This window comes from Cololabis saira, chromosome 22, assembly GCF_033807715.1.
Source record: "Cololabis saira isolate AMF1-May2022 chromosome 22, fColSai1.1, whole genome shotgun sequence".
NCBI classification, from domain to species: Eukaryota; Metazoa; Chordata; class Actinopteri; order Beloniformes; family Belonidae; genus Cololabis; species Cololabis saira.
In genome coordinates, this window is record NC_084608.1 from 36,151,248 (window position 1) to 36,295,426 (window position 144,179).

Consider the following 144,179-nt stretch of genomic DNA (forward strand, 5'->3'; position numbering starts at 1 on the left):
GTACCTGGATGTGGGTTCTATGTAGAACTGTACCTGGATGTGGGTTCTATGTAGAACTGGTTCTATGTAGAACTGTACCTGGATGTAGGTTCTATGTAGAACTGTACCTGGATGTGGGTTCTATGTAGAACTGTACCTGGATGTGGGTTCTATGTAGAACTGTACCTGGATGTAGGTTCTATGTAGAACTGTACCTGGATGTGGGTTCTATGTAGAACTGTACCTGGATGTGGGTTCTATGTAGAACTGTACCTGGATGAGGGTTCTATGTAGAACTGTACCTGGATGTAGGTTCTATGTAGAACTGTACCTGGATGTGGGTTCTATGTAGAACTGTACCTGGATGAGGGTTCTATGTAGAACTGTACCTGGATGTGGGTTCTATGTAGAACTGTACCTGGATGTGGGTTCTATGTAGAACTGTACCTGGATGTGGGTTCTATGTAGAACTGGTTCTATGTAGAACTGTACCTGGATGTGGGTTCTATGTAGAACTGTACCTGGATGTGGGTTCTATGTAGAACTGTACCTGGATGTGGGTTCTATGTAGAACTGTACCTGGATGTAGGTTCTATGTAGAACTGTACCTGGATGTAGGTTCTATGTAGAACTGTACCTGGATGTGGGTTCTATGTAGAACTGTACCTGGATGTGGGTTCTATGTAGAACTGTACCTGGATGTGGGTTCTATGTAGAACTGTACCTGCATGTGGGTTCTATGTAGAACTGTACCTGGATGTGGGTTCTATGTAGAACTGTACCTGGATGTGGTTCTATGTAGAACTGTACCTGGATGTGGGTTCTATGTAGAACTGTACCTGGATGTGGTTCTATGTAGAACTGTACCTGGATGTGGGTTCTATGTAGAACTGTACCTGGATGTGGGTTCTATGTAGAACTGTACCTGGATGTGGGTTCTATGTAGAACTGTACCTGGATGTGGGTTCTATGTAGAACTGTACCTGGATGTGGTTCTATGTAGAACTGTACCTGCATGTGGGTTCTATGTAGAACTGTACCTGGATGTGGTTCTATGTAGAACTGTACCTGTACCTGGTTCTATGTAGAACTGTACCTGGATGTGGGTTCTATGTAGACCTGTACCTGGTTCTATGTAGAACTGTACCTGGATGTGGGTTCTATGTAGACCTGTACCTGGTTCTATGTAGAACTGTACCTGGATGTGGGTTCTATGTAGAACTGTACCTGGATGTGGGTTCTATGTAGAACTGGTTCTATGTAGAACTGTACCTGGATGTGGGTTCTATGTAGAACTGTACCTGGATGTGGGTTCTATGTAGAACTGTACCTGGATGTGGTTCTATGTAGAACTGTACCTGGATGTGGGTTCTATGTAGAACTGTACCTGGATGTGGGTTCTATGTAGAACTGTACCTGGATGTGGGTTCTATGTAGAACTGTACCTGTACCTGGTTCTATGTAGAACTGTACCTGGATGTGGTTCTATGTAGAACTGTACCTGGATGTGGGTTCTATGTAGAACTGTACCTGGATGTGGTTCTATGTAGAACTGTACCTGGATGTGGTTCTATGTAGAACTGTACCTGGATGTGGTTCTATGTAGAACTGTACCTGGATGTGGTTCTATGTAGAACTGTACCTGGTTCTATGTAGAACTGTACCTGGATGTGGTTCCATGTAGAACTGTACCTGGATGTGGTTCTATGTAGAACTGTACCTGGTTCTATGTAGAACTGTACCTGGATGTGGTTCTATGTAGAACTGTACCTGGATGTGGGTTCTATGTAGAACTGTACCTGTACCTGGTTCTATGTAGAACTGTACCTGGATGTGGTTCTATGTAGAACTGTACCTGGATGTGGGTTCTATGTAGAACTGTACCTGGATGTGGTTCTATGTAGAACTGTACCTGGATGTGGGTTCTATGTAGAACTGTACCTGGATGTGGGTTCTATGTAGAACTGTACCTGGATGTGGGTTCTATGTAGAACTGTACCTGGATGTAGGTTCTATGTAGAACTGTACCTGGATGTAGGTTCTATGTAGAACTGTACCTGGATGTGGGTTCTATGTAGAACTGTACCTGGATGTGGGTTCTATGTAGAACTGTACCTGGATGTGGGTTCTATGTAGAACTGTACCTGCATGTGGGTTCTATGTAGAACTGTACCTGGATGTGGGTTCTATGTAGAACTGTACCTGGATGTGGTTCTATGTAGAACTGTACCTGGATGTGGGTTCTATGTAGAACTGTACCTGGATGTGGTTCTATGTAGAACTGTACCTGGATGTGGGTTCTATGTAGAACTGTACCTGGATGTGGGTTCTATGTAGAACTGTACCTGGATGTGGGTTCTATGTAGAACTGTACCTGGATGTGGTTCTATGTAGAACTGTACCTGCATGTGGGTTCTATGTAGAACTGTACCTGGATGTGGTTCTATGTAGAACTGTACCTGGATGTGGTTCTATGTAGAACTGTACCTGGATGTGGTTCTATGTAGAACTGTACCTGGATGAGGTTCTATGTAGAACTGTACCTGGATGTGGTTCTATGTAGAACTGTACCTGGATGTGGGTTCTATGTAGAACTGGTTCTATGTAGAACTGTACCTGGATGTGGGTTCTATGTAGAACTGTACCTGGATGTGGTTCTATGTAGAACTGTACCTGGATGTGGGTTCTATGTAGAACTGTACCTGGATGTGGTTCTATGTAGAACTGTACCTGGATGTGGGTTCTATGTAGAACTGTACCTGGATGTGGTTCTATGTAGAACTGTACCTGGATGTGGGTTCTATGTAGAACTGTACCTGGATGTGGGTTCTATGTAGAACTGGTTCTATGTAGAACTGTACCTGGATGTGGTTCTATGTAGAACTGTACCTGGATGTGGTTCTATGTAGAACTGTACCTGGATGTGGGTTCTATGTAGAACTGTACCTGGATGTGGGTTCTATGTAGAACTAGAACTGTACCTGGATGTGGGTTCTCTGTAGAACTGTACCTGGATGTGGTTCTATGTAGAACTGTACCTGGATGTGGTTCTATGTAGAACTGTACCTGGATGTGGGTTCTATGTAGAACTGTACCTGGATGTGGTTCTATGTAGAACTGTACCTGGATGTGGGTTCTATGTAGAACTGTACCTGGATGTGGTTCTATGTAGAACTGTACCTGGTTCTATGTAGAACTGTACCTGGATGTGGTTCTATGTAGAACTGTACCTGGATGTGGGTTCTATGTAGAACTGTACCTGGATGTGGGTTCTATGTAGAACTGTACCTGGATGTGGTTCTATGTAGAACTGTACCTGGATGTGGGTTCTATGTAGAACTGTACCTGGATGTGGTTCTATGTAGAACTGTACCTGGATGTGGGTTCTATGTAGAACTGTACCTGGATGTGGGTTCTACGTAGAACTGTACCTGGATGTGGGTTCTATGTAGAACTGTACCTGGATGTGGTTCTATGTAGAACTGTACCTGGATGTGGGTTCTATGTAGAACTGTACCTGGATGTGGGTTCTATGTAGAACTGTACCTGGTTCTATGTAGAACTGTACCTGGATGTGGGTTCTATGTAGAACTGTACCTGGATGTGGGTTCTATGTAGAACTGTACCTGGATGTGGGTTCTATGTAGAACTGTACCTGGATGTGGGTTCTATGTAGAACTGTACCTGGATGTGGGTTCTACGTAGAACTGTACCTGGATGTGGGTTCTATGTAGAACTGTACCTGGATGTGGGTTCTATGTAGAACTCCCCCTCAAAGTCCACCTGCACCGCCTCCCCGTTGGGCGCCGTGACGACCCAGACACAGTCCACGTTCTGGGGATAGTTCTGGGGGTAGTTGGGGGACGAGATGTAGCCGGGAGGATCGTTGTGGTTCAGGTGGACCAAACCTCCACAACCTGGAACCAGAAGCAGAGAGGAAACCTCAGAACCAGAACCAGAACCAGAACCAGAACCAGAAACAGAGAGGAAACCTCACAACCAGAACCAGAACCAGAGAGAGAGACCAGGAACCAGGAAGCAGGAAGCAGGAACCAGGAACAGGAACCAGGAAGCAGGAAGCAGGAAGCAGGAACCAGGAACAGGAAGCAGGAGCAGGAACCAGGAAGCAGGAAAAAAACATTGTTTTTACTTTTTTCTCGATATTTCGACTTTTTTCCCAAAATTTCGACTTTTTTTTTAATTTATTCTCAAAATTTCAACTTTTTTCTTAAAATTTCAACTTTTTTCTCGACTTTTTTTTCTCAAAATTTCAACTTTTTTCTTAAAATTTCAACTTTTTTCTCGACTTTTTTCTCAAAATTTCAACTTTTTTCTCGACTTTTTTCTCAAAATTTCAACTTTTTTCTCGACTTTTTTCTCAAAATTTATTTTTTTCCTTTCCTTTTTATCTCAACATTCGCAGGAAGCAGGAAGCAGGAAGCAGAACGCAGGAACAGGAACCAGGAAGCAGGAAGCAGGAACCAGGAACAGGAAGCAGGAAGCAGGAAGCAGGAACCAGGAACAGGAAGCAGGAAGCAGGAAGCAGGAACCAGGAAGCAGGAAAAAAACATTGTTTTTACTTTTTTCTCGATATTTCGACTTTTTTCCCAAAATTTCGACTTTTTTTTTAATTTATTCTCAAAATTTCAACTTTTTTCTCAAAATTTCTACTTTTTTCTCAAAATTTCAACTTTTTTCTTAAAATTTCTACTTTTTTCTCGACTTTTTTTTCTCAAAATTTCAACTTTTTTCTCAAAATTTCAACTTTTTTCTCGACTTTTTTCTCAAAATTTCAACTTTTTTCTCGACTTTTTTTTCCTCAAAATTTTAACTTTTTTCTCAAAATTTAAACTTTTTTCTCGACTTTTTTCTCAAAATTTATTTCTTTCCTTTCTTTTTTATCTCAACATTCGCAGGAAGCAGGAAGCAGGAAGCAGGAAACAGGAACCAGGAAGCAGGAAGCGTACCCTGGCTGTGGGCCTCGAAGGTCAGCTTGAAACCGGCCGCCTCGTTGGACGAGTCCGTCAGGAAACGCATGAAGAGGTGGTTGTCGGAGGTCTGGACCAGGGACGGGGGGCTGGTACCGCAGATCCGGTCCCCGAGGAGCGGGGCGGACCCATCCGGACCGTTCCTGAGCTGAACAGAGATAAACGTTACTGATCAAACCGTCCGGACCGTTCCTGAGCTGGAAACAGAGATAAACGTTACTGATCAAACCGTCCGGACCGTTCCTGAGCTGAACAGAGAGATAAACGTTACTGATCAAACCGTCCGGACCGTTCCTGAGCTGGAAACAGAGAGATAAACGTTACCGATCAAACCGTCCGGACCGTTCCTGAGCTGGAAACAGAGATAAACGTTACTGATCAAACCGTCCGGACCGTTCCTGAGCTGGAAACAGAGATAAACGTTACTGATCAAACCGTCCGGACCGTTCCTGAGCTGGAAACAGAGATAAACGTTACTGATCAAACCGTCCGGACCGTTCCTGAGCTGAACAGAGATAAATGTTACTGATCAAACCGTCCGGACCGTTCCTGAGCTGAACAGAGATAAACGTTACTGATCAAACCGTCCGGACCGTTCCTGAGCTGGAAACAGAGATAAACGTTACTGATCAAACCGTCCGGACCGTTCCTGAGCTGGAAACAGAGAGATAAACGTTACTGATCAAACCGTCCGGACCGTTCCTGAGCTGGAAACAGAGATAAACGTTACTGATCAAACCGTCCGGACCGTTCCTGAGCTGGAAACAGAGATAAACGTTACTGATCAAACCGTCCGGACCGTTCCTGAGCTGAACAGAGAGATAAACGTTACTGATCAAACCGTCCGGACCGTTCCTGAGCTGGAAACAGAGATAAACGTTACTGATCAAACCGTCCGGACCGTTCCTGAGCTGGACAGAGATAAATGTTACTGATCAAACCGTCCGGACCGTTCCTGAGCTGGAAACAGAGATAAACGTTACTGATCAAACCGTCCGGACCGTTCCTGAGCTGAACAGAGATAAACGTTACTGATCAAACCGTATTTTTTCATTATGTACTTTGGGAAAAAAGTCGAAATGTCGAGAAAAAAGTCGAAATGTTGAGATAAAAAGGAAAGGAAAAAGGAAGAAAAAAAGAAATTTTGAGAAAAAAGTTGAGAAAAAAGTTGAAATTTTGAGAAAAAAGTTGAGAAAAAAGTTGAAATTTTGAGAAAAAAGTTGAGAAAAAAGTTGAAATTTTGAGAAAAAAGTTGAGAAAAAAGTTGAGAAAAAAGTTGAAATTTTGAGAAAAAAATTGAAATTTTGAGAAAAAAGTTGAAATTTTGATAAACGTTACTGATCAAACCGTCCGGACCGTTCCTGAGCTGGACAGAGATAAACGTTACTAAGGATTCATTATAACTCTATTCAGGTACACAAACAGGGAAACCATTGCTAACAACATTGGTGTCAAGGCTTATTTACCAGCCCTAAAGATCTTGTTTTCCTCAGATGATAAAGGTTCGTTGACGACGATATTTAGTCATCATTTTCATTGACGAAGCACCTTTACTTGTCACCGAGGTCTGGATAGATCTGTTTACGACCCGTTCAACAGGGAAACATGTCTAACGTACAGGACATCACCGTCCCCAGGAATCCTTCAGCAGACGGGGTTAAGAGCACCAAGATCTCCAAGAGCAATCCTCTTCCAACCCTAAAGCACCTTTGTGGAGTTCCAGGTCTGGTCTTAGGGAAATGTCTAAAACAACCAGACCTGGGACTATCGTGGAGATGCCCTGGTGCAACAGGAGGTGGATGGAGAGAGTCTTAGGCCACGTTTACACAGAGCCGGGTATTTACAAAAACAAAATGTCGACTTTTTTCTCAAAATTTTGACTTTTTCTCAAAACTTCGACTTTTTACTCAAAACTTCGACTTTTTTCTCAAAATTTTGACTTTTTCTCAAAACTTCGACTTTTTACTCAAAACTTCGACTTTTTTCTCAAAATTTTGACTTTTTCTCAAAACTTTCTCAAAATTTCGACTTAAGGTGCTATGAGCAGCCAAACCTACAGGGGGCAGTGTAACGAGAAGATAAAGTCATGCTAGCCAATCAGAATCCTGGAAAAAAACATCAACAAATGACACGAGTAACTTCCAGTTACTTCCAAGATGAACCAGAGTCTTTGGTTTGGAGTGACAGAGAAGTGGAGTTACTTCTCAACTGACTTTGACTTTTTTCTCAACATTTTGACTTTTTTCTCAACATTTTGACTTTTTTCTCAACATTTTGACTTTTTTCTCAACATTTTGACTTTTTTCTCAACATTTTGACTTTTTTCTCGACATTTTGACTTTTTTCTCAAACTTTCGACTTCTTAAAATTTCGACTTTTTTTTTTACTTTCTTCTCAAAATTTCGACTTTTTTCTTAAAATTTCAACTTTTTTCTCGACATTTTTCTCACAATTTCTTTTTTTCTTCCTTTTTCCTTTCCTTTTTAATCTCGACATTTTGACTTTTTTCTTGACATTTCGACTCTTCTTAAAATTGACTTTTTTTTTTAATTTCTTCTCAAAATTTCAACTTTTTTCTTTACTTTTTTCTCAAAATTTCGACTTTTTTTTTTAAATTTCAACTTTTTTCTCGACATTTTTCTCACAATTTCTTTTTTCTTCCTTTGTCCTTTCCTTTTTAATCTCGACATTTTGACTTCTTTCTCGACATTTCCACTTTTTTCTCGACATTTCGACTTTTTTCTCAAAGTACATAATGACTCCCCCCAGTTCTAACTAATATAGAAACATGTGTTGTCTTTATTCTAAGGCTGATACAAGAGTTTTCATTTTTTGCAGCTCCAGATTAGTTTTTTGTGTTTTTGGTCCAATATGGATCTAAAACATTTTGGGTTGCTGATCCCCGGTGTAAACGAACGGCCAAAACGCATGAAAACGCCAGCGTTTCTGCTCCGTGGAAACGGGGCCTGAATGGATGGATGGAAGTTGCTCTTGAGCAACATGTTTTCACGTTTTTACCTCCAGATAGTCCCCGGTGCTGCACCGGGTCCCGTAGCCCTGGATCTGGAAGGGGGTCTGGAAGCTGACGGAGATCCGGGATCCGGGCGTCACCATGACGCTCCAGCTGCAGTTCAGACCCGGCAGGTAGTTCTGGGGGTGGTGGGGGCTGGTGAGGACGCCACGGTCCACGTGGAGGAGGCCGCCGCAGCCTGGACACAGATAAACTGTTATCTATAGAAGTCTGACGGAACCGCGGCCCACGTGGAGGAGGCCGCCGCAACCTCAACTTTTTTCTCAAAACTTCCAATTTTTTTCTCAAAATTTCGACTTTTTTCTCAAAATTTCGACTTTTTTCTCAAAATTTCGACTTTTTCTCAAAATTTTCGACTTTTTCTCAAAATTTCAACTTTTCTCTCGACTTTCTTCTTGACTTTTTTCTCGACTTTTTTCTCAAAATTTCAACTTTTTTCTCGACTTTTTCTCAAAATTTCAAATTTTTTCTCAAAATTTCAAATTTTTTCTCAAAATTCCAAATTTTTTCTCAAAATTTCAAATTTTTTCTCTACTTTTTTCTTGACTTTTTCTCAAAATTTGACTTTTTTCTCAAAATTTGACTTTTTTCTCAAAATTTCAACTTTTTTCTCAAAATTTCAACTTTTTTCTCGACTTTTTTCTCAACTTTTTTCTCAAAATTTCAACTTTTTTCTCGACTTTTTCTCAAAATTTACATTTTTTTCTCAAAATTTCGACTTTTTTCTCGACTTTTTCTCAAAATTTCGACTTTTTTCTCGACTTTTTCTCAAAATTTACATTTTTTTCTCAAAATTTCGACTTTTTTCTCAAAATTTCGACTTTTTTCTCTTCCAACCTGGAGACAAATAAACTGTTATCTATAGAAGTCTGACGGAACCGCGGTCCACGTGGAGGAGGCCGCGGCAACCTCAACTTTTTTTCAAAATTAAATTTTTTTTCTCAAGATTTCGACTTTTTTCTCTGCTTTTTTCTGGACTTTTTACTCGACTTTTTCTCAAAATTTGACTTTTTTCTCAAAATTTTAACTTTTTTCTCAAAATTTCAACTTTTTTCTCAAAATTTCAACTTTTTCTCAAAATTTAAACTTTTTTCTTGACTTTTTTCTCAAAATTTCGACTTTTTTCTCTTCCAACCTGGAGACAAATAAACTGTTATCTATAGAAGTCTGATGGAACCGCGGTCCACGTGGAGGAGGCCGCCGCAGCCTGGACACAAATAAACTGTTATCAACCGTATTTTCTGGACTAGAAGCCGCATCCGCTCTATTTAAAAAAAAGATCTGCAAGACGCAGATATTTCTGTTGTTAGATTAGATATTTACTACATGTACAGAAGGATTCTGAACTGTAAATGATGTACATGTTTGTACCTAAATAGATCTTTCCTAACAGTGTCTTTTAACACGGCAGCAACTTTGCTGATTAAAACGGGACAGAACCAAGAGAAAATAACCGGTATTTATTTATCTATTTATCTGTTTGAAATCTGCTTTGTGTTAGTGTTAGCGATTAGCGGCGCAGGTATCAGTGTTAGCAATTAGCGGCGCAGCACCTTTGGAGATGCTATATCTTTGTTAGCGATTAGCGGTGCAGGTATCAGTGTTAGCGATTAGCGGCGCAGCACCTTTGGAGATGCTATATCTGTGTTAGCGATTAGCGGCGCAGGTAACAGTGTTAGCGATTAGCGGCGCAGCACCTTTGGAGATGCTATATCTGTGTTAGCTATTAGCGGCACAGGTATCTGTGTTAGCGATTAGCGGCGCAGCACCTTTGGAGATGCTATATCTGTGTTAGCAATTAGCGGCGCAGGTAACAGTGTTAGCGATTAGCAGCGCAGCACCTTTGGAGATGCTATATCTGTGTTAGCAATTAGCGGCGCAGCACCTTTGGAGATGCTACATCTGTGTTAGCAATTAGCGGTGCAGGTATCAGTGTTAGCGATTAGCGGCACAGCATCTTTGGAGATGCTATATCTGTGTTAGCAATTAGCGGCGCAGCACCTTTGGAGAATGCTATATCTGTGATAGCAATTAGCGGTGCAGGTATCAGTGTTAGCGATTAGCGGCGCAGCACCTTTGGAGATGCTACATCTGTGTTAGCGGTTAGCGGTTAGCACCTTTGGAGTAGGAGGCGTTGAACCCTCGGCCGCTGACGGAGGAGTCTGAGGAGAAGTGGATGTACATGGAGTCTCCTGTGGAGTGGAGGGTTCCAGGGGGTTCCCGCCCGCAGAGGCTAGCTAGCACCGGGGAGAGACTGGTGGGACCTGGGGACACAAAAATACACAAACATACCGCCTTAAAACTGCTGGGGACACAATCATACCGCCTTAAAACTGCTTTCTTTGAATATTTGTCTTTATCTGAGAACTAATCTACTCAAACATCGTCGTCTTATAATCAGGTCGTCTTATATTCGGGACAATACGGTACTTTAAAGTATTATAAAAAAAATGTAATGAAACATGCACGATGACAAATAAAGAATCTTGAATCTTGAAAAAAAAAAATAATAATTTTAAAGTCACCCAACAAGGAAAGGGTTGCAGTGTCTTCTAACTCAGACCAAGACCACAACCCTCTTCAGAGGAGACTTCTCTGGACTGGTCCGTTACCATGGAAACGTGGATTGTACTAACTGAGGAGTCCCACAGGGCTCCGTATGAAGAACTCTGCTTGCTAACACTCACCGTCCCTGATGACGAGACTGTCGTAGAAACACGGCGACGATCCCTCCATGTCCAGAGATAAGAGGTTCAACTCCACGATGGAGTCGGAGCGGATCAGCCAGGAACACTCCTGATTGGTCGGGTAGTTGTCCGGCCAGCCGGGGGAGAACAGGAGGCCGGGGGCGTCGCCCGCTACGAGCTGTCCACCACACGCTCCTGAAACACAGGGACAGTTGTTGATGTGATGAACGAACGAACGAACGAACGAACGAACGAACGAACGAACGAACGAACGAACGAACGAACGAACGAACGAACTGCTGCTCCATCAGCTCGGAGGTTGGTTCCTGCTTGTAAAACCAAACGTTACAAAAACAGCTTTGTACCAGCTAGGAATGGGTGATATTTTACCGTTCATTTCATTTCATTTCATTTTATTCTTTATTTCATTCAAAAAACAAAACAATTCAATACAAATACAAATGTTCCTAACTTGTGAATGAAAAGGGAGCAGAAAGAAGAAGAATCTTATCTGATCTGCCCCTTTCACAAATAACATAAATTAAAAATAATAATAATAAAAAAACAACTAAGTGAATAAAAACAACTAAAATAAAATTAAATTAAAATAACATTAAAATAAAATTACCACCGCCTAGGCGTCTGTCAATCAAACCCAACATTTTCCGTTATATTTCCTTAACATACAGGCTTTAATTGTTCTTTTGAATGTAATGTTTGATTTAGATTCTTTGTTTTCTTTATTCAGATTGTTCCATAAATTGATTCCTTTCACAGAAACACAACGTTCCATCAATTTAGTCCTGCATCTTGGTTTTTTAAAGATCTCTGTTCCTTTTAAGTTATACTTGCTTTTTCTTTTTTCAAATCTTTTCTGAATGTTGATTGGTAAAGTTTTTTTATGAGCTTTAAACATAATTTGCAGAATACTATAGTCTACTAGTTCAAGAAATTTCAACAATTTTAACTGAAGGAATAATGGATTTGTTGGATCTCTATATCGTTTTCTACTGATTATTCTTATGACTCTTTTTTGCAGAATGAAAATTGACTGAATAAATGTTTTACAGGCATTTATTTCCCCCAAACTTCAACACAGTAGGTCAGATATGGAACAATTATAGTGTTGTATAAAATGTACAATGCTTTGTTGTCCAATGAATCCTTTACTTTGTGTAACAGAGCAATTGTTTTTGATATTTATATTTATATTATCTTTGTATAATGTATATGTGATTTCCAATTCAAATTCTCATCCGTTCACGATAAACCGTCAAAAGAATTCCCCACGGTAAGAATTTGTATCTCGTGGTAAAAATGATAAATTCCCGTTGATGACGTTTTTGTGAAAGAAAGAAAGAAAGAAAGAAAGAAAGAAAGAAAGAAAGAAAGAAAGAAAGAAATTAGCCTAGAAGGAAAGAAAGAAAGAAAGAAAGAAAGAAAGAAAGAAAGAAAGAAAGAAAGAAAGAAAGAAAGAAAGAAAGAAAGAAAGAAAGAAAGAAAGAAAGAAAGAAAGAAAGAAAGAAAGAAAGAAAGAAAGAAAGAAATAAAGAAAGAAAGAAATTTGCCTAAAAAGAAAGAAAGAAAGAAAGAAAGAAAGAAAGAAAGAAAGAAAGAAAGAAAGAAAGAAAGAAAGAAAGAAAGAAAGAAAGAAAGAAAGAAAGAAAGAAAGAAAGAAAGAAAGAAAGAAAGAAAGAAAGTAGCCTAGAAGGAAAGAAAGAAAGAAAGAAAGAAAGAAAGAAAGAAAGAAAGAAAGAAAGAAAGAAAGAAAGAAAGAAAGAAAGAAAGAAAGAAAGAAAGAAAGAAAGAAAGAAATTTGCCTAAAAAGAAAGAAAGAAAGAAAGAAAGAAAGAAAGAAAGAAAGAAAGAAAGAAAGAAAGAAAGAAAGAAAGAAAGAAAGAAAGAAAGAAAGAAAGAAAGAAAGAAAGAAAGAAAAGGTATTGGTATTTTTTTATCGTTATCGGGATAAATGCCAGAAATTATCGTGATCATTTTTTTAGTCCATACCGCCCATCCCTAATTGACAGATGTAAATGTAGTCAGTAACACAGGTAGACGTCAGCGGTGGTGGACGGGTTCTGACCTGGCGGGACGGTGGGTGGAGGTCCAGAGTCCTGCACGGCGCTCCACTCCACCAGGAATCCTCGACCTCCCATGAAGGAGTCGGACTGGAACTGCAGCGTTACGGAGCTTCCAGAACTCCGGACGAGGTGAGGCGGCCTCAGGCCGCAGAAGGTTCCCAGGGGGAAGTGGTGGACGTCAGGGCCGTCAAAGATCTGGGGAGGAAACGGAGGCGGGATTACAGGCTGTCCTAACTGCACACGAGCGTCCGACTATCGCGTCGCACTGCGTAACATCGGCCGCTCTCTGTCCTGAAACACTGAAAGTGTTACGGGCCCCCACAAAGATGGTTGAAAGACGGTTGAAAGACGGTTGAAAGACGGTTGAAAGCCGGTTGAAAGCCGGTTGAAAGCCGGTTGAAAGCCGGTTGAAAGCCGGTTGAAAGCCGGTTGAAAGCCGGTTGAAAGCCGGTTGAAAGACGGTTGAAAGACGGTTGAAAGACGGTTGAAAGACGGTTGAAAGACGGTTGAAAGCCGGTTGAAAGCCGGTTGAAAGCCGGTTGAAAGCCGGTTGAAAGCCGGTTGAAAGCCGGTTGAAAGCCGGTTGAAAGACGGTTGAAAGACGGTTGAAAGACGGTTGAAAGCCGGTTGAAAGACGGTTGAAAGACGGTTGAAAGACGGTTGAAAGCCGGTTGAAAGACGGTTGAAAGGCGGTTGAAAGACGGTTGAAAGACGGTTGAAAGCCGGTTGAAAGATGGTTGAAAGACGGTTGAAAGACGGTTGAAAGCCGGTTGAAAGACGGTTGAAAGACGGTTGAAAGACGGTTGAAAGTCGGTTGAAAGCCGGTTGAAAGCCGGTTGAAAGCCGGTTGAAAGCCGGTTGAAAGCCGGTTGAAAGACGGTTGAAAGACGGTTGAAAGCCGGTTGAAAGCCGGTTGAAAGCCGGTTGAAAGCCGGTTGAAAGACGGTTGAAAGCCGGTTGAAAGCCGGTTGAAAGCCGGTTGAAAGATGGTTGAAAGACGGTTGAAAGACGGTTGAAAGACGGTTGAAAGACGGTTGAAAGCCGGTTGAAAGATGGTTGAAAGACGGTTGAAAGACGGTTGAAAGCCGGTTGAAAGATGGTTGAAAGGCGGTTTAAAGACGGTTGAAAGCCGGTTGAAAGCCGGTTGAAAGCCGGTTGAAAGATGGTTGAAAGATGGTTGAAAGTCGGTTGAAAGATGGTTGAAAGGCGGTTTAAAGTCGGTTGAAAGATGGTTGAAAGGCGGTTTAAAGACGGTTGAAAGACGGTTGAAAGACGGTTGAAAGATGGTTGAAAGCCGGTTGAAAGATGGTTGAAAGATGGTTGAAAGACGGTTGAAAGACGGTTGAAAGATGGTTGAAAGCCGGTTGAAAGCCGGTTGAAAGATGGTTGAAAGACGGTTGAAAGCCGGTTGAAAGCCGGTTGAAAGCCGGTTGAAAGCCGGTTGAAAGCCGGTTGAAAGATGGTTGAAAGACGGTTGAAAGCCGGTTGAAAGCCGGTTGAAAGCCGGTTGAAAGATGGTTGAAAGACGGTTGAAAGATGGTTGAAAGATGGTTGAAAGCCGGTTGAAAGCCGGTTGAAAGCCGGTTGAAAGCCGGTTGAAAGCCGGTTGAAAGCCGGTTGAAAGTCGGTTGAAAGACGGTTGAAAGACGGTTGAAAGACGGTTGAAAGACGGTTGAAAGATGGTTGAAAGACGGTTGAAAGAAGGTTGAAAGACGGTTGAAAGGCGGTTGAAAGATGGTTGAAAGACGGTTGAAAGACGGTTGAAAGAAGGTTGAAAGACGGTTGAAAGCCGGTTGAAAGAAGGTTGAAAGACGGTTGAAAGACGGTTGAAAGACGGTTGAAAGACGGTTGAAAGACGGTTGAAAGACGGTTGAAAGACGGTTGAAAGACGGTTGAAAGACGGTTGAAAGACGGTTGAAAGACGGTTGAAAGACGGTTGAAAGCCGGTTGAAAGACGGTTGAAAGACGGTTGAAAGACGGTTGAAAGATGGTTGAAAGCCGGTTGAAAGACGGTTGAAAGATGGTTGAAAGACGGTTGAAAGACGGTTGAAAGACGGTTGAAAGATGGTTGAAAGAAGGTTGAAAGATGGTTGAAAGACGGTTGAAAGATGGTTGAAAGACGGTTGAAAGATGGTTGAAAGACGGTTGAAAGATGGTTGAAAGACGGTTGAAAGATGGTTGAAAGCCGGTTGAAAGACGGTTGAAAGACGGTTGAAAGATGGTTGAAAGATGGTTGAAAGAAGGTTGAAAGATGGTTGAAAGAAGGTTGAAAGATGGTTGAAAGACGGTTGAAAGATGGTTGAAAGGCGGTTGAAAGATGGTTGAAAGAAGGTTGAAAGATGGTTGAAAGAAGGTTGAAAGATGGTTGAAAGACGGTTGAAAGACGGTTGAAAGATGGTTGAAAGATGGTTGAAAGACGGTTGAAAGCCGGTTGAAAGCTGGTTGAAAGACGGTTGAAAGACGGTTGAAAGAAGGTTGAAAGACGGTTGAAAGCCGGTTGAAAGACGGTTGAAAGACGGTTGAAAGACGGTTGAAAGACGGTTGAAAGACGGTTGAAAGAAGGTTGAAAGACGGTTGAAAGACGGTTGAAAGACGGTTGAAAGACGGTTGAAAGATGGTTGAAAGACGGTTGAAAGAAGGTTGAAAGACGGTTGAAAGCCGGTTGAAAGACGGTTGAAAGATGGTTGAAAGACGGTTGAAAGACGGTTGAAAGACGGTTGAAAGACGGTTGAAAGAAGGTTGAAAGATGGTTGAAAGACGGTTGAAAGATGGTTGAAAGACGGTTGAAAGAAGGTTGAAAGACGGTTGAAAGGCGGTTGAAAGATGGTTGAAAGACGGTTGAAAGACGGTTGAAAGAAGGTTGAAAGACGGTTGAAAGCCGGTTGAAAGAAGGTTGAAAGACGGTTGAAAGACGGTTGAAAGACGGTTGAAAGACGGTTGAAAGACGGTTGAAAGCCGGTTGAAAGACGGTTGAAAGATGGTTGAAAAACGGTTGAAAGATGGTTGAAAGACGGTTGAAAGACGGTTGAAAGATGGTTGAAAGACGGTTGAAAGATGGTTGAAAGACGGTTGAAAGACGGTTGAAAGCCGGTTGAAAGACGGTTGAAAGATGGTTGAAAGACGGTTGAAAGATGGTTGAAAGCCGGTTGAAAGACGGTTGAAAGATGGTTGAAAGACGGTTGAAAGACGGTTGAAAGACGGTTGAAAGATGGTTGAAAGAAGGTTGAAAGATGGTTGAAAGACGGTTGAAAGATGGTTGAAAGATGGTTGAAAGACGGTTGAAAGATGGTTGAAAGACGGTTGAAAGACGGTTGAAAGCCGGTTGAAAGACGGTTGAAAGATGGTTGAAAGATGGTTGAAAGACGGTTGAAAGATGGTTGAAAGACGGTTGAAAGACGGTTGAAAGACGGTTGAAAGATGGTTGAAAGAAGGTTGAAAGATGGTTGAAAGACGGTTGAAAGATGGTTGAAAGACGGTTGAAAGAAGGTTGAAAGACGGTTGAAAGGCGGTTGAAAGATGGTTGAAAGAAGGTTGAAAGATGGTTGAAAGAAGGTTGAAAGATGGTTGAAAGACGGTTGAAAGACGGTTGAAAGTCGGTTGAAAGACGGTTGAAAGACGGTTGAAAGCTGGTTGAAAGACGGTTGAAAGACGGTTGAAAGACAGTTGAAAGACAGTTGAAAGCTGGTTGAAAGACGGTTGAAAGACGGTTGAAAGCTGGTTGAAAGATGGTTGAAAGATGGTTGAAAGACGGTTGAAAGTCGGTTGAAAGATGGTTGAAAGATGGTTGAAAGATGGTTGAAAGACGGTTGAAAGTCGGTTGAAAGACGGTTGAAAGACGGTTGAAAGCTGGTTGAAAGACGGTTGAAAGACGGTTGAAAGCTGGTTGAAAGATGGTTGAAAGACGGTTGAAAGACAGTTGAAAGACAGTTGAAAGATGGTTGAAAGACGGTTGAAAGACGGTTGAAAGAAGGTTGAAAGACGGTTGAAAGCCGGTTGAAAGACGGTTGAAAGACGGTTGAAAGCCGGTTGAAAGCCGGTTGAAAGATGGTTGAAAGCTGGTTGAAAGAAGGTTGAAAGACGGTTGAAAGACGGTTGAAAGCCGGTTGAAAGGCGGTTGAAAGATGGTTGAAAGATGGTTGAAAGCCGGTTGAAAGACGGTTGAAAGGCGGTTGAAAGACGGTTGAAAGACGGTTGAAAGACGGTTGAAAGACGGTTGAAAGATGGTTGAAAGACGGTTGAAAGACGGTTGAAAGAAGGTTGAAAGATGGTTGAAAGACGGTTGAAAGATGGTTGAAAGAAGGTTGAAAGATGGTTGAAAGAAGGTTGAAAGATGGTTGAAAGACGGTTGAAAGGCGGTTGAAAGATGGTTGAAAGATGGTTGAAAGGCGGTTGAAAGACGGTTGAAAGATGGTTGAAAGATGGTTGAAAGGCGGTTGAAAGACGGTTGAAAGCCGGTTGAAAGATGGTTGAAAGGCGGTTGAAAGACGGTTGAAAGCCGGTTGAAAGACGGTTGAAAGACGGTTGAAAGGCGGTTGAAAGACGGTTGAAAGACGGTTGAAAGACGGTTGAAAGACGGTTGAAAGCCGGTTGAAAGACGGTTGAAAGACGGTTGAAAGACGGTTGAAAGCCGGTTGAAAGACGGTTGAAAGATGGTTGAAAGCCGGTTGAAAGCCGGTTGAAAGCCGGTTGAAAGATGGTTGAAAGATGGTTGAAAGACGGATGAAAGCCGGTTGAAAGATGGTTGAAAGATGGTTGAAAGACGGATGAAAGCCGGTTGAAAGACGGTTGAAAGATGGTTGAAAGCCGGTTGAAAGCCGGTTGAAAGACGGTTGAAAGCCGGTTGAAAGATGGTTGAAAGACGGTTGAAAGACGGTTGAAAGATGGTTGAAAGCCGGTTGAAAGACGGTTGAAAGACGGTTGAAAGCCGGTTGAAAGATGGTTGAAAGATGGTTGAAAGATGGTTGAAAGCAGGTTGAAAGCCGGTTGAAAGCCGGTTGAAAGACGGTTGAAAGGCGGTTGAAAGGCGGTTGAAAGACGGTTGAAAGACGGTTGAAAGACGGTTGAAAGACGGTTGAAAGATGGTTGAAAGAAGGTTGAAAGACGGTTGAAAGCCGGTTGAAAGACGGTTGAAAGACGGTTGAAAGACGGTTGAAAGACGGTTGAAAGACGGTTGAAAGACGGTTGAAAGCCGGTTGAAAGACGGTTGAAAGACGGTTGAAAGACGGTTGAAAGACGGTTGAAAGCCGGTTGAAAGACGGTTGAAAGACGGTTGAAAGACGGTTGAAAGACGGTTGAAAGACGGTTGAAAGACGGTTGAAAGCCGGTTGAAAGACGGTTGAAAGACGGTTGAAAGACGGTTGAAAGTCGGTTGAAAGACGGTTGAAAGACGGTTGAAAGAAACTTCCAGCTCTCTGTCCATCTCCCTCCAGCAGCTGCCACTTTGGTCATTTAAAGAGATTATTTAATGATTTTAGATCAACCTTCAGGTTGTCGTAGCGGCAGGCGTGCAGGTCCTCGATGTCCATGTCCAGGAACTGGATCTGGACGAAGCGGTTTCCGTCCACCGTCACCGTCCAGCGATAGTCGGCGTTGTTCGGGTACGTCATCGGGTAAAGCGGCGACGCGATCTGGCCGCGCTCGCCCGTCACGTCGATGCCGTAAACTGTCGGGGGGAAAAACGTTACTCTGCAGCCAAACAGTTCAGGAAAACTAGGGCTGTCAGTTCAGCACGTTAATTACCGGATTTTCTGGACTATAAGCCGCTACTTTTTTCATAGGTTTTCAACCATGCAGCTTATACAAAGGTGCAGCTATTCTGTGGATTTTTCTTCCACCACTCGGGGCGCTCTAACTGGAATTAGAATCAAAACTAACACAAAATAAATACAAAGAAGAATACACTACTACTTCTTTAGCAGATAGAAGTAGAAGCAGATTTCAAACAGATAAATAGATAAATAAATAGCGGTTATTTTCTCTTGGTTCTGTCCTGTTTTAATCAGCAAAGTTGCTGCCGTGTTAAAAGACACTGTTAGGAAAGATCTATTTAGGTACAAACATGTACATCATTTACAGTTCAAAATCATTCTGTACGTGCAGGAAATATCTAATCTAACAACAGAAATATCTGCGGCTTGCATATCTTTGTTTTAAAATCGAGCGGATGCGGCTTGTATGCAGGTGCAGCTTATAGTCCAGAAAATACGATATTTGTTAAGGGTTGAGTTCTTACGGTGGGAGAACGTATTTGTTAACGGTTCTTACGGTGGGAGAACATATTTGTTAATGGATCTTACGGTGGGAGAACGTATTTGTTAACGGTTCTTACGGTGGGAGAACGTGGCCCTGAATCCGGCTCCACTGATCGAGGCGTCGGAGACGAACTTCACCCACAGGACGTGTCCGAGCAGAGACGTGTAGTTGGACGGAAGAGACGCGTCGCAGAACCGGCCGACTAACGGACCCGTGGAGTTTCCTTCCCTGACCTCCAGGTAGTCGTTCTGGCAACCAGATCCTCCCTGGAGCTGGAAGAAGCTGAGGAAAACACAAAACCAAAAACATAAAACTATCACGGATCTGGAGCTGGAAGAAGCTGAGGAAAACACAAAACCATGACAAAACCATCACTGATCTGGAGCTGGAACAAGCTGAGGAAAACACAAAACCAAAAACATAAAACCATCACTGAGAAAAATACAAAACCATCAAGGATCTGGAGCTGGAACAAGCTGAGGAAAACACAAAACCAAAAACATAAAACCATCACTGAGAAAAATACAAAACCATCAAGGATCTGGAGCTGGAACAAGCTGAGAAATGTCGAGAAAAAATCGAAATGTTGAGAAAAAAGTCGAAATGACGAGAAAAAAGTTGAAATTTTGAGAAAAAAGTTGAAATTTCAAGAAAAAAGTCGAAATGTCGAGAAAACATTCTAAATGTTAAGAAAAAAGTTTAAATGTCGAGAAAAAAGTCGAAATGTTGAGAAAAAAGGGGAAATGTTGAGAAAAAAGGGGAAATGTTGAGAAAAAAGTCGAAAGGTCCAGATTAAAAAGGAAAGGAAAAAGGAAGGAAGAAAAGGAAAAAAAGAAGGAAAACAAAGAAAAAGAGAAAAAGCAAAAACGAGAAAAAAAGAGAAAAAAGGAAAACAAAAAGAAAAAAGAAAAAGAAGAAAAAAGAGAAAAAAATAAAAAAAAAGGTCAAACATTTTTGAAAAAGCTCCAGGAGCCACTAGGGCGGCGCTACAGAGTTCTGTTTGCACAAATTCAGTCTCTCTGCGACAACAGCAGCGTTCAAACTCTTGCTAACCGTTTTAAAAATCAGTTTTTTTCCGGAGGTCTGAGAATATTTCACATGTTTCAGGGATTCACTTCATCTTTAAAGTAAATGTAAGACTTTAATATATCTCTGTTCTATGAATGACTGAATTCATTTCACCTTCAAATTTATAATGAATTCCAATTATTCTTGTTTTCTTCTCTGTTTTATATCTTTTTCTTAGGACATCTGTCTTCATTGGATGCTTGGATGCTGGAGGCATCACTTGACCAGATACTGTTGCTTTCAATGAATTTCCTCAATATGCAGATGACACTCATGTGTTGATACAAATGTAAGTCTATATGCAGATGACACTCATTTATAGTTGATACAAATGTAAGTCTATATGCTGATGACACTCATTTATAGTTGATACAAATGTCAGTCTATATGCAGATGACACTCATTTGGTTTTATACAAATGTCAGTCTATATGCAGATGACACTCATTTATAGTTGATACAAATGTCAGTCTATATGCAGATGACACTCATTTATAGTTGATACAAATGTCAGTTTATATGCAGATGACACTCATGTGTTGATACAAATGTCAGTCTTTATGCAGATGACACTCATTTGGTTTTATACAAATGTCAGTCTATATGCAGATGACACTCATTTATAGTTGATACAAATGTCAGTCTTTATGCAGATGACACTCATGTGTTGATACAAATGTCAGTCTATATGCAGATGACACTCATGTGTTGATACAAATGTCAGTCTATATGCAGATGACACTCATTTATAGTTGATACAAATGTCAGTTTATATGCAGATGACACTCATGTGTTGATACAAATGTCAGTTTATATGCAGATGACACTCATTTATAGTTTATACAAATGTCAGTCTTTATGCAGATGACACTCATTTGGTTTTATACAAATGTCAGTCTATATGCAGATGACACTCATGTGTTGATACAAATGTCAGTCTATATGCAGATGACACTCATGTGTTGATACAAATGTCAGTCTATATGCAGATGACACTCATGTGTTGATACAAATGTCAGTCTATATGCAGATGACACTCATTTATAGTTGATACAAATGTCAGTCTTTATGCAGATGACACTCATTTATAGTTGATACAAATGTCAGTCTATATGCAGATGACACTCATGTGTTGATACAAATGTCAGTCTATATGCAGATGACACTCATTTAGATTTGATTGATTAAGGTTTTTCTCCCACTAGGGGAGTTTTTACGTGCCATTTGTTTATTTTTATGAAATAATTGCTCGGGGGTCATGACATCCTTTTTCCTACAGACTCATTAGACTCATTCGTAGGCTACTCACACACTTTAGAACCAACTTCTTGTACATTTCATCACCAAAACAAGTTCCTTGTGTGTGTTAAACTACTTGGCAATAAACTTCCTTGTGATTGTGATTCTGATGTTCTGGGTCTCTGGAGAGAAACTTCAATAGACTCTGTATAAAAACAACTGAATTAAATTGAGAAGTTGGAGGCTGATGACGGCTCTTATGTGTCTTATGTGTCTTAAGTTTTAAGCCTGACTTATAACTGTTTAATGTGTTTTATTCTGGTTCTATCACCTTACTAACTAATTCCTGACTGGGTTATTATAATAATAACTGTTTAATGTGTTTTATGCTGCTTATATCACCTTATTAACCAATTCCTGACTGGGTTATTATAATAATAACTGTTTAATGTGTTTTATGCTGCTTATATCACCTTATTAACCATTTCCTGACTGAGTTATTACAATAATAACAACTGTTTAATGTGTTTTATTCTGCTTATATCTCCTTATTAACCAATTCCTGACTGGGTAATTATAATAATAAGTGTTGAATGTGTTTTATTCTGCTTATATCTCCTTATTCTCCAATTCCTGACTGGGTTACAATAATAACAACTGTTTAATGTGTTTTATTCTGCTTATATCTCCTTACTAACTAATTCCTGACTGGGTTATTATAATAATAACTGTTTAATGTGTTTTATTCTGCTTATATCTCCTTATTCTCCAATTCCTGACTGGGTTATTATAATAATAACAACTGTTTAATGTGTTTTATTCTGCTTATATCTCCTTACTAACTAATTCCTGACTGGGTTATTATAATAATAACTGTTGAATGTGTTTTATTCTGCTTATATCTCCTTATTCTCCAATTCCTGACTGGGTTACAATAATAACAACTGTTTAATGTGTTTTATTCTGCTTATATCTCCTTACTAACTAATTCCTGACTGGGTTATTATAATAATAACTGTTTAATGTGTTTTATTCTGCTTATATCTCCTTATTCTCCAATTCCTGACTGGGTAATTATAATAATAAGTGTTGAATGTGTTTTATTCTGCTTATATCTCCTTATTAACCAATTCCTGACTGGGTAATTATAATAATAAGTGTTGAATGTGTTTTATTCTGCTTATATCACCTTATTAACCAATTCCTGACTGGGTTTTTAGCTACATGTGTTTACGGTTGATGAAACTTTGTGTTACAGCCATGGCTGTACCTCCCTCTTCCCCTGTGTTTCCCTGTGTTCTCCCCTCCCTTGTGTTTCCTTGTGTCACTCCCTGTGTTTTGTTTTGTGTGGTCATCTGCCACTCAGCTCCTGGATTCCTCCACACCTGCCTGCCATCAGCTCATCAGCTCCCTCAGTCTCCACACCTGCCTGCCATCAACTCATCTCCACTGCAGTATATCTACACTGGTTTTTCCACCACTCCTCGCCAGATTGTTGTCAAACCTCCGTGGTGCGCACTTCAGGCCGATCCCAGTGAAAACCCTTGTGAAAGCTTCTTGCTATTTTTTGATCTTGTTACTGACTGCCTTTTCTGCTGTTCCCCAGGACCATTATCATCTGCCAGCTCCAACCAGCCTGTTCTCCTAGCCACCTTCCAGCTCCAAGCGACCCCTGGCTTCCACTCAGTCCTCCATCATCCTCTCCTCCCCAAGCCAGCCATTCCCCGGGCCAGCAACCACCTCTGCCCCCACCGGACCCCCTTTTTCCCCTTCCCTAAAATAAATTCATTCTTCACTCCACCACTGTCTCGCTCTTGGGTTCCTCCTTGTGAGCCTGTCACAGAACAATCTGGCCAGTATGGACCCAGCGGACGTGGATTCACTCCGTCGTGCTCTGGCTTCCCAGGGGACCCTGCTTGGACAACATGACAAGCTTCTTCGTGAAGTAGGGGAGTCATTACAGGCATTAACCACCAGTATTTCCCAACTCCCTGCTTCATCACCCGCTGCTCCTCCAGTCGCTGCTCACCCTGATTCACCCCCAGCTCAGGCCGCTCCAGCTCCGCCTTCCCGGGAACCTCACATCCCGACCCCGGAGCGATACTCTGGCGAGCCGGGAGCTTGTGGACAGTTTTTGTTCCAGTGTGCTCTAGTGTTTCAGCAGCAGTCAGCAACATATAGCTCAGGTCAGTCACGCATTGCCTTTATTATGGGTTTGCTTTCCGGGAGAGCAGCTCAGTGGGTTAAAGCGCTGTGGGATAGAGCCTCCCCCGTGCTCTCTTCCTACCCTCAGTTTGTGGCGGAGTTAGAGAAAGTTTTTGACTGCCCCATCCAAGGCAAAGAAACTTCTAGCAAGCTATTCTCTTTCTGTCAAGGCTCCAGGTCTGTTGCGGACTATTCCATTGAGTTCCGGATATTGGCAGCAGAAAGTGGGTGGGGAGAGCTAAGTTTGCAGGGAGCATATATGAATGGTTTGGCGGATTACATCAAGGATGAGCTTGCGGCGAGGGATGAAACGGAGGATTTGGACTCCCTTATTTCCCTGGCTACTCGTCTTGACAACCGTCTGCGGCAGCGCCGCAGGGAGAAAGCAGGCCGTCCACAAATTCCCATGTCATGCCCTCTGCCTGTGCCTCAACCCAGCTTAGCTCCCCGAGCCATCCCCTGTGCCAGGTCCCGCTCCAGTGATTCCTCCAGCTCCTCCTCTTCTCTACCCCCTGAAGAACCCATGCAGTTGGGTCGGGCTCGTCTCTCCCCAACAGAGCGTCAGAGGAGAATGCAAGCTGGAGAGTGCATTTATTGCAGCGAAAAGGGTCATTTCCTTGCCTCTTGTCCCCATCGGCCAAAAGGAACAGGTTCGTCAGTAGCAGTGGGGGTTCTGTCGAGCCAAACTCCTTCCTCTCCTAAACCCCGACCCAGAATGCAGTTCAATGCCACATTATGTTGGAACCAATTGTCCCTACCTCTACCCGCCTTGGTGGACTCCGGTGCGGACGAGAGCTTCATGGATGCCACTCTAGCTGCTCAAACAGGCATCACCAGCGAGCCCCTGGACGTTCCCCTGAAGGCTAATGCCCTCAATGGCCATCTCCTCGCCCTTGTGACACACCGTACAAGACCTGTACATCTCATCCTGTCTGGTAATCATCATGAGTACATCCAGTTCCATCTAATTTCCTCTCCCAGTGCCCCCATTGTCTTAGGTCACCCCTGGCTCCAGAAACACAATCCCCATCTCGACTGGTCTGTTGGCAAATTGGTTAGCTGGAGTCCCTTTTGTCATTCAACCTGCTTGCAGTCTGCTCTTGCCCCAGTAGAGGCCATTGTTTCCCCTCCCCCCTCGGAACCCCCAGATCTGTCAACAGTCCCAGCTGTTTATCACGATTTGGGTGAGGTCTTCAGCAAACAGCGTGCTCTCTCCCTTCCCCCTCATCGCCCATATGACTGCTCCGTTGACCTCCTCCCTGGGGCTCCCCTGCCTTCTAGTCGTCTGTTTAAACTTTCCCGTCCAGAGAGAGAGACAATGGAGCAATACATTCATGAATCGCTGGCTGCTGGCATCATCCGTCCATCCTCTTCCCCAGTTGGAGCAGGTTTCTTCTTTGTTTCCAAGAAGGATCGCACTCTCCGCCCCTGCATTGACTACAGAGGCCTCAACGCCATCACCATCAAAAATAAGTATCCTTTACCCCTCATCGACTCAGCTTTCGAACCCATCCAGAAAGCCACTGTCTTTTCAAAACTGGATTTGAGGAACGCCTACCACCTTGTCAGGATCAAGGAAGGGGACGAGTGGAAAACGGCCTTCAACACCCCTCTTGGACACTTCGAGTACCTTGTGATGCCTTTTGGTCTGACTAATGCCCCCGCTGTGTTCCAAGCCCTAGTGAACGATGTACTCCGTGACTTCCTCAACAGAACCGTGTTTGTCTATCTTGACGACATTCTGATTTTCTCCCAAGACCCAGAAGAACACATCCAACATGTCCGACAAGTACTCCAGAGGCTCCTAGAGAATAAACTCTTTGTGAAGGCAGAGAAATGCGATTTTCATGCCAGTTCAGTTTCTTTCCTGGGGTACATCCTTGAGGGTGGACAAATGAGAACAGACCCTGCTAAGATCCAGGCAGTGACTAACTGGCCCAAACCCACATCTGTTAAGCAGCTCCAGCAGTTCCTTGGCTTTGCTAATTTCTACCGCCGCTTCATCAGAGACTACAGTCGGGTGGCCGCACCCCTAACCAGACTCACCTCCACTGCGACCGCTTTTTCTTGGACCCCTGAGGCCGAGGCAGCCTTCTCTGGTCTCAGAAGGCTCTTCACTTCTGCGCCTGTGCTCATCCACCCAGACCCCACTCGTCAGTTTATTGTGGAGGTCGACGCATCCAGCTCTGGAGTGGGGGCTGTGCTCTCTCAGCGTTCTGCCACCGACCAGAAGCTGCATCCTTGTGCTTTCTTCTCCCGCCGTCTGTCACCGGCAGAGAGGAATTATGATGTTGGGAACCGGGAACTGCTGGCTGTCAAACTCGCTCTGGAAGAATGGAGGCACTGGCTGGAGGGGGCCGAACATCCGTTCGTCGTATGGACTGACCACAAGAACTTGGCTTACATCCAGACAGCCAAACGCCTCAACTCCCGTCAAGCTCGCTGGGCCTTGTTCTTTGGCCGTTTCTCTTTTATACTTACCTACCGTCCAGGCTCTCGAAATCTGAAGCCAGATGCTCTCTCCCGCCAATTTTCCTCGGCGGAGACGCCCTCTATTCCGGACACCATCCTTCCTGAGACGTGTGTGGTGGCAGCAGTTACATGGGAAATCGAATCCATTGTCAGGGATGCTCAACAGGCTCAGCCGGACCCAGGTAACGGGCCTCCCAATCGTCTCTTTGTGCCTAGCTCCGCCCGTTCCCAAGTCCTCCAGTGGGGGCACACTTCCCGGTTTGCTTGCCACCCCGGAACTGCCCGTACCCTGTCCCTCCTTAAGCGGCATTTCTGGTGGCCTTCAATGGATTCTGACACCCGTGCCTTTGTGTCCGCCTGTACAGTGTGTGCCCGTGCCAAGGCCTCTCACCAACCACCTGCCGGGTTACTCCGTCCCTTGCCAGTCCCAGCTCGTCCTTGGTCTCACATAGCCCTCGACTTTGTTACTGGACTTCCACCTTCACAAGGTAATACCACTATACTAACCATTGTGGACCGGTTCTCTAAATCTGTGCACTTTGTGCCTCTCCTCAAGCTCCCTACAGCCTTGGAGACCGCTGACCAGTTGGTGTACCATGTCTTCCGCCTCCATGGCATACCCTCCGACATTGTGTCTGACCGTGGGCCCCAGTTCATCTCGCAGGTCTGGAAGGCCTTCTGCCAGGCCCTCGGCGCCTCGGTGAGTCTGTCGTCCGGTTATCATCCCCAGACTAACGGTCAGACGGAGCGGGCCAACCAGGACCTGGGCGCTGCGCTTCGCTGTGTTGCTTTTAGGAACCCCTCCTCCTGGAGCACCCACCTGCCATGGATTGAATATGCACACAACTCCCTGTCAAGTGCCGCCACGGGTATGTCACCTTTTGAATGTTGCTTGGGCTTCCAACCACCTCTGTTTCCAGCCTTGGAGGAGGACATCTCCGTCCCTTCGGTCCAAGCTCATCTTCGCCGTTGCCGCAAGGTCTGGAAGGATGCCCGTGCTGCCTTGCTCCGCACTGCTGACCGCAATCGCCGCATTGCTGACCGCCATCGAACACCGGCCCCTGACTACAAACCAGGTCAGAAAGTATGGCTCTCTTCTAAGGATCTCCCTCTGCAAACCTCTTCCAAGAAACTCACACCCCGTTATGTTGGCCCTTATGAGATACTTTCTGTCATAAATCCCACCGTTGTCAAGCTCAAGCTTCCTCCTCACATGAGGGTTCACCCTGCATTTCACGTCTCCCAGTTGAAGCCGGTCTCCACTAGCCCACTGTCTCCTCCAGCTGCGGCCCCCCCACCCCCCCGCGTCATCGATGACCATCCGACCTACACTGTCCGGCGGTTGTTGGACGTGCGCCGCCGCGGCAGGGGCTTCCAGTATCTGGTGGACTGGGAGGGTTATGGGCCTGAGGAGCGCTGCTGGGTTCCTCGTCGGCATATTTTTGGTGCGTCCCTGGTCCGGGACTTCCACCGTGAGCACCCTGACAAGCCTGGTGGGTCGCCTGGTGGCGCCCGTTGAGGGGGGGGTACTGTTACAGCCATGGCTGTACCTCCCTCTTCCCCTGTGTTTCCCTGTGTTCTCCCCTCCCTTGTGTTTCCTTGTGTCACTCCCTGTGTTTTGTTTTGTGTGGTCATCTGCCACTCAGCTCCTGGATTCCTCCACACCTGCCTGCCATCAGCTCATCAGCTCCCTCAGTCTCCACACCTGCCTGCCATCAACTCATCTCCACTGCAGTATATCTACACTGGTTTTTCCACCACTCCTCGCCAGATTGTTGTCAAACCTCCGTGGTGCGCACTTCAGGCCGATCCCAGTGAAAACCCTTGTGAAAGCTTCTTGCTATTTTTTGATCTTGTTACTGACTGCCTTTTCTGCTGTTCCCCAGGACCATTATCATCTGCCAGCTCCAACCAGCCTGTTCTCCTAGCCACCTTCCAGCTCCAAGCGACCCCTGGCTTCCACTCAGTCCTCCATCATCCTCTCCTCCCCAAGCCAGCCATTCCCCGGGCCAGCAACCACCTCTGCCCCCACCGGACCCCCTTTTTCCCCTTCCCTAAAATAAATTCATTCTTCACTCCACCACTGTCTCGCTCTTGGGTTCCTCCTTGTGAGCCTGTCACACTTTGTCCTCGTCAGACGTGGAAGGAGTAACGTTAGGCCGAGCTGGAACGTTACAATCTCCAGCTTTAGGCTTCGTTATCGTCACTAATCTATCCTTCAGGTCTAACTAGCGTTGAATATGAAATAGCCAAGTCAATTTAGCAACAAATTTTCTTCTCTTAAACATCTAGCTAGCTAGTTTTTCTGCTCTAAAGTTGACAATAGTCACATGACTCACGTCATTGAATCATTTATGTAGAGTTGGAGACTAAATAGTTATTGTCAAAAGTAGATTATTATCACCTGTTAATGGAGTTTTCTCAATCATATTTACCGTATTTTCTGGACTAGAAGCCGCATCCGCTCTATTTAAAAAAAAGATCTGCAAGCCGCAGATATTTCTGTTGTTAGATTAGATATTTACTACATGTACAGAAGGATTCTGAACTGTAAATGATGTATATGTTTGTACCTAAATAGATCTTTCCTAACAGTGTCTTTTAACACGGCAGCAACTTTGCTGATTAAAACAGGACAGAACCAAGAGAAAATAACTGGTATTTATTTATCTATTTATCTGTTTGAAATCTGCTTCTACTTCTATCTGCTAAAGAAGAAGTAGCGTATTCTTCTTTACATTTATTTTGTCTTAGTTTTGATTCTAATTCCGGTTAGAGCGCCCCCTAGTGGTGGAAGAAAAATCCACAGAATAGCTGCACCTTTGTATAAGCTGCACGGTTCAAAACCTATGACAAAAGTAGCGGCTTATAGTCCAGAAAATACGGTATATTAAAAAAGAAGTAAATGATGTGACGAACATGAAGGACATCTGTAGGCGGTTTCCCGGCGAGCTCCTGATGGTCCAAACACACTCCACGTTGGGCGGGTACGAGTCGGGGAAGTTGGGGCTGTTGAAGGCTCCGGTCTGCATCAGCATGTCCCCCCCGCAACCTGGGACAAAAATACAAGTTAGAGAACCTGGGACAATGTTGGAATACAAGTTAGAGAAACAAGTTGAAATGTCGGGATTAATGTTGAAGTACAATTTCAGTAAAAAAGTCGAAATGTCGAGAAAAATGTTGAAATACAATTTCAAGAAATAAAGTAGAAATTTCATGAATAAAGTCGAAATGTTGAGAAAGAGGTTGAAATTTTGAGATTAATGTCGCTCCTGTAGTTTCTTGTGCTGGCTCCCCTTTTTTTCTCTTTTGTGCATGTTTGCAGGCCGGAGCTTCAGGAGCTGCGGGCTGGCCTGTGTTCCCGGCCCCCTCCCCCCCCCCCCTGGTCATCTAGTTGCTGCTTCCACCTGCCTGCTGGGCTGCTGACGTCCCCGACCCCCCAGTCTGGCCTTCGGCAGGAGGGTCCCCCCTTAGGTCCAGGTCAAGGTTTCTTTCCTCCTAAAGGGGAGTTTTTCTTGCCACTGTTTGGCTTAAGGTTTTTCTCCCACTAGGGGAGTTTTTACCTGCCATTGTTTATGTAATAATTGCTCGGGGGTTTATGTTCATGTTCTGGGTCTCTGGAAAGCGTCTAGAGACAACATATGTTGTATTGGACCCTATACAAATAAAATTGAATTGAATTGAATTGACATACAATTTCGAGAATAAAGTCGAAATGTCGAGATTAATGTTGAAATACAATTTTGAGAAAAAAGTCGAAATATAGAAATTAATGTTACAATTAAAGTCTTTTTTCCTCAACATTTCAACTTTATTCACGACATTTCGATTTTTTTCTCAACATTTCGTCATTTTTCTCGACATTTCTACTAGACTGATAGATCGACTGCAGGTACTAGATAGATAGATAGATAGATAGATAGATAGATAGATAGATAGATAGATAGATAGATAGATAGATAGATAGATAGATAGATAGATAGATAGATAGATAGATAGATAGATAGATAGATAGATAGATAGATAGATAGATAGATAGATTACTGGAGGTGGAGGCCGTGTACGTGGCCCTGAATCCCTTCCCGGACACCGATTGGTCGGACAGGAAGTTGACCACCAGAGCGTTGCTGAACGACGTCACCGGGACAGGAAGTTCGGAGCCGCAGTAGCGTCCTGTTGAGGAGACAAACCAGAACAAGTTTTACTTCCTGGAACACAGTCTAACTTTTACTTCAGTGGATTTAGTTAGCATCACGCCCAACAGATGCTAACGGCTAATGGATGCCTAAAAGTCCAGACGGGTTTCCGAGAGCAACGTTTGACCGAGAGCTAGATAGGAATGCAGGCTTGTTGTCCATTTTGAGCACTTTTGTACCTCTGGGCCAAACGTTGGCTTCTTTTGTCTGGTTAGGGTCGATTTGACGTAATTTACATAACTAGGTCATTTACACAGTTCATATGTTAAGTGAGATACTCATGCGATATACCTTTGGAAAGCTAAGACTCTTGTGATTCCATTCATATAAACCATTTCAGGATATACTCAAAGCAGCTGGTACATATCGACACCACAAACAAACAAACAAAGATTTGTGCAAATGATGCAACTCACCTATTCATCTTCATAGAAATCATATGTTGAAAAATATTCCCACAAAAACGGTCTTATTCAGGAAGGTTCAGTATATCCAATCCAGTACAGTATTTAGTCCAAAATACATCATTATAACTGTAAATAGCCACAAACAGCCGCTGCATCATTAGAAATTAGCCGCTCCATTTACCACATTTCCAAATTTAATTCACTGTAATTCTTGTTTTCGGGGCTTTCCTATAGAAATTCTTTTCTCAAGATGGAGTGGGGGTCGTGTCCTATTGATTGACACCGATTTGGACCAATCAGACCATTCCTCTGGCCGTCCACAGCCATCAACAGCCAATGACCGTCTGTGTTGGAAATAGGCTCATGCCCCCCTTTTGTCATGAAAAAAATGAGCCAATTGCAGCCAATCATGCTGATGACAGGCACATTCTATAGCCAATGAGATCCTGAATACAACGACGTATGACACCACGGGGTCTGTATAAAAACCCGCAGCATGAGCGCTGAGCGCAGTCTGAAAACTTTCAGTGAGCAAAACTGAGCGTCTCCCCAATGGCCATTTTTGGAAACGCCTAGACATAGTCTGACAAAAACAAGTGTAAAATACTCATTTTCTGTGCTATTTTTATCAAATTTGATGTTGCACTAGATAAGGCTTCAGGCTTTGGTCCCATTGTGTTTTCCAGCTAATAAGTAACAGATTCACTCATCTGCAGACATCTGATTACGAAAATAATTTCCGACTGAAATAAAAACCTTCTATTTCAGTGTGTTCAAAGTTAGATTATTCAATTATAGTAGCAGTTACAGTGATTCTGACAGTTGGAGAAAAAACTTCAGAGTGTTACCTTTCAAAAGAGAGCAGAACCATCCATGCACTTTAAACGGTTCAAGAATAGCTTTCAATTTACTTTAGGTACGCCTTGGATAGGCGTTTTTGGCAACTTTTACAAGTGTGGGAAGAGGTTAACCCCAACCTTAACTTTAACCCCAACCTTAACTTTAACCTTAACCCCAACCTTAATCCCAACCTTAACCTTAACCCAAATCTTAACCCCAACCCTAATCCCAATCTTAACCCCAACCTTAACCGAAACCATAACCTTAATCTTAATCTAATTTTAACCCCAACCTTAATCCCAACCTTAACCCCAATCTTAACCGAAACCATAACCCTCAACCTCTTGCGGTCACTTTTTAAAGCCGTGGATATTCGGTTAATAAAACCACTTGATTGAAACTCATCACTACGTCCTCACATGTAGTGTGGATTTATTTATTAATACATTTATTACATTAGTACATTTATTACATTTATACATTTATTAATATATGTAAATATATAGATGTATATTATGGATATAGATATGTTATATGTAGGTATCATATGTTATATGAAGGTAAATATATGAACCAGTATATCTAGCATATCTACTCTTATATAGTTAGTATATTGTTATACCATTGCTGTCTATTGTTCTCTATTATATTGTAGTATTATAGTAAAGTAATGATGATCTAATACTATACATTATAATTACTTCTATAAGTTCATACATACATAGTAGCACAACTAAATGCTGGGCGTTTGTTCTGTTTTCTTTTGTTTGCACTGATTTGTTATATATATTTGTATTCAGTTTTTTACTTTTTTGTACTCTTTTTTGCATGTTCGAAATAAAAATCTTCAAATTCAAATTCAAATTCAAAGATGTAAAGAGAATCGTACCAATAGCCGGGGCGTCGTAGTTGTCTCCGTCCAGAATCTCCACCGCGTCGTGGGAACAGTCGGAGTTCACCTTCTCCATGTCGATGTCGGTGAACGACAAGGTCACATGGTTGACTAGAGAGGAGACACGTTAGGAGGCTAGTTAGTAGGCTAGTTAGTAGGTTAGGTAGTAGGCTAGTTAGTAGGTTAGGTAGTAGGCTAGTTAGTAGGCTAGTTAGTAGGCTAGTTAGTAGGTTAGGTAGTAGGCTAGTTAGTAGGTTAGTTAGTAGGCTAGTTAGTAGGCTAGTTAGTAGGTTAGGTAGTAGGCTAGTTAGTAAGTTAGTTAGTAGGCTAGTTAGTAGGCTAGTTAGTAGGTTAGGTAGTAGGCTAGTTAGTAGGTTAGTTAGTAGGCTAGTTACTAGGCTAACGGCAGCTAGGAAACTTCGAAAATAAAGTTGAAATGTTGAAATTAATGTCGAAATTAAAGTCGAAAATTTCGAGAATAATGTTGAAATACAATTTCAAGAATAAAGTCAAAATTTCGTGAATAAAGTCGAAATGTCGAGAAATTTTTTTTGAAATTTCATGAATAATGTCGAAATGTCGAAAAAAAAGTCTAAATGGCGAGAAAAATGTTTAAATAAAATTTCAAGAATAAAGTTGAAATTTCGTGAATAAAATCGAAATGTCGAGATTATTGTTGAAATACAATTTCGAAAAAAAGTCGACATGTCGAGAAAAATTTTGAAATACAATTTCGAGAAAAAAGTAAAAATTTTATGAATTTCATGAAATGTCATTCATGTCCGCAGCTAGGAAACAGGAAGTTGGGCTAAGCGGCGGCGGCGGCTCACATGGTTCCTGCGCTCGGATGATCCAGCTGCAGTTCAGGTTGGACGGGTAGTTAGCCGGGTAGCGCGGCGACGCGATGGCGCCGCCGTTATCGTCCGTCGTGATGGAAGAACCGCAAACTGTTGGAAACAGAGACGACAGAATCAGCAATGGAATGATGCTAGCTGGGAGATAATTCATGGAAACCGTGTTTTTGATATTTTGGCATGTTAGTTATGGATATAAGGTTTTTCAAAAACCACTGCAAACAAATTGGGAAAACGGCCGCGTAGTGGCCGGTTTGCAGAACATTCAAAATTAATCAATAAGCGATAGAGGCAATGGAGGATTTTTTTGTGCCAAAATTAAATAAATAAATATATAATTTATTAATCAATTACATGTGTCATTAATTAATTAAAATGGGAATTCAATATGTAATTAATTAATTAAATGTATCATTAATTAATTAAAATTCAATTCATTTTAAGTAAAAACATATATTTATTATTTCAGTATTTAATTAATTATTTCAGTATTTAATTAATTAATGACACATTTAATTAATTAATTAATTAATTATACATTTAATTCCCCTTTTAATTAATTAATGACACATTTAATTAATTCATGATATATTTAATTCCCATTTTAATTAATTAATGATGTATTTATTTATTTAATTTTGGCGCAAAAAATCCTCCATAAGAGGCAGGCATTGTATGACTTTGAATCTGGGTTAGCTAGGTTTAACTAGCTTAACTAACTCAAATTTGACCTTAGACATGACCTTGAAATAAAAAAATTATGTCAGAATTATATTCCTAGCACCAAAAAAGTAGAGAAAGTGAAAATATCCAACAATCTAGGACTAAGAGAAGCTGAGAAATGACCTTTGGTCTTTTCGGGGGGAGCCATTTTGAATTTTCTGTAATTTCTGCTTTTTAATTCTAGAGATATTGAGTTTTTTGGGCAGAAAATGACCTTGAAAATTAAATTTGATCTTCAACATGACCTTGAAATAGGACATTTATCTCAGAATTGAATTCGTATTAACAAAAAAGTAGAAAAAGTGACAATATAAAACAATCTAGGACTAAGAGAATCTGAGAATATGACCTTTGGTCTTTTCGGCGGGAGCCATTTTGAATTTTCTGCAAACCGGCCACTAGGGGGCGTCACCCTTAGTTTCCGGTGGTTTTTGAAAACCTTATGTCCATAACTAACGTGCCAAATATCAAAGACCCGAGACGGAGACTCACCCTCGGAAAACCTGGCGCTGAAGCCGCGGTGGTTCCGGCTGGAGTCGGACCGGAACCGGACGTAAACCATGTTCTGGGTTGAGACGATCGGAGGAGAAAAGGAGCCGCAGACTTTAGAGAGGAGAGGAAACAAGATGGAGGGACCGTCGTGGACCTGGAGGAGGAAAAACAGGAACCTTCGGTTGGTTTTTGACCAAAGAAAATGATCAAAACCAAAGAAAACTGATCAAAACCAAAGAAAACTGATCAACAAACCAAAGAAAACTGATCAAAACCAAAGAAAACTGATCAAAAAACCAAAGAAAACTGATCAAAACCAAAGAAAACTGATCAAAACCAAAGAAAACTGATCAAAACCTCCAACGAATCTGGGTTGGCTAGTTAGGTTTAACTAGCTAGGTTTAACTAGCTAGCCTAGCCTTACCAAACTAGCTAAGTTAGCCTAGCCTAGCATAGCCTATCCTAGCCTAACTCACGGCTACGTAGTCCCAGGAGCAGCTGCTGTGGTTCTGCTCCTGGCTAGCCTAGCCTAGCCTAGGCTAACTCACAGCTACGTAGTCCCAGGAGCAGCTGCTGTGGTTCTGCTCCTGGCTAGCCTAGCCTAGGCTAACTCACAGCTACGTAGTCCCAGGAGCAGCTGTTGTGGCTCTGCTCCTGGTTAGCTTAGCCTAGCCTAGGCTAACTCACAGCTACGTAGCCCCAGGAGCAGCTGCTGTGGTTCTGCTCATTGCTAGCCTAGCCTAGCCTAGCCTAGGCTAACTCACAGCTACGTAGTCCCAGGAGCAGCTGCTGTGGTTTTGCTCCTGGCTAGCCTAGCCTAGGCTAACTCACAGCTACGTAGTCCCAGGAGCAGCTGCTGTGGTTCTGCTCCTGGCTAGCCTAGCCTAGGCTAACTCATGGCTACGTAGTCCACGGAGCAGCTGCTGTGGTTCTGCTCCTGGCTAGCCTAGCCTAGGCTAACTCACAGCTACGTAGTCCCAGGAGCAGCTGCTGTGGTTCTGCTCATTGCTAGCCTAGCCTAGCCTAGGCTAACTCACAGCTACGTAGTCCCAGGAGCAGCTGCTGTGGCTCTCGATGTCCAGGTCGGTGAAGTTGAGCAGGACGCGGTGGTTGTGGTCGACGCTAACGACCCAGGAACAGTCCACGTTGCTGGGGTAGCTGCTCGGGTACGAGGGCGAGTGGAACTCGCCGGACGGAGCCGTGATCGGGCCGCCGCAGCCTGGGGACAAACGTTAGCGTTAATCACAGTCACTTTAGTCTTCTTTTATTTTTAAACAAAGTGTTGAGTTTTCTTTTTTTCTTAGGGTTTTGTGGCTGCAGTGGCTTTCAGGAAACTAGGGTGAGAGAGAAGAAGACAGGTTTAAGTAGGTAGCCTAGCCTAGCTTTACTAGACTTGGTAGGTTTAACTAGCTAACCTAGCCTTACTAGGTTAGCTAGGTTTAACTAGCTAGCCTAGCCTTACTAGGTTAGCTAGGTTTAACTAGCTAGCCTAGCTTTACTAGACTAGCTAGGTTTAACTAGCTAGCCTAGCCTGACTAGACTAGCTAGGTCTAACTAGCTAGCCTAGCCCTACTAAACTAGCTAGGTTTAACTAGCTAGCCTAGCCTAGCTTTACTAGACCAGCTAGGTTTAACTAGCTAGCCTAGCCTAGCTTTACTAGACTAGCTAGATTCAACTAGCTAGCCAAGCCTGACTCAACAACATGAATGCTAACTATCTAGGTTCTCAAAAATTTCGACTTTTTTCCTCAACATATCGACTTTTTTCTCGAAATTTTGACTTTTTTCTCGACATTTCGACTTTTTTCTCAACATATCGACTTTTTTCTCGAAATTTAGACTTTTTTTTTCTTTTTTTTGTTAAATTCTTGACGGCCCAGTTTTGGACTACCATTCATGTGCTCATGTGAACTCTGAACTTATGAATGCTTATGAACATTTTGTGAATGTGAATTTGACTTTAAAGCCGGCTCAACCTGAAATCAGCTTTGGATGCCTCTCAAAATGGCCGCTCTGAAAACTAAAAAGACAAGTGTGCCTTGGGGGGGGGGGCGGCGCCTGACGTCACGCGAACCCGCGGAGGACAAAATCTCTGTGTCTCCCCCAAAACTCTCTCTTCTCTTCCTCTCAACCCTTCATCAGAGCAGTTCGTCCGCTCTTGTCTTCGTGCCAAAGGCACGTCGGAAGACCGGCCTCCCCCCCGGGAGGGGGGGGGAAGATTCCCCGGAGCGCTGCTCCGCTGCGGCGGTTATCGGCTCCCATCTCGCACTAACGTTCTCCTTCCTAAGTTCCTCTTGCAAGGAGGACCTACGGCAGCGTGCCCAGATCAGCTCAAGCACAATCAAGTCATTTTGATAATTCAATTTGATAAGTAATCTACCTTATTAATAATTAATAATTGTTGAATAAAAGTATTAATAATTCTTGATAACTGAACAGCGCCCCCTACTTGTGGCACAACACCATTGAACTATACGAGATGGTAAGAGTTTCCAGTACGACGCACCTCCCTGGACTTGGTCCAGCTAACGTTGAACAGAGTTTTTGTCTAAGTTTTCGGAAAGACGCACCTCCCTGGACTTGGGTCCAGCTAGCGTTGAACAGAGTTTTTGTCTAAGTTTTCGGAAAGACGCACCTCCCTGGACTTGGTCCAGCTAGCATTGAACGGTGTTTTTGTCTAAGTTCCCGGTACGACGCACCTCCCTGGACTTGGGTCCAGCTAGCGTTGAACAGAGTTTTTGTCTAAGTTTTCGGAAAGACGCACCTCCCTGGACTTGGTCCAGCTAGCGTTGAACAGTGTTTTTGTCTAAGTTCCCGGTACGACCCACCTCCCTGGACTTGGGTCCAGCTAGCGTTGAACCCTCCGCCGCTGACGTAGGCGTCGGACCGGAACCGCACCGTCAGCAGGTTCCCGGTGCTGGAGATCTGCATGGGGGAGGAGGTGGTGGAGCAGAGCTGGACCAGCCGGGGGGCGAGGAGGTCCGGACCCCCGAAGACCTGGGGGGAGGAGGAGGAGGTCAAACAAACATGGAAACACCAGCAGCTCCATCCCAACCTCCACCCGTCCATCACCATCTTCTCTCACACCAACTAACTTCATATTCTCTTCATCTACATCATCAACCAATCAGAGGCTAAGAGCTGGTTCCTGTGTTACTGCAAATATCCACATCAACTACCCATGATCCTTCACTCCCTGCTCTCTCTGAGACATAAAAATACCATTAGAAAACGGAAAGGTGGAATCCTGCAATCTGATTGGTTGTTAACTGTGGTATAATGATCTGATTGGTTGTTAACTGTGGTATAATGATCTGATTGGTTGTTAACTGTGGTATAATGAGCTTATACCACGGCTTCTATTCTAAAGTCTCATCATAGCAGATCATTCCACGTCAGGGAAGCTACAATGTTTCCATGACAACAACCAACTGGTACAGATTTGTTGACGGTTACAGCAGGTAGCAAAAAGTAGCTGGTGTTAAAGTAATTTTTTATTTTCGTTTAACAATTAATTTGGCATGTTCATGGTAAACTTTGCTCAACGGGTTGAGCACAGACTTATGTAAACCTTATATAATCTCGCAAGAGCTGCATGACACCAGGAACAGGTGAGTGTTCCTCACCTGAACAGGTGAGATTCTGGGTGTTTCTCACCTCCAGGACGTCGTAGTTGCAGTCCGGGTGGAACTCCACGTCGAACTGGTGGATGGTTAGGGTGATGCTGCTGCCGGCCTCGGTGCTGACGTACCAGATACACTCCGTGTTCTCCGGGTACCGGCTGGGGTAACCGGGACTGTGGAAGGACCCGCCGGGCCCGGACAGGTCCCCGCCGCAACCTGCAGGATGGATGGATGTATGATCTCTGGTTGGATGAAGATGACTTTTCTTTAAGTTGTGACATGATACAGGTGTGTACCGATTTTCGTGCATTTACGTCAAAGCGTATTATGGGGCTTGAGGCACAAAGTTTTCTAGGGGGCGCTGTTGAGCCATTAGGCCACGCCCATTAATGCAAACCATTAAATATCACATTTTTCACCAGGACTGGCTTGGTGCAAAATTTGGTGACTTTTTTGGGCACGTTTAGGGGAAAAAAAAGGAACTAATTTCGTCTGAAGAAAAACGAGGAAAACTATAAAAATTCCTACAGATGCAATAGGACCTTCACACTGTCAGTGGGAAGGCCCTAATAATAATAATAATAATAATAATAATAATAATAATAATAATAATTGTCTTATTTCTAGTTAAAATGTCTCAAATTTAGTCAAAAAATCTCATTACACTTAAAACAAGACTCATCACTGGAAAAAACTACAATTTTCACCTGTTTCAAGTGAAAATTTACTTGAAACAGGTGAAAATGTGTCAAATAAGTTACTTTTCTGGTAATGACTCTGGTTTTAAGTGTAATGAGATTTTAACTAGAAATAAGACAAATATTCCTGGTAAGATTTTGAGTATATCTACACAATATCCATATAAATATAGTGTATATAAATACTACGTAAACATGCCTATTACTACATAATTATCCATATAAGTATATAGAAAATATAAATATTATATCAATATATAGTAGGGGTGTAACGATACGCTAATCTCACGATACGGTACGATACACGATATTGAGGTCACGATAACGATACGATACGATATTATAGCAGTATTTTTTTAAAAACCTTGAATGAGGAACATATGACTGGAAAAAAATGTCTTTTATTTGAAAGACACAAAATATAAAACAATGCTGTGCGTTTGCCCTATTGTTACAGTTTGTAATGCTTTATAACTGTTTAAGTTTTAAAGAAAAAGCCAGGCCAACCATTTTCCACAAACTGAACTAAAAGTAAATGTCAGGTTTGCATTATGCATCTTCAGTTTCATACAAGTACAAATATTTTGCCACAAACTGAATAGTTTCTCTCATGTATGATTTGACTTTTTTCTTTCTAATTTAACAACTAAAATGAAATAAATAAATAAAAGTAAATAAATACATACAATTTTACATCATAAAAAAGATTGATTCATGCTCACCTTATAAGTGTAAGGGGAGATTTCTTTTTGTTAAGAAGTTTATTTAGGTAATTCAGGGTTCATTATTGTATAAATATATTCGTTATATTCTGATGTAAATCAGGGACTATAATGACACTAGTCAGTTTATCTGTAGTGATTAGTCTGTTTTAGATTGGGCGGAGTGATACAGCACTAGGTGCTGTGTTGATGTTCTAAAATCCTACGCTGTTGAGGGACATTAAAGTACACTGGTACACAGCAGAAGTTGCCCGTGTGTTTATCCTACTCACCACCCCAAAAAGGTTTAATTTAATAAGGTAAGGCTTAACTCTACACCAGCCTTACATAAGTAAAAGTTCAGAGCTCAAAACGGGACCACAAAACGGGACTAGTTTCTTCTGAGCGGAGTAAGATTTTGGTCCGCGGGTCGAGGTGCGGCCGCGGTCGCGGCCGGATGCGCATTTCTAGTCAACACAATAGATTAATATTAATAACCCAATATCGCGATACACTTTGTCACCTCCACGACACGTATTGTGACGTTTTTGTATCGCGAAATTTCGTGGCACGATATATTGTTACACCCCTAATATATAGTAAATATAAATATTATATAAATCTATATAAACTACATAAATATCCCTATAAATATATATACGCTACATACATAATAAATATATAACATAAATTACATAATTATAACTATCCCTCTCAACATATAATAATATACTACATAAATATCCACATAAATATCTAAATATTTCTTAAGCAAGTATAATATAACATAATATATGACATATTTTAAGTCTAATGAGATTTTTTTGACTAAAAATGAGACATTTTAACTAGAAATGAGACAAATATTCCTGGTAAGATTTACTTTTTGCAGAATAAAAGCAAAAACATCTTGTTCCACTGGCAGATTTTTCTACTTATTTTAAGTGAAAATCTACTTGAAACAGGTGAAAACTGTTGTTTTTTCCCGTGATGAGTCTTGTTTAAGTGTAATGAGATTTTTTTTTACTAAAATGAGACATTTTAACTAGAAATAGGATGAATATTCCTGGTAAGATTTAGAGTTTTTTGCAGTGTAAGCTGATCACGTTAAGCCAGTCAAACTTTGTTCATGTGATTGACTGGTAAAGTTTCCTCACCGTTCTGGAACCAGAGCATCTGGAACCCGGACATGGACACGGACGAGTCGGACCGGAACACCACGGTGAGGGCGGAGCCTGTGGTGCCGTTAGCCGGGGGCGGGGCGTTCCCGCAGAACGAGCCAATCAGGGGAGCCTGCTCGTTAGCGCCGTCGTAGAGCTGCCACACATTCGGAGGAAGAACAACATCTGGAACATGGACTTTTCATCAGCTTTTAGTACAATTTTACCAAACATCTTAGCAGAAAAACTGGAAACAGAGTTCTCACTTCCATCTGCTTTTATGGATTGTTGATTTTCTTGCCAGTAGATGTCAGCAGGTCAGAGTTGGAACATCCCTCTCAGATAAAATCACCACTTCTACAGAATCCCCTAAGGCAGGGGTCGGCAACCCGCGGCTCCAGAGCCGCATGCAGCTCTTTAGCGCCGCCCTATTGGCTCCTGGAGCTTTTTCAAAAATGTTTGACCTTTTTTCTTCTTTTTTTTCTTTTTCTTTTTCTTCTCCTTTCTTCTTTTTTTCTTCTTTTTTTCCTTTTTTCTTCCTTATTCCTTTCCTTTTTAATTTCGACATTTTTCACGAAATTTTGACTATTTCCTCGACATTTCAACTTTTTTCTAGACATTTCAACATTTTTCTCAACATTGCGACTTTTTTCTCGGCTAGTCGTGCAAGTCGTAGTAGCACCGGCCCGGCTAGTCGTGGTAGCACCGGCCCGGCTAGTCGTAGTAGCACCGGCCCGGCTAGTCGTGGTAGCACTGGCCCGGCTAATCGTGGTAGGACTGGCCCGGCTAATCGTAGTAGCACTGGCCCGGCTAGTCGTGGTAGCACTGGCCCGGCTAGTCATAGTAGCACCAGCCTGGCTAGGCCCGGCTAATCGTAGTAGCACCGACCTGGCTAGTCGTGGTAGCACCGGCCCGGCTAGTCGTAGTAGCACTGGCCCGGCTAGGCCCGGCTAATCGTGGTAGCACTGGCCCGGCTAGTCATAGTAGCACCAGCCTGGCTAGGCCTGGCTAATCGTAGTAGCACCGACCTGGCTAGTCGTGGTAGCACCGGCCCGGCTAGTCGTAGTAGCACCTGCCCGGCTAGTCGTAGTAGCACCTGCCCGGCTAGTCGTGGTAGCACCGTCCCGGCTAGGCCCGGCTAGGCGACCCACCTTGACGTAGTCGTAGTAGCACCGGCCCGTTGTTCCCTCCATGCTGAAGCTGGTGAAGGTGTAGTTGACGGTGTTGCCGGCGCTAGCCTGCATGGTCCAGCTGCACAGCGAGTTGCTCGGGTAGTTGTTGGGGAAGTTCAGCGACTCCAGGGCGCCGCTGTGGCGGCCGGAGATCAGCACCCCGCGGCATTCTGGGAAGAGAGGAGACGGGGTCAGGAGGGTCCCACCGACCAATCACAACCTCCCATATCCATCCATCGGCCAATGCCACGAGGTTTAGACATCAGCGATGGCGTCAGCCTAGCTTTGAATCATGGGAGTATCTTGCTGAATCATGGGAGTATCTTGCTGAATCATGGGAGTATCTTGCTGAATCATGGGAGTATCTTGCTAAATCATGGGAGTATCTTGCTGAATCATGGGAGTATATTGCTGAATCATGGGAGTATCTTGCTGAATCATGGGAGTATCTTGCTGAATCATGGGAGTATCTTGCTGAATCATGGCACTATCTTGCTGAATCATGGGACTATCTTGCTGAATCATGGGAGTATATTGCTGAATCATGGGACTATCTTGCTGAATCATGGGAGTATATTGCTGAATCATGGGAGTATCTTGCTGAATCATGGGAGTATCTTGCTGAATCATGGGAGTATCTTGCTGAATCATGGGAGTATCTTGCTGAATCCTGTGACTATCTTGCTGAATCATGGGAGTATATTGCTGAATCATGGGAGTATATTGCTGAATCATGGGAGTATATTGCTGAATCATGGGAGTATATTGCTGAATCCTGGGACTATCTTGCTGAATCATGGCACTATCTTGCTGAATCATGGGACTATCTTGCTGAATCATGGGAGTATATTGTTGAATCATGGCACTATCTTGCTGAATCATGGGACTATCTTGCTGAATCATGGGAGTATATTGCTGAATCATGGGACTATCTTGCTGAATCATGGGAGTATATTGCTGAATCATGGGAGTATATTGCTGAATCATGGGAGTATATTGCTGAATCATGGGAGTATATTGCTGAATCATGGGAGTATCTTGCTGAATCATGGCACTATATTGCTGAATCATGGGAGTATATTGCTGAATCATGGGACTATCTTGCTGAATCATGGGAGTATATTGCTGAATCATGGGAGTATATTGCTGAATCATGGGAGTATATTGCTGAATCATGGGAGTATATTGCTGAATCATGGGAGTATCTTGCTGAATCATGGCACTATATTGCTGAATCATGGGAGTATATTGCTGAATCATGGGACTATCTTGCTGAATCATGGGACTATCTTGCTGAATCATGGGAGTGTCTTGCTGAATCATGGGAGTATATTGCGTTTCTCTTAAATTAAAAATGAATAAGCTCCAAGCTAGCGATCACATGACCTCTATAATCCACAACAACAATGACCTGGTCAGGTGTAGCAGAGAGTGTAGTAGAATGTGTTTTGTGTGTTTTGTGTGTGTGATGTGTGTGTTTTGAGTGTGTTTAGTGTGTGTTTAGTGTGCGTGATGTGTGTGTGATGTGTATGTGATTAGAGTACGAGGCCAGGAATCCTCCGGCTCCGACGCTGTCATGTGTGATGTGTGTCTGATGTGTGTTTTGTGTGTGTTTTCAGTGTGTTTTGTGTGTGTTTTCAGTGTGTAGAGTGTGTTTTGTGTGTGTGATGTCGTACGTGTGGTATACGAGGCCAGGAATCCTCCGGCTCCGACGCTGCTGTCCGTCCTCAGCTTGACGAACAGCTGGTGTCCGGAGGAGTTGATGGCGGCGGGAACTTGGCTGCCGCACAGCTTAGCTAGCTCAGCGGAGCTGCTGCTGTTCCCGTCATACACCTGGAAACAGACACGCAGGTGATTACACCTGGAAACACCTGGAAACAGACACGCAGGTGATTACACCTGGAAACACCTGGAAACAGACACGCAGGTGATTACACCTGGAAACACCTGGAAACACCTGGAAACAGAGCTCAAATTCTCCAAAAATGCGACAGAAACGTCACCAGCGTCATGAGTGACACCTGTGGTTACAATTAGTTTGTAACCGTCAATATTTTCTTGTATTTTACCTGTTTTATATTCTAAAGTCACACTTAAAAGTAACTCCACTTCTCTGTTACTCCAAACCAAAGACTCTCGTTCATCTTGGAAGTAACTGGAAGTTACTCGTGTCATTTGTTGATGTTTTTTTCCAGGATTCTGATTGGCTAGCATGACTTTATCTTCTCGTTACACTGCCCCCTGTAGGTTTGGCTGCTCATAGCACCTTAACAGATATTTATGCAGGTTCCTGGAAATGATGGGATTTTTCAAAGCGCAGTAGGGGAAATATCCGTTTTTGAGTCGAAATTTTGAGAAAAAAGACGAAATGTTGAAGAAAAAGACACAATTTTGAGAAAAAAGTCGGAATTTTGAGAAAAAAGTCAAAATTTTGAGAAAAAAGTCGAAATGTCGAGAAAAAAGTCGAGGAAAAAAGACGAAATCTTGAGAAAAAAGTCGATATTTTGAGAAAAAAGTCAAAATTTTGAGAAAAAAGTAAATATTTTGAGAAAAAAAGTCAAAATTTTGAGAAAAAAAGTCAAAATTTTGAGAAAAAAAGTCAAAATTTTGAGAAAAAAGTCGAGAAAAAAAGTCAAAATTTTGAGAAAAAAGTCAAAATTTTGAGAAAAAAGTAGAGAAAAAAACTCGATATTTTGAGAAAAAAGTCAAATTTTGAGAAAAAAGTCAATATTTTGAGAAAAAAATAAAAAAAGAGATAAAAAGGAAAAAGAAGAAAAAATGAAAAAAATAAAAAAGAAGAAAAAAGAAGAAAAAGAAAGAAAAAGGGAAAAAAAGAAGAAAAAAAAGAAAAAAAAGAAAAAAACAGAAAAAAGGAGAAAAGGAGAAAAAAAGGAAAAAGAAGAAAAAAGAAAAAAGAAGAGAAAAAAGAGCCACTAGGGCGGCGCTAAAGAGCCGCGGGTTGCCGACCCCTGATCTAGCTAGTTGAACTTCCAGGTTCTAAACCAGGACTCACGGCCAGGTAGTCGTAGGAGCAGGACGAGCTGCTGGTTCTAAACCAGGACTCACGGCCTGTGGTTACAATTAGTTTGTAACCGTCAATATCATCTTGTATTTTACTTGTTTTATATTCTAAAGTCACACTTAAAAGTAACTCCACTTCTCTGTCACTCCAAACCAAAGACTCTGGTTCATCTTGGAAGTAACTGGAAGTTACACGTGTCATTTGTTGACGTTTTTTTCCAGGATTCTGATTGGCTAGCATGACTTTATCTTCTCGTTACACTGCCCCCTGTAGGTTTGGCTGCTCATAGCATCTTAACAGATATTTATGCAGGTTCCTGGAAATGAATGGCCCCTGCTTTCACTTCTGACCACTAAGTTTATTTAGCTAGTTGAACTTTTGCCGCCGAACAGAATCTGCAGTAAAAGCTCCATAAACCGGACTACCACTCACGGCTGGTTCTAAACCGGACTGGGAAAAAAGTCAAAATGTCGAGATTGAAAAGGAAAGGAAAAAGGAAAAAAATAAGAAGAAAAAAAGGAAAAAAGAAAGAAAAAAGAAATAAAGAAAAAAAAGAAGAAAGAAAGAAAAAAAAGGAAAAAAATAAGAAGAAAAAAGGAAAAAAATAAGAAAAAGAAAAAAGAAAGAAAAAAGAAGAAAAAGAAGAAAGAAAAGAAGAAAGAAAGGAAAAAAGAAGAAAAAAAAGAAATAAGAAAGAAAAAAAAGAAGAAAAAAAGAAAGAAAGAAAATTAAAAAAAGAAAAAAAGGAAAAAGAGAAAAAAAGAAGTAAAAAAAGAGAAAAAGAAGAAATAAAAGAAAAAAGAAAGAAAAAAAGAAGAAAAAAAGAGAAAAAAGAGATAAAAAGGAAAAAGAAGAAAAAATAAAAAGAAGAAAAAAAGAAGAAAAAGAAAAAAGGAAAAAAAGAAGAAAAAAGAGAAAAAAAGAAGAAAAAAGAAAAAAGGGGAAAAAAAGAAGAGAAAAGAAAAAAAGGAAAAAAGAAGAAAACTTAGAAAAAGAAAAAATGAGAAAAAAATGAGAAAAGGAGAAAAAAAGGAAAAAGAAGAAGAAAAAAGAAAAAAGAAGAGAAAAAAGAGCCACTAGGGCGGCGCTAAAGAGCCGCGGGTTGCCGACCCCTGATCTAGCTAGTTGAACTTCCAGGTTCTAAACCAGGACTGACTCACGGCCAGGTAGTCGTAGGAGCAGGAGGAGCTGCAGGTTCTAAACCAGGACTGACTCACGGCCAGGTAGTCGTAGGAGCAGGACGAGCTGCAGGTTCTAAACCAGGACTCACGGCCAGGTAGTCGTAGGAGCAGGACGAGCTGCAGGTTCTAAACCAGGACTGACTCACGGCCAGGTAGTCGTAGGAGCAGGACGAGCTGCAGGTTCTAAACCAGGACTCACGGCCAGGTAGTCGTAGGAGCAGGACGAGCTGCTGGTTCTAAACCAGGACTCATGGCCAGGTAGTCGTAGGAGCAGGACGAGCTGCTGGTTCTAAACCAGGACTCACGGCCAGGTAGTCGTAGGAGCAGGACGAGCTGCTGGTTCTAAACCAGGACTCACGGCCAGGTAGTCGTAGGAGCAGGACGAGCTGCAGGTTCTAAACCAGGACTCACGGCCAGGTAGTCGTAGGAGCAGGACGAGCTGCAGGTTCTAAACCAGGACTGACTCACGGCCAGGTAGTCGTAGGAGCAGGACGAGCTGCAGGTTCTAAACCAGGACTGACTCACGGCCAGGTAGTCGTAGGAGCAGGACGAGCTGCTCTCCAGGTGGAAGTGGGAGAAGGAGAGTCTCAGCCGGCTGCCCTGATTGGTCCGGATGGTCCAGTAACACTCGGCGTTGGCGTGATACGGTAACGGGTAGTTGGGGGACGAGAGGCCGCCGGACGACGACGTCAACGTCCCTCCACATCCTGCAGGACCAAAGGTCAGAAAAGGTTCTCATTGATGCAGATGACACACAGGTGTTTCTGATAGAGTCACAAACGTTTTGCCACGTTTTTTCTCAACATTTCAACTTTACTCATGAAATTTTTACTGTTTTCTTACGGAAGAGAATAAGGGCCAGGCAGGAGAAAAAATATTTGAGGGGAAGATTTTTTTATTTTGCACTTGAGAAAAAAGTCGAAATGTTAAGAAAAAAGTTGAAATGTTGAGAAAAAAGTCGAAATGTCGAGAAAAAAGTCGAATTTCAACTTTTTTCTTAACATTTCGACTTTTTTCTCAACATTTCAACTTTTTTCTCAACATTTCAACTTTTTTCTTAACATTTCGACTCTTTTCTCAACATTTCGACTTTTTTCTCAACATTTCAACTTTTTTCTCAACATTTCGACTTCTTTCTCTACAAAATATTTGTATTTTTCTCCTTCCTGGCCCTGATTCTCTTCCGTCCGGCTCCACAACAATACGGTGATTTTTACCGTGTTTAACAATAAAACGATCATAAGAGGGTGTTAGCGTTTGCAGATGACGTTAAATGAAACGTTGGAAACACCGAACTCTCACCGGTCTGCGTTCCGTCCCAGTGGGCCAGGAATCCCCGACGCGCCACGTAGCCGTCGGAGCGGAATCGAACCCACAACCGGTTGCTATGGGAGACCAGGACCGGAGGGCCCTGATTGGAGCAGAACTTCCCGATCAGGGGAGACGTCTCGTAGCCGCCGTCCCTGCAGGTGAAGAGACGTTAGGCCATCAGGAAGACGAAGGAAAACAAGCTCTTTGCAACGTTTTAGTGGGAATTATAACAGAGTAGAACCTTTATAAGGTTTTAGTGGGAATTATAACAGACCAGGGGCCTCATTTATAAAAGAGTGTGTAGGATTCAGACTAAAAGTGCACGTGTGCCCAAAAGCCAAAAATGGCGTGCGCACAAAAAAATCCCGATTTATAAAACCGTGTGCACGCACACTTGCACGCAATGTTGCACCTGGACCCTGCCGTGAAGTCGTGGCTGCAGGACGGAGGACTTTGTCCTGGTTTCCTCACCTGATCTCCAGGAAGTGGCGGCTGCAGGACGGAGGACTTTGTCCTGGTTTCCTCACCTGATCTCCAGGAAGTCGCGGCTGCAGGACGGAGGACTTTGTCCAGGTTTCCTCACCTGATCTCCAGGAAGTCGCGGCTGCAGGACGGAGGACTTTGTCCTGGTTTCCTTACCTGATCTCCAGGAAGTCGTGGCTGCAGGACGGAGGACTTTGTCGTGGTTTCCTTACCTGATCTCCAGGAAGTCGTGGCTGCAGGACGGAGGACTTAGTCGTGGTTTCCTCACCTGATCTCCAGGAAGTCGCGGCTGCAGGACGGAGGACTTTGTCCTGGTTTCCTTACCTGATCTCCAGGAAGTCGCGGCTGCAGGACGGAGGACTTTGTCCTGGTTTCCTTACCTGATCTCCAGGAAGTCGCGGCTGCAGGACGGAGGACTTAGTCGTGGTTTCCTCACCTGATCTCCAGGAAGTCGCGGCTGCAGGACGGAGGACTTCCCTCCAGGTCGAAGCTGCTGACGTTCAGACTGATCTGCATGTTGAGCTCCACGATGATCTTGAAGACGCAGTCGCGGCTGTTCGGGTAGTAATTGGGGAAGTTGGGCGAGCTGAAGGAGCCGGTGGGCGACGTGAACGTCTCGCCGCAATCTGACAACGAGGAAAAGTTAACGAGTTATTCAAGGCAAGGAAACAAACACCGTCTTTACGTTGCTGTAAAACAGATGAACCCGAGATATTTCTTCATAGGTTGATAATAAAATATCTACGGAAGAGAATCAGGGCCGTAAAGGAGAGAAATATCTGAGAGGGGAAGACTTTACTTTATTTTGCACTTCGAGTCGAAATGTCGAGAAAAAAGTTGAAATGTCGAGATTAATGTTGAAATAAAATTTCGAGAAAAAAGTCGAAATTTCGAGAAAAAAGTTGAAAAGTCGAGAAAAAAGTCAAAATGTTGAAAAAAAGTTGAAATGTTGAGAAAAAAGTCGAAATGTCGAGATTAATGTTGAAATAAAATTTTGAGAAAAAAGTCGAAATGTCGAGAAAAAAGTTGAAATGTCGAGAAAAAAGTCGAAATGTCGAGAAAAAAGTTGAAATGTCGAGAAAAAAGTCGAAATGTCGAGAAAAAAGTCGAAATGTCGAGAAAAAAGTTGAAATGTCGAGATTAATGTTGAAATACAATTTCGAGAAAAAAGTCGAAATGTTGAGAAAAAAGTCAAAATTTCGAGAAAAAAGTTGAAATGTCGAGATTAATGTTGAAATAAAATTTCGAGAAAAAAGTCGAAATTTCGAGAAAAAAGTTGAAATGTCGAGAAAAAAGTCGAAATGTCGAGAAAAAAGTTGAAATGTCGAGAAAAAAGTTGAAATGTCGAGATTAATGTTGAAATACAATTTCGATAAAAAAGTTGAAATGTCAAGAACAAAGTCAAAACTTTGAGAAAAAAGTCGAAATGTCGAGAAAAAAGTTGAAATGTCGAGAAAAAAGTTGAAATGTCGAGATTAATGTTGAAATACAATTTCGAGAAAAAAGTTGAAATGAAATTCGTGAATAAGGTCAAAATTTCGCCTATATTCCTCAACATTTCAACTTTATTTACGACATTTTGACTTTTTATCAACATTTTGACTTTGTTTTTGAAATTGTACTTCAACATTACTCTCGACATTTCGACTTTTTTCTCGACATTTTGAGTGTGCATAATGAAAAAAAAATCCTCCTCTAAAATATTATTTTTATTTTCCTCCTGCCCTGATTCTCTTCCCTACGTATCCGCGTTCTGACGTCACCTGAAAAACAACGAAAAAGTCTTTGCGTGTGTTGCTGGGTGAGTGTGTTAGCGTAGCGTACCGGTAGCGGCGTTGATTGACACGTATCGGGCTGAAAACCCTTCGGTACTTAAACCGGTGTCGGACACGAACAGCAGAGACATCTGGCTGTCGGAGCTGGTGATGGACGGAGGGACGGACCGCCCGCAGTACCTGAAACAACAAACAACCACAAACAAACAACCATTTACTGGAAACAACAAAAACGTAACATGTAAAGGTGCTAACATGCTAGTAGAGTTAAAGGTGCTAAAATGCTAACTGAGCTGAAGATGCTAACATGCAACCAGTCCTTAAGATGCTAACAAGTTCACAGAGCTAAAGATGCAAACATACTAGCAGAGCTAAAGGTGCTACGAGAGCTAAAGGTGCTAACATCATAAAAGGGCTAAAGGTGCTAACATGCTAACAGAACTAAAGGTGCTAACATGCTAACAGAACTAAAGGTGCTAACATGCTAACCTCAAGTCCGTGACACCTGCTAGCGGAGTAAACGTCGTACCTGCCGATCTTGTTCCCGGTCGTCACCGTTCCGTTGTCGTAAACCTCCAGGTAGTCGTAGCTACAGCTAGCGTGGTACTCCAGGTTGAAGGAGTCGAACGTTAGCCGGATCAGGTAGCCGGGCGCTACGCTAATGAACCAGGTGCAGTTAGCGCCATGGGGATAGTTGTTGGGGTGTCCGGGGCTGGTGACGGTTCCGGTGGGACTGGTTAGGGTGTCGCCGCAACCTACAGGAAACAACAACCCTTAGCTGAAACAACAACCAGGAAATAACAACCATCAGCTGACATTATAGTCCAGTTAACACAGCTTTATTTGGACTACTTTGTTAGTATAACTAAGTAATTAACGGTGGATGATCCAACACACGAAAAAGGACACACTATAGACTTTGGACATCCTGGCATTTCTTTGTGGGACATATCCCCCTTGACCGGTCGTGGTATACGCTCATCATATCACAGCTGAGGGGCTTTTATAAAACGGTTACCAATAATGTCAATATGAAAGAGGAATACCCAATCTATAGTTTTTAAATAATCAGAAATAATCAGATTATCCAGTAAAAATATCCCCACTGTGTAAAACAATAGTCCATCTCTCCATCCATCCATCCATCGTTAGCTCCTCCCCGGAGATTAACGTTTACCGTCAACATGACTATTAATTTTTTTTTATTTATTAATTGTTAACGAAAATAAAAAAATAATCTTTAGCACCAGCTACTTTTTGCTACCTGCCGTAACCGTCAATAATCTGTACCAGTTGGTTGTTGTCATGGAAACATTGTTGCTTCCCTGACGTGGAATGATCTGCTGTGATACTTTAGAATAGAAGCCGTGGTATAAGCTCATTATACCATTGTTAACAACCAATCAGATCATTATAGCACAGTTAACAACCAATCAGATCATTATACCACAGTTAACAACCAATCAGATCATTATAGCACAGTTAACAACCAATCAGATCATTATACCACAGTTAACAACCAATCAGATCATTATACCACAGTTAACAACCAATCAGATCATTATACCACAGTTAACAACCAATCAGATCATTATACCACAGTTAACAACCAATCAGATCATTATACCACAGTTAACAACCAATCAGATCATTATACCACAGTTAACAACCAATCAGATCATTATACCACAGTTAACAACCAATCAGATCATTATACCACAGTTAACAACCAATCAGATCATTATACCACAGTTAACAACTAATCAGATCATTATACCACAGTTAACAACCAATCAGATCATTATACCACAGTTAACAACCAATCAGATTGCAGGATTCCACCTATCCGCTTTCTAATGGTACGTTTATGTCTCAGAGAGAGCACGGAGTGAAGGATCATGGGTAGCTGATGTGGCTCTTTGCAGTAACACAGGAACCAGCTCTTAGAGTCTGATTGGTTGGACCCCTGATTTATTGGCACAATGGACGAGGTGTTTCTTAAGAACTCTGCTGATTTCTTTCACTCTTTCCATTGTGTTAATCCCCAAACCACCGCGTCTCCCACCAAGACCGGATGATTTCTGATTCTCGTCTCACCCTCGATGGCGGAGCCGTACTCGGCCTCGAACCCGCGGTTGCTGACGGACGAGTCGGTCCTGAAGCGGACGAACATGGACCTCTGGGAGGACTGGAGTCTGGGAGGAACCACGGAACCGCAGAAGGTTCCCAGCAGGGGGGAACTGGACGAGGGACCGTCCCGGACCTGGAACAGGAGGAACCGTGAGAAAACCATCAGGGAGGAACCGTGAGAAAAAAACATGAAGGAGGAACCGTGAGACCGTTTTCGGGTGGACATCTTGAATTTTAGGGGCCGCCATCTTGGAATTTTGACTGGCACGCTCCTTTTTCCAAAAGAGTTAGACCTTGGAGAGTATCTGTGCCAAATTTCATGCTTCTTTACCAATGTGAAGTATTGTTTCACTAATCTGCTGTACTAGTACTACAACAACAATCGATCTTACAAAATTCTCACTTTTATACACGTTTCTATATGCTGTATCTCAGGAACTGTATTGGATACAAACATGTACTTGGTACCAAAATGTCCACAATACCCAACTTTATATTCAACTGTAATATATGTATGGGGCTTAAAACCAAGGCATTCCGAGTTATAAAGGAAAAAGCACGTTTTCAGGCGGACATCTTGGATTTTATGGGCCGCCATCTTGGAATTTTGAGTGGCACGCGGCTTTTTCCAAAAGACATAGACCTTGGAGAGTATCTGTGCCAAATGTTCAGCTTCTTTACCAAAGTGAAGTATTGTGTCACCAGTGTTGGGTGTAACGCGTTACAAAGTAACGCGTTACTGTAACAAGATTACATTCGCCAGTAACGCAGTAATGTAACGCGTTACAGTTGTAATTTGGGTAATCCCGTTATAGTTACTCTAAGACAAGAAAAAATACATTACTTTAGTTACTTTAAGCTTTTCAACTACATGTAGAACGGGAGAACAGAAAAGAAAATCAAACTTGCCTTTCATGCGTCTTCATCATGGATCTATTGGTCTTCATGCGTTGCGCTGCAACACTTGTCTGACTTGAGGCTGATTTATGGTTCCGCGTTAAATCGACGCAGTGCCTACGGCGTAGGGTACGCGGCGACACACACCGTATGGTGCGCGTACAGATTAAGATTAATATTCCCAGAATATTCTAATTTTTTGGGATAGGATATTTGAGTTTTCTTAAGTTGTAAACCATGATCAGCAATATTAAAATAATAAAAGGCTTGCAATATTTCAGTTGATTTGTAATGAATCCAGAATGTATGACATTTTTGTTTTTGTAATTGCATTACAGAAAATCACAATATTCTAATTTTCTGACAGTCCTGTATATGTTGGTCATTGGCAATCGAGTTATGGTGCAGCTCAGGTAATATTGCGGAGTAATCCAAAAGTAATGTAACTAGTAATGTAAATAGTTACTTTCAGCAACCAGTAACTAAGTAGTGTAAGGGATTACATTTTTAAAAAGTAACTAGTAATATGTAATGGATTACTTTTTTTGAGTAACTACCCCAACACTGTGTGTCACTAATCTGATTGTACGAGTTGAGAAGTTCCAACGAACCTCGACGGAGTCGTAGCGGCAGGATCCGCCCTCCACCTGGAAGGACAGGAAGTTGAGCGTGACCACGTAGCCCGGCGGCTGCGTGACCGTCCAATCACAGGCCTTGTTGTGGGGGTACGGGTCCGGGTAGAAGGGGGACCGGAACCGGCCCCGACCGGTCAGGAGGCCCCCGCAGCCTGGAACAGAGAGAACAGGTGTGGACCGGTGGTGTACAGGTGTACTACAGGTGTGTACAGGTGTGTATTTACAGGTGTGTACAGGTGTACTACAGGTGTGTACAGGTGTGTATTACAGGTGTGTACAGGTGTACTACAGTGTTGTACAGGTGTGTATTAAAGGTGTGTATTACAGGTGTGTACAGGGGTATTACAGGTGTACTACAGGTGTGTACAGGTGTGTATTAAAGGTGTGTATTACAGGTGTGTACAGGGGTATTACAGGTGTACTACAGGTGTGTACAGGTGTGTATTACAGGTGTGTACAGGTGTGCGTTTCTCACCGACGGTGTACACAGCCCTGAATCCGGCCCGACTGACGGAACTGTCAGACTTGAATCGGATCCAGAGGAAGTTGGAGGACGACATGACGGGAGCTGGGAGGGAGCTGCCGCAGAACTTCCCGATCAGAGGGTCGGTCTCCACGCCGCCGTCCCGCACCTGCAACCGGCGGGAAGAACAACGAGTAAAGACAACGAGGAAAACCAAAGTTCAGGTTGGACTCGAAATATAATTTCAAGAATAAAGTTTACATTTTGTGAATAAAGTCGAAATGTCGAGATTAATGTTGAAGTACAATTTCGAGTAAAAAGTTGAAATGTATTTCAATTTTATTCACGAAATCTCGACTTCCTCCCTCCCTCCTTCTTTCTTTCTTTCTTTCTTTCTTTCTTTCTTTCTTTCTTTCTTTCTTTCTTTCTTTCTTTCTTTCTTTCTTTCTTTCTTTCTTTCTTTCTTTCTTTCTTTCTTTCTTTCTTTCTTTCTTTCTTTCTTTCTTTCTTTCTTCTTTCTTTCTTTCTTCTTCTTCCTTCCTTCTTCCTTCCTTCCTTCCTTCCTTCCTCCTTCCTTCCTTCCTTCCTTCCTTCCTTCCTTCCTTCCTTCCTTCCTTCCTTCCTTCCTTCCTTCCTTCCTTCCTTCCTTCCTTCCTTCCTTCCTTCCTCTTTCTTTCTTTCTTTCTTTCTTTCTTTCTTTCTTTCTTTCTTTCTTTTTAGGCTAATTCATTCCTTCATTCCTTCCTTCCTTCCTTCCTTCCTTCCTTCCTTCCTTCCTTCCTTCCTTCCTTCCTTCCTTCCTTCCTTCCTTTCCTCCCCTCCCTCCCTCCCTCCCTCCCTCCCTCCCTCCCCACCATAAATCAGCTTTATTTTTACCGCGAGATGACTAATTCTTCCCGTGGGGAATGTTTTGACGGTAAAATCCGGCCCCTTCCTGTTTTTGCCGGTACGTGAACGTTCCTACCTCCACGTAGTCGGAACATGCAGCCGCTGTGGCTCTCCAGGTCCATGTGGGTGAAGTTGAGGGAAACCTGCCCGCCGGGCGGCAGCCGGATCACGTAGACGCCCTGGCGGTTGTGGGCGTAGTTGTTGGGGCCAGTTGGGCGAGATGATGACGCCGTCGCTGTCGGTGAAGGTGCCGCCGCAGCCGGGGTCGCCTGAAACCCAGCAGAGAAAACACCGAGTCATCAAACCTGGACCTGGACCCGGATTTCTGACCCATTTGAAGAGTTATAGTTTTATCTGGATCCCCGTCAGCTACAGCTAAACTGCAGCTAATTTTCCTGGGGTCTGACACATAATACACAGTAAATTACAACAAAAAATTAAAAGCAATATATGTGTGTGTATATATATATATATATATATATATTAGGGGTGGGTTAAAAATATCGATATATCGATATTTTATCGATATGCATATGTAGGAACGATTATCGATACATAAATCCAAGTATCGATTTAAAAAAAAAAAGAAAAAAATATATATATATATTTTTTTTTTTTTTTTTTAATCCCGATTTTTTCCCCCATTTTATCACCCAGTGCTCCTACCTAAGTCAGTCCTGGGCATTGCTCCATCTACCAACCCCGCGAGGCCCTGCACTGAGCTCAAGTCTCCTCCTTACTTGAGGAGTGAGCAGGCTGCTTCTTTTCACCAGGCAGGGTGGGGATTCTCTGGCTGGACGTGGCGCGTGGAAGGATCATGTTATTCCCTTATTGTAACCAGAATATCGATATCGTATCGAATCGAATCGTATCGGAAATCGTATCGTGTTGGGACCTAGTGTATCGGAATCGTATCGTATCGGGAGGTCAGTGATGATACCCAGCTCTAATATATATATATATATATATATATACATCTCTTGATCTACTCAGGTTTTGGACTGTCCTGGGTCAATCACAGGAGGGAATTGTGAGGTTAATTAACCTTTAAACTTGTTTTTGTCCTCCTGAAAACTGTCACATGCTTTGTCAACAGATGTCACAACAGCCACTTCCTGATCTACTCAGGTTTTGGACTGTCCTGGGTCAATCACTCTACTGTAATGTCATGACTCAATCACACGTTATCACTTCCACCCATTGTCTACGGTTCACTGTCCATATACGGTCAGTTCCTGTCAAGTTTCTCAATAAAAGCATCTTCTGGGAGGAGAGTACTTTGGGAAAATGGTAAATGGCTTACACTTATATAGCGCTTTCCAGCTGTACTCCTACAGCCCCAAAGCGCTTTACACTGCAAACATTCACCCACACACGCACACATTCACACACCGGTAGTCGGCGGAGCTGCCATACACAACGGCGCTGGCCTGACAACCGGGAGCAACCGGGGGATTCAGTGTCTTGCCCAAGGACACTTTGGTGGACACAGGAGGAACTAGGGTTCGAACCACTGACCTTCAGGTTCATGGGCTTCCCCCTAAAACATTCAGGAGTTCTCTCATGAGAGTCTTGTTGCTCTGCACTCCTCGTTTCCCCTTCTGCAGAAGTGCGTTAAAACCATTCCCAGCAGTCTCTGTGTTTCTCCTCGTTACAAACTTATGTAATGCTATTTTAGACCTAACAGTGATGTGGAAGCGTCTTACTCGGAGATGTGGTGTAGGTGATGTGGAAGCCTCGGTCGGATACGCTAGCGTCGGAGTGGAAGTGGATCCAGGCCGACGGTCCGGTCGTCTGCAACGGCGCCGGTGATCCGGTACTGCAGTACTTCCCCAGAACCGGGTCGATGGGCAGGAAACCGTCCCGGATCTGAAACACGGAACAACACAGTTTAGTCCAAACTCAACCCGTCAGGACGTTTAGGAGCAAATGAACCTGAACTGGAGGCAAAATTTCTTGAATAAAGTTGAGATATTGAGAAAAAAGGCAAAATTTTGACTTTATTCAAGAAATTCCGACTTTATTCTTGAAATTGTGTTTCAAGATTTTTTTTTTATTATGCACTTCGAGAAAAAAATCGAAATGTCGAGAAAAAAGTCGAAATGTTGAGAAAAAAGTCGAAATGTTGAGGAAAAAGTCGAAATGTTGAGAAAAAAGGCGAAATTTTGAGTTTATTCTTGAAATTGTATTTCAAATTTTTTTTTTCATTATGCACTTCAAGAAAAAAGTCGAAATGTCGAGAAAAAAGTCAAAATGTCGAGAAAAAAGTGGAAATCTCGAGATTAATGTTGAAATACAATTTTGTGAATAAAGTTAGAATGTCGAGAAAAAAGGTGAAATTTTGACTTTATTCAAAGAATTCCGACTTTATTTTTGAAATAGTTTTTCAAGATTTTTTTTTCATTATGCACTTCGAGAAAAAAGTCGAAATGTCGTGAATAAAGTTGAAATGTTGAGAAAAAAGGTGAAATTTTGACTTTATTCACGAAATTTTGACTTTTTTTCTCGACATTTCTACTTTTCTAATGTCGGGTCACATCTGGACCTGGCGGTCTATGTTAGACCAGATCGGTCCAAAGAATCTGTTCCCACCTCCAGGAAATCAAAGTTGCAGTCCGGATGGTGTTCCAGACTCAGCGTCCCGAAGGCGAAGGTGATGAGGAGTCCAGGATCCACCGTTAGCATCCAGTAGCAGTCCCGGCCGGGGGGGTAGTTGCCGGGGTAACCAGGGGAGGTGATGCTGCCGTAGGGGGCAGTTAGCTCCCCTCCGCACACTGAGAACCACACAATTTATGTTAGCTCGCCTCTGCACACTGAGAACCAGATCATTTATGTTAACTCGCCTCCGCACACTGAGAAGAACCAGATCATTTACGTTAGCTCACCTTCGCACACTGAGAAGAACCAGATCATTTATACTACAAGAATCTAGAATCCAATTAAAAATTGTATTACTTGCGTATAAAGCCCAAAACAGCTTAGCTCCGCATTATTTGCAAGACCTGATAGTGCCTTATGTTCCTGGCAGAGCTCTCCGTTCTCGGAGTGCAGGTTTACTCGTAGTTCCTAGAGTATCTAAATGTAGATTTGGAGGGCGGGCGTTCTGCTATCAGGCACCATTACTTTGGAACCAACTTCCAATCTGGGTTAAGGAGGCTGACACCACCTCCACCTTTAAAACTAAACTTAAAACCTTTCTGTTTAGTAAAGCCTATAGTTAGTGTTTAGTAAACCTCTAGCTGGTGTTGGTAAATCTCTAGGTAGTGTAAACTTTAGTGTGTTAGAGTCAGTAGTCATAGTTGCAGCTATAGAACAAGACTATAATAGTTAGTCTCAAACATAGCTTCACGGTAGATATGCTGCTATAGGCTTATGCTGCAGGGGGCACCGACATGATCCGCTGGGCGGTGCCTCTCACCCTTCTTCTCCTCTCCTTTTCCCCTCCTCTCTTCTCCATTTCCATTTTTATTTATTATAAATATCTCATAGCTATCGTTTTTTGTCCATCTCTCCAGTTTCTTGTGCCGGCCCCCCTTTTTTCTCTTTTGTGCATGTTTGCAGGCCGGAGCCTCGGGAGCTGCGTTCTGGCCTGCAGTCCCCACCCCCGGTCATCCCGCTGCTGCTTCCACCTGCCTTCAAATTTGAATTGAATTGAATTACAACCGTGAACCGGTCCATGGACCTGACGTCCACCGGACCGGACATACCCGGGTCCTGGAACCTACCCGGGTCCTCTAACCTACCCGGGTCCTCTAAACTACCCGGGTCTTCTATCCTGGAACCCAACCGGACCTACCCGGGTCCTGGAACCTACCCGGGTCCTGACTCTGCCAGGTCACCGTGAATCCGCCGGCGCTAACCGAATGGTCGGAGCGGAACCAGAAGAACAGGGAATTGTGGGAGCTGTGCAGCTCCGGCGGGTTGTCCTGACCACAGAATCGACCAATCACGTGTCCCGACGGGCCGTCGCCGTCGTGGATCTGCAGGAAGTCGAAGTTGCAGTTGGTGCTGGTCTCCAGGTGGAAGAACGGGAACGTGATGGACAGAATCTGGAGGAGAAAAAGGAGACATTAGAGGACCTGGAGGGTTACGGTAACGACCACAACAATGACAACAACTACAACTACCTTGTGTTGAATTGTGCTATATAAATAAATGTGCCTTGCCTTACAACTATAACGACAACAACGACAATAATGACAACAACAATGACAACAAAAACAACAACAACCACAATGACAACAACGACAACAATGACAACAACAATGACAACAACGACAATAACGACAACAACAATTACAATTAAAGCTGCAAGCAGCGATGAACGGGCCCTCGCACTCACGGCCACCGCCCCCCATAAGCATATCAGAAATGACACCACCCACGACTTCCTATGTCAAACCATTCAAAAGTTATGGCAGAAAATAGGGACAACCAATCAGAAGAAGGGGCGGGGCTAATTCAGGCCAATGAAGGTCAAGGACTCAATACAGAGTCCGATGACACCACCCACGACTCTTTATCACAACCCGTTCAAAAGTTATGGCAGAGAAAAGTTTTCTAGGGGGCCCTGTTGAGCCGTTAGGCCACGCCCATTAATGCAAACCATTAAATATCAAATTTATCTCCAGGCCTGGTTTGGTGCAAAATTTGGTGACTTTTGGGGAACTATCAAATATGGACCAACCAGATGAAGGGGGGTAACGCTTTTGAAAGAGAAAAGTAATGCACGTAGTCGCAGGATGGAGACGCACATTTTGATGTATAACACACGTGCACGTTACGGTTCGGGCCGTATTAGCTGTCGAAGGAATGGCATAAATTGCTCCAAAATTACGTGATTAATTCAAAATGTTCAAAATGGCCGACTTCCTGTTGGGTTTCGGCCATGGCGCAAGTTGCGAGATGAAACAGGTGTGTACCGATTTTCATTCATGTATGTCAAACCGTATTGTGGGGCTTGAGGCACAAATTTTTTCAATTCAATTCAATTTTATTTATATAGCGTCTAATACAACAGATGTTGTCTCTAGACGCTTTCCAGAGATCCAGAACATGAACATAAACATAAATATAAACCCCCGAGCAATTATTACATAAACAATGGCAGGTAAAAACTCCCCTAGTGGGAGAAAAACCTTAAGCCAAACAGTGGCAAGGAAAACTCCCCTTTAGGAGGAAGAAACCTGGACCAGGACCTGGATCATAAGGCATACCTGCCAACACTCCCGATTTAAGCGGGAGTCTCCCGATTTTCAACCATTTCTCCCGATTTGTAATTTCTCCCGCTTATCTCCCGATTTTAAAGTGAAATGAGTCAATGGTGTTTCACGTGGCGGGGTTCCTGCATGGATGTATTATAATAACGGGTTCCTGACAAACCTGGCAACCCAACCCAAAAGCACTGGCTACGTCCAAGCTCCGCCCCATGGAGCTGCTGATACGTCAACGTCGCCGCCATATTGGATGTTCAAGACTGCGCTGTAAACTAATACAAGTAAATGGACTTATTTTCATAAAGCGCCTTTCTACAAAGAAATGTATGTTTTACGTCTCATTTATTCATTCACACACGCACTAATATACTTGGGAAACAGTTAGGAACCAAATATAATATATTTAATTTTCTCAGATGGCAAAAATAAGAACTTTATTGATCCCACATAGGAGTAATTCATGTTATATCAGCTATAGAGAACAAGGTAGTGCCGAAAAACAATATATATCCCCCTCACAAAAATAAGAAAAATAGAGAAACATCTAGGGAACGTCTCCGGGGGTTAGGAAGGTCAAAGGTCAGGACCAGACGTATCTAGGGAACATCTAGGGAACGTCTCCGGGGGTTAGGAAGGTCAAAGGTCAGGACCAGACGTATCTAGGGAACATCTAAGGAACATCTAGGGAACATCTAGGGAACGTCTCCGGGGGTTAGGAAGGTTAAAGGTCAGGACCAGACGTACCTTGTCCGGGTCGGTGCGGATCACCCAGGAACAGCTGACCAGGTGGTCGTACTCGTCGTGTCCCGGAGTGTTGGGGTAACTGAAGGACCCGGCGGGGCCGCTGAGGTCCCCCCCGCACGCTGGAGACAAGAGGACACAAGAGGACAATCCGTCTCCTGGACACCTCCGTCAACACTGGAAAAGGACAGGTTCTGGACAGGACGTCTCCATGGAGCCCCCCGGGGCCCCCTTACCTTGCTGGGGGGTACCAGGGCCCCCCGGGGCCCCCTTACCATGCTGGGGGGTACTTACCTTGCTGGGGGGTCTGGCAGGTGGTCCCGGTCCACTGGGGGGTGCAGGTGCAGGTGAAGCGGTCCAGTCCGTCGGTGCAGGTGCCCCCGTTCATGCAGGGGTTGCTGCTGCACTCGTCCACGTCCTGGTCGCAGTGCAGGCCCTGCCAGCCGGGGCTGCAGTCGCAGCGGTAGCCCGGCGCCGCCGCGGTGGCCTGGAGGGGAACAACACCCACAATGCACTGCTGAAGGGGCATCAGGATAAAGGGGGCGGGGCTAACAGAGGCTATCGGAGGCTAACAGAGACTAACGGAGGCTAACAGAGACTAACAGAGGCTAACAGAGGCTAACGGAGACTAGCGGAGGCTAACGGAGGCTAACGGAGACTAACAGAGACTAACGGAGGCTAACAGAGACTAACGGAGGCTAACAGAGACTAACAGAGGCTAACAGAGGCTAACGGAGACTAGCGGAGGCTAACGGAGGCTAACGGAGACTAACAGAGACTAACAGAGGCTAACAGAGGCTAACGGAGAATAACGGAGGCTAACAGAGACTAGGTAGCCCGGCGCCGCCGCAGTGGCCTGGAGGGGAACAACACCCACAATGCACTGCTGAAGGGGGCGGGGCTTCGGGATGAGGGGGCGGGGCTTCAGGGTGAAGGGGGCGGGGCTAACGGGGGCTAGCGGAGGCTAACAGAGACTAACGGAGACTAGCAGAGGCTAACGGAGCTACGTACCACGCACTCCCCATGAATGCAGGGGTTGCTGGTCTGGCAGATGCTGCTGATCTCGGAGCAGCCGGAGGAACCGAAGCCGTTACCGGTGAATCCGGGGGGACAAGTACAGGAGGGAAGCAGGGAACCTGTACAAATACACACATATATGTACAAATATATACATGTACACACATATATATACACAAACACACACATATAAATATATATATAAATACATACATACATATACACATGTAAACATATAAATATAAATATTGTATATATATATATATATATATATATATATATATATACACACACATATGTATATATATGTATATATATATAAATATATTTTATGTTTTCTATTTTTCCATTGACGCACAGTATTAACCGTCTCCGGCCACCAGGGGGCCCCAAAACAGTAAAAAAACATCTTTGCAAATGTATATGATTTCCAATTTTTTATTTATTTTAATTGGTCAAGTGGCTTTTTCCAAATTTGAAAATAAAGAATTGGAAAAGTCACAATTTCTGAATTTTCTTTCAAAAATGTACAGTACAGACCAAAAGTTTGGACACCTTCTCATTAAAAACAAACCAAACTTTTGGTCTGTACTGTACGTTTATCTCAAAGTTATCCATTTAGATTTCTTTTTTCCACAAATTTGTGAGTTATTAACGTAAATTCCTTTAATTATGGTAAAACACAAGCTTTCCGGCTCAGCGTTCGTCCGCCTCACCTGCGCTGGAGGAGCAGGTAGCTAGCGGGTGGCAGCCGCCGTTGTTGGAGGAGCAGATGTCGGCCTGTGTGCACGTCCTCCCGTCTCCCTCGTAACCTGCAGAGAACCCACCGTGAAAACAGCTAGCCATGAGTTTCCTCCAAAATTCTGACTAAATATCGTCAATGAAAATTCTGCCTAAATATCGTTGTCAACGAAAATTTGGACTAAATATCATCAACAACCATTCAGACTAAATATAGTTGTCAACGAAAATTCGAACTAAATATCGTCGTCAACCAAAATTCGGACTAAATATCGGCAACAAAAATTCGGACTAAATATCGTCGTCAACCAAAATTTGCATTAAAGGAGCTTGAGGCCGGATTGTGGCAAGATTTATGAAAAAAATCCGTATACATTTAAATTTTTCTAGTAATAATGTCAGATGAAGCGTTCCAAACTCAAAAGAATGAGCCCTCTAGTGTATCTCTCCTTTGCCTTGAACAGGCTGTTGCTGCAAAATGTGCTGCAATTCGGTCCCGAATTTCCCGCGCTGTCCTGCGGATGTGACGTCACATGACGCTGCATGCACGTTCTCCCCGTTCTCCCGTGCCGGCTTCACTGTTGGCTGCAGTACCCCCAACGGCCGTCGTGGTGAAGGGTGGCGCTAGAGAGTCTCATTTCTTAAAAGGAGCCTCATGCTCCTTTAAATATTCGTCTTCAACGAAAATTTGGACTAAATATCATCGTCAACAAAAATTCGGACTAAATATCGTCGTCAACCAAAATTCTGATTAAATATCGTCTAACAGAGCGCGGCGGCGCTGGGCTACCTAGTCTCCATTTGTTTCTATTTTTTCCTTATTTTCATAAAGCATGTTTCTACAAAGAAATGTACGTTTTACGTCTCATTTATTCATTCACACACGCACTAATATACTTGGGAAACAGTTAGGCACCAAATATAATATATTTAATTTTCTCAGATGGCAAAAATAAGAACTTTATTGATCCCACATAGGAGTAATTCATGTTATATCAGCTATAGAGAACAAGGTAGTGCCGAAAAACAATATATATCCCCCTCACAAAAATAAGAAAATTAGAGAAACATATTTTCTCATCAACAAAACAAATTTTAAAATTTTTCAAGTAACAAAATAACTGAATAACCATTTTTCAGATAATAAAATAACTGAAAAAATCAAACATGTTATTTTGTTACTTGAAAAATGTAAAAGATGTTTATGTAAAATATTCTTTGTTGATGAGAAAATATGTCGATGTAAACGTCAATTCGGAATTACTATTTCCATGTAAACTCGAATGAAATAGTTTAATTCGGAATAATTAATTCGGAATTAAAAAACATCATATAAACGTGGCCAATGAATGAAAAAGAATAAAAAAATAAATAAAAACCCGCGACTGCGGTACCCCTGGTACCCCGGTACCCCCGGTACCCCGGTACCCCCGTACCCCTGGTAACCCGGTACCCCCGGTACCCCCGGTACCCCGGTACCCCCGGTAACCTGGTACCCCCGGTACCCCTGGTACCCCCGGTACCCCTGGTACCCCCGGTAACCTGGTACCCCTGGTAACCTGGTACCCCTGGTAACCTGGTACCCCCGGTACCCCTGGTACCCCCGGTACCCCGGTACCCCTGGTAACCTGGTACCCCCGGTACCCCCGGTACCCCCGGTACCCCGGTACCCCCGGTACCCCTGGTATCCCGGTACCCCCGGTAACCTGGTACCCCTGGTAACCTGGTACCCCTGGTAACCTGGTACCCCCGGTACCCCTGGTACCCCCGGTACCCCGGTACCCCTGGTAACCTGGTACCCCCGGTACCCCGGTACCCCGGTACCCCCGGTACCCCGGTACCCCCGGTACCTGGAGGGCAGGACCCGCAGTGGAAGGAGCCCATGGTGTTCAGGCATCGAACCATCGGTGCAGTGGAGCAGCCGCCGTTGTTGGTGAGACACTCGTCCACATCCTGGCAGCTGTAGCCGTTGCCATGCCAACCTGAGTTCAGAGGACCAATCAGTGATTAGAATACGGCAGCGTCCGAAATCCCACACTTCCTCCTAATGAGCAGCAAAAACATTAGTACATACTCAGTAGTATGTACTATCCAAACTCAGTAGTATGTACTATCCATACTCAATAGTATGTACTATCCAAACTCAGTAGTATGTACTATCCATACTCAGTAGTATGTACTATCCATACTCAGTAGTATGTACTATCCATACTCAGTAGTATGTACTATCCATACTCAGTAGTATGTACTATCCATACTCAGTAGTATGTACTATCCATACTCAATAGTATGTACTATCCATACTCATTCCGGAGAAATGTATTAGTGTGGATTGATGGACACTAGCTAAGCAGAAACTTCCAACAATGCAATGCAGGGGTGTTTGGTTGCTAATTGATACGTATATGTCATAAGTGTAATATTAAGTACAATAATATTATTATATAATATTAATATTATAATATTCGTATATAATAATAATAATAATAATATATAATATCATCTTGTTTGGGCCAGAATAAACGGGAAAGAGCGGAGCGGCTACTGCTGCTGTTACCATGGTAACAACTCCCTGTTACCATGGTAACAAACCCCCCAACGGCAGGAAGTGCTGCTGTTACCATGGTAACAACCCCCCCTCCCAACGCCAGGAAGTGCTGCTGTTACCATGGTAACAGTTCCCCCTCCCAACGGCAGGAAGTGCTGCTGTTACCATGGTAACAGCTCCCCCTCCCAACGGCAGGAAGTGCTGATGTTACCATGGTAACAACTCCCCCTCCCAACAGCAGGAAGTGCTGCTGTTACCATGGTAACAACCCCCCTCCCAACGGCAGGAAGTGCTGCTGTTACCATGGTAACAACCCCCCTCCCAACGGCAGGAAGTGCTGCTGTTACCATGGTAACAACCCCCCTCCCAACGGCAGGAAGTGCTGATGTTACCATGGTAACAACTCCCCCTCCCAACAGCAGGAAGTGCTGATGTTACCATGGTAACAACTCCCCCTCCCAACAGCAGGAAGTGCTGCTGTTACCATGGTAACAACCCCCCTCCCAACGGCAGGAAGTGCTGCTGTTACCATGGTAACAACCCCCCTCCCAACGGCAGGAAGTGCTGCTGTTACCATGGTAACAGCTCCCCCTCCCAACGGCAGGAAGTGCTGCTGTTACCATGGTAACAGCTCCCCCTCCCAACGGCAGGAAGTGCTGCTGTTACCATGGTAACAGCTCCCCCTCCCAACGGCAGGAAGTGCTGCTGTTACCATGGTAACAGCTCCCCCTCCCAACGGCAGGAAGTGCTAGTGTTACCATGGTAACAACTCCCCTCCCAACGGCAGGAAGTAGTACGTCTGAATTAATGCATACTACTGATATTTACTCAAAAGTGGCCGAACTTAAGTATACTTTTTAGTATATACTGTTTAGTACGGGATTTCAGATGCACCGTATGTGTTTGTGGAAGCAGGAAGTAGAATAGAGTAGAATAGAGTAGAATAGAACTGCCTTCATTAAATTATTTGTTTCTTGTTTTGTTCAAAAGTGGAAGAGGAAGTATCTCTGATCAATCATGATTGATCAGAGATACTCACCTCATTTTTATCTGAACTAACACTAACATAACACCAAGACCCCAAACTATAACCCTGACACGTCAGTAATACCCTGAAATACTACTAAAATACTAAAATACTACTAATACCCCCGTAATACCACTAATATCCTGGCACACTGATAATAATGTAATATACACACGGCTAATACTATCACACTGCTAATACCCAGACACACTAGGTATTAGCAGTATGATAGTATTAGCGGAGAGTCTGGGTATTAGCGGTGTGTATGGGTATCAGAAGTGTGATAGTATAAGCAGACACATTGCTAATACTAGCACACTGCTACTAACCAGAGCGACCGCTAATACCCTGATATACCCCTAGTGCCTTATCACAGGAGGAGGTTTTCTTTTTGCCCCGTTGAGATTTGCCCCGTTAGCAGCAGGGCAGGCCCCGCAGTAGTAGCTCCTGGGCGTGTTGTAGCATTAGCAGGTTAGCATTACCAGCAGGGCAGGCCCCGCAGTAGAAGCCCCCCGGCATGTTGTAGCGTTAGCGTTAGCAGCATTACCAGCAGGGCAGGCCCCGCAGTAGTAGCTCCCGGGCGTGTTGTAGCAGGCCACCGGCGGGTTGGAGGAGCAAGGGATGCTGGGAAGGCTGCACTCGTCCACGTCGGCCACGCAGGCCGGGTTTCCAGCCGGAGACTCCCAGCCGTTCTCACAGACGCAGCGGAACGCCGGCTGTTAGCAGGAAACAAGCTAGTTAGAGCCTGAACGGATCGTCCAATCAGAAAACTCTGACAGGTGGAAGTGGGCGTGGCTAGGTGTGTCTCAGATATGGCTAAAGATGTTAACTCTAAAGATGCTAGCTCTAAAAATGCTAGCTCTAAAGATGTTATCTCTAAAGATGCTAGCTCTAAAGATGCTAGCTCTAAAGTTGCTAACTCTAAAGATGCTAACTCTAAAGATACTAGTTCTAAAGATGCTAGCTCTAAAGATGCCAACTCTAAAGATGCTAGCTCTAAAGATGCTAGCTCTAAAGATGCTAGCTCTAAAGATGCTAACTCCAAAGATGCTAGCTCTAAAGATGCTAGCTCTAAAGATGCTAACTCTAAAGATGATAGCTCTAAAGATGCTAGCGCTAAAGATTTTAGCTCTAAAGATGCTAACTCTAAAGATGCTAGCTCTAAAGATGTTAGCTCTAAAGATGCTAACTGAATTAACATGTGAATATATATATATATACATATATATATATATATATATATATATATACATATATATATATATATATATATATATATACATATATATATATACATATATATATATATATATATATATATATATATATTATGTCCAGCTACGTTACCTGTCCAGCTACGACCCGGTCGGCATCGATGCATAAGCCGTGAACACAGAGGTCGGTTCCCGCCGTCTTGCAGTCGTCGTAGCGGATGGTGCAGAGGTTCCCGGACCACTCCGGAGAACAGGTGCACCTGCGCAGAAACAACCGATTCAACCAATGCACCTGTGATGGACTCCGGAACCTCCTCCTGCCGGTTCCAGGAACCAAAGCGCCTCGGACTCACGTGAACGATCCAGGATTGTTGTTGCACGTCGCTCCGTTCTGACAACCCTGCACTGATCCGGCGTAAATCTGGCACTCGTTCACGTCCGTGGCGCAGTTGGGGCCCTGAAAACACAAACCGACAAGCCGGTTTCAGCAACTGGAATCACCTGGAATCACCTGGGAGGTCTCAGACTGGAAAAACAGGGTTCTCTTCACAACACACAGTCATCAGCAAACAGCAGCACTTTGAGTAAAAACTGAATAAAAGCCTGATGGATGATGGAAAAAAGTTGATGGATGGATGATGATGGATGATGGATGATGGATGGATGGATGGATGATGGATGGATGATGGATGGATGGATGATGATGGATGATGGATGGATGGATGGATGATGGATGGATGATGGATGATGTATGGATGGATGTATGGATGGATGGATGGATGATGAATGGATGGATGATGGATGGATGGATGGATGGATGATGAATGGATGGATGATGGATGGATGGATGATGGATGGTTGGATGGTTGGATGGATGATGGATGGATGGATGATGGATGGATGATTAGCAGCATTAGCATTAGCTTTACTCACCCCCCAGTTTCCAGGACAAACACAGTGGTAGGAGTTGAGCAGGTTCAGGCAGGTTCCTCCGTTCCTGCAGGGATTACTGCTGCAGGACGAACGCTGGACCGTCTACGGGGGGACGATAGGACACAGGAGACATTAGAGACACAGGAGACATTAGAGACACAGGAGACATTAGAGACACAGGAGACATTAGAGACACAGGAGAAACAGTCAGAACCTTCCTCCACCGTAGCCGCTACGGCTAACCTGCTAACGACTCACCTGTTCCAGAACGTTCACTTTGTTCTCCAGAGTAGACACCTGGAGAGAAACGGTAGAGAGACATGAATGAATGAATGAATGAATGAATGAATGAATGAATGAATGAATGAATGAATGAATGAATGAATGAATGAATGAACGAACGAACGAACAAACGAATGAATTTATTTCGAACATGTATATAAAAAAATAAAACAGTAACATCTTCATATATAGGTTGGAATTTACATTATTGCTATTATTATATCTAGAAAATATCCATATAAATATAGTCTGTATAAATACTACGTAAACATGCATATTACTACATAATTATCCATATAAGTATATAGAAAATATTAATTTTACATTAATATTATATCAATATATAAAAAATACAATTATTTAAATCTATATAAATATACACTACATAAATATCCCTATAAATATATATACGCTACATACATAATAAATATATAACATATATTACATATTTGTAACTATCCCTCTCAACATATAATATATACTACATAAATATCCACATAAATATCTAAACATATCTTAAGCAGGTATAATATACCATTTTTCCCTATTTTATTTGTTTATCACATGAAAGTTGAACCAGGCCGGAGAGTGACTCTAAGCCCCGCCCCCAAATGTGGGCGTGTCTTTTACCTTGGTGTCCAGCTGGTTGAGTCTGTTGGAAACTTCCGGAGGAATCGTTCCCCCGTGAGCTTTGATGTCAGCGATTTCATCTTTGTTGGTTTTGATCTGAAAAACAAGATTCACTTCCTGTCAACATGGAAACCTGTGGATGACATCACAGGGGGCGTGTCCAGGGGGCGTGTCCAGAACTTCTCTCAGGTTTTAATGAACTCATGACCTTCTGTCTTTCCATTTTTCTCCAGTTAGGAGAGAAAGCTTTATTTATTGATTGATGATTTGGACCGTTTGTATTTCAGGGGGGGATGATTTGGACCGTTTTTATTTCAGGGGGGGGTGATTTGGACCGTTTTTATTTCAGGGGGGATGATTTGGACCGTTTTTATTTCAGGGGGGGGGGGTGATTTGGACCGTTTTTATTTCAGGGGGGATGATTTGGACCGTTTTTATTTCAGGGGGGATGATTTGGACCGTTTTTATTTCAGGGGGGGGGGGGTGATTTGGACCGTTTTTATTTCAGGGGGGGGGGGTGATTTGGACCGTTTTTATTTCAGGGGGGGGATGATTTGGACCGTTTTTATTTCAGGGGGGGATGCCATCTGGAAACAGCAGAATTAACCAGAAGCTGCTCTCGTAACGGTGTCGTTGCTCCGTGTTATCAGCGTTTACGGCTGTAGCTGCTGCTACTGCTCACATGAGTTGTGGATCATTAACACCAGGAAGCAAACCAGGGCCGGTTGTATAAAATGATGACTAGGGCTGCATCTCAGATCTGAGGGGGTGCACATGCCTGGCACGTTATTCAACACTAAATGATGCATTTTCCCATAATTTCAAGCGGAAGGATACTAGCAAAACAAGAATATTTAAAGTGTATTTCAAATGCTTTATTGCAGCAATATTGCTGCAGAACAAAGAAAATGCTACATTTAGTCTGGACTACCTCACCCATCAGACAATCTAGCAACAGAAAATAAAACATAGAAAAATAAATATAACTATAAATATAAAGGACTGTCTCAGAAAATTAGAATATTGTGATAAAGTCCTTTATTTTCTGTAATGCAAAAATGTCATACATTCTGGATTCATTACAAATCATCTGAAATATTGCAAGCCTTTTATCATTTTAATATTTCTGATCATGGCTTACAGCTTAAGAAAACTCAAATATCCTATCTCAAAAAATTAGAATATTCTGGGAATCTTACTCTTAAACTGTAAACCATAATCAGCAATATTAAAATAATAAAAGGCTTGCAATATTTCGGTTGATTTGTAATGAATCCAGAATGTATGACATTTTAGTTTTTTTAATTGCATTACAGAAAATAAAGGACTTTATCACAATATTCTAATTTTCTGGGACAGTCCTGTAAACTTGCTTGCGTCGTTGTGCTTGAACCACTTCTGAATGTCCACTTTGTGTTAACGGAGCAGCAGAGAGCAGCGTCTTGCTGCTGGAGGAAACTGCTGGACGCAGATGAGTGACGGACTCTGGCTGATTTATGGTTCCGCGTTGCACCAACGCAGAGCTTACGGCGTAGGACACGCGGGGACGTGAACGTACAGTGTGCGTCGCCTACGCCGTCGATTTAACGCAGAACCATAAATCAGGCTTAACGCGCGCGCATTTGTCAGTTTTCTTTTCGTCTTTTCAACTGAGCATGCAAACACATAAACTGAGGGTGCAATGCTTATGCACCCTCGTAGAACCAGCCCTGAAGCAAACGCAGCAGAAACATCTGGATTTTATTTCACACTCATCATAGCTACAGTTTAGCAGCCGTGGCATCAGACGTCTTTACTGGATTCAAACTGAGAAACTTCTGCATACGAGCGTTGAGCAAGTGTGTTAGGCCAAATCTGTTAGTCAGCATTTTGATTGCATTTGTCGTAATTTGCATCTGTTAACGCTACACCTGCAATTACATCGGAAGCTGCAACACTCCGATAAGATAAGATAAGATAAGGAAGAGAATCAGGGCCGTGCAGGTGAAAAAATATCTGAGGGGAAGATTGTTTTTTATTGTGCACTCCGAGAAAAAAGTCAAAATGTCAAGATTAATGTTGAAATACAATTTCAAGAATAAAGTCGAAATTTTGCCTTTTTTCTCAACATTTCAACTTTATTCTTGAGATTTCAACTTTTTTCTAGACATTTTGACTTTTTCCTCGAAGTGCATAATGAAAACTAGACACAAAATTCCCTGGAAATTTTGAAGCGCCACGGGACTACTGCCGGATGATTTTGATGATATTTCCTATAACAAACCATTCAAAAGTTATTGACGAAAATCGGAACTATCACATATCGACCAATCTGAAGAAGGGGAGGGGCTAATTTGCACCAATTTTGTTCAAGGACTCAAAACCGAGTCAGATGACACCACCCACGACTCTATGTCAAACTGTTCAAAGGTTATAGCATTTACTCTGGGTTATTTACTGTGTGTGTGTGTGTGTGTGTGTGTGTGTGTGTGTGTGTGTGTGTGTGTGTGTGTGTGTGTGTGTGTGTGTGTGTGTGTGTGGCGGGGGGGCGTATTTACTTCAAAATTTATAGCATATTTACTTGGGTGTATTTACTGCGTGTGTGTGTGTGTGTAAGGGGGGTATTTTTTTAATATATATATATATATATATATATATATATATATATATATATATATATATATATATAAACTGACACCCACACTAGATTTGACAAAAAAGTGATTTCCATTCCTCCCTTGAGGGCTCATATCTTGAAAAGTTTCCATCTTAGGAAACTATTTGGGGTTTGGAGAGAGAAGAGAAGTTACTCCGTTTTGAAGTCTGAATGACATTTCTACGTGCAAGTATGAGAGAGTTAGGTGACTCAGAAAAAAGGTGAATTTTGGCTTTTTCTTTTTACTTTTTCCCATCCACTTTGAAAGGGTTTTTTTGGCTGTTTTTTTGGGAATAACTTTGGGAAAAATGGGAATTTCAACACCAAAGGTCATAAAACACTATTCCTGATTGAGACACACGTTTTGATATATGATTCGCCTGGGTCCTCCGAAATCTGTAGGAGGAGTAGCGAACCAGAATCTGAGAGAGCTAGGTTTATCTCCTCCCATCTCCCCATTAGTTTGGAAATTTGGAAATGTTTTTGCACTTGGTACGAAAATTATTTGTGCGATCGCTCTGAAAAATCACAGGACTGTAGTTAAATTCAGGGCCTACAACTTTCTAAATCGATTCAGAATTTTTCGAGTAACGGTGTGCGAGTGGTGAGGCCCCAAAGTTCTCGCAATGCGTTCCGGGTGGGCCAAAAAGCGCACGTTGCGCAAAAAAACGTGCACGCCAAACGCTAATAAAAGTCATAGCACTCGATTCCCGATTAGGGCGCACGTTTCTACGTTTTTACTTTTCGCGTTTTCTCAAAGCTGCGGGACTAGTTACGCACCGAAGTTTATACGGGAGAATAAATAATAAGCCTGAGCAATAATTAGAGTTCCTCTGGTGCAGCCGTGGCGCTAATAACTGGACTAACCAGAACCTGTATTTGGATCAGAACCGGACCTCACCTGGACCAGGACCAGAACCAGAACCTGTATTTGGATCAGAACCGGACCTCACCTGGACCAGGACCAGAACTAGAACCTGTATTTGGATCAGAACCGGACCTCACCTGGACCAGGACCAGAACCAGAACCTGTATTTGGATCAGAACCGGACCTCACCTGGCTCAACAGCTCCGTCAGGTCTTCGTCTCCCACCTTGACCCGGCCCGATGCCGAGGTCTGGAACCGGATCTCTTTCTGGTCTCCGGTGCTGAAGACCAGGTGGCCGTTGTCGGACAGAACCCGGGCCCTGAAACAGAACCAGAACCTTAGGAACCAGAACCCTCAGAACCAGAAACCCTTAGAAACCAGAAACCCTTAGGAACCCGGGGCCTGAACCAGAAAAAGAAAAAGGTCGAAATGTTGACAAAAAAGTCAAAATGTCATGAATAAAGTTGAAATGTTGGGAAAAAAGGCAAAATTTCGACTTTATTTTTGAAATTTCGACTTTTTTCTCAAAGTGCACAATAAAACAAAATATTCTTTCTCCTGCCTGGCCCTGATTCTCTTCTGTAATGACCGGGTCTGGACCGGAGAGACCAGAGAGACCGGAGGGACCGGAGGGAGAGACCGGAGAGACCACTTACTGCGTCAGCCCGGCGTTGTAGGACGGTTCCCCGGACGGTTCTCCGGACGGTTCCCCGGACGGTTCTCCGGACGGTTCCCCGGACGGTTCCCCGGACGGTTCTCCGGACGGTTCCCCGGACGGTTCTCCAGGGTCCAGAACCAGGACCAGGAGGAAGAAGAGCCATGAGAGCCGCGGCGTCAGCGCCATCGAGGAACCAAGTCTTGAGGAAACACTTTACTGAAGGCAGGATGAGTTTTCACCCTTTTAAAACTCTAAAGCTCTGGAGACTTTGACCCCAATGAAACATGTGAACATCTGACGGTAGCAGATCAGTAACAGATTCATGTGACAGGTTCATCCAGAGCAGCTTTAGGTGCCGGTACTCCCCGCATTCAACTGATGTCAGGTCCATTAGGCGGTGGGTAACAGCTAGGGATGGGCGGTACAGACAAAAAAATGTATCACCATAATTTCTGGCATTTATCCCGATAAAAATGACGATAAAAAAAACAACCAATTCAATTCCACCTTTGTAACTATAAATCTATCTCACTCTCAGATCCGCCATGTTTGTTACACAAAAACGTATCAACGGGAATTTATCCTTCCTTCCTTCCTTCCTTCCTTCCTTCCTTCCTTCCTTCCTTCCTTCCTTCCTTCCTTCCTTCCTTCCTTCCTTCCTTCCTTCCTTCCTTCCTTCCTTCCTTCCTTCCTTCCTTCCTTCCTTCCTTCCTCTCTCTCATTCCTTCCGGTTTATCGTGAACGGTAAAATATCACCCATTCCTAGTAACAGCAGATGATTAATTGATATATTTAAATACTAGGACATGGGGGGATGATTTGGACCGTTTTTATTTCAGGGGGGGATGCCGTCCCCCCTCATCCCCCCTCATCCCCCCTCAATTCCAGTACTGCACACATATCAATGGTTGGTACCATGCCGGTAAAAACCTAAGGCATATATATGTGCATTATTACTATATTTAATATATAAACATATATATACGCATACCCATACATAGTGCTGGGCGGTATACCGGTTCATACCGAATACCGGTGTTTATTTTTCTTATGATATGAATTTTTCATATACCGTAATACCGGTGAGTATGTACACAACGTTGGGAGCGCAGCGCGGCGGAACGTAGCGCCGCTGGACACCGTTTGTGTGGGGACTGTTTAGCGAGTGAGCAGAGAGCAGAGCCGGCAGGGAAAAGTCAACAGTGTCCGCGTGTAACTTAAATCTACCATGGTCTCAGCGTTAGGGCTCGGCCAAGTGAGGCTTTATAAATATATGGGCTTTATACATTTATTAAATATATGAGCGCAGAGTCGGCGAGGAGCCGGGCGCACAGTGAGTCGCGCTGTGAAGCCTCATTTATGGTTCCGCGTTATATCGACGCAGAGCTTTCGCCGTAGGGTACGCCGTAGGCCGCGTAACCTACGGCGTATGGCCTGCGTTGGTGTAACGCGGAACCATAAATCAGCCTTAAACCACACCTGCAGCCCATCAGCTCATCAGGAGGTTAAACGGCGGGGCTGCTAGTTGTTCATTACTGGCTCGTTTTGTTAACTCTGAGAGCTTTATTGGTTCGTTTGTTAGCTTACTGGTGTTTTTTTTTTTTCTCTCTGGGATTTTTGAGTTGTTTATGAAGAAGTTCTGAGTTCCCTGTGAGCAGTATTCGAGTTGAGGGGGGATGAGGGGTGATGTGATGGAACCCCCCCTGAAATTAAAACGGTCCAAATCATCCCCCCTGAAATAAAAATGGTCCAAATCATCCCCCCTGTAAAACTGTCATCCCTCCTTTCCATCCCTTATGTCATTTCATCAATGAATGTGGTTTTACTGATATTTCAACATTTAGAGTCATCACCAGAAAAATAACACCAGAAAAATAACTTATTTGACAATTTTCACCTGTTTCAAGTAAATTTTCACTTGAAATAAGTAGAAAAATCTGCCAGTGGGACCAGATTTATCTTCTTATTACAAGCAAAAAAATCTTGTTCCACTGGCAGATTTTTCTACTTATTTCAAGTGAAAATCTACTTGAAACAGACTGATTTATTGCTTGTGTAGTTGAAAAATACATGAACAGGACCTTGAAAAAATAATCGCATATTAAATTGCAATCGCATGTTGTTGTTGCATGTTATGTTGTTTTTAAACTGTAACAAATTTGAATATGTTGGGTGAGGTTTTCATATAAGCCCTCTTGGGTTTCATACCTCCCCTTTGCACATCCCAGTAATGTTGATTGTTCATGTTGTTTATTTATATGATACTGTTTGTGCTAAATAAATTTAAAAAAAATAAAAAAAATTTAAAAAATCGCAATATTGAGGAAAAAAATCGCAATTAGATTATTTTCAAAAATCGTTCAGTCCTACATTAGAATCATAAGTGCTGCCACCTCATTGTAAACGGCATCATTTTGTGAAGCCATGCAAACCTGTATTTATACTAGTGTGGACATTAATGTTTTTCTACAATATTTCCTCCTCATCATGACAGTAAAATAGGCCATTCTAAGCCAATTTACTGCAGCAATTCCTTTCCAAATCATTAGAAAATGTGGTTAACACCCAGTTGTGCATGAAAAAAAAAAATACTGTGATATACCGTGAAACAGATATAATTTTGAAAAATACGGTGATATAAATTTTTGGTCATACCGCCCAGCACTACACATACATATATATATATATATATATATACACATACAAAGCCAGTGGGGGGGGGGGCTTGTGACTTCCACTGCTATCTCTTTTTCTTCGCGTTCTTCCTATTGGTTTCTGGCACACTCGACTCCGTAAACTGATTTATGGTTCCGCGCTACACCAACGGTACGTGCGCGACGCCGCATACCCTACGCCGTAGGCTCTGCGTTGGTGTAACGCGGAACCATAAATCAGTCTTTACGAGTGAACATCTTGCGAGGGGCAATCGTGTTGTCAGGCGACGCCACTGTAGCCAAATGGCAAGGAGAGAACAGAGTAGTATGAGCTCATGAGAAGTCCCGGTACGCCGCAAAAAGTCCCGGGCCCACTTAAAGCAGTGTTTTTCAACCTTTTTTGAGCCAAGGCACGTTTCTTTCATTGAAAAATCCTGCGGCACACCACCAGCTGAAAACGTGAAAAAAAAGCTTATATTAACAATATAAGTGTTATATTATTAATATAAGCTTTTTGTTAAACATTGAAGAATGACGTTATATTATTGTAGCAGGTCTCGCTGCTACAGGGTCACCAGACAGGACAGCGGACACACAGATCGGTGCAGAAACGTTTTTATTAGAACGTTTTAACGTTTCGAGGCAACACGTGCACCAGCACCTCCAGCACTCCCGGCACTCCCGGCACTCCCGGCACTCCCGGCACTCCCAGCACTTCCAGCACTCCCAGCACTCCCAGCAGGGCTTTGCTCGCGCTCTGCTCCTGCTTCCGTCCTCCTCCTGTCTCCAGAGCCAGCACACTACTGAAATACACAGAGAGTGATTAGACACACCTGTGCACCATCAGCTGTTCCAGCCGCGTCACCTGTACGCCACTCCCCCGCACTCCCTCTCTCCCCTGCAGACCACGCCCCAATCCTGCACCCTGCCACAATTATAACATCTTGAATTAAAAATAGGAATCTAATAAACACAAAGAAAAAAGTATTTTATAATCTTTCATATTGATACTCACTCAGTGTGAAACCTGGGCCTGTTTGGATGAACACAGAGCTGATATCCTGACACACACGAAGTTCTTCATCCACAGCTCTCAGTCGTTCTCGGTTTTTAGTTTTTACAGCAGTAAGGCTGGAAAAGCTCACCTCACACAGGTATGTTGTGGAAAATGGGAGCAATGTCCAAACAGCTTTGTTGGCCAGCATGGGGAACTCCTTGGCAGCTGCCAACCAAAAACTGTCCAAAGGCAGATCTGCAAATCTTAACTTGAGACCACGATCTTGTCTCGGTTCAGTTAGTTCCTCCTGCTCCTGTAAAGTCATGTCCTTTCCAACAGCTGATGCTGAGCTGAACGGGTCCCTAACCCAGTCAAGGCGGTGGGTTGAGGTTGAGGTTGAACAGAAATAAAATGACATCTTCTCCTCAAGACTTTTCAAATGTTGAACTATTATCTCACACAGTGCAGCAGTATTAACATCTTGCCATTTCTTGGTGAGTGGGAACATTTCAAGATTGCCACTTTCCACATGTTGCTGCCAGAGTTGCACTTTTGAACGGAATCCATTTATTTTATCCGTACTTGTAAGCAGGTTTTCATTTCGGCCTTGCATTCGTGTGTTAAGTTCATTCAGGTGATGACAAATATCTGCCAGGTATGCCAGCCTTGCACACCACTCATCACTTGCAAGCAGCTTTGTGTAATCAGACCCCTCATTTGTCAGAAACACTTTAAGTTCCTCTCGCAGCTCATGCACACGGGCCGGCACCTTGCCGCGCGACAGCCACCGGACCTCCGTATGAAACAGCAACACTTTATGCTCCGCTCCCATTTCCTCACACAAAGCTGCAAATATGTGACTTTTCACAGGTCGTGACTTCACAAAGTTTACCATGCGCACAACATCATCCAACACAGGAACAAGGTCTGCTGGTAAAGTCTTGGCTACGAGGGCTTCGCGATGTAAAAACCAATGCGTACTGATCACATCTGGGTTTTTTTCCTTCACTCTGCTTACAAAGCCTTTGGTGCGCCCGGCCATGGCTGCGGCTCCATCAGTGCAGACACCTGCGCAGTTTTCCCACTTGAGTCCTCCTTTTTCCAGATATTCTGATGTGACCCGAAAAATTTCCTCTCCTGTTGTTTTTTCTGGCAAAGCCTTGCAAAATAGAAAGTTTTCTCGGATTGTGTCTCCATCCACAAAACGCACATTGGCCAAGAGTTGAGCATGTCCACTTATATCAGTAGACTCATCAATTTGCAAAGCAAATTATTACTGATACGGATCTTGTCCAAAACCACACTTTCAATATCTGCAGACATCTCATTAATACGTCTGGAAATGGTGTTATCTGAGAGCGGGACTTTGGCTACTTCTTTAGCCGCGTCGGGTCCGAGCATCTCATTTACAATGGCTTTGCAAGCGGGAAGTATTAATTGCTCGGCCACAGTGTGGGACTTTTTTTGATTTAGCCACAAGTTCAGCAACATGGTAACTAGCTTTAAGGGCTCTCTCGTTTACCTTTGCCGTCTTTCTCATGACAGTTGCCTGTTTCTCCGTGTGATCACGCAGGCGAACAAAATACTCCACATTTTTATTTTGAAGTGAAGGGTGTTTTGTTTGGAGATGGCGTTTAAGCTTACTTGGGACCATAGCACTGTTGGAGAGCTTTTCACCACATACCAAGCACAACGGAGTCGGTGCCGTTGCGTCTCCGGTAAAAGTAAAACCAAATGAAAGATAGCTTTCGTTGTATTGCCTCGTTCCACAAGCTTTGCTGGACGTCACCGTCTTTGCTCTCTTTCGACCTCCACTCATACTAGGGCCTTCATCTGGGTCTGGATTTTGTCCAGGGTCCAGTTCAGAGTCAGCATTTTTCCTCTTCAAAAACTTATCCATCTTTCACCGTCGTCCTGCACCACCGTCAACGCCACCTGCTGCTGCATCCATGCGTCACTACAGGCTGATTTATGGTTCCACGTTACACCAACACAGAGCCTACGCCGTAGGCTACGGTGTAGATGGAAAAAGAGGACAAAATAGAGGACAAAATAGAGAAAAAAAGAGGGGAAAAAGAAGGAAAAAATGAAAAAAAAGAGGAAAAAAGGAGGGGGAAAAAGAGGGGAAAAAAGAAGGAAAAAATTGAAAAAAAGAGGAAAAAAGGACAAAATAGGAAAAAAAAAGAAAAAAGAGAAAAAAAGAGGAAAAAATATGAAAAAAGAAGGACAAAAAGAGGAAAAAATAGGAAAAAAGGAGAAAAGGAGGAGGAGGAGCAGGAATTTCTCGACATTTCTCATTTTTTCCTTCAAAATTTGCCTTTTTTTGTTGAAATTTCGCCCTTTTTCCGCTTTTTTTTTCCTTATTTTTTCCTTACTTTTCCTCTTTTTTCCGCCTTTTCTTCCTTATTTTTTCATTATTTTTCCTCTTTTTTTTCCTTTCTTTTTTCCCTTTTTTCCCTCTTGTATTGATTTTGATCCCTGATGATTTTTTCTCCCTGGCTCCAGCTCTGCTGGGGGAATACTGGCTCCAGCTGACTCTACTCAAGCTCAGGTCTACAGCTGACCTAACCTAACCTTCTAGAACCTTCTGTTCCTGCTGCTGAACCAGCTAGGTGATGACGTCACCAGAGGGGGCGGGGCCATGGCTCGAGGGGGCGGGGCCAGGGGAGAAAAGAAAGAGGAAAAAAAGAGAAAAAGAGGAAAAAAGGAAAAAAGAGGGAAAAGAGAAGGAAAAAATGGAAAAAAAGAGGACAAAATAGAGAAAAAAAAAGAGGAAAAAAAGGAAAAAAGAAGGAAAAAAAGAGGAAAAAAAAGGAAAAAAGAGGGAAAAGAGAAGGAAAAAAAGAGGGGAAAAAGAAGGAAAAAATGGAAAAAAGAGGAAAAAAGGAGGGGAAAAAAGAGGAAAAAAAGAGGGGAAAAGAGGCGAAAAAAAAGGATAAAATTGAAAAAAAGAGGAAAAAAGGACAAAGTAGGAAAAAAAAGAGAAAAAAAGAGGGGAAAAAAAAGAGGAAAAATATGAAAAAAGGACAAACAGAGGAAAAAAGAGGAAAAAAGGAGAAAAGGAGGAGGAGGAGCAGGAATTTCTCGACATTTCTCATGTTTTCCTTCAAAATTTGCCTTTTTTTGTTGAAATTTCGCCCTTTTTCCGCTTTTTTTCCTTATTTTTTCCTTACTTTTCCTCTTTTTTTCGCCTTTTTTTCTTTCTTTTTTCCCCTTTTTTCCCTCTTGTATTGATTTTTATCCCTGATGATTTTTTCTCCCTGGCTCCAGCTCTGCTGGGGGAATACTGGCTCCAGCTGACTCTACTCAAGCTCAGGTCTACAGCTGACCTAACCTAACCTTCTAGAACCTTCTGTTCCTGCTGCTGAACCAGCTAGGTGATGACGTCACCAGAGGGGGCGGGGCCAGGGCTCGAGGGGGCGGGGCCAGGGGAGAAAAGAAAGAGGAAAAAAAGAGAAAAAGAGGAAAAAAGAAAAAAGAGGGAAAAGAGAAGGAAAAAAAATGGAAAAAAAGGACAAAATAGAGAAAAAAAAGAGGGGAAAAAGAAGGAAAAAAAGAGGAAAAAAAGGAAAAAAAGAGGAAAAAAAAGGAAAAAAGAGGGAAAAGAGAAGGAAAAAATGAGGACAAAATAGAGAAAAAAGAGGAAAAAAGAGGGAAAAAAGAAGGAAAAAATTGAAAAAAAGGACAAAATAGAGAAAAAAAGAGGAAAAAAAGGAAAAAATAGGAGAAAAAAAAAAGAGGGAAAAAAAGGGAAAAAATAGGAAAAAAGAAGAAGAAAAAAGGAAAAAAGAGGGGAAAAAGAAGGAAAAAATAGGAAAAAAGAAGAAGAAAAAAGGAAAAAAGAGGGGAAAAAGAAGGAAAAAATGGAGAAAAAAAATTTCTGGGGAAAAAAGTCAGAATTCTGACTTTTTTCTCAGAATTCTGAGATTAAAGTCAGAATTCTGACTTTAATCTCAGAATTCTGAGGAAAAAAGTCAGAATTCTAGGCCACTAAAAAAAAAATAATAATTCTGAGATTAAAGTCAGAATTCTGACTTTAATCTCAGAATTCTGAGGAAAAAAGTCAGAATTCTAGGCCACTAAAAAAAAAATAATAATAATTCTGAGAAAAAAGTCAGAATTCTGACTTTAATCTCAGAATTCTGATCCCTTGCGGGGGTCACGGGGGTCTGCTGGAGCCTATCCCAGCTCATTTCAGGTGAGAGGCAGGAGTTACACCCTGGACAGGTCACCAGTCCATCACAGGGCCACATAGAAACACACAAACCATGCTCACAACCACACTCACGCTCACACCTACGGGCAATTTACAATCACCAATTAACCTAGCGTGCATGTTTTTGGACTGTGGGAGGAAGCCGGAGTACCCGGAGAGAACCCACGCAAGCACGGGGACAACATGCAAACTCCACACAGAAAGGCCCCTGCCGGGCCTGGGAGTCCAACCGGGGACCTTCTTGCTGTGAGGCAACAGTGCTAACCATTAAAGTCAGAATTCTGACTTTTTTCTCAGAATTCTTTTTATTTTTTTTTAAGTGGCCCAGAATTCTGACTTTTTTCTCAGAATTCTGAGATTAAAGTCAGAATTCTGACTTTTTTCTCAGAATTCTTTTTATTTTTTTTTAAGTGGCCCTAATACTCTTCCGTAGAAAGCGTTTAGGACAGGCTACGGGTAAGAAAGCGTGTGGCTCCACTGCTGCTCAACTCTGTACTGACTCTGTAACTGAAAACTCTTAACTGCCTCTCACCTGAAATGAGCTGGGATAGGCTCCAGCAGACCCCCGTGATCCCCGTGAAGGGATCAGAATTCTGAGATTAAATTCAGAATTCTGACTTTTTTCTCAGAATTATTATTTTTTTTTTTTAGTGGCCTAGAATTCTGACTTTTTTCCTCAGAATTCTGAGATTAAAGTCAGAATTCTGACTTTAATCTCAGAATTCTGAGGAAAAAAGTCAGAATTCTGACTTTTTTCCCCAGAAATTTTTTTTCTCCATTTTTTCCTTCTTTTTTCCTTTTTTCTTCTTCTTTTTTCCTCTTTTTTCCCTTTTTTTCCCTCTTTTTTTCCCTATTTTTTCCTTTTTTTCCTCTTTTTTTTCTCTATTTTGTCCTTTTTTTCAATTTTTTCCTTCTTTTTTCCCTCTTTTTTCCTTTTTTTCTTCTTCTTTTCCTCTATTTTCCCTCTTTTTTCCTCTATTTTGTCCTCATTTTTTCCTTCTCTTTTCCCTCTTTTTTCCTTTTTTTCTTCTTCTTTTCTCTTTTTTCCTCTTTTTTCCTTTTTTTCCCTCTTTTTTTCCTATTTTTTCCTTCTTTTTCCCCTCTTTTTTCCTTTTTTTCCTCTTTTTTTCTCTATTTTGTCCTCTTTTTTTCCATTTTTTCCTTCTCTTTTCCCTCTTTTTTCCTTTTTTCCTCTTTTTCTCTTTTTTTCCTCTTTCTTTTCTCCCCTGGCCCCGCCCCCTCGAGCCCTGGCCCCGCCCCCTCTGGTGACGTCGTCACCTAGCTGGTTCAGCAGCAGGAACAGAAGGATCTAGAAGGTTAGGTTAGGTCAGCTGTAGACCTGAGCTTGAGTAGAGTCAGCTGGAGCCAGTATTCCCCCAGCAGAGCTGGAGCCAGGTGACACCAAAACCTTCATGTCACCAAAACCTTCATGACACCAAAACCTTCATGACACCAAAACCTTCATGTCACCAAAACCTTCATGACACCAAAACCTTCATGACACCAAAACCTTCATGTCACCAAAACCTTCATGACACCAAAACCTTCATGACACCAAAACCTTCATGACACCAAATATTTCATGTCACCAAAACCTTCATGACACCAAATATTTCATGTCACCAAAACCTTCATGACACCAAAACCTTCATGTCACCAAAACCTTCATGACACCAAAACCTTCATGACACCAAAACCTTCATGTCACCAAAACCTTCATGACACCAAAACCTTCATGACACCAAAACCTTCATGACACCAAATATTTCATGTCACCAAAACCTTCATGACACCAAAACCTTCATGTCACCAAAACCTTCATGTCACCAAAACCTTCATGTCACCAAAACCTTCATGACACCAAAACCTTCATGACACCAAAACCTTCATGTCACCAAAACCTTCATGACACCAAAACCTTCATGACACCAAATATTTCATGTCACCAAAACCTTCATGACACCAAAACCTTCATGACACCAAAACCTTCATGTCACCAAATATTTCATGACACCAAAACCTTCATGTCACCAAAACCTTCATGACACCAAAACCTTCATGACACCAAAACCTTCATGACACCAAAACCTTCATGTCACCAAATATTTCATGACACCAAAACCTTCATGACACCAAAACCTTCATGACACCAAAACCTTCATGACACCAAAACCTTCATGTCACCAAATATTTCATGACACCAAAACCTTCATGACACCAAAACCTTCATGTCACCAAAACCTTCATGACACCAAAGCCTTCATGACACCAAATATTTCATGACACCAAATATTTCATGACACCAAAACCTTCATGACACCAAAACCTTCATGTCACCAAAACCTTCATGACACCAAAACCTTCATGACACCAAAACCTTCATGTCACCAAAACCTTCATGACACCAAAACCTTCATGTCACCAAAACCTTCATGACACCAAAACCTTCATGACACCAAATATTTCATGTCACCAAAACCTTCATGTCACCAAAACCTTCATGACACCAAAACCTTCATGACACCAAATATTTCATGACACCAAAACCTTCATGACACCAAAACCTTCATGACACCAAAACCTTCATGACACCAAAACCTTCATGTCACCAAAACCTTCATGACACCAAAACCTTCATGACACCAAAACCTTCATGACACCAAAACCTTCATGACACCAAATATTTCATGACACCAAAACCTTCATGTCACCAAAACCTTCATGACACCAAAACCTTCATGACACCAAAACCTTCATGTCACCAAAACCTTCATGTCACCAAAACCTTCATGTCACCAAAACCTTCATGACACCAAAACCTTCATGACACCAAAACCTTCATGTCACCAAAACCTTCATGTCACCAAAACCTTCATGACACCAAAACCTTCATGACACCAAAACCTTCATGACACCAAAACCTTCATGTCACCAAATATTTCATGACACCAAAACCTTCATGACACCAAAACCTTCATGACACCAAAACCTTCATGACACCAAAACCTTCATGACACCAAAACCTTCATGACACCAAAACCTTCATGACACCAAAACCTTCATGACACCAAATATTTCATGACACCAAATATTTCATGACACCAAATATTTCATGACACCAAAACCTTCATGTCACCAAAACCTTCATGACACCAAATATTTCATGTCACCAAAACCTTCATGTCACCAAAACCTTCATGTCACCAAAACCTTCATGACACCAAAACCTTCATGTCACCAAAACCTTCATGACACCAAAACCTTCATGTCACCAAAACCTTCATGACACCAAAACCTTCATGACACCAAATATTTCATGACACCAAAACCTTCATGTCACCAAAACCTTCATGACACCAAATATTTCATGTCACCAAAACCTTCATGACACCAAAACCTTCATGACACCAAAACCTTCATGACACCAAAACCTTCATGACACCAAAACCTTCATGACACCAAAACCTTCATTTCACCAAATATTTCATGACACCAAAACCTTCATGACACCAAAACCTTCATGACACCAAAACCTTCATGACACCAAAACCTTCATGACACCAAAACCTTCATGACACCAAAACCTTCATGTCACCAAATATTTCATGTCACCAAATATTTCATGACACCAAAACCTTCATGACACCAAAACCTTCATGACACCAAAACCTTCATGACACCAAAACCTTCATGTCACCAAATATTTCATGTCACCAAATATTTCATGACACCAAAACCTTCATGACACCAAAACCTTCATGTCACCAAAACCTTCATGACACCAAAACCTTCATGACACCAAATATTTCATGACACCAAAACCTTCATGTCACCAAATATTTCATGACACCAAAACCTTCATGTCACCAAATATTTTATGACACCAAAACCTTCATGTCACCAAATATTTCATGACACCAAAACCTTCATGACACCAAAACCTTCATGACACCAAAACCTTCATGACACCAAAACCTTCATGTCACCAAAACCTTCATGACACCAAAACCTTCATGTCACCAAATATTTCATAACACCAAAACCTTCATGTCACCAAATATTTCATGACACCAAAACCTTCATGACACCAAAACCTTCATGTCACCAAATATTTCATGACCCCAAAACCTTCATGACACCAAAACCTTCATGTCACCAAAACCTTCATGACACCAAAACCTTCATGACACCAAAACCTTCATGACACCAAATATTTCATGACACCAAAACCTTCATGTCACCAAATATTTCATGACACCAAAACCTTCATGTCACCAAATATTTTATGACACCAAAACCTTCATGTCACCAAATATTTCATGACACCAAAACCTTCATGTCACCAAAACCTTCATGTCACCAAAACCTTCATGACACCAAAACCTTCATGTCACCAAATATTTCATGACACCAAAACCTTCATGTCACCAAATATTTCATGTCACCAAAACCTTCATGTCACCAAATATTTCATGACACCAAAACCTTCATGTCATCAAAACCTTCATGACACCAAAACCTTCATGTCACCAAAACCTTCATGTCACCAAAACCTTCATGTCACCAAATATTTCATGACACCAAAACCTTCATGACACCAAAACCTTCATGACACCAAAACCTTCATGACACCAAAACCTTCATGACACCAAAACCTTCATGACACCAAAACCTTCATGTCACCAAAACCTTCATGACACCAAAACCTTCATGTCACCAAAACCTTCATGTCACCAAAACCTTCATGTCACCAAATATTTCATGACACCAAAACCTTCATGACACCAAAACCTTCATGTCACCAAAACCTTCATGACACCAAAACCTTCATGACACCAAAACCTTCATGTCACCAAAACCTTCATGACACCAAAACCTTCATGACACCAAAACCTTCATGACACCAAAACCTTCATGACACCAAAACCTTCATGTCACCAAATATTTCATGTCACCAAAACCTTCATGACACCAAATATTTCATGACACCAAAACCTTCATGACACCAAATATTTCATGACACCAAAACCTTCATGTCACCAAATATTTCATGACACCAAAACCTTCATGACACCAAATATTTCATGACACCAAAACCTTCATGTCACCAAATATTTCATGACACCAAAACCTTCATGTCACCAAATATTTCATGACACCAAAACCTTCATGACACCAAAACCTTCATGACACCAAAACCTTCATGTCACCAAAACCTTCATGACACCAAAACCTTCATGTCACCAAAACCTTCATGACACCAAAACCTTCATGTCACCAAATATTTCATGACACCAAAACCTTCATGACACCAAAACCTTCATGTCACCAAAACCTTCATGACACCAAAACCTTCATGACACCAAAACCTTCATGTCACCAAATATTTCATGACACCAAAACCTTCATGTCACCAAAACCTTCATGTCACCAAAACCTTCATGACACCAAAACCTTCATGACACCAAAACCTTCATGACACCAAAACCTTCATGTCACCAAAACCTTCATGACACCAAAACCTTCATGACACCAAAACCTTCATGTCACCAAAACCTTCATGACACCAAAACCTTCATGACACCAAAACCTTCATGTCACCAAATATTTCATGACACCAAAACCTTCATGACACCAAAACCTTCATGACACCAAAACCTTCATGTCACCAAATATTTCATGTCACCAAAACCTTCATGACACCAAATATTTCATGACATTAGGTTATGGTTAACCTAAACACATTCAATTAGCATCAATCCAAAATGATTACTAATAAATATGCTAATTTCAGATCCAAATGACAACATAAACAATATAAATCTACTAAATGAATCATTATCATTGCCCCATACCGTTGAAATGTGGAGAAAAAAGTTGAAACGTGGAGAAAAAAGTTGATGTACAGAACCAGGATCTTAGTGAACCGTACTCCTTCCTTCCTTCCTTCCTTCCTTCCTTCCTTCCTTCCTTCCTTCCTTCCTTCCTTCCTTCCTTCCTTCCTTCCTTCAGCATCATTAGAGTGAGTTCTTGACCCAGACTTGGTTGTAAATCAGTTTAGAGCAGGAATCAGAAACCCAAAAGTTCCATGTTGGAGCAAAAAACAAAAAACTAATATTTCTGGAGCCGCAAAAAATGAAAAGTCTCGTATCAGAATTAGAATGAAGAAACACATGCTGCATGTTTCTATGTTAGTTAGAACTGGGAACTCGTCTTTCCACTTGTGACGCAAATGTACGGAAGAGAATCAGGGCAGGAGAAAAATACAAATCATATTTTAGAGGAGGAAGATTTTTTTTCATTATGCACTTAAAGTCAAAATGTCGAGAAAAAAAGTTGAAATTTTGAGAGAAAGGTGAAATTCTGAGAAACAAGTTTGAAGAGAAGCGGGGAGCTCCTGGAAGTCCTCTAGAGTTCACGAGAACCGGGGCCGAGCAGCGAGACTCGCAGCCGGCTCTGAGCCGGGATCTGGGCGCTCCGAGCCCGGATTCCCACGGCGGCGCCTCCGGGTTTGGGTTCCGGGTGCCGGGGATTGTGAGCGGCGGCGGTGGCGGATCCTGCTGCTGGAAGCCACCCAACCACCCACCCGCCCGCCGGGGGATCACGCAGTTGTTGAACCTGGGATGGACACAGGAGGCTCCTGCTGAGCAACCACCGGGCTCTGAGCCGGCTCTGAGCCGGGATCTGGGCGCGCATCCACGGCGCATCGTCGGCGTTCTGAGCGGCGGATCCCGGTCCAACCCGCCGGGGAGTGACGGGGCTTTGACCCGGGACTGGTAGCAGAGGCTCCCGGGGAAAGACCACGGGGATATCAGCCGGATCTGCCCCGGGGAAAGCGGCGATCGGACCCCGCAACCGCACGGCGGCGTCCGGCGCGTCCACCGGGGCGAGTCCTCCGGGGCGCGTCCTGTCGGTTCCCGGGGATCCAACCGGCGGATTCCGGGGAAAATGCCCGTGAGCCCACGGGGATCCAGCCTGGGACTGACCCCAGAGGAGCCAGCTGGTTTGGTAGCGGGGAACCTGCTGCTTCCCAGCGTGGTTCCCAGCTGATCTAACCCGGATCCGCTCCGCCGCGGCGCCGCGTCCGGCGGCGCATGTAACCGATCAAACCCGCTGAAAATGCCCGTTCCCCCGCCGGGATCCGACTGATCCGACACCCCACGACACCCAGCTGTCAACCCCCCCCCCCCCCGTCCACAAGCCGGATCCGACCCCCGAACCCCAGTTCCAAAACCCTCGCGGGTTTGGATGGAGAAAAAAAAGCCCTCCCCGAGCCGGCCTCGGGACCCCGCTCTCCGTTAATCCTTGACCTCCCACGATTAAGCCCCCCCACTATTTACGTGCTGAGCATTGTTAAAGCCAGCTGGCCGAAAAGAAAGTCCACGGTCCTGGTACCATAGCCCGTTTTTGGGCCGCGCCGCCCCATGGCAGAAACCAGGTACTGCAGCTTCCGCCCCAAACAGCGGCAGAGACGCGTCGGAGCAGCTCGGAGCGGAGCAGAGCACGAGTTCGGGCCCCGGGACGGAGCCTGACCCTCCAGGACCGCACCTCCGTCCAGCATTTACACCTTTTTCACATCATTTTCACACATCACCCCCGTCCCCGGCCGTCTGGGAAGCCTGCAGTCCCAGCCAGGCCGCAGACTGTCGCCGTGCCGTGGCGGAAACCGAGCACTGCAAGAGAGGCGGCTTATGTACCAGCTCCGACGCGTCTGAAATCCATTCTCGTCCAATAAAAATGAACACAACCAGAACCAGAACCAGAACCAGAGATCAGAGAAAAAAGAAGAGAAAAAGAGGAAAAAAAAGAGGAAAAAAAGGAAAAAATAGGAAAAAAAGAGGAAAAAAATGAAAAAAGAGGGGAAAAAGAAGGAAAAAATGGAAAAAAAAAGAGGAAAAAAGAGGGGAAAAGAGGCGAAAAAAGAAGGAAAAAATTGAAAAGAGGAAAAAAGGACAAAATAGGAAAAAAAAAGAGAAAAAAAGAGGGAAAAAAAGAGGAAAAAATATGAAAAAAGAAGGACAAAAAGAGGAAAAAAGAGGACAAAAGGAGAAAAGGAGGAGGAGGAGCAGGGATTTCTCGACATTTCTCATGTTTTCCTTCAAAATTTGCCTTTTTTTGTTGAAATTTCGCCCTTTTTCCGCTTTTTTTCCTTATTTTTTCCTTACTTTTACTCTTTTTTCCGCCTTTTCTTCCTTATTTTTTCATTATTTTTCCTCTTTTTTCCGCCTTTTTTTCTTTCTTTTTTCCCTTTTTTTCCCTCTTGTATTGATTTTGATCCCTGTTGATTTTTTCTCCCTGGCTCCAGCTCTGCTGGGGGAATACTGGCTCCAGCTGACTCTACTCAAGCTCAGGTCTACAGCTGACCTAACCTAACCTTCTAGAACCTTCTGTTCCTGCTGCTGAACCAGCTAGGTGATGACGTCACCAGAGGGGGCGGGGCCAGGGCTCGAGGGGGCGGGGCCAGGGGAGAAAAGAAAGAGGAAAAAAAGAGGAAAAAGAGAGGAAAAAAAGGAAAAAATAGGAAAAAAGGAGAAAAAAATAGGAAAAAAGAGGGAAAAAAGAGGAAAAAATAAGAAAAAAGAAAAAAAGAGGGAAAAGAGAAGGAAAAAAAAGAGGGGAAAAAGAAGGAAAAAATGGAAAAAAGAGGAAAAAAGGAGGGGAAAAAAAGAGGAAAAAAAGAGGGGAAAAGAGGCGGAAAAAAAGGATAAAATTGAAAAAAAGAGGAAAAAAGGACAAAGTAGGAAAAAAAAGAGAAAAAAAGAGGGGAAAAAAAGAGGAAAAATATGAAAAAAGGACAAACAGAGGAAAAAAGAGGAAAAAAGGAGAAAAGGAGGAGGAGGAGCAGGAATTTCTCGACATTTCTCATGTTTTCCTTCAAAATTTGCCTTTTTTTGTTGAAATTTCGCCCTTTTTCCGCTTTTTTTCCTTATTTTTTCCTTACTTTTACTCTTTTTTCCGCCTTTTCTTCCTTATTTTTTCATTATTTTTCCTCTTTTTTCCGCCTTTTTTTCTTTCTTTTTTCCCTTTTTTTCCCTCTTGTATTGATTTTGATCCCTGATGATTTTTTCTCCCTGGCTCCAGCTCTGCTGGGGGAATACTGGCTCCAGCTGACTCTACTCAAGCTCAGGTCTACAGCTGACCTAACCTAACCTTCTAGAACCTTCTGTTCCTGCTGCTGAACCAGCTACAGTAGGTGATGACGTCACCAGAGGGGGCGGGGCCAGGGCTCGAGGGGGCGGGGCCAGGGGAGAAAAGAAAGAGGAAAAAGAGGGAAAAAAGAGGAAAAAAAGAAAAAAAGAGGGAAAAGAGAAGGAAAAAATGGAAAAAAGGACAAAATAGAGAAAAAAAAGAGGAAAAAAAGGAAAAAAGAGGGGAAAAAGAAAGAAAAAAAGGAGGAAAAAAGGAAAAAAGAGGAAAAAAAGAGAAAAAAAAGGAAAAAAGAGGGAAAAGAGAAGGAAAAATGAGGACAAAATGGAGAAAAAAAGAGGAAAAAAAGGGAAAAGAGGAAAAGAAGAAGAAAAAAAAAGGAAAAAAGAAGGAAAAAATTGAAAAAAAGGACAAAATAGAGAAAAAAGAGGAAAAAAGGAAAAAAGAGGAAAAAAGAGGGAAAAGAGAAGGAAAAAATGAGGACAAAATAGAGAAAAAAGAGGAAAAAAGAGGAAAAGAAGAAGAAAAAAAAGGAAAAAAGAGGAAAAAATAAGGAAAAAATTGAAAAAAGAGGACAAAATAGAGAAAAAAAAGAGGAAAAAAAGGAAAAAATAGGAAAAAAGAGGGAAAAAGAGGGAAAAAAGAGGAAAAAAAGAGGGGGAAAAGAAGGAAAAAATGGAGAGAAAAAAATTCTGAGGAAAAAAGTCAGAATTCTGACTTTTTTCTCAGAATTCTGAGAAAAAATTCAGAATTCTGGGCCACTTAAAAAAAAATAAACAGAATTCTGAGAAAAAAGTCAGAATTCTGACTTTAATCTCAGAATTCTGTGGAAAAAGTCAGAATTCTAGGCCACTAAAAAAAAAAAATAATAATTCTGAGAAAAAAGTCAGAATTCTGAGAAAAAAGTCAGAATTCTGAGAAAAAAGTCAGAATTCTGACTTAAAATCTCAGAATTCTGTGGAAAAAGTCAGAATTCTAGGCCACTAAAAAAAAAAAATAATAATTCTGAGAAAAAAGTCAGAATTCTGAGAAAAAAGTCAGAATTCTGACTTTAATCTCAGAATTCTGAGATTAAAGTCAGAATTCTGACTTTAATCTCAGAATTCTGAGGAAAAAAGTCAGAATTCTAGGCCACTAAAAAAAAATAATAATAATTCTGAGAAAAAAGTCAGAATTCTGACTTTAATCTCAGAATTCTGATCCCTTCACGGGGGTCACGGGGGTCTGCTGGAGCCTATCCCAGCTCATTTCAGGTGAGAGGCAGGAGTTACACCCTGGACAGGTCACCAGTCCATCACAGGGCCACATAGAAACACACAAACCATGCTCACAATAACACTCACGCTCACACCTACGGGCAATTTACAATCACCAATTAACCTAATATGCATGTTTTTGGACTGTGGGAGGAAGCCGGAGTACCCGGAGAGAACCCACGCAAGCACGGGGACAACATGCAAACTCCACACAGAAAGGCCCTGCCTGCCGGGCCTGGGAGTCCAACCGGGGACCTTCTTGCTGTGAGGCAACAGTGCTAACCATTAAAGTCAGAATTCTGACTTTTTTCTCAGAATTCTTTTTATTTTTTTTTAAGTGGCCCTAATACTCTTCCGTAGAAAGCGTTTAGGACAGGCTACGGGTAAGAAAGCGTGTGGCTCCACTGCTGCTCAACTCTGTACTGACTCTGTAAGTGAAAACTCTTAACTGCCTCTCACCTGAAATGAGCTGGGATAGGCTCCAGCAGACCCCCGTGATCCCCGTGAAGGGATCAGAATTCTGAGATTAAATTCAGAATTCTGACTTTTTTCTCAGAGTTATTATTATTTTTTTTTAGTGGCCTAGAATTCTGACTTTTTTCCTCAGAATTCTGAGATTAAAGTCAGAATTCTGACTTTAATCTCAGAATTCTGAGGAAAAAAGTCAGAATTCTGACTTTTTTCCCCAGAAATTTTTTTTCTCCATTTTTTCCTTCTTTTTCCCCTCTTTTTTCCTTTTTTCTTCTTCTTTTTTCCTCTTTTTTCCCTTTTTTTCCCCCTTTTTTTTCCTATTTTTTCCTTTTTTTCCTCTTTTTTTTCTCTATTTTGTCCTTTTTTTCAATTTTTTCCTTCTTTTTTCCCTCTTTTTTCCTTTTTTTCTTCTTCTTTTCCTCTATTTTGTCCTCATTTTTTCCTTCTCTTTTCCCTCTTTTTTCCTTTTTTTCTTCTTCTTTTCCCTTTTTTTCCTCTTTTTTCCTTTTTTTTCCTCTTTTTTTCCTATTTTTTCCTTTTTTTCCTTCTTTTTCCCCTCTTTTTTCCTTTTTTTCCTCTTTTTTTCTCTATTTTGTCCTCTTTTTTTCCATTTTTTCCTTCTCTTTTCCCTCTTTTTTCCTTTTTTCCTCTTTTTCTCTTTTTTTCCTCTTTCTTTTCTCCCCTGGCCCCGCCCCCTCGAGCCCTGGCCCCGCCCCCTCTGGTGACGTCGTCACCTAGCTGGTTCAGCAGCAGGAACAGAAGGATCTAGAAGGTTAGGTTAGGTCAGCTGTAGACCTGAGCTTGAGTAGAGTCAGCTGGAGCCAGTATTCCCCCAGCAGAGCTGGAGCCAGGTGACACCAAAACCTTCATGTCACCAAAACCTTCATGACACCAAAACCTTCATGACACCAAAACCTTCATGTCACCAAAACCTTCATGACACCAAAACCTTCATGTCACCAAAACCTTCATGACACCAAAACCTTCATGACACCAAATATTTCATGTCACCAAAACCTTCATGACACCAAAACCTTCATGTCACCAAAACCTTCATGACACCAAAACCTTCATGACACCAAAACCTTCATGTCACCAAAACCTTCATGACACCAAAACCTTCATGACACCAAAACCTTCATGTCACCAAAACCTTCATGACACCAAAACCTTCATGACACCAAAACCTTCATGACACCAAAACCTTCATGACACCAAAACCTTCATGACACCAAATATTTCATGTCACCAAAACCTTCATGACACCAAAACCTTCATGTCACCAAAACCTTCATGACACCAAAACCTTCATGACACCAAAACCTTCATGTCACCAAAACCTTCATGACACCAAATATTTCATGTCACCAAAACCTTCATGTCACCAAAACCTTCATGACACCAAAACCTTCATGACACCAAATATTTCATGACACCAAAACCTTCATGTCACCAAAACCTTCATGACACCAAAACCTTCATGACACCAAAACCTTCATGTCACCAAAACCTTCATGACACCAAAACCTTCATGACACCAAAACCTTCATGTCACCAAAACCTTCATGACACCAAATATTTCATGACACCAAAACCTTCATGTCACCAAAACCTTCATGACACCAAAACCTTCATGACACCAAAACCTTCATGACACCAAAACCTTCATGACACCAAAACCTTCATGTCACCAAATATTTCATGACACCAAAACCTTCATGTCACCAAATATTTCATGACACCAAAACCTTCATGTCACCAAATATTTCATGACACCAAAACCTTCATGTCACCAAATATTTCATGACACCAAAACCTTCATGACACCAAAACCTTCATGACACCAAAACCTTCATGTCACCAAAACCTTCATGACACCAAAACCTTCATGACACCAAAACCTTCATGACACCAAAACCTTCATGTCACCAAATATTTCATGACACCAAAACCTTCATGACACCAAAACCTTCATGTCACCAAAACCTTCATGTCACCAAAACCTTCATGACACCAAATATTTCATGACACCAAATATTTCATGACACCAAAACCTTCATGACACCAAAACCTTCATGTCACCAAAACCTTCATGACACCAAATATTTCATGACACCAAAACCTTCATGTCACCAAAACCTTCATGTCACCAAAACCTTCATGACACCAAAACCTTCATGTCACCAAAACCTTCATGACACCAAATATTTCATGTCCCCAAAACCTTCATGTCACCAAAACCTTCATGACACCAAAACCTTCATGACACCAAATATTTCATGACACCAAAACCTTCATGTCACCAAAACCTTCATGTCACCAAAACCTTCATGACACCAAAACCTTCATGTCACCAAAACCTTCATGACACCAAAACCTTCATGACACCAAATATTTCATGACACCAAAACCTTCATGACACCAAAACCTTCATGACACCAAAACCTTCATGACACCAAAACCTTCATGACACCAAAACCTTCATGTCACCAAATATTTCATGACACCAAATATTTCATGACACCAAAACCTTCATGTCACCAAAACCTTCATGTCACCAAAACCTTCATGACACCAAAACCTTCATGTCACCAAAACCTTCATGACACCAAATATTTCATGACACCAAATATTTCATGACACCAAAACCTTCATGTCACCAAAACCTTCATGACACCAAAACCTTCATGACACCAAAACCTTCATGTCACCAAATATTTCATGTCACCAAATATTTCATGACACCAAAACCTTCATGACACCAAAACCTTCATGTCACCAAAACCTTCATGACACCAAAACCTTCATGACACCAAAACCTTCATGACACCAAAACCTTCATGTCACCAAATATTTCATGACACCAAAACCTTCATGTCACCAAATATTTCATGACACCAAAACCTTCATGACACCAAAACCTTCATGACACCAAAACCTTCATGACACCAAATATTTCATGACACCAAAACCTTCATGTCACCAAATATTTCATGACACCAAAACCTTCATGTCACCAAATATTTTATGACACCAAAACCTTCATGTCACCAAATATTTCATGACACCAAAACCTTCATGTCACCAAATATTTCATGTCACCAAAACCTTCATGTCACCAAATATTTCATGACACCAAAACCTTCATGTCACCAAAACCTTCATGACACCAAAACCTTCATGTCACCAAATATTTCATGACACCAAAACCTTCATGTCACCAAATATTTCATGTCACCAAAACCTTCATGTCACCAAATATTTCATGACACCAAAACCTTCATGACACCAAAACCTTCATGTCATCAAAACCTTCATGACACCAAAACCTTCATGACACCAAAACCTTCATGTCACCAAAACCTTCATGACACCAAAACCTTCATGTCACCAAAACCTTCATGACACCAAAACCTTCATGTCACCAAATATTTCATGACACCAAAACCTTCATGACACCAAAACCTTCATGTCACCAAAACCTTCATGACACCAAAACCTTCATGACACCAAAACCTTCATGTCACCAAAACCTTCATGACACCAAAACCTTCATGTCACCAAATATTTCATGTCACCAAAACCTTCATGACACCAAAACCTTCATGACACCAAATATTTCATGTCACCAAAACCTTCATGACACCAAAACCTTCATGACACCAAATATTTCATGACACCAAAACCTTCATGTCACCAAATATTTCATGTCACCAAAACCTTCATGACACCAAATATTTCATGACACCAAAACCTTCATGTCACCAAATATTTCATGACACCAAAACCTTCATGACACCAAATATTTCATGACACCAAAACCTTCATGTCACCAAATATTTCATGTCACCAAAACCTTCATGACACCAAATATTTCATGACACCAAAACCTTCATGTCACCAAATATTTCATGACACCAAAACCTTCATGTCACCAAATATTTCATGACACCAAAACCTTCATGACACCAAAACCTTCATGTCACCAAAACCTTCATGTCACCAAAACCTTCATGACACCAAATATTTCATGACACCAAATATTTCATGACACCAAAACCTTCATGACACCAAAACCTTCATGTCACCAAAACCTTCATGACACCAAATATTTCATGACACCAAAACCTTCATGTCACCAAAACCTTCATGTCACCAAAACCTTCATGACACCAAAACCTTCATGTCACCAAAACCTTCATGACACCAAATATTTCATGTCCCCAAAACCTTCATGTCACCAAAACCTTCATGACACCAAAACCTTCATGACACCAAATATTTCATGACACCAAAACCTTCATGTCACCAAAACCTTCATGTCACCAAAACCTTCATGACACCAAAACCTTCATGTCACCAAAACCTTCATGACACCAAAACCTTCATGACACCAAATATTTCATGACACCAAAACCTTCATGACACCAAAACCTTCATGACACCAAAACCTTCATGACACCAAAACCTTCATGACACCAAAACCTTCATGTCACCAAATATTTCATGACACCAAATATTTCATGACACCAAAACCTTCATGTCACCAAAACCTTCATGTCACCAAAACCTTCATGACACCAAAACCTTCATGTCACCAAAACCTTCATGACACCAAATATTTCATGACACCAAATATTTCATGACACCAAAACCTTCATGTCACCAAAACCTTCATGACACCAAAACCTTCATGACACCAAAACCTTCATGTCACCAAATATTTCATGTCACCAAATATTTCATGACACCAAAACCTTCATGACACCAAAACCTTCATGTCACCAAAACCTTCATGACACCAAAACCTTCATGACACCAAAACCTTCATGACACCAAAACCTTCATGTCACCAAATATTTCATGACACCAAAACCTTCATGTCACCAAATATTTCATGACACCAAAACCTTCATGTCACCAAATATTTCATGACACAAAAACCTTCATGACACCAAAACCTTCATGTCACCAAAACCTTCATGACACCAAAACCTTCATGTCACCAAATATTTCATGACACCAAAACCTTCATGTCACCAAATATTTCATGACACCAAAACCTTCATGACACCAAAACCTTCATGACACCAAAACCTTCATGACACCAAATATTTCATGACACCAAAACCTTCATGTCACCAAATATTTCATGACACCAAAACCTTCATGTCACCAAATATTTTATGACACCAAAACCTTCATGTCACCAAATATTTCATGACACCAAAACCTTCATGTCACCAAATATTTCATGTCACCAAAACCTTCATGTCACCAAATATTTCATGACACCAAAACCTTCATGTCACCAAAACCTTCATGACACCAAAACCTTCATGTCACCAAATATTTCATGACACCAAAACCTTCATGTCACCAAATATTTCATGTCACCAAAACCTTCATGTCACCAAATATTTCATGACACCAAAACCTTCATGACACCAAAACCTTCATGTCATCAAAACCTTCATGACACCAAAACCTTCATGACACCAAAACCTTCATGTCACCAAAACCTTCATGACACCAAAACCTTCATGTCACCAAAACCTTCATGACACCAAAACCTTCATGTCACCAAATATTTCATGACACCAAAACCTTCATGACACCAAAACCTTCATGTCACCAAAACCTTCATGACACCAAAACCTTCATGACACCAAAACCTTCATGTCACCAAAACCTTCATGACACCAAAACCTTCATGTCACCAAATATTTCATGTCACCAAAACCTTCATGACACCAAAACCTTCATGACACCAAATATTTCATGTCACCAAAACCTTCATGACACCAAAACCTTCATGACACCAAATATTTCATGACACCAAAACCTTCATGTCACCAAATATTTCATGTCACCAAAACCTTCATGACACCAAATATTTCATGACACCAAAACCTTCATGTCACCAAATATTTCATGACACCAAAACCTTCATGTCACCAAATATTTCATGACACCAAAACCTTCATGACACCAAAACCTTCATGTCACCAAAACCTTCATGACACCAAAACCTTCATGTCACCAAAACCTTCATGACACCAAAACCTTCATGTCACCAAATATTTCATGACACCAAAACCTTCATGTCACCAAAACCTTCATGACACCAAAACCTTCATGACACCAAAACCTTCATGTCACCAAAACCTTCATGACACCAAAACCTTCATGACACCAAAACCTTCATGACACCAAAACCTTCATGTCACCAAAACCTTCATGACACCAAAACCTTCATGACACCAAAACCTTCATGTCACCAAAACCTTCATGACACCAAAACCTTCATGACACCAAAACCTTCATGACACCAAAACCTTCATGACACCAAAACCTTCATGTCACCAAATATTTCATGACATTAGGTTATGGTTAACCTAAACACATTCAATTAGCATCAATCCAAAATGATTACTAATAAATATGCTAATTTCAGATCCAAATGACAACATAAACAATATAAATCTACTAAATGAATCATTATCATTGCCCCATACCGTTGAAATGTGGAGAAAAAAGTTGATGTACAGAACCAGAACCTTAGTGAACCGTACTGCTTCCTTCCTTCCTTCCTTCCTTCCTTCCTTCCTTCCTTCCTTCCTTCCTTCCTTCCTTCCTTCCTTCCTTCCTTCCTTCCTTCCTTCCTTCCTTCCTTCCTTCCTTCCTTCCTTCCTTCCTTCCTTCCTTCCTTCCTTCCTTCCTTCCTTCCTTCCTTCCTTCCTTCAGCATCATTAGAGTGAGTTCTTGACCCAGACTTGGTTGTAAATCAGTTTAGAGCAGGAATCAGAAACCCAAAAGTTCCATGTTGGAGCAAAAAACAAAAAACTAATATTTCTGGAGCCGCAAAAAATGAAAAGTCTCGTATCAGAATTAGAATGAAGAAACACATGCTGCATGTTTCTATGTTAGTTAGAACTGGGAACTCGTCTTTCCACTTGTGACGCAAATGTACGGAAGAGAATCAGGGCAGGAGAAAAATACAAATCATATTTTAGAGGAGGAAGATTTTTTTTCATTATGCACTTAAAGTCAAAATGTCGAGAAAAAAAGTTGAAATTTTGAGAGAAAGGTGAAATTTTGAGAAACAAGTTTGAAGAGAAGCAGGGAGCTCCTGGAAGTCCTCTGGAGTTCACGAGAACCGGGGCCGAGCAGCGAGACTCGCAGCCGGCTCTGAGCCGGGATCTGGGCGCTCCGAGCCCGGATTCCCACGGCGGCGCCTCCGGGTTTGGGTTCCGGGTGCCGGGGATTGTGAGCGGCGGCGGCGGCGGATCCTGCTGCTGGAAGCCAGCCGGGGGATCACGCAGTTGTTGAACCTGGGATGGACACAGGAGGCTCCTGCTGAGCAACCACCGGGCTCTGAGCCGGCTCTGAGCCGGATCTGGGCGCGCATCCACGGCGCATCGTCGGCGTTCTGAGCGGCGGATCCCGGTCCAACCCGCCGGGGAGTGACGGGGCTTTGACCCGGGACTGGTAGCAGAGGCTCCCGGGGAAAGACCACGGGGATATCAGCCGGATCTGCCCCGGGGAAAGCGGCGATCGGACCCCGCAACCCCACGGCGGCGTCCGGCGCGTCCTCCAGGGCGAGTCCTGTCGGTTCCCGGGGATCCAACCGGCGGATTCCGGGGAAAATGCCCGTGAGCCCACGGGGATCCAGCCTGGGACTGACCCCAGAGGAGCCAGCTGGTTTGGTAGCGGGGAACCTGCTGCTTCCCAGCGTGGTTCCCAGCTGATCTAAGCCGGATCCGCTCCGCCGCGGCGCTGGTCCGGCGGCGCATGTAACCGATCAAACCCGCTGAAAATGCCCGTTCCCCCGCCGGGATCCGACTGATCCGACACCCCACGACACCCAGCTGTCAACCCCCCGTCCACAAGCCGGATCCGACCCCCGAACCCCAGTTCCAAAACCCTCGCGGGTTTGGATGGAGAAAAAAAAGCCCTCCCCGAGCCGGCCTCGGGACCCCGCTCTCCGTTAATCCTTGACCTCCCACGATTAAGCCCCCCCACTATTTACGTGCTGAGCATTGTTAAAGCCAGCTGGCCGAAAAGAAAGTCCACGGTCCTGGTACCATAGCCCGTTTTTGGGCCGCGCCGCCCCATGGCAGAAACCAGGTACTGCAGCTTCCGCCCCAAACAGCGGCAGAGACGCGTCGGAGCAGCTCGGAGCGGAGCAGAGCACGAGTTCGGGCCCCGGGACGGAGCCTGACCCTCCAGGACCGCACCTCCGTCCAGCATTTACACCTTTTTCACATCATTTTCACACATCACCCCCGTCCCCGGCCGTCTGGGAAGCCTGCAGTCCCAGCCAGGCCGCAGACTGTCGCCGTGCCGAGGCGGAAACCGAGCACTGCAAGAGAGGCGGCTTATGTACCAGCTCCGACGCGTCTGAAATCCAATCTCGTCCAATAAAAATGAACACAACCAGAACCAGAAGCAGAGATCAGAGAAAAAAGAAGAGAAAAAGAGGGAAAAAAAGAGGAAAAAAAGGAAAAAAATATGTCATGAAATATTTGGTGACATGAAGGTTTTGGTGTCATGAAGGTTTTGGTGTCATGAAGGTTTTGGTGTCATGAAGGTTTTGGTGTCATGAAGGTTTTGGTGTCATGAAGGTTTTGATGACATGAAGTGTAACCCCTTTCCCAGGTAGCTAATTAGTCATGAGGGGTGTTGTAGTACACTGGAACGGGGCCTGAGTTCGTCTAGTTTTGGCGCAACATACCGGTAAGGACCTGAATAACAATATGAAATAATATGGCGGTGCCTCCAATGATATCTAAGAAGTAGCACAAATTAGGTACTTCCCCTTTAAAATGTCTTGACTGACTTATATTTCAAATAACCACAGAGTATTGACTTTATAATCAAAACACAGATTTATTTTTAGCAACAGTTATTTTATGAAACAATATGAAAGGTAGTCAAATTAGTTAACAGGTTCACTGTTGACCTTTAAAGGTGTAATGGTAACAAAGTTCAAAAACCCAATAAGGAACTCACTGTTTTGATCCACATTAAATCAGTGAATGAATGAAAATGACCATAAGTCACGATACCCACAGCCCACACTCACACACGCACTCACACCGGGCTGTTAAAGAAAATGAAAAATAAAATAAAGCGTTGCAGGCCCAGTCGATGCTCGTGAGCGGTGAGGCCAAAAACGAAAGGCCGGTTCACTGGGTTACCAGCATAAAATAAAACAGCACGTGCAAAGGTACTCACGAACCCAACAGTCAGAGATGTGGGGATGAGGGAAAAGGGCAGGAAGGCACGACGTGGTTTCGGCGGTCAGGATGAAGCGGGCAGCTTCACCAGGCAGGAACACGTGCTCTCAAGTACAGCAGCTTCAGCCTCTCACGGTCCAGGGCTCTCCTGGTCCTCCCTCACTCCCATACGGCAAATGTGCAGTCCTGAACCAAATAACTCCTTTTAATTTTAACACCACAGGCTGACTCGTGGCAAAGACTCACAGTAAACACCATTAGCAATTGCTAGCCGCAATGCAAAATCACAATATAAAAGTCTATGAGCATGTTAAACCAACGGCTAGCAGCGCTTAGCATTTTAGCTCGTTTTTACACATGTCAAAAACAGTAAGTACATAAACACATTCATTTACCTCTGGCAGCTTCTCAGAGTACACACACATCCATTACACGACGACTCTCCGTCAGTCTTGGGAGTTTAGAATGTTCTTACTTTATTTTTACTATAGGCTTCAGCATACAGCTCTTGTGCTCGACGCAGCAAAAACGGCTCTGCCGATATATCATTGATGCGCCCGAGATGACGCTAAGCCCCTCCTACCTGAACAAGGTGAGGACAGGATTGGCTCAGGGCTGGTGGCCCAAGATGAGATCATGAGAGGATGCTCCACTGTACCCAAAATTAACACCAACAAAACCCTTTACTCTCTGACTTTTTAACTGTAAATAGAATGAATTTTTAACATGTTATACTACAGCATTTTTAAACATAGTTACACCTGTAGAAGCCAAGCCAACGCTTTAGGCCACTGAGGTGTATTTCGACGGAAGAACCTTTTTGACGCGCTTACTTTATGGATGCCAGGTGCATGATGAATGAATGTCCATTTCAACTTTCTTTGCGATGCACAATATTGATTTATTTTTACACTCACGTAGTTCAGTTTTCCAGTTACAAACAATCATCAGCCTGGTATTGCATGTCAATCAGTGCGTACATGCGTGCGTGCGGTCGAAAACTGTTTCCTCCTGCCAGTCAGAAACACACCTGTTGAGCCATCAAAGGTTCACGGGCTAAATAGGTTTTACCATCACTCATCAGCCAATCAGCACCTTAATCTGCTCTTACACACCGACCCCTAATTGGCATGGCCGGCAGACATGACAATTCAATACAGACAATAATAAGAGCAAGGTATTAACATACATGAAAAATGCATTAATAATGGCCCAATTTACACTTCTTGTACCAGACAAAGTTTAGTCACAGGTCTCTCAATAACACTGTTTTTAGTCTGTAGTTTCACAGAACGCACCATGCCCTTTGCATCAGGAAAAATCTCTAACACCTTTCCAAGAAGCCAGGAACCACGAGGCGCTGAGGAATCCATGACGACAACAACATCTCCAACAGCCAAACTCTGTTTTCTTTGATTCCACTTTTGTCTTTCTTGCAACAATGGCAGATATTCGCGAATCCATCGTTTCCAAAACAAGTCTGAAATAACCTGAACTTGTCTCCAGCGACGTTTCACGTACATGTCAGAGGATCTGAAAACTCCAGGTGACAAAGCTGGTTTTCCTTTCAAAAGAAGGAGATGGTTGGGAGTGAGCGCTTCCAAATCAGTTGGATCGTCGGATAGCTGTGTGAGTGGACGGTCATTGAGAATGGCTTCTACCTCACACATAACAGTGTGGAGCCCATCATCATCAAGCGTCTGCTGGTGTAAAACAGAGTTAAGAACGCGCCTTACTATGCGTATCATACGCTCCCAAACTCCACCATGATGAGACCCGGCTGGAGGATTAAAGCTCCATTCAACTCCAGCTGGCATCAAAGCTCCTTGAATGCGCTCATGATTTAATTCGTTAAGAGCTTGTCTCAGCTCTCTCTCAGCTCCAATAAAGTTTGTTCCATTATCTGACCTAATATGGACAACTTGACCTCTCCTGCTGATAAAGCGTCGTATTGCATTTATGCAGGCATCAGTTTCCAGTGACACTGCCACCTCCAGATGAACTGCTCGACTGGCCATACAGGTAAATAACACACCATAACGTTTGCAGGTTGTTCTGCCTCTTTTTATCTGCACAGGTCCGAAATAGTCAACTCCAACATTTGTGAATGGAGGTAAGTCTGGAACAATTCTCTCCTTTGGAAGATCCGCCATCTTTTGTTCCATGGCTCTGCCATTGAGGCGTCTGCAATAACTGCACTGAGATATAATCTTCCTCACAGCTGCATTGGCGTTGGTAATCCAATATTTCCTCCTGAGTGTAGATAATGTGTGGTTTCGCCCACTGTGTCCCAGACATTGGTGAATGTTTCTGAGAATAAGCATGGCGATATGCTGATCCTTGGAAAGGATGAGGGGATGTTTTTCCTCTGAAGGCATTGCTCCTTTGCTTAACCTCCCTCCAACTCTTAAGAGTCCATTTTCTAAAATGGGATCAAGCTTGTAGATGGAACTTTGTCTGCTTACTGTACCTCTCTCAGATAACAGAGAGGAAATCTCATTTGCAAATCTTTGATGCTGACAGTAGCGAATGATAGCCAATTCAGCTTCTGCCAAATCTTTTGGTGTCAACATGCTACTCTTCAGCTTGACAGCGGCCCTTTCTCCTTCTGTTTGACCAGTTTTTGATTTAGCAGCATTGAAGTCCTTTCTCTGATGACTGAGCTCCAACAGATGATTTTTCAGTCTCAGAAACCAAGCTACTGACACTCTAAGCTTTCTCCAATCTGAAAAGTAGCTCATGAGGTGGTCAGTGGCGTTCAGTGCATCATTAACAGTGGCGTTCACATAGGCATCCTTTTTAACCTCAGGATCCTCAGAATCCACCTTGGCACCATGATGATTTGCTGGCCAATCTATCTCAGATTTCCAGAGAAACCTGGGTCCCTCCAACCACCTTTGATCTTTAAGAAAGTCTGCCGCCCTCATCCCCCTGGATGCAACATCAGCTGGATTGTCTTTGGAGCCAATGTGCCTCCATTGAGAAGGGCTTGAGACCTCTCTTATGGCTGAGACCCTGTTTGCCACGAATGTATGGAACCGCTTGTCTTCATTATTGATGTACTTCAAAACTGACGTACTATCGGTCCAAAACACAGACTCATTCAGCTGGATCTGCAGCTCTGCCCTTAACATAACATCCACTCTGGCCGCCAGGACAGCAGCAGTCAGTTCCAAACGTGGAATTGTTACAGCCTTTAGAGGGGTGACTCTAGCTTTACCCAAAAGAAATGTAACATGAACCTCATCTCTTGAGTTCTTCAGCCTGATGTAGCTAACTGTCCCATAGCCATCTTTGCTGGCATCTGCAAAATGATGCAGTTGGCTGCATATGGGGTCACCAAAGCCTCTCGGTTTTAAGCACCGTTCAGCCTTAAATGATGACAGTAGCTTAACTTCCTGTAGCCACACTTCCCAATGATACAAGATGTCTGGTGGTATAGCATCGTCCCACCCACAACTTCTCCTACAGAGCTCTTGCTGAAGCATCTTAGCAGACAGAGTTACTGGTGACAGAAATCCCAGAGGATCATACACAGAGCTGGTTGTAGACAACATTCCACGCCGAGTTAAAGACTGCTCTGGAGGCACCTTTTCTGCATGCCCCTTTTCAATGACGTTTAAACAACTTGAATACTCCTTATAAAACCCTTGGTTGCCCATAAACCTTTTCTTCAGTCCAAGTATCCTTTGCTTTGCTACCTTGAAGCTATTTGGCAAGTGAACATCTGGTTTCTTAAAGGGCAACTGCATGCAATATCTCCCATCCTGTAGATTTGCAGAGGATTCCATAATCCTCACATCTTCTTGAGACTTCCCTTTGTCCTCTAAGGGCCGTTCTTTAAAGTCATGTTTATACTGATTGTTCAGCATGACTTCCAAGTTAGACACAGAAATGTTATTTACCATTACAGGGGAGAGCTTCCTTTCACTAGTGCTGCCAATTCCACTTAAAGGCCCATTGATGACCCAGCCCAACACTGTTCTCATAGCGTATGGACCGGATCCACAACTGTTCACCACTTCCCATGGTTCCAATAACCTGGGCGCATTGATTCCTATCAATAGGTCGACTTTGGCCTTTATAGGGGAAATGTGAACCTTGGACAAATAAGGCCACCTTTTCAGATCAGGAGCAGTGACAATGTTGTCTGGAGTGACTGGCATCTCCCTCTGCGTGAGAACTTCAGGCAAGGGATAAAAGTTATTTCCTTCAAGGCCTGCGATCTCCATTCCAAACAAAACACAAGTGGGAACAACCTTTTCCTGTCCCATCGTTTTTAAGAGAAAGCAAGTTCTTTTTCCTGTGATGTTTAATCGCTGCATAAGGTTTTCCGAGCAAAATGTAGCGGTGCTACCAGGATCAAGAAATGCGTACGTCTGAATTATTTCCGTTCCCTTTGTGGACTTGACCTGCACTGGGACAATGGAAAGACTACAGCAATCCTTTCCGACCCCTGTGCGTCCACATGTATGGGAAGAAGTAGATGGATTCACTCCTGCTGGCTCACCTGCCTGTTGTGACTCAGCATTGACCTTTGTTATATGAAGTACAGTAGGATGCTGTTGATCACAAACCTCACAAACCAAGCGTTTGTTGCAGTCACGGCTCATGTGTCCAACTCTTAAGCATCCAAAACATATTCCCTTTTCTTTTATGAATCGGATTTTCTCCCTGTGGTTTTTACATTGGAACTGCTGGCATTTCTCCAAAAGGTGGGAACGTGAACAGCAGGGACAATACAAAAGTTCCCGTTTCTTAACATCGTTTGTATTTTCAGATGAAGATATCACTGTAGTGGCAAAACTACTTCCTTTCCCTCTGAACGTCTTTGCTTGCATTTTGAAATTACAGGGCTTTACAACAGATACATTCTGTGACACATGTGTCGCAATATTTCCAAAAATTGGATCTGAAAGTATCCTCACATTTTTCTCCAAAAATGCAACAACATCACTAAAATGAGCCCTATGGTTGTATTTTTCCATAATGTCATGAGCAATCGATCTCCATTTTTCACGGAGTTTATATGACAACTTGGAAACAACTATTTTCATATTGCTTGGCATGTCCAGTTCCTGCATATGAGGAAGCTCTTCCATCACGTTACAGCATCCACGTAGGAACAAAGCATAGGTTTGCAAAGATTCAACATCATCTGACTTTATAGCTGGCCAAGCTAAAGCCTTTTCAGTGTATGCTATGGCAATTTTATATTCGTTGCCGAAATGTTCTTTAAGCAGAGCTTTAGCTACAATGAAGCCACGTTCAGGATCCATATGTTGACAACTTCGCACTAGTTCCTTTGGCTGGCCTCTGGTGAACTGTTCCAGGTAGTACAAACAGTCAGCCTTGCTTGCTTTGTCCTCCACACCTTGTTCAAATGCTTTAATAAAAGCTCTGTATTGAAATGGATCTCCCTCAAACACAGGAATGTCTCGTGGAGGCAGAGAAAGCAGGCGTTGTTGGTTAACTAAAGAAGCTGTTATTTCATTTTGCTTGCACATTATACTGACGACATCACCAAATGAAATCTGATCATTTTGACCACGATCTATGTGTTGCCTCCTATTCTGTGTCACCCATGCAGTTGTTTCTTCAGGCTGCAAAACACTTGACTTTTCCACAGATGCTAAATTGTGTGTGTTTTTGTGTTTTATTTTCATGTCCATTGCTTGATGTTTATTTTGTGGCATTGACCAATCCTTTTGCTTCTGTGCTTCACAGGCTGCAGGCACATATTCCTTTGCCATGGGGTTGAGCATGTCTTGTGCCGGTTTCTTCTTTTCTCTTTCAAAATAAGAGCTCATACCGTCTGTTGGTGCCTGAGGGAGCCCCTGTCCATCCATAGCCTCTAACGTTGCCAACTTAGCATCTGACGCAGCAAGCTCAGTTGCCAGCTCGAGCTGTTCGCGTTTCCTTCTTATTTGTTGCTCCTGTTCATCCAGTGCATGTTTTTCCTTTAAGGCTGCCATACGGGCCATGACTGCAGCTCGTTCTGCTGCTGCTCTTATTTTTACAGAGGAAGTAGTACTTGACCTGCTACTCGTTACACTTTTGATTAAATGTTTACTCACATTTGAAACACTGTCATTGGGTTCAATATCATCATGTTCAACATCATTATTACCATCATTTTCAATTTCTGACGCATGATTTTCCTCATAACTCATCCATTTACCAACATTGTCAATAAATTCATCATTATGCATCATTTTAGCTTTGAACCAGATTTCATGCCTTTCCTTTTCTTCATGTGGTAACAAAATCATTAAAGAATCATGCATGCATCTTATTTCATCACAGAGTTCGATAAGCCCATCAAGACATTTTTGTACCTTAGATGTATTAGTACTTTGCATTGAAGCTCTTATCGTTTCCCTTAAAGCGCTTGCTCTGTTTAGTTTGGCTTTTCTATCCTTTTGCAGTCTATCGATCTTTTCAGCGAGTCCTTTAACAGTGAGTTTGACCACACGTTGGCTTCTCCGTGTGTCACTGCAGCCGGCCACAGAGTCTGATCTGCCAGCAGCAGCTGGCACACTGACACCCGACAATGTGCCAACATTCGACGTTTTGTCCTCCATTTAAAAGTCCGAGCGACAGCTGGCACTGATTTCCCCCAACAGTCAAATGTTTTACTTCGGCAACCAAATCATTGGAATTACGCTTTTATGTGTGCACACTTTTCTTTTTGGATGGCCATGTTTGTAAGTGTAGCAACACATACCTATAGTGAGGATCTCTGTTTGAAGCCGCGTCCACGTGAAGCTCCTCGGCGTCTCAGCAGCGTCGCTCCTTCAGCAGCGCAGACAGATGCCCCAGCAGCGTTTCAGCAGCATAGATCCTCCAGCAGCTTAGATGATCCAGCAGGTTCTCAGCAGCGCAGACGCTCCAGCAGCTTAGATCCTCCAGCAGGTTCTCAGCAGCGCAGACGCTCCAGCAGCGTAGATCCTCCAGCAGGTTCTCAGCAGCGCAGATGCTCCAGCAGCGTAGATCCTCCAGCAGGTTCTCAGCAGCGCAGACGCTCCAGCAGCGTAGATCCTCCAGCAGGTTCTCAGCAGCGCAGACGCTCCAGCAGCGTAGATCCCCCCAGCGGCGCTCCAGCAGCGCAGATCTTCCAGGTTCTCAGCAGCGCAGATCCTGCCGCGGCGCTCCAGTAGCGCAGATCTTTTAGCAGCGTCTCCTCAGCGTAGATGATCCAGCAGTTTAGATGCTCCAGCAGGTTCTCAGCAGTGCAGATCCTCCAGCGGCGCTCCAACAGCGCAAATCCTTCACCCGCGTCTCCAGTCGCCAGGTGAGCAGATGACAAGCAGCTGATCAGCCGCTCCTCGCTCAGAACCTCCGCACGGCTCTATCCTCTGGTGTCCACCACCAAAACGCGACAAAAGTCCATCTTGAGACTCCAGTTGTCGATTATTCAAACAGTTTTCGACTTTGATTGTAGAAGCCAAGCCAACGCTTTAGGCCACTGAGGTGTATTTCGACGGAAGAACCTTTTTGACGCGCTTACTTTATGGATGCCAGGTGCATGATGAATGAATGTCCATTTCAACTTTCTTTGCGATGCACAATATTGATTTATTTTTACACTCACGTAGTTCAGTTTTCCAGTTACAAACAATCATCAGCCTGGTATTGCATGTCAATCAGTGCGTACATGCGTGCGTGCGGTCGAAAACTGTTTCCTCCTGCCAGTCAGAAACACACCTGTTGAGCCATCAAAGGTTCACGGGCTAAATAGGTTTTACCATCACTCATCAGCCAATCAGCACCTTAATCTGCTCTTACAACACCTTATGAACTATTATTTATTATTAACTTAAAACATTTTATCCTCTAAATAAAGGATGAAATAAGAGCCACAGGGCTACAGAAGGTTTTGGTGTCATGAAGGTTTTGGTGTCATGAAGGTTTTGGTGTCATGAAATATTTGGTGACATGAAGGTTTTGGTGTCATGAAGGTTTTGGTGTCATGAAATATTTGGTGACATGAAGGTTTTGGTGTCATGAAATATTTGGTGACATGAAATATTTGGTGACATGAAGGTTTTGGTGTCATGAAGGTTTTGGTGACATGAAATATTTGGTGACATGAAGGTTTTGGTGACATGAAGGTTTTGGTGTCATTAAGGTTTTGGTGTCATGAAATATTTGGTGACATGAAGGTTTTGGTGACATGAAGGTTTTGGTGACATGAAGGTTTTGGTGTCATGAAATATTTGGTGACATGAAGGTTTTGGTGACATGAAGGTTTTGGTGTCATGAAGGTTTTGGTGTCATGAAATATTTGGTGACATGAAGGTTTTGGTGTCATGAAATATTTGGTGACATGAAGGTTTTGGTGACATGAAGGTTTTGGTGTCATGAAATATTTGGTGTCATGAAGGTTTTGGTGTCATGAAATATTTGGTGTCATGAAGGTTTTGGTGTCATGAAATATTTGGTGTCATGAAGGTTTTGGTGTCATGAAATATTTGGTGTCATGAAGGTTTTGGTGTCATGAAATATTTGGTGACATGAAGGTTTTGGTGACATGAAGGTTTTGGTGACATGAAGGTTTTGGTGTCATGAAATATTTGGTGACATGAAGGTTTTGGTGTCATGAAGGTTTTGGTGACATGAAGGTTTTGGTGTCATGAAATATTTGGTGACATGAAGGTTTTGGTGACATGAAGGTTTTGGTGACATGAAGGTTTTGGTGTCATGAAATATTTGGTGACATGAAGGTTTTGGTGTCATGAAATATTTGGTGTCATGAAGGTTTTGGTGTCATGAAATATTTGGATACATGAAGGTTTTGGTGACATGAAGGTTTTGGTGTCATGAAATATTTGGTGACATGAAGGTTTTGGTGACATGAAGGTTTTGGTGACATGAAGGTTTTGGTGTCATGAAGGTTTTGGTGTCATGAAGGTTTTGGTGTCATGAAGGTTTTGGTGTCATGAAGGTTTTGGTGACATGAAGGTTTTGGTGACATGAAGGTTTTGGTGACATGAAGGTTTTGGTGTCATGAAGGTTTTGGTGACATGAAGGTTTTGGTGTCATGAAGGTTTTGGTGTCATGAAGGTTTTGGTGTAATGAAGGTTTTGGTGACATGAAGGTTTTGGTGTCATGAAATATTTGGTGACATGAAGGTTTTGGTGACATGAAATATTTGGTTACATGAAGGTTTTGGTGTCATGAAGGTTTTGGTGTCATGAAATATTTGGTGTCATGAAGGTTTTGGTGACATGAAGGTTTTGGTGTCATGAAATATTTGGTGACATGAAGGTTTTGGTGTCATGAAATATTTGGTGACATGAAGGTTTTGGTGACATGAAGGTTTTGGTGTCATGAAATATTTGGTGTCATGAAGGTTTTGGTGTCATGAAATATTTGGTGTCATGAAGGTTTTGGTGTCATGAAATATTTGGTGTCATGAAGGTTTTGGTGTCATGAAATATTTGGTGTCATGAAGGTTTTGGTGTCATGAAATATTTGGTGACATGAAGGTTTTGGTGACATGAAGGTTTTGGTGACATGAAGGTTTTGGTGTCATGAAATATTTGGTGACATGAAGGTTTTGGTGTCATGAAGGTTTTGGTGACATGAAGGTTTTGGTGTCATGAAATATTTGGTGACATGAAGGTTTTGGTGACATGAAGGTTTTGGTGACATGAAGGTTTTGGTGTCATGAAATATTTGGTGACATGAAGGTTTTGGTGTCATGAAATATTTGGTGTCATGAAGGTTTTGGTGTCATGAAATATTTGGATACATGAAGGTTTTGGTGACATGAAGGTTTTGGTGTCATGAAATATTTGGTGACATGAAGGTTTTGGTGACATGAAGGTTTTGGTGACATGAAGGTTTTGGTGTCATGAAGGTTTTGGTGTCATGAAGGTTTTGGTGTCATGAAGGTTTTGGTGTCATGAAGGTTTTGGTGACATGAAGGTTTTGGTGACATGAAGGTTTTGGTGACATGAAGGTTTTGGTGTCATGAAGGTTTTGGTGACATGAAGGTTTTGGTGTCATGAAGGTTTTGGTGTCATGAAGGTTTTGGTGTAATGAAGGTTTTGGTGACATGAAGGTTTTGGTGTCATGAAATATTTGGTGACATGAAGGTTTTGGTGACATGAAATATTTGGTTACATGAAGGTTTTGGTGTCATGAAGGTTTTGGTGTCATGAAATATTTGGTGTCATGAAGGTTTTGGTGACATGAAGGTTTTGGTGTCATGAAATATTTGGTGTCATGAAGGTTTTGGTGACATGAAGGTTTTGGTGTCATGAAATATTTGGTGTCATGAAGGTTTTGGTGACATGAAGGTTTTGGTGTCATGAAGGTTTTGGTGACATGAAGGTTTTGGTGACATGAAGGTTTTGGTGTCATGAAGGTTTTGGTGTCATGAAGGTTTTGGTGTAATGAAGGTTTTGGTGACATGAAGGTTTTGGTGACATGAAGGTTTTGGTGACATGAAGGTTTTGGTGACATGAAGGTTTTGGTGTCATGAAGGTTTTGGTGACATGAAGGTTTTGGTGTCATGAAGGTTTTGGTGTCATGAAGGTTTTGGTGTAATGAAGGTTTTGGTGACATGAAGGTTTTGGTGACATGAAATATTTGGTTACATGAAGGTTTTGGTGTCATGAAGGTTTTGGTGTCATGAAATATTTGGTGTCATGAAGGTTTTGGTGACATGAAGGTTTTGGTGTCATGAAATATTTGGTGTCATGAAGGTTTTGGTGACATGAAGGTTTTGGTGTCATGAAATATTTGGTGTCATGAAGGTTTTGGTGTCATGAAGGTTTTGGTGACATGAAGGTTTTGGTGACATGAAGGTTTTGGTGTCATGAAATATTTGGTGTCATGAAGGTTTTGGTGACATGAAGGTTTTGGTGTCATGAAATATTTGGTGTCATGAAGGTTTTGGTGACATGAAGGTTTTGGTGACATGAAGGTTTTGGTGTCACCTGGCTCCAGCTCTGCTGGGGGAATACTGGCTCCAGCTGACTCTACTCAAGCTCACGTCTACAGCTGACCTAACCTAACCTTCTAGATCCTTCTGTTCCTGCTGCTGAACCAGCTACAGTAGGTGATGACGTCACCAGAGGGGGCGGGGCCAGGGGAGAAAAGAAAGAGGAAAAAAAGAGGAAAAAGAGGAAAAAGAGAGGAAAAAAAGGAAAAAAGGAGAAAAAAATAGGAAAAAAGAGGGAAAAAAGAGGAAAAAGAGAAGGAAAAAAAGAGGGGAAAAAGAAGGAAAAAATGGAAAAAAGAGGAAAAAAGGAGGGGAAAAAAAGAGGAAAAAAAGAGGGGAAAAGAGGCGAAAAAAAAGGATAAAATTGAAAAAAAGAGGAAAAAAGGACAAAGTAGGAAAAAAAAGAGAAAAAAGAGGGGGAAAAAAAAGAGGAAAAAAGGAGAAAAGGAGGAGGAGGAGCAGGAATTTCTCGACATTTCTCATGTTTTCCTTCAAAATTTGCCTTTTTTTGTTGAAATTTCGCCCTTTTTCCGCTTTTTTTCCTTATTTTTTCCTTACTTTTACTCTTTTTTCCGCCTTTTCTTCCTTATTTTTTCATTATTTTTCCTCTTTTTTTTGCCTTTTTTTCTTTCTTTTTTCCCCTTTTTTCCCTCTTGTATTGATTTTGATCCCTGATGATTTTTTCTCCCTGGCTCCAGCTCTGCTGGGGGAATACTGGCTCCAGCTGACTCTACTCAAGCTCAGGTCTACAGCTGACCTAACCTTCTAGAACCTTCTGTTCCTGCTGCTGAACCAGCTAGGTGATGACGTCACCAGAGGGGGCGGGGCCAGGGGAGAAAAGAAAGAGGAAAAAAAGAGGAAAAAGAGGAAAAAGAGAGGAAAAAAAGGAAAAAATAGGAAAAAAGGAGAAAAAAGAAGAAAAAAGGAAAAAAGAGGGAAAAGAGAAGGAAAAAAGAGGGGAAAAAGAAGGAAAAAATGGAAAAAAGAGGAAAAAAGGAGGGGAAAAAAAGAGGAAAAAAAGAGGGGAAAAAAAGAGGAAAAATATGAAAAAAGGACAAACAGAGGAAAAAATAGGAAAAAAGGAGAAAAGGAGGAGGAGGAGCAGGAATTTCTCGACATTTCTCATGTTTTCCTTCAAAATTTGCCTTTTTTTGTTGAAATTTCGCCCTTTTTCCGCTTTTTTTCCTTATTTTTTCCTTACTTTTACTCTTTTTTCCGCCTTTTCTTCCTTATTTTTTCATTATTTTTCCTCTTTTTTTCGCCTTTTTTTCTTTCTTTTTTCCCCTTTTTTCCCTCTTGTATTGATTTTGATCCCTGATGATTTTTTCTCCCTGGCTCCAGCTCTGCTGGGGGAATACTGGCTCCAGCTGACTCTACTCAAGCTCAGGTCTACAGCTGACCTAACCTAACCATCTAGAACCTTCTGTTCCTGCTGCTGAACCAGCTACAGTAGGTGATGACGTCACCAGAGGGGGCGGGGCCAGGGCTCGAGGGGGCGGGGCCAGGGGAGAAAAGAAAGAGGAAAAAAAGAGAAAAAGAGGAAAAAGAGAGGAAAAAAAGGAAAAAAGGAGAAAAAAATAGGAAAAAAGAGGGAAAAAAGAGGAAAAAGAGAAGGAAAAAAAGAGGGGAAAAAGAAGGAAAAAATGGAAAAAAGAGGAAAAAAGGAGGGGAAAAAAAGAGGAAAAAAAGAGGGGAAAAGAGGCGAAAAAAAAGGATAAAATTGAAAAAAAGAGGAAAAAAGGACAAAGTAGGAAAAAAAAGAGAAAAAAGAGGGGGAAAAAAAAGAGGAAAAAAGGAGAAAAGGAGGAGGAGGAGCAGGAATTTCTCGACATTTCTCATGTTTTCCTTCAAAATTTGCCTTTTTTTGTTGAAATTTCGCCCTTTTTCCGCTTTTTTTCCTTATTTTTTCCTTACTTTTACTCTTTTTTCCGCCTTTTCTTCCTTATTTTTTCATTATTTTTCCTCTTTTTTCCGCCTTTTTTTCTTTCTTTTTTCCCTTTTTTTCCCTCTTGTATTGATTTTGATCCCTGATGATTTTTTCTCCCTGGCTCCAGCTCTGCTGGGGGAATACTGGCTCCAGCTGACTCTACTCAAGCTCAGGTCTACAGCTGACCTAACCTAACCTTCTAGAACCTTCTGTTCCTGCTGCTGAACCAGCTACAGTAGGTGATGACGTCACCAGAGGGGGCGGGGCCAGGGCTCGAGGGGGCGGGGCCAGGGGAGAAAAGAAAGAGGAAAAAGAGAGGAAAAAAAGGAAAAAATAGGAAAAAAGGAGAAAAAAATAGGAAAAAAGAGGGAAAAAATATGAAAAAAGAAGGACAAAAAGAGGAAAAAAAGAGGAAAAAAGGAGAAAAGGAGGAGGAGGAGCAGGAATTTCTCGACATTTCTCATTTTTTCCTTCAATATTTGCCTTTTTTTGTTGAAATTTCGCCCTTTTTCCGCTTTTTTTCCTTATTTTTTCCTTACTTTTCCTCTTTTTTCCGCCTTTTCTTCCTTATTTTTTCATTATTTTTCCTCTTTTTTTTCTTTCTTTTTTCCCTTTTTTTCCCTCTTGTATTGATTTTGATCTCTGATGATTTTTTCTCCCTGGCTCCAGCTCTGCTGGGGGAATACTGGCTCCAGCTGACTCTACTCAAGCTCAGGTCTACAGCTGACCTAACCTAACCTTCTAGAACCTTCTGTTCCTGCTGCTGAACCAGCTACAGTAGGTGATGACGTCACCAGAGGGGGCGGGGCCAGGGCTCGAGGGGGCGGGGCCAGGGGAGAAAAGAAAGAGGAAAAAGAGAGGAAAAAAAGGAAAAAATAGGAAAAAAGGAGAAAAAAATAGGAAAAAAGAGGGAAAAAATATGAAAAAAGAAGGACAAAAAGAGGAAAAAAAGAGGAAAAAAGGAGGAGGAGGAGCAGGAATTTCTCGACATTTCTCATTTTTTCCTTCAATATTTGCCTTTTTTTGTTGAAATTTCGCCCTTTTTCCGCTTTTTTTCCTTATTTTTTCCTTACTTTTCCTCTTTTTTCCGCCTTTTCTTCCTTATTTTTTCATTATTTTTCCTCTTTTTTTTCTTTCTTTTTTCCCTTTTTTTCCCTCTTGTATTGATTTTGATCTCTGATGATTTTTTCTCCCTGGCTCCAGCTCTGCTGGGGGAATACTGGCTCCAACTGACTCTACTCAAGCTCAGGTCTACAGCTGACCTAACCTAACCTTCTAGAACCTTCTGTTCCTGCTTTTTTTTTTTTTTTTTATTTGAATTTAATTTACAAACAATGTCAAACATTGAACATATACGTTAATACACACAATAAATGAGAGCTGTTTACCAAATACAAAAAGACAGTTAATAAACAGTCATTTAACAGTTCATAAACAAAAACAAATAAATACATACTGAATAAATAAGTGAATACAAAATTAAATAATCTTTCATCAAAAACATCAAATTTCAGGCAGCATAGTAAATATTGTAGTATGCAAAATTCATTTTCAACAATTCTTAAACAAAAACAAATACATAAATAAATAATTAATAAATAAATACAAAATGAAATAATCTGATCAAAAACTTCATCAAATGTCAGGTAGCACAGTAAATATTTTATCATAGCTATCTAAAAATGTTGTATTCTTTTTGTTATTAACAAGGGCTAAGGATTTATAAAGTGAGTTAAATTCGATGAGAAAATGTGGAAAGGTTGGCTTGGAGGCTGCAAATTTTTGCTTATGAATGAAATATTTTCCAAACAAAATGAAAAAATTAACTAAGTACTGAAGGCACTTGTTCTTATTTTCATAATAACATATAACATCTTTAAGAGAAAAACAGTATGACATATCAACAAAGGTGAAGATATGAGAACACATGTTCGACCAAAATTGCATTGTGATGTTACATTCAAAAAACAGATGGTTTAAAGTTTCATCAGCATGCCCACAAAAAACACAAGAGCTATCCACATCTGTGAATTTTGAAATGAAAACGTTAACAGGATATATCTTGTGAAGAATTTTGAAATGAGTTTCTTTTACTTTGTTATGAATACAGTACTTGTAAGGTAATAGCCATGCTTTTTCCCAGTCTATGTCCTCTAAATAAGAGCGCCAATAAAATTTTCCTCGTGGTGAAAACCTCTTTTTATCTTGAAAAATGTTCCTTATATGTTTATTGTTACATTTCTTATCTTGTATGTTAATACCGTTCAAAAGTAAAACAGACAAGCCCTCTGGTCTACTTTCTTGACAGAAAGATAAGTGACTTTTCATTAAATTGAGTAAGCCAGAAGGGATTGCTTTTATCACTGAGTTGTATTCCTTGAAAGGTATAGGAAAATTATGACGAGATATGAAACTCTCATAGGACAGGACAAGACCATGTTCATCCAAAACTGATAAGATATTATTAATATTTCTCTCAGACCATTTGGGATAGAAAAGAGACTTATTCCTAATAGTTATACATTGGTTATTCCATAACAAAGTTTTGTGAATGAAGCACAGCTTCCAGGAAAGAAGTGACTGCTGATGAAATTTAGACAGTGTGATCGGAAGTTTGTCAGGTAGGTAGTTACAGTTTAAAATAAAAGCAAGTCCACCAATACTATTAAAAATATGATTGGGGATGAAGAACCACAATGAATTTTGATATTTTAAACATCTTTTTAACCAATTGACTTTAAAAGTATTAATGATATCAATGAAATTAATCACTTCAAGACCACCTTCCGCTCTGCGATTAGATAGAACTGCATCTTTAATTTTGTGCGTTTTATTTCTCCAGATAAAATTCAGAAATAGCCTGTTAATTTCATTAGCAGTTACATCATTCACAAAAAGAGAAAGAGATGGATAAACAAAATGAGAAATCCCTTCAGCTTTTGACAAAAGGACTCTTCCATATAATGTTAAGTCTCTCTGAAGCCAAAGGTTAAAAATATCTCTAGTCTTTTTAATTCTTCCAGAAAAATTGAGATGTTGCCTTGCTATTAAATTTTTTGTTATTTGAATGCCTAAATACTTGACTGTGGTTTTTACAGGGATATTATCTATGAAAGTATCAACACAATTATGTATGGGTAATAATTCACATTTGGATACATTGAGTTTCAGACCTGAAGCTAATGAGAACTGTGTAACTAAGTCAAAAGCTTTGACCAACTGTTCTTTGTCTTTCAGGAAAAGTGTTGTATCGTCCGCCAGCTGAGAAATTCTTATTTCTCTATTAAATATAGAAATGCCCTTAAATTCTTCATCATGTACTACATTTAATGACAATAGTTCGACAACTAAAATAAAGAGAAATGGTGCGATCGGACATCCTTGTCTTACGCCGCGATTTATATCAAATCTATTCGAGGTGTTGTGATTGATAATCACCGAGCTATTAATTCCTTTATAAAACATTTCAATAGTATCAATGAATTGACTTCCAAAACCAAACAATTTAAGACATTCTATAAGAAACTTATGCTCTATAGTGTCAAAACATTCATATGGATGTTGAAAGCGATAATCTTAAATTAGCCTTCGATTCTCTTCTAGAATCAATGGGTATCTCACAAAAAGTGGATAAACCGACGCACTGTTTTAATCATACTCTCGATCTCGTTCTCACCTACGGTGTTGAAACTGATGGTCTGTTGGTGTCACCTGTAAACTCCCTTTTATCCGACCATTACTTAATAACGTTTGAATTTAATTTTGTTGATGTTGAAGTGCAAAATAGGAGGTATTATTTTAGCAGATGTTTGTCTGATGAAGTTATTGTTAAATTTAGGGAGGCCATTGCTTATCTTACGACAGTGCGAAATAGTGATGTAGTCGAGGCCAGTGACCTGGGTTCTACCTCTGCAGATGTTGATTTCCTTGCTAGTAACACTGCTGATTTGTTGCATTCAGCTTTAGATGAAGTTGCTCCTTTGAAAAGGAGGGTTTCTAGCCATAGGAACTTAACTCCCTGGTATAATTCAGATATCCGCATGTTGAAACAAAACGTGCGTAAAATGGAAAGGAAGTGGTACTCTTGTAGGTCTGTAGACTCTTATCGTGAATGGAAAGATATTCTAATAGTATATAAAAAAGCCATTTGCAAAGCCAGAACAGCTTATTATTCAACGTTGATAGAGGATAACAAAAGTAACCCACGTTTTCTGTTCAGCACTGTAGCCAGGCTGACAAAGAGTCACAACTCTGTTGAGCCGTGCATTCCTGCAGCTCTCAGTAGTGAGGACTTTATGGGCTTCTTCAACAGTAAAATCGCGAGAATTAGAGAAGAAATCAACCAGCCGGTTGTAGGTGTTTCTTCAGCTTTAGCGACTTCCCTAGGCTCTGACTTGCCTCTAGACTGTTTTGATCCTATAGACCTCCCTGAGCTGACCTCACTCGTCAATAGAGCTAAGTCTACCACATGTATGTTAGACCCCATCCCGACTCCACTATTCAAACATATTTTTTCTCTTATTGGTACGACAATACTGGACCAAATTAACTTATCCCTAAGTTTAGGATATGTACCACAGGTTTTCAAAGTCGCAGTAATTAAACCTTTACTTAAAAAACCTTCTCTTGACCCAGACACCTTAGCTAATTATAGACCAATTTCCAACCTTCCATTTGTGTCTAAAATTCTGGAAAAGGCAGTTTCAAGCCAGTTATGTGACTATTTGTATAGAAATGATCTGTTTGAAGTCTTTCAGTCAGGGTTCAGAATGCATCATAGCACAGAGACAGCACTTGTTCGAGTCACGAATGACCTCCTTATGGCCTCAGATAAGGGACTAGTGTCCATACTGGTTCTACTGGACCTCAGTGCTGCTTTTGACACTATAGATCATGGCATTTTACTGCACAGGTTAGAGCATGTTGTTGGGATTAAAGGGACAGCTCTATGTTGGTTTAAATCATATTTATCTGACAGGTTCCAGTTTGTTCATGTACATGAGGTTTCTTCAGAACAGTCAAGGGTCTGTTATGGTGTTCCGCAGGGTTCAGTGCTAGGCCAATCTTGTTCAGTTTATACATGCAGCCGTTGGGAAGTATAATCCAGAATCACGGCATACAATTTCATTGTTATGCTGATGATACGCAGCTCTATTTGTCTATGAAGCCGGATGAGACAGAACCGTTAGTTAAACTTCAGGCATGTCTTAGGGACATCAAGGACTGGATGTCCAGAAATTTCCTGCTTCTAAATTCAGATAAAACAGAGGTTATCATTCTTGGTCCAGAGCATCTTAGGAAGGGATTAGATGGTGTTGCGATGGCTTCCAGTGCAACTGTGAGAAATCTTGGTGTTATTTTCGATCAGGATTTGTCGTTTAAACCATATGTCAATCAGGTTTGTAAAATAGCCTTTTTCCATCTCCGTAATATTGCAAAGATTAGGAAAATCCTCTCACAGAGTGATGCAGAAAAGCTAGTTCATGCGTTTGTATCTTCTAGACTAGATTACTGTAATGTGTTGTTAGCAGGATGTCCAAGTAATTTGCTGAATAGGCTCCAGCTGATCCAAAATGCAGCAGCACGAGTACTGACAGGAATTAGCAGGAGAGACCACGTCTCTCCAGTGTTAGCGTCGCTCCATTGGTTACCCGTAAAATTCAGAATCCAATTTAAAATTTTATTACTTGCGTATAAAGCCCAAAACGGCTTAGCTCCGCATTATTTGCAAGACCTGATAGTGCCTTATGTTCCTGTCAGAGCTCTCCGTTCTCAGAGTGCAGGTTTACTCGTAGTTCCTAGAGTATCTAAATGTAGATTTGGAGGGCGGGCGTTCTGCTATCAGGCACCACTACTATGGAACCAACTTCCAATCTGGGTTAAGGGGGCTGACACCACCTCCACCTTTAAAACTAAACTTAAAACATTTCTGTTTAGTAAAGCCTATAGTTAGTGTTTAGTAAACCTCTAGCTGGTGTTGGTAAATCTCTAGGTAGTGTAAACTTTAGTGTGTCAGAGTCGCTCCTGTGGTTTCTTGTGCTGGCCCCCCCTTCTCCTCCCTTTTCTCTCTTTTGTCCATGTTGCAGCATCCTTTGCCGGACACCGGAACCTGCAGTGTGGGAGTGAGGGGGGCAGGGTAACGGCCCCTTTTGGGCGGGGGAGAATGTTCGTCCCTCAAGACTCCTCTCCCTGGCCCTGCCCCTTCTCAACCTTTCCCCGACCCTGCACCCCAACCTGGGACTTGATGATTGGGCCGGAGCTTCGGGAGCTGCGTGCTGGCCTGCGGTCCCCACCCCTGGTCATCCCGTTGCTGGCCCCCCCTTCTCCTCCCTTTTCTCTCTTTTGTCCTGCAGGTGGCCGTGGGTGGCTTGTAGCTTGCATTACGGAGCACAAGTCTTTTCCTGACCCTGCACCCCAACCTGGGACTTGCTGATTGGGCCGGAGCTTCGGGAGCTGTGTGCTGGCCTGCGGTCCCCACCCCCGGTCATCCCGTTGCTGCTTCCACCTGCCTGCTGTGCTGTTGCCGTCCCTGACCCACCAGTCTGGCCCTCGGCAGGAGGGTCCCCCCTGATGAGCCTGGTCCTGCTCAAGGTTTCTTCCCTCCTAAAGGGGAGTTTTTCCTTGCCACTGTTTGGCTTAAGGTTTTTCTCCCACTAGGGGAGTTTTTACCTGCCATTGTTTATATAATAACTGCTCGGGGGTCATGTTCTGGGTATGGGTCTCTGTAAAGCGTCTAGAGACAACTCTGTTGTATTAGACGCTATATAAATAAAATTGAATTGAATTGAATTCAAAGGCTTTGTAAAAGTCTAAAAATAAAATGAACGCTTCTGAGTGTACTGAGTCTGCATAGTCCAATAGATCCAAAATAAGTCTGATGTTATTACTTATGTGTCTATCTTTAATGAACCCTGATTGTGTTTCAGCAACAATGTGAGGTAGACCTGTTTTTAATCTAGTTGCATAAACTGAGGCCAGAATTTTGTAATCAATAGTAAGGAGAGTAATAGGCCTCCAGTTTTCTATCAATAAATTGTCTTTATCTGGCTTTGGGATTAGCGAGATAACACCCTGTTTCATAGTTGTACTCATCTGTCCCTGACCAACACACTCACAGTACATACAAAATAGAGGTTCCTGAATGATATCCCAAAAGTGAACATAAAATTCAACTGAAAGCCCATCTACACCAGGGGCTTTACCCTTTTTCATTGAGAAAAGAGCAGTTTTGATCTCCTCTCTGGTCAGATTAGAGTCACAAGTCTTTTTCAAGTCTTCATCAATTGTGACTATATGTTTTTTAATTTTATCCATAAACATTTCACAAGAGGGGTTGTTGAATTCTGATTTGTACAAATTGCTATAAAAGGAAAAAACAGAATCAGATATTAATTTTTGGTCCATACAATTACTACCATTAATATTTAGCATACTTAGTGACTTCCTTTGACCATTCCTTTTCTCCAAAGCAAAAAAATAGCTGGAGTTTGCTTCCCCTTCTTCCAACCACTTGGCTCTAGATCTTACAAATGCACCCTTGGCTAATTCAATGTAAATCTGATCTATTTTTAATTGTATCTCCTTTACTTCTAACTCCTCTTCAGAAGACATACTGGGCTTAGATAAGAGGAGACCAATCCTGCTCAGTAACTCAGCCTCAGTTCTATTTTTTAGAGCTTTTAACTCTTTACCTCTCTTTACAGCAATATTTATTGTCATAAATTTGAAGTATTCCCATTTTTGTGTATATTCATTGCCCCTAATGTTATTAAAAAGTTCACTAGCAAGATGTTTTATACTGTCATTGAAGCAGTTGTCATTAAGGAGGGCATTATTAAATTTCCAGTATCCTCGTAATTTAGATGTGTTTTCTAACCTCCCTAATTTCAATGTGATCTTCTTATGATCCGACAAAGGGGCAAAAGAATGGGAGACATCTTTCACATACTGAAGTGCAGAGGAAGAAATTAAAAAAAGATCGATTCTAGATCTAGATGTAAGGTTACTCTTAGACCATGTAAAATCCTGTGTATCTGGGTTGAAAAACCGCCATGTATCAGTCAGGGAGAGATCCGAGCAAAGTTTTGAAACAATATTGTCGCTCACAAGAGATTGACAGAGCTTTGGGGGGAATCTATCTAATGTATCATCAGGACTCTCATTAAAATCACCACCTAATACTACATAAGAGTTAGGATATTTGTGTAAGAGTTAATTTATTTTTGAGGTTATCCGACAAAAAAGTATCTTATTGGACGAATGAGAGTTATGCCCATAAATATTACATGCTATAAAATTTGAATTATCATGCTTCAAGATGACAAGAATCCATCTACCATCATGTGAAGACACCACCTCTAAGACCTCCCCTTTAAATCTATGCAAAAAAATAGAAACTCCAGCAGAACGGTTGGTACCATGACTGCAGTAAATCTTATTTCCCCACTGCCCTTTCCAAAACTTTATATCTGACTCACTTGAATGTGTTTCTTGTAAAAATACTAGGTCAGCCTCACTACTTTTACAGAATAGAAAAGTGGCTTTTCTTTTCAGCAAATCACGTATACCTCTGACATTCAATGACATAACCGTTAAAGAATCAAACTTAAGATCCATCAAAAAAAAAAATAAATAAATAAATAAATAAATAAAATTAAAAAAATTTAAAAAAAATACAGAAATACAAGAATGAAGTAGCTCTCACAAATAGATAACCAGGACTTTAAAGTGTGTTTTAAATTCCTGAAACAAGGCTGTGATAGACAGCCAAAACAAAATTGTGACTATAGAAAAATTACATTTAGGCACCATAAATGTTTTTAGTTAAAACTGATTTAACCAATAACAATTAAAGATGTTTAGTTAAACCCAGAATAATGCCATTTTAACATAACGCATTTTCCTTCTGTTTTTAACTGTAAGTTATATAAACTAAATATCATGAATATATTGTATAAGCTATGAACACACAATGAATTGTTATGAAAAGGCAAAAGTGTGAATATCTTATAGAATCATTTGGAACAAACAATTTGTATAGACTTGTATAGAAATGTGGAATTAATCCACTGAATGTAACTGCTGGTGGTTTTAACAACGACTTTCAACTACAAGGAGTCTCTTAAAGCTCAGTGTGGAAACATCTGCTTCGGTCATCTCTGACCTAGATATAATCTTCCTGGAGATGTGAAATGTTTGGAAGAAGCAACCTTCCGTCACCCCCCAGAGTTATAGTTCATAGTCAATAAGTCTATTAGTTCTTTTATAACCATCCTGGAGGCGTGCAGTAGACTATATGACACATCTCTTCATTTATCTGACTTACTCAATGTCTAAATGGTCAATTTTCTTCCCCTCTATCAGAGCATACGGTCCTAGGAAGGACGCCTTTTTACCTTCTTTCCTTGCTTTTTCCACAAGTGGCCAGAGTTTTTCTCTGGCCAGTCGGTCTTCTGGAGAGAGCGCCTCGGTGAGACGCAGCTTGTTGCTCCGCAGGTACTTGCAGCCCCTGGCACTTTTCCAAACAGCATCACGCATACGGCGCAGCGCGAAGAGGATGATGAGGGACCGGTGGGACCCGTCCTTCCTCCTCGGACCAAGGCGATGCGCAATGTCGACACTCTCTTGTAGATATTCCTGAAGTCCCGGAGCCACTTTCCCGAGGATGTCAATCACCACTGTTCTCACGTCCTCGTTCACCTCCTCTCTTACTCCGTGTAGTTTCAATACCCATCTGTAACTGTAGCGCTTGTTTTCAGCAACTCCTGCTCTCAAAAGCCGGTTCTCTCTTTTCAGTTGTTCAATGTCTGTTTCTGTCCGCTTCAAAATTTCTTTGTGGTGATTAATATCAACCACAAGCTGCTCAACTGTATGAGAGAGTTTTTCAATGTGTTGAGACGTTGTTTCCGTCGTGGATTCAATCACTGAAATCTTACGGTACGTCTCGTCATGTTTAACAGAGAGCTCCTGGATAGCTGCCAAAATGTCCACACTTGCATTGTCACCGTTGAAGTCTCGTTTCTTCCTCTTGTTAGCACTCCTCGCTTGAGTGTCAGACTGGACCGAGAGTGTGTCCATTGTATCTTCGGGGGTAATTTCTATGTCCTCCTCACTTGTCGCAGCAATTTCAGCGGACTTTTCAGAGTCATTCATTTTAGCATTCGAAGACATCTTTCTTTGACGTTAACGTCCGTTGGCGCGTTAGCTGGCTTGTGTTCAAACTTTTACCTTCACGTAGTTCCCGAAGTTATTTACTTTTTCCACAGGTTTTTAGTCCTGGCACCAAAATATTAATTTATTAAAGTCACTTTTGTATCATAAAAACGTTTAAATTACCGCATGTTCTGTCTGCCTATTCACAAAGCCTCAATTTGTTTGACGGAGAAACTGCGCACCGAACAACCTACGCCACCGCCATCTTGGCTCCCCGCGAGTCATGAGTCCCTTCTGTTCCTGCTGCTGAACCAGCTACAGTAGGTGATGACGTCACCAGAGGGGGCGGGGCCAGGGCTCGAGGGGGCGGGGCCAGGGGAGAAAAGAAAGAGGGAAAAAGAGGAAAAAATAGGAAAAAAAGAGGAAAAAAAGAAGAAAAAAAGGAAAAAAGAGGGAAAAGAGAAGGAAAAATGGAAAAAAGGACAAAATAGAGAATAAAAGGAGGAAAAAAAGGAAAAAAGAGGGGAAAAAGAAGGAAAAAAGAGGAAAAACAGGAAAAAAAGAGAAAAACAGGAAAAAAAGAGGGAAAAGAGAAGGAAAAAATGAGGACAAAATAGAGAAAAAAAGAAAAAAAAGAGGAAAAAAGAGGGGAAAAAGAGGAAAAGAAGAAGAAGAAAAATGGAAAAAAGAGGAAAAAAAGAGGGAAAAAATTGAAAAGGACAAAATAGAGAAAAAAAGGAAAAAAGAGGGAAAAAAAGGGAAAAAAGAAGAAGAAAAAAGGAAAAAAGAGGAAAAAAGAGGGGAAAAAGAAGGAAAAAATGGAAAAAAGAGGAGAAAAAGAAGGAAAAAATTGAAAAAAAGAGGAAAAGAGGGGAAAAAAGAGGAAAAAATGACAGAATAGGAAAAAGAGAAAAAAAGAGAAAAAAGAGGAAAAAATATGAAAAAAGAAGGACAAAAAGAGGGAAAAAAGAGGATAAAAGGAGAAAAAGGAGGAGGAGGAGCAGGAATTTCTCGACATTTCTCATTTTTTCCTTCAAAATTTGCCTTTTTTTGTTGAAATTTCGCCTTTTTTCCACTTTTTTTCCTTATTTTTTCCTTACTTTTCCTATTTTTTCCGCCTTTTTTTCCTTATTTTTCCTCTTTTTTTCGCCTTGTTTTCTTTCTTTTTTCCCTTTTTTTCCCTCTTGTATTGATTTTGATCCCTGATGATTTTTCTCCCTCCCTCTGTCTCCCTCCCTGGACCTGGACCTGGCTCCAGCTCTGCTGGGGGAATACTGGCTCCAGCTGACTCTACTCAAGCTCAGGTCTACAGCTGACCTAACCTAACCTTCTAGAACCTTCTGTTCCTGCTGCTGAACCAGCTAGGTGATGACGTCACCAGAGGGGGCGGGGCCAGGGCTCGAGGGGGCGGGGCCAGGGGAGAAAAGAAAGAGGAAAAAAGAGAAAAAGAGGAAAAAATAGGAAAAAAGAGAGAAAAATAGGAAAAAAGAGGGAAAAAAGAAGAAAAAAAAGGAAAAAAGAAGGAAAAAATGGAAAAAAGGACAAAATAGAGAAAAAAAGAGGAAAAAAAGAGAAAAAAAGGAAAAAAGAGGGAAAAGAGAAGGAAAAAATGAGGACAAAATAGAGAAAAAAAGAAAAAAAAGAGGGAAAAAAGAGGAAAGGAAGAAGAAGAAAAAAGGAAAAAAGAGGAAAAAAGAGGGAAAAAATTGAAAAGGACAAAATAGAGAAAAAAAGGAAAAAATAGGAAAAAAAGAGGGAAAAAAGGGAAAAAAGAAGAAGAAAAAAGGAAAAAAGAGGAAAAAAGAGGGGAAAAAGAAGGAAAAAATGGAAAAAAAGGAGAAAAAGAAGGAAAAAATTGAAAAAAGGAGGGGAAAAAAAGAGGAAAAATGACAGAATAGGAAAAAGAGAAAAAAAAAGAGGAAAAAATATGAAAAAAGAGGGACAAAAAGAGGGAAAAAAGAGGATAAAAGGAGAAAAAGGAGGAGGAGCAGGAATTTCTCGACATTTCTCATTTTTTCCTTCAAAATTTGCCTTTTTTTGTTGAAATTTCGCCCTTTTTCCACTTTTTTTCCTTATTTTTTCCTTACTTTTCCTCTTTTTTCCGCCTTTTTTTCCTTATTTTTCCTTTTTTTCGCCTTTTTTTCATTCTTTTTTCCCTTTTTTCCCTCTTGTATTGATTTTGATCCCTGATGATTTTTTCTCCCTGGCTCCAGCTCTGCTGGGGGAATACTGGCTCCAGCTGACTCTACTCAAGCTCATGTCTACAGCTGACCTAACCTAACCTTCTAGAACCTTCTGTTCCTGCTGCTGAACCAGCTAGGTGATGACGTCACCAGAGGGGGCGGGGCCAGGGCTCGAGGGGGCGGGGCCAGGGGAGAAAAGAAAGAGGGAAAAAGAGGGAAAAAAAGGAAAAAAAGAGGAAAAAAAGGAAAAAAGAGGGAAAAGAGAAGGAAAAATGGAAAAAAGGACAAAATAGAGAAAAAAAGGAGGAAAAAAAGGAAAAAAGAGGGGAAAAGGAAGGAAAAAAGAGGAAAAAAATAGGAAAAAAAGAGAAAAAAAGGAAAAAAGAGGGAAAAGAGAAGGAAAAAATGAGGACAAAATAGAGAAAAAAAGAAAAAAAAGAGGAAAAAAGAGGAAAAGAAGAAGAAGAAAAAAGGAAAAAAGAGGAAAAAATAGGGAAAAGAGAGGGAAAAAAAGGGAAAAAAGAAGGAAAAAAGGAAAAAAGAGGAAAAAAGAGGAAAAAAGGAGGGGAAAAAAGAGGAAAAAAGAGGAAAAAAATAGGAAAAAAAGAGAAAAAAATAGGAAAAAAGAGGGAAAAAAAGGAAAAAGGAAAAAAAGGAAAAAAGAGGGAAAAGAGAAGGAAAAAATGGAAAAAAGAGGACAAAATAGAGGAAAAAAAGGAAAAAAGAGGGGAAAAGGAAGGAAAAAATGGAAAAAAATAGGAAAAAAGGAGGGGAAAAAAGGCGAAAAAAGAAGGAAAAAAGGACAAAATAGGGAAAAAAAGAGAAAAAAAGAGGAAAAAAATATGAAAAAAGGACAAAAAGAGGAAAAGAGGAAAAAATGAGAAGAGGAGGAGGAGGAGCAGGAATTTCTCGACATTTCTCATTTTTTCCTTCAAAATTTGCCTTTTTTTGTTGAAATTTCGCCCTTTTTCCGCTTTTCTTCCTTATTTTTTCCTTACTTTTCCTCTTTTTTCCGCCTTTTCTTCCTTATTTTTGCCTTATTTTTCCTCTTTTTTTCGCCTTTTTTTCTTTCCTTTTTCCCTTTTTTTCCTTCTAGTATTGATTTTGGTCCCTGATGATTTTTTCTCCCTCCCTGGACCTGGACCTGGACCTGGACCTGGCTCCAGCTCTGCTGGGGGAATACTGGCTCCAGCTGACTCTACTCAAGCTCAGGTCTACAGCTGACCTAACCTAACCTTCTAGAACCTTCTGTTCCTGCTGCTGAACCAGCTAGGTGACGACGTCACCAGAGGGGGCGGGGCCATGGCTCGAGGGGGCGAGGCCAGGGGAGAAAAGAAAGAGGAAAAAAGAGGAAAAAAGGAAAAAATAGGAAAAAAAAGAGAAAAAAAGAGGAAAAAAGAAAAAAAGGAAAAAAGAGGGAAAAGAGAAGGAAAAAATGGAAAAAAAGGACAAAATAGAGAAAAAAAGAGGAAAAAAAGGAAAAAGAGGGGAAAAAGAAGGAAAAAAAGAGGAAAAAAAGGAAAAAATAGGAAAAAAAGAGAAAAAAGGGAAAAAAGAGGGAAAAGAGAAGGAAAGAATGAGGACAAAATAGAGAAAAAAGAGGAAAAAAAGGAAAAAAGAGGGGAAAAAGAAGGAAAAAGAGGAAAAAAATGAAAAAAAGAGGGAAAAAAGGAAAAAAAGAGGGAAAAAAAGGAAAAAAGAAGGAAAAAATTGAAAAAAGGACAAAATAGAGAAAAAAAGAGGAAAAAATAGGGAAAAGAGAAAGAAAAAAAGGACAAAATAGAGAAAAAAAGAGGAAAAAAGAGGAAAAAAAGAGGGAAAAAAGGAAAAGAAGAAGAAAAAAAGGAAAAAAGAGGAAAAAAGAAGGAAAAAATTGAAAAAAGGACAAAATAGAGAAAAAAAGAGGAAAAAAGAGGGAAAAGAGAAAGAAAAAATGAGGACAACATAGAGAAAAAAAGAGGAAAAAAAAGGGAAAAATAGGAAAAAAGAGGGAAAAAAGAAGAAAAAAAAGGAAAAAAGAAGGAAAAAATGGAAAAAAGAGGACAAAATAGAGAAAAAAAGAGGAAAAAAGAAGGACAAAATTGAAAAAAAAGAGGAAAAAAGGACAAAATAGGAAAAAAAAGAGGGAAAAAAAGAGGAAAAAAGAGGAAAAAATAGGAAAAAAGAAGGACAAAAAGAGGAAAAAAGGAGAAAAGGAGGAGGAGGAGCAGGAATTTCTCGACATTTCTCATTTTTTCCTTCAAAATTTGCCTTTTTTTGTTGAAATTTCGCCCTTTTTCCGCTTTTCTTCCTTATTTTTTCCTTACTTTTCCTCTTTTTTCCGCCTTTTCTTCCTTATTTTTGCCTTATTTTTCCTCTTTTTTTCACCTTTTTTTCTTTCCTTTTTCCCTTTTTTTCCCTCTTGTATTGATTTTGATCCCTGATGATTTTTTCTCCCTCCCTGGACCTGGACCTGGACCTGGCTCCAGCTCTGCTGGGGGAATACTGGCTCCAGCTGACTCTACTCAAGCTCAGGTCTACAGCTGACCTAACCTAACCTTCTAGAACCTTCTGTTCCTGCTGCTGAACCAGCTAGGTGATGACGTCACCAGAGGGGGCGGGGCCAGGGCTCGAGGGGGCGGGGCCAGGGGAGAAAAGAAAGAGGGAAAAAGAGGAAAAAATAGGAAAAAAAGAGGAAAAAAAGAAAAAAAGGAAAAAAGAGGGAAAAGAGAAGGAAAAATGGAAAAAAGGACAAAATAGAGAAAAAAAGGAGGAAAAAAAGGAAAAAAGAGGGGAAAAAGAAGGAAAAAAGAGGAAAAACAGGAAAAAAAGAGAAAAACAGGAAAAAAAGAGGGAAAAGAGAAGGAAAAAATGAGGACAAAATAGAGAAAAAAAGAAAAAAAAGAGGGGAAAAAGAGGAAAAGAAGAAGAAGAAAAATGGAAAAAAGAGGGAAAAAATTGAAAAGGACAAAATAGAGAAAAAAAGGAAAAAATAGGAAAAAAAGAGGGAAAAAAAGGGAAAAAAGAAGAAGAAAAAAGGAAAAAAGAGGAAAAAAGAGGGGAAAAAGAAGGAAAAAATGGAAAAAAGGAGAAAAAGAAGGAAAATTTTGAAAAAAAGAGGAAAAAAGGAGGGGAAAAAAGAGGAAAAAAGAGGAAAAAATGACAGAATAGGAAAAAGAAAAAAAGAGGAAAAAATAGGAAAAAAGAAGGACAAAAAGAGGAAAAAAGGAGAAAAGGAGGAGGAGGAGCAGGAATTTCTCGACATTTCTCATTTTTTCCTTCAAAATTTGCCTTTTTTTGTTGAAATTTCGCCTTTTTTCCACTTTTTTTCCTTATTTTTTCCTTACTTTTCCTCTTTTTTCCACCTTTTTTTCCTTATTTTTCCTCTTTTTTTCGCCTTTTTTTCTTTCTTTTTTCCCTTTTTTCCCTCTTGTATTGATTTTGATCCCTGATGATTTTTCTCCCTCCCTCTGTCTCCCTCCCTGGACCTGGACCTGGCTCCAGCTCTGCTGGGGGAATACTGGCTCCAGCTGACTCTACTCAAGCTCAGGTCTACAGCTGACCCAGCCCCCGGGTCTGGCACTCAGAAGGCGCGCCGATTTTTTCCAGTGGCCAACCGCGGTACTGCAACCAAAAATCCCATGCGGCCCAGAAAGCTTTTTTCCCATAGACCGCAATAGTAAAAGAGAAGCCTCTAAAACTGTTCACAGGACACCTCCAGCTGTAATCCCCGGCAATTACTAATCTTTGTATTCTATATTTTTAAGTCATGGACTTTATATCCGTCAAAAATGTTTTATAACGGCCAGAAAAGTAAAAGAAAAGTCTCTTTCTGGGCGTGACGTCACGGCTGACGTCACAGCCGTGTCCGTGCATTCCACGGATGTTTTATATTAATATATATTATATAATTATATTATATTAATACATTAATAATATATGTAATGCTATACATGTAATAATATACATTAATTAAGATATTATATTAATACATATTATATTAATACTCGCGTCATTGCCCCGGGGCATGATGGGAGGCCCCAGAGCATCATGGGAGGTGACTCAACTGCGCATGCTCTATGGGCCGCTGTATGCGGAAGTAAACCCGGAAGTCAGAGATTTTTTCGGCTTATGCGCTGGCTGAGCAGAATGCATTGAAATGAATGGGCGGCCATTTTTAGTCTCCAATCCAGTTTCTATCATAGACATATATACATAGACGCCGCATTGACTGCCTGAGAACGTCGGGTGCGGTCGCCATCTTGGATCGGTGGATGCAGCGTCAGAGAGGAGAGTTGTAACCGGTTGCAAAGAGAGATGCCTGAGTTTTGTGCCGCCTACGGTTGCAATAACCAGCGATCACTTCAGACCAGATCGCGTGGGATTACCTTTCACAAGTAAGATTGAACAATAATTTAGTTGTGTGTGGTCATTTATAACATTATATTACTGTAACTACCGTTATTTGTCCACTAGAAGAATGCTTACATAGCCAGATCAAGCTAGTGATAGTGACAGCTGTCAAAGCTGAGAATTTATAAATCATGTAAACCTTAATAGAGATTTTCGTCTAGCGTTATATTCTCGTTTTTACCCATTTTATGACAAACTTATCTTCACGACAGCAACTGTCATTATGAATGTGGTTGTAGTTAATAAGATAAGATAAGATAATCTTTTATTACTCCCTCAATGGGGAAACTCCCGTGTTAGCAGCAGTACACTTAATATATACACACACACACACACACACACACACACACACACACACACACACACACACACACACACACACACACACACACACACACACACACACGCACGCGCGCATGCGGGGAAGGGGGTAAAAAGGTAAAAAAGTAAAAGATATATATAATTACAAAATATGGACAGTATATACACAATATACACAATAAAATTAGCTGGCTAATAACAAAGACTGTCAGGTTGTAGTTTTGAGACTGTTGTTGACACTGTGTTACTGTGTTACTGTGTTCTTTCTATTCACAATTATCTTTTTAATATTTTGCAAGTCTTAAATATTTTGCTCATGTAGTAACACAGCTGCTGTCATCAGTCATGTGGTTGCTAATGCAATGTTACTCCCTCTCTTTTATATATGTTATAGTGTATGCACTTTTACATCTCTAGTTGGATTTCTCACATTTTGCAGGTTTCCCACAAATGAGAGTCTGAGGAGGCAGTGGGAAGTTGCTCTACGAAGGGAAGGTTTCACAGCAACAAAGCACACAAAGCTGTGCAGTGAGCACTTCAAGCCGTATCATTTTGACAGGACGGGTCAGATTGTCCGGCTTAGAGATGGTGCCATACCATCTCTTTTCAACTTCCCGTCTCATCTCCAAAGAGTAGGTGTATTATTACACTATTTGCTTACCTAGATGTCTATGATTCATATGTAAGAACTTGATAGGTAGTTAATACCACGGTTGCAGCTATCCTGGTGCACAAAACAAGTGCACCTCTTCAGTGAGGTCCTGTCATCGGCACAACAGTTATCAATGAACTGATCATCTGGGGGGTGTGGTTTATTTACTACTACTCTAAAATGTTTGTCTTGAATGAACTCTATATGTGTGAAGTCAAGTAAAGATGAAGCAAAACTGAAATCTAATCTCCGTCTTCATTTACAGTAACAAAAAATATGTCTGAACAATCACACTTTGCTGAACATTTTTTCTGTTTGTTCTTTCTGCATGTTTAGAAATCAATGATGTATTGTGTATTACAATGCACACTGTGCGATCCTAACACCTGTTGAAATAGTTTTTAATTAAGTTGTTTTAAAGTATTGCGTTTCTTCCATTTCAGCCAGTAGCAACCAGGACCACAAAAGTGGCAAGAAAAGCTGAAGTGGACCTTTCTCAGCATTTGCCTGAAGCTGAACCTCAGCCCAATGCAGTAACACACACACACACACACACACACACACACACACACACACACACACACACACACACACACACACACACACACACACACACACACACACACACTCTCTTCCTCATACCCATGGTGCTCCGCTGGTATTTACGGGTATGACCTCCTTCTTTCCACTAGGACCACCCCTATGCATTGCCAGATTCCAATTGTCTGAAGGCCAGACTTGGAGAAGCTTTGGCTCGAGTGGAGAGTCTGGAGCGGGAGAAGGCAAATGCTCAGGCCCGAGAAAGGAGGGCAAAGAAGACAGTAAAAGGTCTTCTGGAGGATCTTCAGAAAAAGAACCTCATAGCTGAAGATTTGAAAGAGAGGCTTGATTTTTACTCAGGTAAAATTACATGGTAATACAACTTTATGTATATGTTGTGTTAACACTCTTTGTTCATATAAGTATTATTTCAAGGGGACTTACTAGTTAGTTTGTACCAACTGAATTTCAGATCTTCAGATAGACCTATTTCAGAAGAGGGGCCATGACTACACCAAGGACCAGAGAGAGTTTGCCCTTACACTCCACCTCCATGGTCCAAAAACGTACACTTACCTGAGGGAGTCTCTGCATCTTCCCCTCCCACATCCACACACATTGCAAAGGTGTTGTTCATGTTGTTTGATTACACATATATTTAAAAATACTGGTTCAAATACTTGAACCACTTAAGCCCTACATAATATGTTGTACGACAAACAGCGAACTGATGTACAGGCCGTGAGGTTGTAGATCTGCTATATTCACTATTTTTGTAAGTCTTGGAAAAAGAGTAATTTTTTTTAAATGAAAGAAAAAAGTGCCCGCAATAGGGATGCCAGGGTCAAAGTGCTTAAATAGCTATTTGTTTTCTTTTCGCAAAGGTGGATGCAATCTGTGGATGCCAAGCCGGGACTCAACATGATGATGTTGGACATGTTGGAAAGAAAGAAAAAAGAAGACCCAGCCAAGTATGGTTGTGTGGGACTAATGTTGGATGCCATGGCCATCAAAAAGCATGTCCAGTACAACCCCCATACACAAAAAATGTCTGGATTTGTGGATATGGGGGATGGTATTAATGAGACTGATGTAGCCACAGAGGTGCTAGTCTTTATGGTGGTTGGCCTACAGGGTCATTGGAAAGCTCCAATTGCCTACTTTATCACAAAGTCTCTGTCACCAGACACACAGAAGGTCCTGGTTGTCCATGCTTTAGAGCAACTGCATGCACATGGCATAAGAGTGGTCTGCATGACAATGGATGGGCATGCCTCCAACGTCAACATGTGTAATCAACTCGGGTGCCAACTGAAAGGAAACCCTCTTCAGCCGTTGCAAACCTCCTTTCAACATCCAGTGACTGGTGACAGGGTCTTTGTGTTGATGGACGCATGTCACATGCTGAAGCTAGCACGCAACATGTTGCAGGCCTACAGTCCGATAACCAGCGCCAGTGGAGGAATCAACTGGTCATACATCCTTCATCTTAACAATGTCCAGACAAAAGATGGACTGCATGCTGCCAACAAGATCACAAGCAAGCATGTCCACTTTGATGGACAGAAGATGAAGGTGTCCCTGGCTGCGCAAACACTGAGTCGCTCTGTAACGGTGGCTCTGCGCACGTTGAGGGACCTTGGCTATTCACAGTTTAAACACTGTGAAGCAACAGCTGAATTCACTGAGGTAATGCAACATGCAAACATTGTTTTATAACATTTCATATTCTACGTGAAACCCAACTCTCATACTTACCTTTCATACTTAACCTGTAGAGGGAAATCCAAGCAAAGCGTACAGTAGTACTAAAATGTTTACTTGTATATATTGAAATTAGATAATGTAGTGTACTCTGATACCTGCAGACACCCTGTTATGATAGATGCAGGCTTTCAGTAAATAGAACCATTTGTTTTTTTAGATGATTGACAGGCTCTTTGACATCCTGAACAGTCGCAATCCCTGTGGCAAAGGATTCAAAGCTCCTCTGGGTGCTTTAACTTGGACAGAGAGAGCAGAATTCTTGTTGAGAGGCAGGGCATACTTGCTCAGTTTGCGGATGAAAGATGGCACACCCCTTCACCAATCAAAGAGGTCTTTTAAAATAGTGAATGGTTCGAATGAAAAGTTCATGACATCATAAGTTCATATGATGCTCTGTTCTTTTATTGCGCATCAAGTTCATATGATGCTCTGTTCTCTTGTTCTGATATTTTTGCTGTCTGCGGTTTTGTTTCTGTTGACTCTTCTGTTCAGTGTTTTTCAGATCATACAGGTGTCCCAAATTCAGATTCTGATTACTTTATTCATCACAAAAGGGATATCTACATATCTCTCCATCCTGCAGCAAAGAGAGAGAAGCCGTCCACCACCGTTATTTCTTTGGTCCATCAAGGAGTTTATAAAGTGGGTGATCCGTGTTGTTTAGAATGGTAAATCCCATCCGGTTGGAGGAGAGGGTCACATGATTGAAGTCTCCTGATATTATAAGTAGGCTATGTGTGTTTTTATGCATATTCATATGATGCACTTGTGCAGAACCTTTTGATGTCTGCAGTTTTGTTTCTGTTGGAATCTTCTTGTGTCCAGTGTTTTTCAGGTCATACAGGTGTCAAATGGTATGTATGGCACGTTCTTGTGTTCAAGTTTTCCCAGTTCAGTTTTAATATCGTTCCCTAGTTGCTTTAGCATCCGAGAGGTAAGTTATTTTACTTCAAGGACCCTAATCCTGACACTGATTTATACTCTTAAGAAGCACCCAGTAATTTTTCAGTAGATTTGTAGTGTACTTAAATAATTTAACATAACCAACCAGGGATGTTATTGGAGCAAAAGATGTATTACTGTCTCCATCCCTGTCACTATGTGTTGAGTCACATCTCATGGATATTTGTAGAAACGTCAATGTCTTTCAATAAATAAAATTACTAGGTGCTCTTGAGGTGAATTGTTTTGCCACGATCATATTAGTAAAATATTTTCTTTTGAAGGTACTTGTCAGTCATCGGCTTCGTCATCAACATTGACACATTGTTGATGATGATTCCTGACCTACTCCATGTTCAGCGTTACGTCTGTACATACCGCTTCAGTCAAGATCACTTGGAGCTTCTGTTTAACTCTGTCAGGGCATCAGGTAGAAATTTCACATTTATAATCTCTTTTTTAGTCCTTGACTTGCCCTATTAAATATCTATGTAACCTAAGTGTGTGCATGTTTTTTTTATCTTTTAGGGGGCTGGAATAATAATCCAACTGCAGGGCAGTTCCAGGCCATTTTCCGGCGTCTGATGGTGAGGTGTGGTGTCGCACCAAATAGCTCAGGCAACGTGGCAGCGCAAGACGAGACTGTGTCCCTGTCAGCTCTAGACAATTACTCTGCGTTAGCAGCAGAAGAAGAGCTTCCGACCCCGTTTGCGAACATGTCCGCAGTTGTAGGTGACCATAGTTACCTGCCCACCCGCTTTGGCAGTCTTGTTGACAATGCCTTGGTGTACATTTCAGGATTTGTTGTTAGACAAGTTCTGAAAAAGCTGTCCTGTGAGGTGTGCCGTGCTAGCCTGGTCGCAGCTGCTGTACCCTCATCCTTTGACCAGAGCTACCACCTGCTGATGCTTAAAAACAATGGCGGGCTGATGATCCCCTCGGAAGGAACAGTTAAGGTGGTTAGAGCAGCAGAGCGTGCAATCCGCCAAAACTCAGGCCAAGGTGTCAGCATGTCTTTTGTGAACCATTTCGTCCGGGCTGAGATAGGTTCAGAGGATGTGTTTTTGCTTGCGGAGCACATTGAAGAAACACAATTTGGCATCGAAAACCATCATTTCATGCTTGTGTCGTTAATTGTGTCTGTCTTTCTCAAACTACGGCTGCATCACATTGCAAAATTGACTACCCTGGAGTTACAGAGTGCCAGCACACGCAAGAAGCTGTGTAAAACAGTTCTTTTTCAAGGGTTTTAGCTCTGAGATGGAGAGAGAGACTGAGAGAAACAGAAACAGACAGATAAATATACAGACAGAGAGACTGACTGACAGGCAGGTAGAGAAACAGACCGAGAGACAGACAGGCAGACAGGCAGACAGACAGACAGACAGACAGGCAGGCAGGCAGGCAGGCAGACAGGCAGACAGGCAGACAGACAGACAGGCAGGCAGGCAGGCAGGCAGACAGACAGACAGGCAGACAGGCAGACAGGCAGACAGGCAGACAGACAGACAGACAGACAGACAGACAGGCAGGCAGGCAGGCAGGCAGACAGACAGACAGGCAGACAGGCAGACAGGCAGACAGACAGACAGACAGACAGACAGACAGGCAGGCAGGCAGGCAGGCAGGCAGACAGGCAGACAGACAGACAGACAGACAGACAGACAGACAGGCAGGCAGGCAGACAGACAGGCAGACAGACAGACAGGCAGACAGACAGACAGAGAAACAGGCAGACAGAGAAACAGGCAGACAGAGAGAGATTCTGTCATATTTTTTCAAACCTAACTTTTCCACGTTGATTCACACCCTCCAACATGTTTGCGGAGTCTTCACGGGTTGTTGAGTGATGCACTCTGAGGGTGCAGGTCACGATCCTAATCTGTTCTCAGCTTTATAAGATGCCATTTTCAAGTTTCACAAGTCTCACTCATATGTTAAATACTTTCTGTGTTGATGTGAGTCCAGTTTGCTAAATTAAATTTTGAATGTCCTAAAGTCCAAACACCACGCCTCGGTGGTTGATTTGGGTGGGTGGGGTGGTGGACATGCGCTGTGTGCCATTTCTTGAGCTGCCAGCAGATAGTGAATACAGGAATGTTTATCATCTCTCTTCAGCGAGAGGCTTGACTCTGGTTAATTGGCTTCTCTAGATGAGTAGATGGCAGTTGAAATGTACGAGATGGCCCAATTTTTCCAATGATGGTGGGAGTTAAGTCTGTCTTAGGGAAATACTAATGGCAGCTATTGGCAGGGGATTAGTCAGTGACATGACAGTCCTTGTTTGTTCTTTTTCTTTGAATAATTATCTGGTTGACAGTTTGATTGTGAAAACCCATTACCTCTGACTTCTGGTAGGAAATGCAGCTACACCTGAGCCTTGACAGTGTTTTCTGTGATCTCATCCTGCCCTGTGTTGGCTTCCATTTACATTTACCATTTCTGTGTTATTTGCTGTGTAAATAGTTAAGCTTGATGATTTTTTTCTGAGTCCAAAACTTTTTTTTTCTTTTTAATCATACCTGCCATTATGTTTTTTGTTTTTAAGTTTGTTAAGTCTGTTATTAAAATATATTAATACATTCATAAATATGCTATACTGTATTTTGTATTGTGTATGTATGTATGTATGTATATATATATATATATATATATATATATATATATATATATATATATATCTGAATAACCAGCATACCAGTAGTGTGACTACCTGCAGAACGTTTTTTAGCATGAAAGCCTGCATTTTTAACGTACATCAAGCATCCTGTATCATAGCTACATGTCTGCCGTTTGTAAAAAAGCAAACCGCGTGAAAATCGGTTGAAAATTAAGTGAGTTATAGTTATTTTACTTGTGCATACACCTCCTTCCTCAATAGAAGCGAACTCACTGGAGTCAAAGCGCCACCGATCCAAGATGGCGGCCACGCCCGACGTCGGCCCCAATAGGAAGCGTCAGTCAATGCGGCGTCTATGTATATATGTCTATGGTTTCTATAATACATCCATGAGCTGACCTAACCTAACCTTCTAGAACCTTCTGTTCCTGCTGCTGAACCAGCTAGGTGATGACGTCACCAGAGGGGGCGGGGCCAGGGCTCGAGGGGGCGGGGCCAGGGGAGAAAAGAAAGAGGAAAAAAGAGAAAAATAGGAAAAAATAGGAAAAAAGAGAGAAAAATAGGAAAAAAGAGGGAAAAAAGAAGAAAAAAAAGGAAAAAAGAAGGAAAAAATGGAAAAAAAGGACAAAATAGGAAAAAAGGAGAAAAGGAGGAGGAGGAGCAGGAATTTCTCGACATTTCTCATTTTTTCCTTCAAAATTTGCCTTTTTTTGTTGAAATTTCGCCCTTTTTCCGCTTTTCTTCCTTATTTTTTCCTTACTTTTCCTCTTTTTTCCGCCTTTTCTTCCTTATTTTTGCCTTATTTTTCCTCTTTTTTTCGCCTTTTTTTCTTTCCTTTTTCCCTTTTTTTCCCTCTTGTATTGATTTTGATCCCTGATGATTTTTTCTCCCTGGCTCCAGCTCTGCTGGGGGAATACTGGCTCCAGCTGACTCTACTCAAGCTCAGGTCTACAGCTGACCTAACCTAACCTTAGAACCTTCTGTTCCTGCTGCTGAACCAGCTAGGTGATGACGTCACCAGAGGGGGCGGGGCCAGGGCTCGAGGGGGCGGGGCCAGGGGAGAAAAGAAAGAGGGAAAAAGAGGAAAAAAGAGGAAAAAAAGAAGAAAAAAAGAGGGAAAAGAGAAGGAAAAATGGAAAAAAGGACAAAATAGAGAAAAAGAGGAAAAAAAGGAAAAAAGAGGGGAAAAAGAAGGAAAAAAGAGGAAAAAAAGGAAAAAAATAGGAAAAAAAGAGAAAAAAAGGAAAAAAGAGGGAAAAGAGAAGGAAAAAATGAGGACAAAATAGAGAAAAAAAGAAAAAAAAGAGGAAAAAAGAGGGGAAAAAGAGGAAAAGAAGAAGAAGAAAAAAGGAAAAAAGAGGGAAAAAATTGAAAAGGACAAAATAGAGAAAAAAAGGAAAAAATAGGAAAAAAAGAGGGAAAAAAGGGAAAAAAGAAGAAGAAAAAAGGAAAAAAGAGGAAAAAAGAGGGGAAAAAGAAGGAAAAAAATGGAAAAAAAGAGGAGAAAAAGGAAAAAATTGAAAAAAATAGGAAAAAAGGAGGGGAAAAAGAGGAAAAGAGAGGAAAAAATGACAGAATAGGAAAAAGAGAAAAAAAGAGAAAAAAGAGGAAAAAATATGAAAAAAGGACAAAAAGAGGGAAAAAAGAGGATAAAAGGAGAAAAAGGAGGAGGAGGAGCAGGAATTTCTCGACATTTCTCATTTTTTCCTTCAAAATTTGCCTTTTTTTGTTGAAATTTCGCCCTTTTTCCGCTTTTTTTCCTTATTTTTTCCTTACTTTTCCTCTTTTTTCCGCCTTTTCTTCCTTATTTTTACCTTATTTTTCCTCTTTTTTTCGCCTTTTTTTCTTTCTTTTTTCCCCTTTTTTCCCTCTTGTATTGATTTTGATCCCTGATGATTTTTTCTCCCTGGCTCCAGCTCTGCTGGGGGAATACTGGCTCCAGCTGACTCTACTCAAGCTCAGGTCTACAGCTGACCTAACCTAACCTTAGAACCTTCTGTTCCTGCTGCTGAACCAGCTACAGTAGGTGATGACGTCACCAGAGGGGGCGGGGCCAGGGCTCGAGGGGGCGGGGCCAGGGGAGAAAAGAAAGAGGAAAAAAAGAGAAAAAGAGGAAGAAAGGAAAAAAGAGGGAAAAGAGAAGGAAAAAGGAAAAAAGAGGGAAAAGAGAAGGAAAAAAAGAGGGGAAAAAGGAAAAAAGAGGGGAAAAAGAAGGAAAAAAGAGGAAAAAAAGGAAAAAAATAGGAAAAAAAGAGAAAAAAAGGAAAAAAGAGGGAAAAGAGAAGGAAAAAATGAGGACAAAATAGAGAAAAAAAGAAAAAAAAGAGGAAAAAAGAGGGGAAAAAGAGGAAAAGAAGAAGAAGAAAAAAGGAAAAAAGAGGGAAAAAATTGAAAAGGACAAAATAGAGAAAAAAAGGAAAAAATAGGAAAAAAAGAGGGAAAAAAAGGGAAAAAAGAAGAAGAAAAAAGGAAAAAAGAGGAAAAAAGAGGGGAAAAAGAAGGAAAAAAATGGAAAAAAAGAGGAGAAAAAGGAAAAAATTGAAAAAAATAGGAAAAAAGGAGGGGAAAAAGAGGAAAAGAGAGGAAAAAATGACAGAATAGGAAAAAGAGAAAAAAAGAGAAAAAAGAGGAAAAAATATGAAAAAAGAAGGACAAAAAGAGGGAAAAAAGAGGATAAAAGGAGAAAAAGGAGGAGGAGGAGCAGGAATTTCTCGACATTTCTCATTTTTTCCTTCAAAATTTGCCTTTTTTTGTTGAAATTTCGCCCTTTTTCCGCTTTTTTTCCTTATTTTTTCCTTACTTTTCCTCTTTTTTCCGCCTTTTCTTCCTTATTTTTGCCTTATTTTTCCTCTTTTTTTCGCCTTTTTTTCTTTCTTTTTTCCCCTTTTTTCCCTCTTGTATTGATTTTGATCCCTGATGATTTTTTCTCCCTGGCTCCAGCTCTGCTGGGGGAATACTGGCTCCAGCTGACTCTACTCAAGCTCAGGTCTACAGCTGACCTAACCTAACCATCTAGAACCTTCTGTTCCTGCTGCTGAACCAGCTACAGTAGGTGATGACGTCACCAGAGGGGGCGGGGCCAGGGCTCGAGGGGGCGGGGCCAGGGGAGAAAAGAAAGAGGAAAAAAAGAGAAAAAGAGGAAGAAAGGAAAAAAGAGGGAAAAGAGAAGGAAAAAGGAAAAAAGAGGGAAAAGAGAAGGAAAAAAAGAGGGGAAAAAGAAGGAAAAAATGGAAAAAAGAGGAAAAAAGGAGGGGAAAAAAAGAGGAAAAAAAGAGGGGAAAAGAGGCGGAAAAAAAAGGATAAAATTGAAAAAAAGAGGAAAAAAGGACAAAGTAGGGAAAAAAAGAGAAAAAAAGAGGGGGAAAAAAAAGGGGAAAAATATGAAAAAAGGACAAACAGAGGAAAAAAGAGGAAAAAAGGAGAAAAGGAGGAGGAGGAGCAGGAATTTCTCGACATTTCTCATGTTTTCCTTCAAAATTTGCCTTTTTTTGTTGAAATTTCGCCCTTTTTCCGCTTTTTTTCCTTATTTTTTCCTTACTTTTACTCTTTTTTCCGCCTTTTCTTCCTTATTTTTTCATTATTTTTCCTCTTTTTTCGCCTTTTTTTCTTTCTTTTTTCCCCTTTTTTCCCTCTTGTATTGATTTTGATCCCTGATGATTTTTTCTCCCTGGCTCCAGCTCTGCTGGGGGAATACTGGCTCCAGCTGACTCTACTCAAGCTCAGGTCTACAGCTGACCTAACCTAACCTTCTAGAACCTTCTGTTCCTGCTGCTGAACCAGCTACAGTAGGTGATGACGTCACCAGAGGGGGCGGGGCCAGGGCTCGAGGGGGCGGGGCCAGGGGAGAAAAGAAAGAGGAAAAAAAGAGAAAAAGAGGGAAAAAAGAGGAAAAAAAGAAAAAAAGAGGGAAAAGAGAAGGAAAAAGAGGAAAAAAAGGAAAAAGGACAAAAGAGAAAAAAAGAGGAAAAAAAGGAAAAAAGAGGGGAAAAAGAAGGAAAAAGAGGAAAAAAAGGAAAAAAGAGGAAAAAAAGAGAAAAAGAGGAAAAAAGGAAAAAAGAGGGAAAAAGAAGGAAAAAAAGAGGAAAAAAAGGAAAAAATAGGAAAAAAAGAGGAAAAAAAAGGAAAAAATAGGAAAAAAAGAGGGAAAAAAAAGGAAAAAAAGAGGGAAAAGAGAAAGAAAAAATGAGGACAAAATAGAGAAAAAAAGAGGAAAAAAGAGGGAAAATAGAGGAAAAGAAGAAGAAAAAAAGGAAAAAAGAGAAAAAAGAGGGAAAAAAGAAGGAAAAAATTGAAAAAAAGGACAAAATAGAGAAAAAAAGAGGAAAAAAAAGGAAAAAATAGGAAAAAAAAAGAGGGAAAAAAAGGGAAAAAAGAGGGGAAAAAGAAGGAAAAAAAGAGGAAAAAAAGGAAAAAATAGGAAAAAAAGAGGAAAAAAAAGGAAAAAATAGAGAAAAAAAAGAGGAAAAAAAGGAAAAAAGAGGGGAAAAAGAAGGAAAAAAAGAGGAAAAAAAGGAAAAAATAGGAAAAAAAGAGGAAAAAAAAGGAAAAAAGAGGGAAAAGAGAAAGAAAAAATGAGGACAAAATAGAGAAAAAAAGAGGAAAAAGAGGAAAAAAGAGGGGGAAAAAAAGGAAAAAAAGAGGAAAAAAAGGAAAAAATAGGAAAAAAAGAGGAAAAAAAAGGAAAAAAGAGGGAAAAGAGAAAGAAAAAATGAGGACAAAATAGAGAAAAAAAGAGGAAAAAAGAGGGAAAATAGAGGAAAAGAAGAAGAAAAAAAGGAAAAAAGAGAAAAAAGAGAAAAAGGGAAAAAAGAAGGAAAAAATTGAAAAAAAAGGACAAAATAGAGAAAAAAAGAGGAAAAAAAGGAAAAAAATAGGAAAAAAAAGAGGGAAAAAAAGGGAAAAAAGAGGAAAAAAGAAGAAGAAAAAGGAAAAAAGAGGGGAAAAAGAAGGAAAAAATGGAGAGAAAAAAAATTTCTGGGGGAAAAAGGTCAGAATTCTGACTTTTTTCCTCAGAATTCTGAGATTAAAGTCAGAATTCTGACTTTAATCTCAGAATTCTGAGGAAAAAAGTCAGAATTCTAGGCCACTAAAAAAAAATAATAATAATTCTGAGAAAAAAGTCAGAATTCTGACTTTAATCTCAGAATTCTGAGAAAAAAGTCAGAACCAGAACCAGGACCAGAACCAGAATCTTAGTGAACCGTACTCCCTCCCTCCCTCCCTCCCTCCCTCCCTCCCTCCCTCCCTCCCTCCCTCCCTCCCTTCCTTCCTTCCTTCCTTCCTTCCTTCCTTCCTTCCTTCCTTCCTTCCTTCCTTCCTTCCTTCCTTCCTTCCTTCCTTCCTTCCTTCCTTCCTTCCTTCCTTCCTTCCTTCCTTCCTTCCTTCCTTCCTTCCTTCCTTCCTTCCTTCCTTCCTTCCTTTCCTTCCTTCCTTCCTTCCTTCCTTCCTTCCTTCCTTCCTTCCTTCCTTCCTTCCTTCCTTCCTTCCTTCCTTCCTTCTTCCTTCCTTCCTTCCTTCTTCCTTCCTTCCTTCCTTCCTTCCTTCCTTCCTTCCTCCCTTCCTTCCTCCCTCCCTCCCTCCCTCCCTCCCTCCCTCCCTCCCTTCCTTCAGCATCATTAGAGTGAGTTATTGACCCAGACTTGGTTTGTAAATCAGTTTAGAGCAGGAATCAGAAACCCAAAAGTTTCATGTTGGAGCAAAACAACAAAAAACGAATATTTCTGGAGCCGCAAAAAATGAAAAGTCTCGTATCAGAATTAGAATGAAGAAACACATGCTGCATGTTTCTATGTTAGTTAATAATAATAATAATAATAATAATAATAATAATAATAATAATAAACTTTATTAAGGACACAAGGTCCATAGCACAACAGACAACAGACAAAGGGTACAAAAAATAAAAATAAAATCCGCAGTAATCACATATCACATATCACATGACATTTACATAAAGGCTTTTACGCCAATGATTCCAGATTCTGGAGAAGAACCTGACTGAGCTCTGTGCAGGGTTAGTCAGTTTGAAGATTATATTGTTCCCAGAGTCCGACAACCTGCACATACATCTGTGCATAAGGTTACGCAGTACAGCAGTGCAGGTAGGCACACCGACACTGACAAACAGCTGACTTGCACTGCTCCAGCGTGGCACCTTGAGCAACAGCCTCATCCCATCATTGTAGGCTACATGAAGTTTCTGCATACTGCTCTTTTTATAGCGACGCCACAAGTGAGCAGTATACATGGGGGTACAGTAGGCTCTAAAAAGTGCAGCCTTCACAGGTACAGAGCACACACCAAATTTGCGTACAAGTGTGTTCGCTTGCGCATACAATGCACGACGCTGTCTGTAAATGTCCCTATCATCAGACAGGTCGTCATTAAAATAGTGTCCCAAGTATTTGATCTCATTGCACACTTTGAGGACAGTGCCAGACAAAAAGAAGTCAGGAAATGACAGTTTGCTGTCCTCTTTGGTCCTGACGATCATTATGTTGCTTTTCTTTGCATTATAGAGAATGTCAAAGTCGAGGCCATATTGTGAGCAGACCCTCAGTAGCTGTTGAAGACCAGCACTATATGGTGAAAAAACAACTAAATCATCAGCGTACATCAGGTGGTTGATGATGGTGTTACCAACCACGCAGCCTGTACCACAAGCACTGAGCAGCTTTGATAGCTCGTCCATAT

General features: G+C 41.9%; 2 protein-coding genes across 2 annotated transcripts; one reads left to right on the forward strand and one right to left on the reverse strand.

The window, feature by feature from the left end:
- Positions 1-3,705: 3,705 nt before the first annotated feature.
- Positions 3,706-73,251, reverse strand: LOC133423419 (cubilin-like). Its single transcript, XM_061713593.1, is given in 46 exon segments — positions 3,706-3,896; positions 4,947-5,115; positions 7,986-8,176; positions 10,116-10,262; positions 10,686-10,880; positions 12,769-12,961; positions 18,247-18,428; positions 19,095-19,300; positions 28,921-29,053; positions 30,046-30,174; positions 32,334-32,447; positions 33,167-33,283; positions 34,406-34,559; positions 35,443-35,624; positions 37,233-37,401; positions 38,062-38,243; positions 40,584-40,743; positions 41,738-41,928; positions 43,435-43,591; positions 46,487-46,668; positions 47,264-47,424; positions 48,192-48,381; positions 49,580-49,710; positions 50,060-50,285; positions 51,628-51,793; positions 53,169-53,344; positions 53,668-53,824; positions 54,620-54,631; positions 54,633-54,749; positions 54,751-54,812; positions 56,250-56,412; positions 57,136-57,317; positions 58,358-58,592; positions 60,504-60,622; positions 60,795-60,987; positions 61,512-61,636; positions 62,234-62,329; positions 64,109-64,240; positions 66,381-66,549; positions 67,181-67,307; positions 67,401-67,504; positions 67,981-68,082; positions 68,239-68,277; positions 68,893-68,988; positions 72,585-72,714; positions 73,052-73,251. Coding segments are annotated over 46 exon segments (6,942 nt in total). The 5' UTR covers positions 73,240-73,251.
- Positions 73,252-130,541: 57,290 nt separating this feature from the next.
- LOC133423420 (THAP domain-containing protein 6-like) lies at positions 130,542-132,150 on the forward strand (the record flags this gene model as incomplete). Its single annotated transcript, XM_061713594.1, has 3 exons — positions 130,542-130,628; positions 131,405-131,597; positions 132,061-132,150. Coding segments are annotated over exons 1-3 (363 nt in total), but the record flags the coding sequence as incomplete, so codon positions are not given.
- Positions 132,151-144,179: the final 12,029 nt, after the last annotated feature.